At 40.7% G+C, this 117,973-nt stretch overlaps 5 protein-coding genes and 1 long non-coding RNA gene across 17 annotated transcripts in view; 3 read left to right on the forward strand and 3 right to left on the reverse strand.

The window, feature by feature from the left end:
* The window catches only part of LOC311050996 (neurofibromin), a 122,007-nt gene extending 113,857 nt beyond the window's left edge, over positions 1 to 8,150 (reverse strand). For all 5 annotated transcript variants that reach the window (XR_014601353.1, XM_084065306.1, XM_084065304.1 and 2 more), the window contains exons 1-3: positions 7,876 to 8,150; positions 2,638 to 2,781; positions 1,675 to 1,758 (exon numbers count right to left, since the gene is read on the reverse strand). Coding sequence is in view for 4 of the 5 variants with exons in the window: in XM_084065306.1 (XP_083921432.1) it covers positions 1,675 to 1,758; positions 2,638 to 2,781; positions 7,876 to 7,935 (288 nt within the window). In the remaining variant the exon portion in view is untranslated. The remainder of the gene's footprint in view (positions 1 to 1,674; positions 1,759 to 2,637; positions 2,782 to 7,875) is intronic.
* Positions 8,151 to 15,362: 7,212 nt separating this feature from the next.
* LOC311050308 (gap junction delta-2 protein) lies at positions 15,363 to 16,472 on the reverse strand (the record flags this gene model as incomplete). The annotated part of the gene is made up of 1 exon (XM_084064319.1): positions 15,363 to 16,472. One exon carries the CDS (start codon positions 16,470 to 16,472, stop codon positions 15,363 to 15,365), a length of 1,110 nt encoding a protein of 369 aa, XP_083920445.1.
* Positions 16,473 to 20,048: 3,576 nt separating this feature from the next.
* LOC311050380 (vascular endothelial zinc finger 1-like) lies at positions 20,049 to 39,453 on the forward strand. 6 transcript variants are annotated; one of them, XM_084064435.1, is made up of 8 exons: positions 20,049 to 20,183; positions 29,608 to 30,488; positions 31,596 to 31,685; positions 32,896 to 32,965; positions 33,235 to 33,403; positions 34,940 to 34,981; positions 35,395 to 35,463; positions 35,664 to 39,453. In XM_084064435.1, the coding sequence occupies exons 1-8, from the start codon at positions 20,151 to 20,153 to the stop codon at positions 36,026 to 36,028; spliced, it is 1,719 nt and encodes a 572-aa protein (XP_083920561.1). In that variant the 5' UTR covers positions 20,049 to 20,150; the 3' UTR covers positions 36,029 to 39,453. The 6 variants fall into 6 exon arrangements, with proteins under 6 accessions (XP_083920561.1, XP_083920562.1, XP_083920563.1 ...); XM_084064436.1 differs by lacking the exon at positions 35,395 to 35,463; XM_084064437.1 differs by lacking the exon at positions 31,596 to 31,685.
* A 1,062-nt stretch (positions 39,454 to 40,515) lies between these two features.
* cuedc1b (CUE domain containing 1b) lies at positions 40,516 to 79,007 on the forward strand (the record flags this gene model as incomplete). 3 transcript variants are annotated; one of them, XM_084065473.1, is made up of 11 exons in its annotated part: positions 40,516 to 40,692; positions 65,559 to 66,292; positions 69,057 to 69,184; positions 70,650 to 70,776; positions 71,195 to 71,459; positions 72,306 to 72,371; positions 72,636 to 72,716; positions 72,862 to 72,955; positions 73,137 to 73,195; positions 74,771 to 74,840; positions 75,699 to 79,007. In XM_084065473.1, coding segments are annotated over exons 2-11 (1,212 nt in total). In that variant the 5' UTR covers positions 40,516 to 40,692; positions 65,559 to 65,971. The 3 variants fall into 3 exon arrangements, with proteins under 3 accessions (XP_083921599.1, XP_083921598.1, XP_083921600.1); XM_084065472.1 differs by lacking the exon at positions 75,699 to 79,007 and having other exon boundaries at positions 74,771 to 74,844; XM_084065474.1 differs by lacking the exon at positions 75,699 to 79,007 and having other exon boundaries at positions 71,198 to 71,459; positions 74,771 to 74,844.
* A 1,152-nt stretch (positions 79,008 to 80,159) lies between these two features.
* Positions 80,160 to 97,068, forward strand: wsb1 (WD repeat and SOCS box containing 1). The gene is made up of 9 exons (XM_084065326.1): positions 80,160 to 80,542; positions 82,187 to 82,355; positions 83,941 to 84,224; positions 86,915 to 87,046; positions 87,865 to 87,965; positions 91,209 to 91,381; positions 91,856 to 91,969; positions 92,885 to 92,992; positions 94,345 to 97,068. The coding sequence occupies exons 1-9, from the start codon at positions 80,503 to 80,505 to the stop codon at positions 94,505 to 94,507; spliced, it is 1,284 nt and encodes a 427-aa protein (XP_083921452.1). The 5' UTR covers positions 80,160 to 80,502; the 3' UTR covers positions 94,508 to 97,068.
* An 11,288-nt stretch (positions 97,069 to 108,356) lies between these two features.
* LOC311050444 lies at positions 108,357 to 113,164 on the reverse strand. Its single transcript, XR_014601307.1, has 7 exons — positions 113,115 to 113,164; positions 111,280 to 111,360; positions 110,983 to 111,121; positions 110,416 to 110,483; positions 110,210 to 110,234; positions 109,904 to 110,026; positions 108,357 to 109,812 (listed from the first exon to the last, which is right to left on the reverse strand). It is a non-coding gene; the product is annotated as an uncharacterized lncRNA (long non-coding RNA).
* Positions 113,165 to 117,973: the final 4,809 nt, after the last annotated feature.

Genomic DNA, 117,973 nt, shown 5'->3' on the forward strand with positions numbered 1-117,973 from the left:
GACTACTATTTAGAATGGAGGAGGGTCCCAAATCAACACCTACCAGTACTGCATTTGCAGTCAAGACACTGCTACAAGAACCCAGGAGAGAGTAAATGTAATCTTTGGTGAGTAAGTAAACCATAAGAAAATCACTTGGGGCGAAAGTTTTAAAGTAGCTCACTTCATTATGTACTCAAGAAAAGTATCTGGTGTTAAAATGTATATAGTATCAAAAGTATAAAGACCTTTTCATAGTACAAAAAAACAAAACAGCCAGAAATGTTGTACTTCTACTACTTCTCTAGTTTTGAGTGCAGTTCATCCATAACAAACCATCCATTTGTAACTATTTCTGAGTTTTGAGTGGATGTTGTTTATTACACCAAAGAAATTATTCTCCTTATGTATCCATTAGCTCAGTGCTACTCAACCCGCGGCCCGCATGCAGCCCCAACCAACGTCTCTGCGGCCCGTCATGGTCGATACATTTTTTTTTTTTTTATCATACAGGATAAAAATATACTATATTTCCGTTCAAATATATGGGTTGCTTCCTTTTTTTTCAAAAACAAACAGACATACTTTCACCCAAAATAAACAGGTACAGTGAAAAGAATATGATGTCAAAATGTACATAGTCTTGTAACAATGTGTAGTGTGTTACAAAATCAAAAAATCCAAAATAGGACTGACATTTTTGGGGGTTTGCTTTTGGTATTTTGCTGAGTGGCCCCTGAGCGATCTTAAGTTGAGTAGCCCTGCATTAGCATGTAGGCCCTATGTGTGTATTTTGACCATCTTCCATCTTTTCCATCTTCATCCACTTCAAACACATCATAAGAGCTTGTGCTCAAAACAAACAATGGAAAAACCTTTCATTCATACGAACATGTAAACACTTCACCTTGTCAGCCTGCCTAGTGCCTATTATCTTCTCACAAAGAATCCTCCATGCCAGGGAACCGTGCACAGAACACACACAAATATCTACTTACTCTTTTCTTAATATCAAAATCTAAGCCTGTGCATTATAAAGGACTGGCACAGAAATCTTATCAAACATCAAAATGCATGAATGCAGTATGAAGCAGGCCCTAATAAGTTACCATAATGAACATAATATGTCCATTGTTGTGTCCTATAGCACACAACAAATGGTCAAACAGTTAACCATTTTTGTTGTCTTAAAGTCATTTTATAATTGTGGCCCCCTGCATAATCTAGTTGAATACCCCTGGTTAGGGCAATGCATAGCTGCAGGAATACAAGGAAGATGTTGGACACAAGGCATGAACTGCCAATCAAAGCGACTACTGGCCAATCACAGCGGGTTCTCACCGGGACGTTCCAGAATATGGGTGGAAAACAAATACATGGGCCGTGCATAGGGTTTTGACTGATGTGAGTAAGGCACTGGTTAAAGTAGAAAATATATGAGTTGACACTTGTGGTGATCCATGCTGTTTGCATATGGTAATTCTGCTTGGGCCATTGAGGTTCAAAATCAGCAAGATGTCTATCCTTGGTATACGGTTTTCACATCAAAACAACACATCACAAGTAAATATGTGAAGAACTACAGACTGGTGAAACTCTCTTGAGGGCAGGAGGGATAACAGTCAAAGGCTGGGACAAAACAGTAGATTATGGATAGCACAGGTCTTGGAGTACAGAAGAAGGAGAAATGCTTACCCCAGCCAGGCACTTCTCCAGTGTGTCCAGGATGACGAGCTGTGAGAGGTAGAGGTTCTTTTCCTGAACATCCCCAAATATCCGCTGCACATGTATAGTACACACACACACACAAGTTTATGCTAAATGTGTTTCTGTAGTCTTCTAGGCTTATTTGTTTCATGATCTCCACTAACAAGTGTGGTGTTCTTCATTTACATTATCAGTATTTTTTCCAATCACAGTGAGCACCTGGTTTCTACATTTTATCATTGTGAAAACACAGAAATTGTGCGCAGCTGATCTAGAATCAGTCAACCCACTGGGAAATTCTGGATCTTTCTATGTCACCCTGCTTCTTGATGTGGTTGCCGTACAAGCAATTAAATTGAAGTTCCAGAATGCAACAAGCCATTTACACTGAACCAATGCTCATAAAATGCATGGTTATGTTTATTTTAAAAGGTTCCTTAAAGTACCACCACTAATGACCGATATCAGCCATTTACAGGTATATGTATCAGCATAGGCCAGATTCCATCTAAATCATTGAACTTTGTTGGTATTGTGTATTTTCTTCATTTTATAATGGAATATCACTGGACATCAGAAACCCAGCTTGTCATTATAACCCAAGGGAACCCCTAATCCAATCTATGAGTTTGGCAAAAGCACACTTCATCCCCTAGGATAACGTTGTAGCAGTGGCACTGGTGCTGTATGTTTATCTCACGTGTGCTTAATAAGTCAGGTGTCCCCGTTGACCCGCTCCAGGCAAAACACTGTATGAGCAATACAGAGGCTTTTATCTTTTTGCATGCATCATTATGGATCTTACAAATGTTTCACAGTTGTTTCCTTGCACATTCCAATCAAATAATTACGTTTGGGGATACGCCATAGCGTAACGGTGATGCTTTCTTGACAAAAGGAACATATCTACTGTTGTACCTTGATTTCCTAAATAGTTTGAACTCCACTCACCATGTTGTTGACATTTTTGAGGATGCCGGTGAGCCCGCTGATTACCAGGGAGAACTTGTACTTGGAGATGTTGATCAGACACTCCTTGTTGTGCTCTGTGCTGACTTTGGTGTGGGTGTTCTGGTGTCCCGCTTTGATGGGAAGCTTGGAGAAGAAGACACAGTAGCTGCAGTCAAGCTAGGATGTCTGGGTTTAAGTGTTCAGTAACAGCACATGGATGACTGAGGTGACAGTGACACCACAAAGCTTGCTCAGTAACAACGGTGACTTTACACCCCAACATTTATTCCACCATTATAGTTTCAGCATGAGCTTTTATAAATTATTATTTGTTATCGTATGTTTGTTATTTTTATGGTATAACAACAGTCATAATAAATGAATGACTTCAAAAACCTAGACCTTGAGAGAATTCAGATGATTCTTACACTATATCTGATTAGATAATGACAGTTTTGCTAGGCTGTGTGTTGTCACAGTTTTGGTACATAACTCATCAATAGACAGACTTAGAAAAAAGAGAAGAGGAGACACAAAAGAGGAGACCAGAAATAACAAGAGAGCAGAAAGAGAGAGAGATAGAAAGAATTAGAGAGGAGAGACAGAAACAGTAGAGTGAGTGAGAGCAGAAAGAAAGAAAGAGATGGGGTGTGTGTGGGGGGGGGTAGACATCCTACAGTGGAAGAACAAAGAAGCCTTGTCCTCAAGCCTCGCCTTATACCGCACGCACACGCGTGCACACAAACAAACACACAAGACACTACGGGCTGGGAGGGTCCTTGTGAACTTCCGATCAGTGGGTAGTTTGTACACGTGTGGACATAAACAATTCACCAAGAAGCTTGACAGTACTTAACTGCACAACTCCAATACCCAACAATAACATTCCACCATGACGTACGGTCTTATAGAAAAATTAAAACAGATTTATGTAAGAAAGGGGTGATGCTGCAACACAATAAGAGTAGACGGTGGACTTAAGGGTGCCCAAGTACCCAGTTTGATTTAAGGGTTGCATGTCATCCAGTCTATCTACCCTTACTGTCCTGGGTCAATAAAAAGCTAAAATGGCACTAAAAAATTATCTTGTGCCTCAACTTTGTAGGTATATGGGGTTTAAGTGTGTAAGTATTTGTTCATCGTTGTTCTAATCACTCTATTCTTAACTGTACCTATCCCGTGTTTCACACTTACTGTTGTTGTTGCTGCCATTACACCTGAATTTTCCTCAATAAAGATTTATCTTATTATATACAATATGGGTCTTCAACAGGGGGTCCGGTACCCCTGGAGGGTCCTCAGAGTTACTGTAGGGCGGCTGTCAAATTTGTGTGTGATGATAGGAATGTTTTTCTTTCAAGTACACATTAAGATGAATCCAATATATACAGTATGTAGCAAACAAACAACATTTAATTCAAACACACTGATGATAGCTCTGTCAAATCTATGAAGCCATCAAAGCTGCAGCATCACTGCATGGAAAGATTTCAACAATAAAAAAGTGCAACACACTTTTAAACAACTTTATGTGCAACACAATATTATACAATATATGCGATGGGGGTCCCTGCTTCACCTCTCTCAGTTAAGGGGTCCTTGGCCCCCCTTGGAAAACTATTGATGACCCCCGTTATATAGTATATCGTTCCTCAGTTAAGCTGACTATGGGATGGTACCATTTAGAGTCTACTTGCTCCATGTCTCACACACACAGGGAGACAATGGACACCTTGAAACTGAGGACATCATTAGCACCCCCGACAGGTGACCATTCTAAAATGCTTAAGTTTCACAGAGACTGAATTCCATGTCTCAATATTCTTTTGAAACATTCAGTGTGTCACATTTTCCCTAGCCTTATTTGTAAGCAATGGAGAAAAGAAAGAAAGGTGATTTATTTTGCTAATGATTTCCACCATATTGTTGAAAGTATGATTTTGGTATCTGAATGCATGAATTTCATATTATTCACTGAATGTATACGGAGGAATTCAATATATTGCCCAGCCCTAAAGTCCATTGGCTCAAGAGTGACACACGCTCACATGCACATAATACACAACATGTAAACAGACCCAGCCCCTGTTTTGGATCCAGCACAGCATAGCATGGTCAGTAACTTCTTTGTTTCACAGAGACAGGGCTGGACATTCCTCAAAAAGGCACACAGAGCCATCTTTTCCCTTATGCACTCTGACTTAACATTTGGCACATGGACACTCGCTGTGTGCATATTAGCCCTACATGATGTGCAAAATCCTGTCTAGAAATCTTAGCCTTACAGAACACAGGTTCCATTTACCTTCATCAATAATGACTACTGATGCCCATATTTTCTTTTTTCTTTGATGTAGGATAATCAAGTTAAATCTAGCTATTACATACCTTGAAAAATATCAATAGTTGTTACTTTAATGTGGTACATGCAGTTGTTGCCTGACGTGGACTCAGGACCACAATGGAAACAAGTCCACAGGACTTTTTTTGTGTTATCCTTTTATCCCAAATGTCTGACTGTACTCAATATGGTGACAGACTGTATGTACACTTAGTATATGTATGTCAACTCATGTCAGACCCAGTACAGATGTCTAGAAAGAGGGGACCAAGTATAGACCCCTGGGGGATCCCGGTCAACTACAGTAAGTACATGGGGTTTAAGTGTGTAAGTATTTGTTCATCGTTGTTAATCACTCTATTCTTACCTATCCTGTGTTTCACACTTACTGTTATTGCTGCTATCACACCTGAATTTTCCTCAATAAAGATTTATCTTATTTCATATAATATGGGTCTTCAACAGGGGGTCCAGTACCCTGGAGGGTCCTCAGAGTTACTATAGGACGGCTGTCAAAGTGTGTGATAGGAAATGTTTTTTCCCCCAAAAAAAACAGAGTCGCTGTGTGCATATTAGCCCTACATGGTGTACAAAGAAAAATACTATCTAGAAAGCTTAGCCTTACAGAACACAGGTTCCATGTGTTCATTTACCTTCATCAATGACTACTGATGTCCATATTTTCTTTGATGTAGGATAATTAAGTTGGAAAAATCTAGTTATTACATACCTTGGAAAATTGTGTGTGTGTGTGTGTGTGTGTGTGTGTGTGTGTGTGTGTGTGTGTGTGTGTGTGTGTGTGTGTGTGTGTGTGTGTGTGTATCATTTTATATGATGTGCATCAGTACTGTAAGAGTCATGATTTGCAGATGCACAATAAGTCCACTCTACACTTTGTCCTACCAATAAATATATTTTTCTTTCCAATACACAACTCAACATCAAAGCTATTGTTGATCAAATAATTAAGTGACAGAAGAATCTACATTTCAATCCATGAAATGTAGAAACTAGAAAAGTAAAGGTCAAACACTGAAAATGACTGAGGCCAAGAAATGCAATCCCTTGATTTGAAGGCTTCAAGAACAGCTTGGAGTAACAACAAACAAGAGATTGACTTAATCCCTTATTTCACTTGCTTCAAACTGTAATGATCCGAGCTGATCCACTAAACTCGGCTCCAATCCCTAATCTGTGGCTACCGACACCAGAAGCAGAGACTTTAGACTGCTGGATGTGTAAGAGAAGTGTTGCTCCCTCACAAATGACAAAAATGTGTTTTTACTCAACTATTCAAAGTGTTTGGGCAACAATTGCACACACTTACACATTATAGCTAGCAAATGTTGTGTGACATTGAAAATAATAGTTTTCTTCTGTAAATGGTTTATGCCCTATGTAATAAGCTCAAATGTGAACTTGATATTTTACAAGACAGCATAGTACTCAAATGTTTAGGTGGCATTCAAAGCCATGGGAAATTGAAGCAAACCGTTATGCAAGATATAGAAAAGTTAGCCTGACCATTTTATTTGCCAAATCAAAGAGACAACGAACCTGTAACTACAGGTATCTCCAAAATCCCTTTTTTGCATGTTCAATATCTATAATAAAAATGCATAACTCATCATAATAATAAAGCCATTTCCTCATGTGTGAGGGAATGGTGCCGTTTCCTCCTGTCAGTTCAGTGTGTGGCAATCCAATCACACTTCATTTGTTTACATTAGCTAGCTAGGCCAGCTAACGTCCATAGCTAGCCCGTTGACATGAATGCAAGCGTAATCTTTCCCAACAAACACATGGAGACACTGAATGTATTGATTATGCATTACACCGTTATCATTCAGCCATCAACCTACAACAACGCAGACCACCCCAAGCCAACCTGGGATCCATCTGTTGACTGACCATGAAAACAGCCTAGAACGAATGTACCAAGGTTGCTGCGGTGACGTCACAATCAATCGGAAGTGTGTGTCCAGTGGTTCTCAAACATTTACATTTCAAGGAAGGACCCACCATAACTCTGAGAGCATACAAACCGGTTCCATTTGGTTCAGTGTGTATGCTCTCAAGAGTTATAGCCTGTAGGGGTCCATTTAGAACCCCCGGCCTCAAGGAACCCTGAGGGTCCCTGGACCCCACTTTGAGAACCACTGCTCTTTAGACGCCTCAACGCTTACTTTTTCAGCAGAACTAAAGAAACGTCATTTTTGTCACGCTCAGACCAGCGGTTCTCAAGGGGTCCTTGAAGGGGTTCCAGGGGGTCCCCAGCCAAATGATTGATAGTTAAGAATATGAACCAAATGGACCCTTGTGTCTGTAACTCTGAGACCGTACAAAAGGAAACAATTTGTACGTTCTCGGAGTTAAAATAACACTGATGACACTACAGTGTAGACTGCAGGTCCCAGAGATAATAAATGTTATCAAATGAGGGTCCTTGGCTTAATCCATTTAAATGGGGATCCTTGAAATTAAAATGGTTGAGAATCACTGTTATGGCCGTAGAAATCTTCTCTTGTGGGGGTCCCTGGAATGGCATATCTTTTCAAATGTGTGTCAATTTAGGGGTCCTTGACATTACAAAGTTTGAGAACCACTGCTTCAGACCACCACCAACGAGTCCGAAGCACTTCCTCCAGATGCCACTTCGTTGTGACATCACCGACGGATCCTTGGCATCTTTACTCTAAGCTAGCACAATAATGTAATTTCGACCATTCCATCCAGTCGAAGAGAAATGCACCTTAATTTGGTGTCCATAAAGAAACACTAGTGCTCGCCGCCGTTTCTCGACAAACGCAGACGAACTGAAGGGGCCTGTAAAGGGCTGCAAAAGGCTCGCAACACCCACAACAAGCACGTCAGAATCACATTTGATCATCTTTTACCTGATCATCAAATCTAGTAATCACGGCCTGGACCCATTCCACTGGTTTGTGTGCCGCCATGGCCGGGCGGATGGCAGCCAACCAACCGCGGACAGGACAGCTTCTGCTCGCAGATCCAACGTCTAGGCGATCGGAAGTCACAACGTTAAGATAGGCATGAAACCTGGTCCCGGATCACCGACGGGGGAAAAAGGGGGAACGAAGAACGATAGGGGCGTCTTATTTTTTTTCTCCCCCCTTTCAGCGAGATTTACCATGCCACCGCCATGACACACCACCGGAAGTCTTCCTCCTCCTCCTCCTCCTCGGCAAAATTTGATGGGACACTTAGGATGAACAGACCAAGGTTAAGACCGTGACGTCACAAACAACTGACCGCAGTTTTACAGGGGCACTGTTATTTGCTCAAATGGCCTTCCATTTATTTTATACTTTATCCTACAGCCATTTGGACGAAATAACGCTCTCGAGACCAAAATGACGTATTTTCAACTGAAAACATTTGTTGACCGTGTCTCGCAAAAGGGTCGACTGGTTTGATAAAGCATAAATAAAGAATGAAATCACGGGTTTGTGATTCAAGCATTACCCAGAGTTCTGCCATTAACCAATTAAACCCCATAAGGGTAACTGAAGTCCCTCAGGGCCCAAAACTAGTGTATTTACTGTTTTCTGTTATTGTGGGGAAAGCTTTCACTAAAAATAGCCAGCTTTCAATGCGATACATTGCGTTGCATTATGAGCTTGTCGATCTGCTATTTTCAGCAAAACGTTTCTCCACAATACCGATGCTGGGGTTAAAGTGGTTAAGCAAGGGCTCCATGAGCATAGCTTTATGTTATAATAACAGTGTAATAACACTAGATGATGACGCTACGTTGTTGTGACATCACTGACGGAACCTTGTTATCGTTATGTCAGTGGAAGACGTGTTCGGGGTTTGGAGCGCGTGCGTCGACGTTGCATCGAAATTGGTGACTTGGTGATTTCTGCGACTACAGAGGTCGAATAGGTAGCGAAAGCATTGAAGCAAGCAAATACACACACATACACACAAACACGCGCACGCACACACACACGCACGCACGCACACGCATATATATATATATATATATATATATGTGTGTGTGTGTGTGTGTGTGTGTGTGTGTGTGTGTGTGTGTGTGTGTGTGTGTGTATATATATATATATATATATATATATATATATATATATATATATATATATATATATATATATATATAACTGCTCAAAACAAGTTCGGAAACTTAACTTTGGTCAATTATATCTCCACCTTAATAATACCAATTGGTATTGTGTTTTATATCATTTTTATCGTTGATTAGTCACCTTTACAAAGAGGTACAGCTTGTAAGGATCGGGCATTCGTGGAATGAGCAACACAGCTAAACGTGTGGGTAGCGCCTCCCAAAAATGTGCCAAAATCACCCAATATGCTTCTGTTGGTAATCGCTGTGCCAGTCACAGGTGTATGTGACTGCCTCACAGGTGAGTGACTGGCACCTGAACATGGGTTGTGCAACTTGTGCCCCCATGGAAAGATGCCACGTTTGTCCCTTTGGAATAAGGGACAATAGGGCAAGTGGAAGCTGGTGTTCCGTTACACAGATTACGCATTATTTGGTGTCAGCCCTGGTACCATTTGCAGGCAGATGTGTGCCAGTCGCAGGTGTGTGGCACCTGAGCATGGGCCCTGCAACGTTGACATCTGTCTTTGGTAGGCTACCGTTGTGTAAATCTTGCCTGTAAATCTATGGTTCCTCAGTGAAGCAAGGGGTCTTGGGTTGTTGTCTTCCTTGTTGACTTCACCAGTCTCACATAACTTGGTCCTAAGTTTGGAAATGGTACCAGGGCTAACACCAAATAATGCGTATATATGTGTGTGTGTGTATATATATATATATATATATATATATATATATATATATATATATATATATATATATATATATATATATATATATATATATATATATATATATATAGTATATATGTATATATGTATATATATATATATATATATATGTATATATATATGTATATATATATATATATATATACATATACATATGTCACACAAGTCTAAAAGGATAAACAATTTTGTGAAAACATGAAAATATAGGCTACCTAAATTGCTCTCAACGGCAACCTCTATAAAAACAGAATTCGTTAGGTCACCAATTTCAAAATGCATAATTTTCTTAAAGGAGGAGTTTACCCAAAAAATGACTTATTTCCTATCAATTGCACACCCTATGAAGCCTTGAATCCATGGTTTCTTTTTTGTTGTTGTCGCATTCCTAAGCTAATAATTTGATTCCCGTCTCCTACCGGCTAATGTATCCGGTAGGAGACACAAAGTAGATTATTTGTGTCTCCTACCGGAAATACACACAGTCATCAAATTATTGTTTTAGGAATGCCACAAAAACAAAAATAAATCCATGAAATCAAGGCTTCATGGGGTGTGTAATTGATAGAAAATAAGTCATATTTTGGGTGAACTCCTCCTTTAATTCACCTTATTCCTGGCCACACCCAGGAAGTAGGTAGAAAGGGAATGGGAGGAGGGGGGGTGGGGACTCCCAGTGGTAGTGGATTGGGAGTTTATTGATTAGCAAGGTGCACCACTGAGGCCAGTGCTGAGATTGGGTATTCGGGCTGGATTAGAATGTGACGTCCTAACTCTTCTAATGTAGAAGAAAGACCGTGCACTTACAAATATCGCCTGGTGCATAGCCTGAAGGAGTTCTCCTTAAGGCTATGCGACCGATGAGCCAATGTGCCCGCAGCACAGGCTGCACAACCTCTCGTCGGGAGTAAAAATAAGAAATACAGTTTTGCTACTCACCAAAACAAAGACGGTTTTATGGAGTTGAAAGCAAGGGGCCAGCCTGACATATTTACAATGAGGCCAATACGGAAGTGAGACAGCTCATATGAATGGCCTGTTTGGCGCTGTTTTACCCCTGCGGGTGTCAGAAAGCATTTATTTTAACGCAAGCGGATGGGTTTTTGACAAACTTTAGACTAGATGTTCTTACCTTAATAAAAATGGTCATAAATTCTATATGCGTCCAGTCGCTAGTTTAAGGTCTCCTTTCAATCATCATGATATGCGTTTTGCTAAATTAAGGTCCCATTTATTTTAAAATTGACGATAAAGTAGGCTATTCTCTAGGAGGGGCGGGATGATTTGATTGACAAGCTACACAATCAATAGCATTCATTCCCCGCCCCCGCTCTTGATCGACAAGATACCCAACCAATAGCATTCTTTGGGGATTGTTTTCCGGTTCCTGTTACCGACGTGCTTTTGGGCTTATATTAGAGATGGCGGATTTCAAATTCCTGAACAATCGGCTTCATTTTCGGTCTGTAGAAACCAGTGGCCTGGCTTTGTCCATCTCTTTTATACAGTCTATGGTTGAAAGCCAACTCTACTAAGTGGGAACACTCTGACTCTAAAATAATCCACTGGACGGAGAGACATTTCCTGGTTCAGAGATGTTTTACGGAACAGCGACTAGCGTTGCAGAGCCGAATAACACCCAATGAGACGTTATCTCAAGGTGTAATGCGGTCCTCTGACCTGTTATCACCTACCCTGTCTGAAAAATGTTCGGACATCGGATGGAGCATATATTGGCCTTTAGGAAGTCGGACCAGCTGTTTGTTTCATGACCTAAGCAGCATGCTGGTAAACACATAAGCAAGCAATGACTCTCCCACTGGATAGTGGAAGCGATCCAGCTGTCATACTCTAGAAAAGGACTGCAGCCACCTGCAGGGCTGCATGCGCATTCCACTAGAGGAACGTCTACATCCTGGGCCCTTTTAAAATGATCACTATTCAGGATATTTGTGCTGCGGCAATTGAAATTTACCAATAACTTTCACAAGGTTCTACATACTAAATGTGACTGCACCACCATTGGCACACACAGTCTTTAGTGTGGGCTCCAGATAGGGGGTTAAATCTCTGAGGCTGACAGGTCAGGACTTCGAGATAATATGCTCTGGGCAATACAGGACTTTATTCATGTCCCATAAACGAGTCACTGAGTGAGTAATATGAAGAATAACCCGAGGTTACAAACATAACCCCGGTTATTCAAGTATTATGAGCTAGATGTCTCGCTGAAACACCCTCCTTGCTGGATAGTGCGAGGAAGGGAACTGCTTATCTTGAACAGGTGTACGTACAGTAACACGAGCGGGTGGTCCTTTCTGACGTAGCCTGGTCATGACCTTGAACCAGCAAATGAATTGTCTCTGAGTGTTTAAAAGGTGCATCTGTGATGTGCCGGGGGCACTGTCCCATAAGCGAGACATCTCGCTCATAATACTCAAATAAGCAGGGTTACGTACATCATAGAGCTATATTATACGTAGAGTGGGCACAGATTTCACAGATTTCATGAAAGGTGCTCTCCCAGCATATACGACACACTCCTTGCGTTGCACGTATTCATCAAGTCACTGAGGTCATAACACATGCACTTTAGTGTCCTTCATGCACTTTAGTGTCCTTTCATGTCCTGTATGACGTAGTAAACTACCTTCCCAAGCTAGCCTGTGAATTGAGCCCATTAGGTCGAGTCGTGAACTGGTGAGGTCAAACTTGCAGAACCAGAGTTGGCTACTTGGAAACTTTTGCTTCAAAAAGCTTTGTAACCTGAAGTTTTACTTTCTTGGGTTCGCAAGACATTTTCATTTATTGGTTTATCATTGTTTTTTTCATTTTGTAGCCCAATGCTTTTCTGTTATATCCCTAGGCAAAATGATTGGCCTATGAAAAGCCACATGGGTGTTTCTATGAAGTAAAAAAAGAAAAGAAAAGACATTGTCACTTTGTCATTGTTGTAAGAACTGCGGCGCTAGCTTCAATTTGCAGGGAGCCTTTATTCCACACTGTCCTGTTCAGGCTTGTTGAGAGTGTATGACTAGTCAGTTTAAAAGCCCTTGAATAGGCTATGTGCTTAGCTGTTGTCCCGGGTTGTGTCCGAATTCCGTCACTAATTCATTACTCCCTAGGGAGTCAGATCTAGAGGAGTATATACTGAACTCATCAGTGACACTACTCAGGTCGCCATCAACTACTTCATCACTGTTGCAGAATTAAAACATCCCAGATCAGCGTTGGCTGTTGGAGTGATAAATAAACATGGATGTATTAAAAGAATATTCCTGTATGCATGCACTGTTGTGATAAATAGTTATTATTAGTATTACATATTATAATATCATTATAGCCTATATTAATAATAATTATAATAGCCATATTATTATTGTAAGACAGGTTTTCTCTCCCTTGCTCTCGTTCATCTGCGACAGCATTGTTATTGTAGTTTTTCCTTTCAGCAGAACCGACACAAAGTATTGTGGGATTGGTAGAGCTTGGCTAGTGACCATCGCATGGGGTATTATGGGACTAAATATGTCCACTATATAGGGTATATAGCTAATAATGATCAACACTACATGACCGCTACAACATGGCGTAATCACTATGGTGCATTATAGTGCGTATAGTGAGTGGTTTTGGACACAGCCCCAGTTTTCAGAAGGTGGCACACCTGTTTCCTGTAATTTTCCAATAGCATTGTTGGATTGGCTCAGCAACAGATTTGAACTGGAAACAGTTATGAAGGTGTACTGTAATGTGTGTTTCCAGTTCAAACCTGCTGCTGAACCAATGAAACGAAGCTATGGGAAAATGAACTGGGACAGGAACAGGTACTGTATGCCATCTTCTAAAATCTGGGACTAGGCCTATATTTATTCACAGAGCCGATAGGGTGGAAGCCAGTGATAGATAAATGTCTCGACTCTCGACGATACATATTCGTTTTAATATCGAGTTATATTGTGGCATGATATATTGCATTTAAGATTTTTATCTAAATTTTTATCTTTATAGTAATATATACCTGGGGTTCTCTATTGATTTTACCATTCACTCTCCTGTGAACCGTCTGCAATTCCACCTCTGTGCATCCGTGATTGAAGTTGAACACCAATAATCTTGCACCATATATCTACTGCATGTGTACTATAGCCTAGTACCTCCTCTACTGTCACTGCGCTATGGTCTCGCGTAGCCAGACAACTATTCCACAATCTCCGAATGCTATGTAGTATGTATGACGGAAGCATTTGAAAATGATGGGAGACAACAGTCTGGCTCGTGAGACTACTGCACTATTACTGTACAGCCAATGTTAGCTCATCCATGAAACTTGTACCATGAATCTACAGTTTGTGCACTTGCTGCAACCTGCACTGCTACATTTGAATAACACACCCATTATGTGCACCAATCTACTTTATCATACAAAAAGTAAGGTGATAGTTTTTAGTCTTTGTCTTTAGTCTGTTGTATAACACTGCACTTACTGTACAACATGTAAGACTGTATCTCTCAACAGGAGAGGTGTGACATAAGTTATGATGTACCTCAACCAATGTCAACAAGGTAATCCCTTCATAATATTTGGCCAATAAATATGATTCAGCATCACTATTGGCTACTAAACCTTTAAAACATACAACAACAATATCTAAGATTGAATGCTTATAGGGGCAGCCGTCAGACCTTCTGGTAATCAGAAGGTCACCGGTTTGCCTCCGGACCAGCCCAGTATTTCTGAAGTGTCCCTGAGCAAGACACTTGACTCCTAACTGCTCCCCCAAGTGCTCATCATGACCATCAGCTGGGTGATGCTGGAATTGAATTTCCCCAGCGGGATTAATAATCTACAAAAAAAAGCTCTGAGGCAAGCTAATAGTAGTAAGGAGTCCGTATTGAGAGATGGGGTGGAGCACTGTATTTAAAATTTATTCCAATACTTCTACAAGCACTGGCAGCATAATATATAGAGACACATGGAAATCTGTTCCAGCAAAATACAGGTGAACAAAACATTTATTATGTAGAAGATACCTTTAAGACTGAAATAGCACTGATGTGGTTGTCATTCTGAAAGGAAAATCACTGATTGTCAAGACCTAAAAAGCGTTGGAAATCTAAAAAGCAGAGGATGTTTAAAAATGCTTGCAATGGTAATGGGCGATGAAAAGTGTTTCACATGCAAGGTACATACAACTCCTCTACCAGTGCAACAAAAAAATAATGTCAAGTTGATTTAACAAATATTCACAGCAAAAAAGAAAGAAAAAAGAAAGAAAGAGAAAACAACCTTTTTCACAGCACCCTGATAGTCAGTAATACTGCATCTGGTGAGGTATTGTAAAGCATTGTCCACGTTTAAGTTTTTAAAAATCCATAAACTCTCTTGAAATGTTTCTAAATAAAAGGGCTTTGTCTAGATTTACAATTATGGGATATAAATCATAGCCACAATAATGATAATTATTGTGTCACAACTGGAAAGAAAATCCCCATGCACTCTGACAGTCTTTCCTTACAAGTTCTTCCGTTTCACACAAAATGCTCCCTGTTTTTATAGCCAAGACTTCTTCGTCCGTCCTAGCTTGGCCATGTTGGCCAATTTGACCTTCACTTTGTCTCGCTCCTCTGGGTTCCTCTTGGAGGTGCATTCCACAGTAGAGTCTGTCTGAAAGGAGATAGCTGGTGCATGAGTGAGCAGACCTCCAACCTTCTCCTGGGCTATGGGAGCTGGGGTCTGTAGAACCAGCCTTCCGCTCAGGGAGTGCTTTAGCTGCAGCAGCAGGGGGTTGTGGTTTGAATACAGCGCCACCCTGTCCCTCTTAGGACTGCAGCAGGTGGAACAGGCCGAGCAGAGGATGCGGAAGATGTAGACCCAGCCCAGGTAGTGGAGCTCTGCAATGTTGAGCACGAAGCAGCCCAAGCTGATACTGAACATGAAGTTTAGGAAGATGGTCTTCTCAGTGGCACGCGACACAAAGCAATCTGTACGAGTAGGACAGGGATAGGTCTCACAACGGTACAGGTGAGGTACCTCGAATCCAAACAAGTAGTACTGGCCAACCAGGAAGGTGATCTCCATGACAGAGCGCAGTAACACATGAAGGATATAGATGAGCAACACCTGGCTGGACAGCTGGGTAGGATCCTCCCCTACCTCGCCATAGTCCTCCTCCAGGAGGCTTTGTTCCACTCCATCCTCTTCCTGGGCCCCCCATTCTTCCCGATACTGGGGACAGTAGGTGGGCATGCCAACCTGAAGGGCCTCCATACACCCATCTCTGCCCAACTGCGCAAAGCCCTTTCTGGGGGGCCTTTGGGCCAGCACCTGCCCCCTCTGGACTTCCAGCTTCTCGTCCTTGGCAATCTTGTGCAGAACGTAAACAATGTAGAAGATGGAAGGGGTGGAGACTAGTACAATCTGAAAGACCCAGAAGCGGAGGTGCGACACAGGAGCAAAAGTGTCATAGCAGACGTTATTGCATCCAGGCTGCTGGGTGTTACAGGTGAACTTGGACTGCTCGTCGCTGTAGACTGCATCGCCCACCAAGGTCACCAGCAGGATGCGGAAGATGAGAAGCATGGTCAGCCAGATCTTCCCTATCACTGTGGAGTGGTTCTGCACCTCAGAAAGGAAACGGCCAAGAATGGACCAGTCTCCCATGGCTTAACCTGAATAAATAAGATATTGATGGAGATGTAAGTGCTCTGGCTAAGGATTAAGTGACAGAGATCTGGGTTTACAATCTGCTTATGTACAGGGCAAAGCAATCATTTTTATGGTAACATTGTAATATTAACAAGAATGTGCGTGTACACATTGCTTGTTGTTCCTAAGTTATATATAGTCCTGATTTGTCTTAATGAATTAATTATTATCTAAATGCATAGATGAGATGTATCTTTATAGATTAGGACAGCAAGTAAGCTGTATGGTAAGCTGATGAAATGTATACAATAATTAGAGAATAAAAAGTGAACTCACCCCAATGTCAAATATCTTTGATTTTCCAATGCAAATGTGGAGGAGGACTTTGCCATGCAATCTGCATGGCTATTTTTAATATTGTTGCAGCTTGATGGATGAAATTAACCCTGCTGAGCGTAGTGTGGGAGAATAGGCTGACCACACATATTCAACCAGTCTGAAACTGGCATTGTACTATAGCATTACAAAGGCAGGCAATGTACAGTGCAACAAAGATTTAAAAACACAATGAGGGGGCACCTATTCTGAACAGCCGGGAATGGTCAAACAAAAACTGTAGGGAACCAGCTGGAAAAGGGACACAATGCAGGTTTATGCAAGGGTTCTGTACCTAGCCAGTTTGAAAAGTAAGACTTAGAGAGAAATAAAACAATCCATATCTTCTACTTTTTCCTGGTAATGCCTCAAAAATCTGTCCATCAAACTGGACAGTGTGTAAGCACAACCACTTTCTGCTGGACGCTCTCTGGTCCTCTGCGTGCCATTCAGTGGGCCCAACACGTACAGTGATAACTTGTTTCAAACTATTTTGTCCATGGGTGAAATGTTCAAGTCCCAGAGTGATCAAAGTCTTGTCCTCGCAAAATCAATAAATATAATCCTCTGCAGACAATCAACATTGGTAGAGAATAGATTGCAGGAGATGGCACATCCAGGAATCCAATCCGAGTCCAGAAATAGAAATCACTGTACAGTTACTACAGTATGTATCCAACAAGAATATATCAAGAGTGATCTCATCGGGTCCTTTGAGTTTCTTCACTCCCTTGAGTGATTGTTATGTTAGAAATAACAGTAACTATCTTCAACTAAATGTGATCCACCGTTTGATCTGTGGTCCCCCACTCTGCCACTAGAGTTGAGAGCACTGACATATGACCATTCCCCTGTAGTTTGTTAGGGCCGGGTATTCAATTGTCATTCTATGGATGGAGTGAAAGGCTGGATTAGTTCAGTGTGCAAGGTCATAAACAGCACAGGGCAGCCAGACGCAATCTGCACCTTAACAGCCCAACAGGCAAGCCATCTGAAATTGTAATACTTATATGGCCTGTAGAAATCCCACATGGTCAGTGTATTGAATGTCCTGTGACCATATATATGGTCATTTGATTAGGACATGTCCATGTCTATGTGACCACTCAATAATTGCAGGTTATTTTGATCAGGGGTTCAAGCTGGTCAGGTTGACATAATTTATTTGTCTTTTTTCTATCCACAATAATTTCCTATGACTGCTACCACATGAAATGGTTATTTTGATCAGGGGTTCAAGCTGGTCAGGTTGACATAATTTATTTGTCTTTTTTCTATCCACAATAATTTCCTATGACTGCTACCACATGAAATGGTTATTTTGATCAGGGGTTCAAGCTGGTCAGGTTGACATAATTTATTTGTCTTTTTTCTATCCACAATAATTTCCTATGACTGCTACCACATGAAATGGTTATATGCCTCTTATTGTGGGAAACAATACAATATGTTTGGTTCCTCAATCTTATAAGCCAACAAATTTAGATGCAAGTGAATTGAAACATTGGAACACAAATAGAGCTGATGCCAACAATAACTGTCCAGATGAGGGTGCTATAATTAAAGGATGAAGTTGAACATTTTGAAAGGATATTTCTTTAGCTCTTCAGATTTGCCTCTTGAACAATCAGTGTCTACCATGACGGATTTTCCACCATTTTGAATATTAAAACATTTTTTTTAATTTTGCCTGACATTAGTGACACAACATTTTGCATACAATGTATTTAATATTGCACCAGTCTGAGATTATATCCCAGCTCTTTAAACAAAATGACTTTATGTCCAGTGGACAAAGGATTTCTTTCTTTCTTCCTTTCTTTTTCAAATGGCATTTTCATTTCAAAATGCTATCTCTATCTCAAGTGTTATTTATTTATGATTGATTTAAGAGGATAAAGATCCCTATCACATAACAATATCTTATAATTCACATTGAGGCCACAAGATCACTGTAGAACCTAGGAACTGATATGCAGAGCTGACTTGGAACTTCAAAACTATTTTATTGCTCAACTTTTGTGAATTTCAGAGCTGAAATCTTTGTATTACATTATATTTATACATTATATTTATGTTTATTAAATATAGTATTGCCATGACATTTTAACTGCTGTTGTTGTTATTATTAATAAATAAACACATTGTTTATTTATTTGTGTTTACCTTTTTTTTTTATTATCTTTTTTGTGGCACAGACTGGCAAAAAAAAAACTTCTCACAGGTAAGACACTGCAAACGCTGATTTCTCCATTTAGTCAAGGAATTTATTTGTACAATAACTGAATGTAAGTGATGCATTCTATAGTCCAAGCTAATATCCTACATTAAAGCCAGCAGATGTAGGCTACAAATTCTTTCCGTTTTAATAAATCTCGTGACATAACCACACAGTACATTAATTTACTTTTTTATTTATTTACATATTCCACAAATGAAAAGAAGCATGAAGAAGATAAATCTTAAAGTTCTAACACATGATCAAGAGATTACAAAACTATGTAGGTTGAATCGGATTTTTGTCTATATGCGTAGTCATACTAATAATAAATAAAATGTAAATAATAAAATGTAGACCTTTTTAATGGTTCAATATTTATAATCTATCTAATCCATGTTATCATTTTGTACAAATAAAGTTGTAAACGTTTTCTCTAAAAACTAATGTCTCTAGAAAAAGGTAGTTATTTATTTATTGTAAATTCCAGACATCCCACAAAAAGTCCATCGGTTCCGGTCAGTGTTGCCAGATTGTGTGAGAGAAATAAGCAACCAGGTCTACGAAAACAAGCCCAAAAGAAGAGCAATTTTAAACCATCATGATCATCAATTCCACCATGCATCAAGCTCACAACGCTTGTAGATCTGCTATTTTCAAAAACTCTTGAAATAAAACGTGCTATATTTGGAATATTTTTTTAAACATTCCAACAACACAAATGCTCCCCTGCTGTGTGGCACAAAACATTTTCATGAAAATATTTAATGAGAACCACTGGTTTTAAAAAATAATTAAAACATTTGAAAGAAAGCCTAAAACAAGCAACTACACTTTAGAAAACAAGCCCAAAAAAACAGAAACCACCAATTTTTACGAGCAACTTTTACGGAAAAAGAAGCCCAAAGTCGCTTATAAATAATAAGCGGACATGGCAAGTCAACGCTGGTTCCGGTCCAGATCGTCCGTGGTGGTTCCGGTCCAGATTGGCCGTCGATCAGCGCAGCCGGAGGCTCCACAGGAAGTTGTAGCTGCCATGTTTAGCCGCTTTGTTGTAGATTCCTTGTAGGTTTCCTCCTGCAGATTTTTAAAGTGTTGCAATGGAACCGAGCTGGAGTACCTTTTTATTCCAGGTACGTGGAACACTTGAGTGTGTGTGTGACAGAACCGTAGGAGCGTTGTTTCTAACAAGGTTATGCATTCATATCCAGGGGTTTTCTGTGCGCCACTGGATTCAAGTAGAAGCTATCCAAGCAAAACAATGGTGATAGCGTTAGCCTGCCAGCTAGCATGTCGGCTAACCAGTTAGCTAGGCTAGGCTAGTCGGCTAACATGCTATTTTGGCTCGTAAAAGCGAGCTGCTAGCCAGCTCCATGATCAAACCCGAGACCCCCAGCTGTGTAGGGGCTGCTATGGCGGCTCTCGAATGTTTTTTTGGCCCCCCTCCTCCGGGTTTGTTCTTCCTACGGTCCGTCTCGGCACGTTCGTTTATATCGGTGGTATTTGTTGCCACTTGGATCGTTTATTTATAGTTGAAAAGGAACGTGTTTTGTCAGTTTGCTAACTGGTGTTCGTCATGCGCGCGCTGGTCAATTAGCTAGCCGTGGTGGCTAAGCTAACCAAAGCTAACGGTTTAGCTCAGTGGTTTTTCAACCTTTTTCATATCAAGGTCCATTATTTATTCGGCATTTGAGCCACGGAACCACCATTTGATGAGATTTAGCCTCTCAGACCCAAAACTTAGAATATTGTGTAATCGTTGGATAAGATTGTCAAAAATAACAATTCTTTATTTCTTCTACATTATCTTAATTGTGTAAGACTTCTTCTTAATTACATATTGCAGATGTTAAACTATTATTTAACTCTTGGGAGCGTAAAATGAAGCCAAATTCATTCATTTTTCGCTCTCAAGAGTTTAAAGGTCTATATGGGTCCATTTGGTTATCAACTCTCCATCATTTTGCTGGGGACCACCTGAAAACTCTTCAAGGACCACTGGTGGTCCCCGGACCACTGGTTTAGCTCAAACTGATCGCGTCTCTTGTCTGGGAGAGAAACAACGTTATTAACAATCTAACGGACACAGATGATGTAAAGTAGTAGTAAACACGTTCATGTTCAGGTTATTCTTGTCGGGAATGTGTGAAGTTCAAATTGCGAACCATTTACATAAAGTTATATTCCCATTACAAGAAGCGATTTAAACGTTGTAAATAGTTTTGGCTTTTAATTTACACTTTAGTCGCTCAAGCGTGTCACTTGGTTAAAGAAAAAAAAATATGATGCGTCAACTGAAGAAAGGTGACCACGCGTCCACACTTAGTTTGAAAAGACGTCATTTTTGTCATTTTTCGGACTTAGTACTAAATGAACCTATTGGCTGCTTGGCACGCGGAAAGGGGTATAATATCGCCATAGGCCCGACTCTAAAACTTGACCCCTTCTTCAGATTCTTCACTACTGATGTATGTTATTTATTTTGGGAAAGGGGCAATGTTTTCCGACTCAACTGTTTCCCCTCTTCCCCAAAAAAATGTAACCGCGGGTTGGAGAGAAGAATGCAAACTATGCTTTAAGCTGCGGTGCAGCAGACAAAGTGCTGCTGGCCAGAGCACAGACCTTGATGCACCAAGTACTTCCATCCGCTGATCTCTGAAAACATGTCTCTTTGTATTCGATTTAATTGACTAAATATTGTGCATGCTTAGCTGTGGCAAGTAATTCGGTTGCATAGCTGGGCTCCCTAGGAATAAAATAAAAAAAAAGTCAGCATTCTAATGTGTAAACCAATGGTTCTCTAACTTTTACATTTCAAGGTGTCCCCTTAACTCTGACTCCGTTACATTCTTGTAAGGGTCAATTTAGACCCCCCTGGAACCGAGAGAGTCCCTGAATTCCACTTTGAGAACCACTGGTGTAAACACATATTTTTGTATTTGTATTATTCAATACATTTGACTGATAACAAATAGATTGTCATAACTAAAATCAGTGGATTGAACACTTTTGTGGACTGCTGCTATTACTGCAGTGTTTTGAACCAGGTCTGACAAATCATGACCTCCTTCGGAATGTCAAGATTGCTGTCTGTAGGTACAGCCCATGAACACAGCTTCACTTAAGTTTGTTTGTTGTGCCTATTTTGACCCATTCATAAAATGTCATTGTAATGGCCACATATTTACATTGTTTTTCTCCTCCCACACCGAATTGAAGTGTATTACAGTACAGGCACAGTTGTATGCTATGCTACTCTGTCCCCCCACTGAAGAGCTGCAGCTGTTCTCAGTTAATTGGCAAGAGCAGGGAGCCATTATGATGGTTTTATTTCATGGCCAACATGGCCGGAATACCTGAAGCTTGTGCACACACAGGAGAAGGGGGAAACGTTATTTAGGCCCCACTTGATTCACTGCATGTGATGAGGCATCTAATGAGGCTACACTCTGGTGAGCGTTACTTGTTATTGTTCTGTAGGCATTGTTTTGATGGCATTTGAAGGGGTGGGGAGGGGTTTGCTGTGTCGAGCAATGCTCTTGGTTGGCTACTTCTCAGGCATGGTTCATTAATTGTGCCTTGTATATTCTATATTAGATTGTATTTTTTGGTGATTTTTAAGCAAGTTAAGCTAGGTTACTGTTGTATGCGTGACCGTTGTTGTTATACTATTATCTGTATGTGTGATGGTGTACCGCACAACTAAAAGAAAGAAAATACTTTGTCAAAAGTTTTGGAAAAGTTCTCTTCACTGGTCTGGGAGACCATCTTGTTTGTTTTTAGATGTGTGACAAATAGCCCAGGGCATTTTAATCCTAGAGATGGTTTTATCACTGGAAATGGAGCCATGGCATATTTGGGTTTCCCCCTAAATCTTGCCATTGGATTCAGTACATGGTAATTTAGGGTCACTGCATACAGAACAGTTGAAAGCAAATCCTTTACCACCTTAATGCTCATGGATGTATATTAAAATGATTATCAATGTGTTGAGCTGGGTTGTCGTTAACACGCCCCGCCTTATTGTGAATGAGGAGCACAACGGTACTGCTTTTATCTGCGCTGTTTCTTGTTATTTTCCACGCCCCCTACTCTGTGTTTCAGCACTATTTATCTTGGAATGACCTCAGCCTTCAGACTGGATTTGTATCAAAATCATCAGAGCAGCGTGAAGGCACAGCGGGCCACTCTCACTATGCCTCAGTGTCTGCGTGAGCGCTTGGCTGTCTCACACACTGACACGCACACATGCGCGTGTGTGTGTGCGCATGTACAGGCCTGATCCGTCCACACACACTCACTCACACACTATAAGAAATGCTAATGGCACTAACAATTCCAGTCTGAGTCCCACTACAGTGTGGAAGATATAAAAGCGACTCGACAACCTGTGACGGCCCCTAGCTTTTTCCACTGTCCCAAAACACTGTTCCACAATGTGGCCGCTTGCACTAAGTAGGGACGCGGACGGCAGCTGAACAGACCCCCCTGAGGGTCGTAAGTGCATCAGCGCTTGGATTTGTGTCCTCCACAAAAGAGCACGCTGCCCCCCAAAAAACTGAGCACAATTTGGGATCTTTGGACTAACCAGACCACATCCCCTGCCTGGCTGACCGGGTTGGGATGCTTGGCTGAACCTGAAAAGCTAAGGGTCAGGTCTTTAACCCTGCCCTATGGTGATTACAGAAAAGAACAAGAGTGTCTCAATCGCGGTGTCTTTGGGCCGACCTGTTGTAAGGTTGTTGGTTACAATGTGAACCTCTGTTTCACCCCCTGCCCAAAATATTCATAAACCCCCTCCCCCTTCTGTTCATCCTATCCCTTTGGGGATCTGCCATGACCAATTGGACAATGCTGGCAGCTGCAGACTTAAGATGTCCTCCGACACTGCTTTATTACTGCCGTTGGGTCATTTTTTTTTGTGAGCCTGTCATTGCTTTATGTATTTGAAATTGTTTTCCAAGCCTCTATTGTTTGCATTGTTTTGTTGGTGGCAGAAGACGTTAGGTTTATTTCAAAAGCATGGTTTTGTAGTTTTTATCTGTACTTTTAAGAAACACCTGCTTTGCTGTTGTCTTTGTATGGACTATATAACCAAATGTGTAATCCATGTTTTCATCATGTCATTGTTGAGTAAACAGAAGACTGCTGGTCTGTCTGTTTGTTGTTCTTTTTTTAGTGACTGGTGTTTGGCAGGTATAAGGATTCTGCATGAGAACTAGGGCTGCAACTGTCAATAATTTACATATTTACAATTATTCTGTCAGTTAGTTTTGAATAATCAATTCAATATGAATATAAACGAATCAAGGTGAACAAATTTGAATAGATTTTTAAAATGGACTAAATTGATAAGTCAGATTGCCTGGATTTCACATTCCATCCATTTACTGTATTCAACCCATTTATACCTGAGGCTGATTCTAAAAATACAGGTTTCTGAAAAATCTATGTTGCTATGTATAGCTAAAACGACAAAGCTGCTTTCGGAGGACATATACAAACAACAACATAAGATCTCTTTTATGTCTGTGTTGTGTGTTTATTTTATATTCATTTGAACGTTATCTGTAGAAGTACTCAAGCCTAAAACAATTCATCATAATTAGACACAAAATAAATCCACCCATATGTTTAATAAAGGCCATAATTGTATTGTTTTTTTTATTTCTCAAGTTAACTGAATGAAGTTGGCAGATTAAACAAAATATATTTGGCCTCATTACTAGGCACTCAAATTATTATTCTACCAGACAGAAGGCAAATGACACCTTTTCAGTTTGGTAAAATTTGCTAAACTAGGAAGAAACTGTATTTTGTTTATCTTTTCAATACGTAGTTTTGTTGGTGGTGTTGAATGAAGGTCTAACGTCTGTAGAGTACTTTTGCATTAAGACTTCAACAAGAATTTGCAGATTTGATGATGTCATTTGATTATGTAATGTCTACTCGATGCTGGGTAGATTTACAATGTAACAGCGGGTCGCATCCCGACGCATTCTGAGGTTGTAGAACTATTCTTTTTGACATGCGACACCCTCGTATAAAGAGTTTAGAAGCCAAGAGACGAAGCTCTGATGCTTTGACAAAATGAAAATGAGCAAACACGCACGTGAGGTAATTAAAGATTGCAGGAAATTCAACTGCTCAATTCAATGTGTCTGCTCACACTGAAAAACATTCAAACCAACAGCATGTTGTTGTTGCTGCACACCGTTTTGTTCTGTCCATGTAAATATGACCGGCACAAAATAGGATTTATGAGAAAGAACGATCACGGCAGATCAGCTGAAAAACGTCCGATTTTGCTTTGCGGACCGCGGCCGATTGCTTTGAGCATCTTTAATAAAATTAGTTCTGCCCAGACATCTGTTTGCTACAATACCACATGTTGTCATTGGCAAATTAGCTGTTAGGGAAATTGGTGTGCTGAATGTGGTTAGGGAAATGACAGTGTGAAACTGTGACACCTCAGTCTGCCACAAGCCACATGAAAGTAGTGCGAAATGCCACCGAAAGATAGATAGATAGATATATAGATATATATAGCACTTGTATTTTGCTATAGCACAAAGTAAGCTTGTGGCTTAAATGTCAACTCGAAAACAGTTGCATGAAGGAGTTTAATTTCCAAAACGGGTAACTTGAGTGGTCATAAGGCCATTTTAACTTCGCCTGTGCAAGGCTGCATAGAACACAAAGGCAGTATATCATGTTTATGAGGAGTTGAGGAAAGCAGATTGCTTTAAGTTTTCCATCTTTTTTCAGGCCTTTAATAAAAACTGAGTGGTTAATATTCCATGCTTTCTTCTGGTGAAGGTTTGAGCCATGTGATAGGCACATGAACCTTGTGTTTAGGTTGGAGGTGACTAGGTAAATCTATTGGGCAGGTTGTGCTCTTCTCTGCTTACCCTAGAACACCCTGTGCCAGACGTTGACTGGTCACATGAAAATCAGCTCCATCACCATGGGAGATCGACTTACAAGCAACAGATTTAGATTCTTGAGTGGTAGCGTGGGCTGTGTGATCAAGAAGTGTATGTGTGTTTTGGACTCATCCGCCTGTGCATCTGAACAGAGAACTAAAGATATTTTAGTTTGCAATACATGATGAGCTTAAAGGACAACTTTGTTTTTTTACAACCAAGGTTTATATTTTAGCTTGTAATTAAAGTAAATAAAAGATGAGTGTTATTTTTTTTTCATTTACTGCTTTCTATAGTTTTAGCAATTTTCACGATATTTTTGGCAGTGGGCGGGGGCATTCTGTCCGGTGGCTAAATATGCCTTTTTTACACAATAAAAAAAGGTCCTGTGGTCTTTGATGGACAGAGCAAGAAACAAGCTTCTGTAAATACTAATAAAGAAAACGCTGGGTTATTGTGTAAAAAAAGACATATTTAACCACCGGACAGAATGCCCCCGCCCACTAGACACACACTGTAAAAAATATTGCGAAAATTGCTAAAACTATAGAAAGCAGTAAAACATTTTTTTTTAACACTCATCTTTTATTTACTTTAATTACAAGCTAAAATATAAACCTTGGTTGTAAAAAACCAAAGTTGTCCTTTAAGTGTAAACTGGACACCCTGACACCAAGTCAAGGACAGGTACAACACACGGTAGGCCCATACAGTGTATATATATATATATATATATATATATATATATATATATATAAAAAAAAGGAAAGCATGAAGATGAGAGACAATTAAACTATTTGTACAGTTATTTGTTTATATTCTGTCTGAGTTGGCTGATGTCATCCCACAGTGCTGACAATTTGAATAGTTTCCTAGCCTCCCTCCTATGTCTTATTAGTCATTCGGCACCTTGCTGAACAGCTGCCGTCTAAACCCCCCTGCAAGAGTTGCATTCGTGGCTGCTCTTGTTGTCCGAGTCACTCGGATGCCCAGGAAATGAGTCACTTTCTATTTTAGATAAATTAAAGGCTGTCTCTGTGTTAAAATCCCAGCCTCAGTCTCAGCACACATCCGCCTTCATGCCACCAGTCAGAGGATTGTTGGCGGTTTGGTGGCCTGGACTGATTGTGGTTGTGATTTGTGAGGATTAAGATCTATGAAAGACATGGACAGTAATATAAACAAGTTTCCCTTGCATTATTAGCTCTGCTAGGCTAACAATTTTAGGAGTAAAACAATAAATTGCTGTATCAGTCGACAGAAATGAAAAGGCTCTATGCACAGCAGCCATATTGGGAATGAATTGGGCCCCTTCCTTACTTACTTCACAGGTGTTACCAATGATACTAATTAAGGCTCTGTTCCATTTAGTGTGGCATAGTGGTTGTCCTATTTTCAAGGACCCCCATAACTCTGAGAGTGTACAAATGGAACCAAATGGACCCTTACGGGTCCATTTGGTTCCATTTGTACACTCTCAGGGTTACACACCCACCATAAGGGGCCATTTGGGAACCAAAATGGAGTCTTTCTAGTGAGCCAACATGCACAATATCAGCACCCTGACCAGAATGGAACAGAGCCTTGATTAGTATCATTGGTAACACCTGTAAAGGCAGTAAGAAGAGGCCCAATTTCTTTCCAATATGGCTGCTGTGCATAGAGCCTATTGAATCAAATTTTAGAAATCAAATCATGTTTTTTTGCGGTGTCATGTAAACATTTCTAATATGTGTTATTTATTTACACAACATCACCAGACTGTGAAAGCTTGTCTGAAAAAAACGTATTACACATGATAAAATATGAAGATGGCTTCGAGCATGATCTTTGAGGTCATGTTGATAATCAGAGGGTGGATCTGAGATCATGAATTCACAAAATGAAAAATATTCTGGGATTTCCTTTCTTGGCCTAATGTCAGCATGCACAAGAAATGTTACGCTGATCAGCCCAGTGATTTGCGAGGTTAACCGGTTACTAACGGTTAAATAGTTATTTGTTGGTGCAAAGGTACTTTTTTTTTACCCCTAAAATGATGCCTGGAAGCAGTCGCCACGCTACAACTGCTTAATTGCCGATGACACGTATTTTAGTATTATTTTTTATGCTATGTTGATGAATTGAATACATTGCACCACAAGTCTCCAGGACTTTTTTGTGTTATCCTTTTAGCCTTAAAGGAGTAGTTCACCCAAAAGATGACTTATTTTCTATCGATTGCACACCCCATGAAGCCTTGAATTCATGGATTTTGTTTTGTTTTTATCGCATTCCTAAGCCAATAATTTGATTCCCGTCTCCTACCGGCTAATGTATCCAGTAGGAGACACAAAGTAGATTCTTTGTATCTCCTACTGGAAATACACCAAAATTTATCATTTCATCAAATTATTGGCTCAGGAATGCAACAAAAACAAAAAGAAATCCATGAATTCAAGGCTTTATGGGGTGTGCAATTGATAGACAACAACTAACAGTCATTTTTTGGGTGAACTACTCCTTTTAATGTCTGACTGTATCTCGTGCCGGTCACAATTCTGACTAATAAAGTACAAAAGTTTTACGAAGAGGAAAATAAACAACCTTAGGTCGTCCAGGAAGTGGCATTATGGGATTTACATTACAAAACATATGTTCTGAATCAATATTATTTAGCTTTATGTTGATCAAAAATGTCATGGTTTGATGACTGAGGCAATTACTTAATACTCGCAACGACGCACTCGACAGAGGATGCGACTGCAAATCTCTCATGTATGTATGTATGAAATGAATTATTCCTACCGGAATGGTCTTCATAAGTTACTCACCAAGATATTTACCCACATTTGGATATACTGGGTTCCTGTGTAACAGTTTTAATGACCGCAAACGCAGTCCTGGGGGTGATTCAGTGATTCACAGACTCACTTTGTCTTTTTTTAAAAGTATATTTTATTCTTGGTTAATTAGCCAGTAAGGACCAATGGTAACCGGTTAAGAAAATATGTCCAAATGGCCATCACTACTTGTCTGAATGAATGAATGGTTTTATTTCGGTCTTAGACCATGTGCAGAGTCAACAAACTTGTGATGAGAATTTACCATAATCTTAAACTGAATTACCTAAATCTACTGTAATGTTGTCTAAATTAATTGAATCATCAATAGCATCTGTTGGAGCCCTAACTATTTTCTTATATTATGTTCTGAATTTGGTTTGTTTGTGTGAAAACTGCTGCTTTCCTTGGGATGTTGAAAGTTTTAAAATATGTAGATGTATAAATTCAAAACCTGTAACTTGCATTTGGATGGTCATGCTAGGGGGAATACACCAGACTTTTAAGCTGTCAGAAGTGGTATAAGAAATGAAAGTTCAGCTGTTAGTTTCTGCTTTGAAGAATCCCATTGATACTGTTCCACTTTCATCTCATTCTCCTCTGCCAAGTTACACTTGTAAGCACATCTTGGAGGCAGTGCTTCTGCTGATGAGGCAGAACACTCACACTCTCTGGAGCAGAAAAGCATCTTCCTCTCCTCCCTGTCTTTGTGTTTACTGTGCTCTATGATTGCTGCTCTAGTGTCTTTAACTGCGTGTGTGTGTGTGTGTGTGTGTGTGTGTGTGTGTGTGTGTGATTCCATAATTCAGCAGGCCAATGAGGCCCTGCATCACCAGCACCAAGTGGCCGGGAACAGCCTCCTTCCACTCCTGAACTCTGGAACCGAGCCTCCTGATCAGAAGCCAGTGTTGCCCATCCCCCTGGACCAGAAGCCCCCTGTCAGTGCTGCAGAACTCCTTAAAGACAATGTGGCCAGTGGTACTGGCGGTGGAGGGGGTGGTGGTGGCACAGGTCCGCCTATCACCAATATCAAGAAAGAGCCTAAATCCAAGACGCCCTTCATCTGTGGCTACTGCAACAAGGCTTTCCGGGACAGTTATCACCTGAGGCGGCATGAATCCTGCCACACGGGCATCAAGATGGTATCGCGGCCAAAGAAGACACAGACGGCCCCCACCATGGTGCCGCTCATCTCCAGTGTCCCGCGGGAGAACAGCGGCAACCCCTCGTACATCTCCACTGTAGCAGGCATCCTGACCACAGCCACCACCTCCACTTCCACGGGCACTAGCATCATGACTTCCATGCAGCACCAGCACCACCAGCACCACCAGCAGCAACAACAGCAGCAGCAGCAACAGCAACAGCAGCAACAGCAACAGCAGCAGCAGCAACAACAACAACAGCAGCAGCAACAACAACAACAACAACAGCAGCAGCAGAGTATCCCCAAGAAGCCTCCCAAACCGGTGAAGAAGAACCACGGGTGTGACATGTGCGGGAAGGCCTTCCGTGACGTCTACCACCTGAACCGCCACAAACTGTCGCACTCCGACGAGAAGCCGTTTGAGTGCCCCATCTGCCAACAGAGGTTCAAGAGGAAGGACCGCATGACATATCATGTGCGCTCACACGACGGTGGAGTGCACAAGCCTTACATCTGCTCTGTGTGCGGGAAAGGCTTCTCCAGGTATGCACTAATAAGTTTGCATGTATTTTATACAGTGTTTTATGTAGTTCAGTCTAATAATATATGATTATAATTGATTTTATTTTTTATAATGGCCTGTCGTGTAACATGTAAGGTGAGTTTGTGTCTTCTCATTTTTAACATTAATGAAGTCACATAAGGTGAGCTTCTTGAAGGGCACAAACAGTTTTGGGGAAAGTGGTGGCTCTCAATCACTGCTTTCATATCAATGGGCTCCAAAATTCTCCCTCATAGTAAAAGAGTAACTAAATGGATTTACCAAACTGCTACGCTGCATTTTTTAAACTCTGGCACAGAAATAATTCTCTGTTTTCCAGAGCCAAAAAATTGTTTAATTCTTAAGCATTTCATTTGTTTTTCAGTAGAAGCTGCATTCTCGGGTTTCTCTAATTGAAGAATGCTTCATTTGCTGGTGCAGCAACCAAATGGCTATTGATTTCTCCCTGCAAGTTATATTTACTAAATGAGAAATTACAATGCTAGACTGCATACAGTCTACAACTTAATGCTCAAATAGGACACATGCTCACAAAGGTTTGTGCTTAACTTCATATTATAAAAATGACAGGTCGAGAGAGCAAAACCTTTGAAAGTCCAGAACATTTTTTAAAGATATATGGCTAATGCTACTTAACACTTTTTTTTCACCATGGCTTAGCTAAAGGGAGAATGAAAGCTTCAGCACTCTACCAGTCTCAATCTCAAAACAAGTTATACTACTTGTAGCCTACATCGTAAATAAACTAGCCCCAGGCAGGTATAACTGTTATGATGGCTAGTGATTGTGAAAAAAAAAAGCTGTTGAAGCAAGCCTAAGTTGTAACATAAGAAGCCCTATTATCAGAGTCAGCTTGCATAATAACAAAAATGTGATAGGCCGGGAAATTGTCAAACTAAGTCAGCAGATGTGCACGCAGAGAGGCATTAAAATATGAGATGTCTCTTTAGCTGTGTAGCTCTTAGAAATGGCCCAGAACAGCCATGCAGTTTCAGTACTGGCTCATGACATGCAAGCAGTGGCCCTTGTATATCTATCTGGAGCTTTGCGTGCGTCACATAGTCGTCCCTCGTGTCCCCCCCTCTCAGGGAGAACGGCACAGGACAGGGAGAGTGCTGCTGCAGGGGCCAGGCTGCACCAGAAGAGAGGGGTCTCCAGTGGCAGTCCTGCTCGCAATGGTAGTGTTTTGATTGACTGGTCTGATTTACCCACTCCATGGACTGTAGCCCTCCCATTGTTTTGCCCCCCCCCCCTGTTAGTGCAATCTATCCCATTCCTCCATAGAGGTGTTTTCCTATCATTTCAAACCATTTGACTTTTAAGTTGAAGTAAAGCAGACAATATTGGATAATGCACCATTATCCAATAGGCATATTCTGGATAATTTATGAAGATAAAGAGCTAAAAAGGTCATTATCTACTTCATAGTAATTCATAACTTTGTAGAGTCCTTATCTTTTTACTTTTCAGAAACTGCAATATTTGCAGGCTTGGTTGTTTTCAAAGGGCCTAGCCCTTGCGTCTTGAATGAAAGAGGGAACCTTGAGTGGGAGGGGGGAGATGTGGGCTTTTCAGCTCCACCGCACTCCTGAGAAGATGAGATCGGACACCTGCTTGCCATCATGAAAAGCCCTACCAGTGTGAAACGGCCTTCTCAGAGATAGTTTTTTTGCGACACACTCTTTTGTTGGAGTGAAAAATCTTTGTCCGGTTTGGTGCAGTCAGCTAATGTAGAACTGACAGCTGCTGCTCCACCAAGAGGTGTCCACATGCATTCAGGCTCATGGACAGCAGGCATATGATTCTACAGAATGAGGGAATTGAGTCGTCTTTGACTCTTTAAATAAATTTAGATGGAGCACAAACCAGTGATTTCAGAGATTGTCTGCTGCCCAAATTATGTAGCAGATATTTTTCATACACATAAGAGAGATTTGTGTAACTCTCTCTCTGGGATTTTGATTTAATTCGATTATCCTTATTTATTTGATTTTGTTTATTATTATTATTATTTTTGTAGGTTTGAGGGAACAAACAAAAACATTATCTCGCAAACAGATTTACTTTGTTTGCCACCTGTATTTTATTTGGTTATGCATTGAAACATGCATAAACCAGATCTCTGACTGTGGAACAGCTTTTGTATATATCATTCTACTAAAAGTAAAAAAAATAAAACGGGCAGTTTAGAAAGATTATCGCAGTTGCATAAATAGATCCTGTACCCCCCTTTCAGTTTTCCGCAGCCCTATTTTTCAGCCTGCAAAGAATAACATCTTTGGTGTAATGTGTGCCAGTCTCTGTTGATTAAGAAACTGCACTATAAAGCTGTACTCTATTGAGATGTCGATTCTCCATTGTCTCCCATGTCCCCCTCTTACTTTGTAGGCCTGACCACCTAAGTTGTCATGTCAAGCATGTTCATTCCTCAGAGAGGCCCTTCAAGTGCCAAGTAACGGTAAGTACATGCATGGGTTCAAATCCTAGCTCTTAAAACAAACTTGTCATGTGATCAAGATGTATCAGTCAGATTTTTCATATTCCATTCCAATTGGCTAGCTCACTTTTTCTAGTTCTAAATGTTTTCACCAAAATTGAAGACAAGTTAGGCACAGATAAAGCCTCACAAGCAAAATCAATTTTACAGGTTGCATGTGATACGTAATAGATTCGTCTGACCTCCTGCTGTGCAGCTTATGTCTTATCCTCCATACTGACTCTCCTTAGGCCTGCACCTCGGCTTTTGCCACCAAAGACCGTCTGCGCTCACACATGATCAGGCACGAGGGCAAGGTCACCTGTAACATCTGTGGCAAGATGCTCAGTGCTGCCTACATCACCAGTCACCTCAAGACACACGGCCAGGCCAGCTTCAACAACCCATGTAATAATAAAGGTAGGCCGAAAGTCTTCCCCAGCCCCCCTTCCCCCCCAAACATTCCCCCTGTCTGTCTTCTACTTTGCAGTCTGTCGCTCTGACCTCCCTACCGGCCCAACCATTCTAATCTCCAGTTGTGCCCTACCACGTTTCATTCAAAGACAACAGGGGCTTCATCTAGCTGTGACTCAGTGTGTAGGATTTGGTCAGTGGTTGATCATCTTGTAGTGTGTCATTACAGTTTTGGTTTCACTGCGAATGAGTCACTTGCTCAGCTTTTCTTTAATGTCTCGCTCACTAGATGAGTCACAGGAAATGACTCAGCGTAGCATAAGCCACAAAGATGTCGTCTATGTACTGTACCTCAGAGGGGACTGCTTAACAGAGAGTGTGGCACAGAGTTGATTGGTCTCTCGCCTGCTCCAAGTGGGAGCCTTCAATAGATTGTGATACCTGTCTCGATCTACTAAGGCGTTCATGAACTGAATCTAACCTGCCGTTTTTAATACCAGTGTAAGGTTACCCACTCTGTAATATTATCTGCATCAGTTCTGTTTACCAGTGCACACAATCTGATGTAACTTTTCTTTGTGCAGCTATATAATGCTGTATCATTCTTGCTTTTTTTCTTTTGTCTTATTTGTCCTAGTAGCAAATATCCAAATCATGAAGCACTTCAGAAACAATTTTCATAAGCATTCATCACCTTCATGATCAGTTTAGTACAATAAATTGTCAAAACATTGCTGCAGTCCTCTGCGGTGACAATGTTTGGCTGCAGCAGTTTGATGTAAGGTTTTATTTTACTTGTGTGGGTGATGATTATCTGTGCTGACAGAAACAGATAGCCCATAGCTAGAAATCTGTTATGAGATTCTCTGTTCTAAATTTAAAGGGCTTTGCACGTTGAATACATTTGACGCACATTGCAAACTGGCACAGTGATATGAGCTGCCAAAGGCACGATATGATTTGACTGCAGGAATAACAGATGCCCTCTCCACTAGTACAGCTGAGGGAGTTGTTTTTCTTGCCACAAGTCTGCATTCAAGCTTTAACGGCCTACGTAAATAATGAAAGGAATGTTAGAAGACTACATTTATTAAAAAAAGGGCAGAAATGTAAAACAGTACATTAAGTATTAGTTTTGAAAAGTGATATATAAATAAAATAGCTGCTTATCTTATTAGATGTGTTAACTTTTTGTTTATTTTTAACTGCTGCTGTGCTCTACAAAGCACCGACACATATTTTTATGACTGTTGACCTTCATTGTTTTTAGGGTGTATCAGGACATCAGACATGTTGTAGTGTTGCTAGGAGGTTCAGCCAAGTTTATAAGCCCAGTTGTGACCTTTGGGAGCTTTCCCAGAAGGAGAAAGAAAACTCTTTTCTTTACAACCAGTGGGTGTAGGTACAGTCTGTGATAAAATGATATGCACTTTCATGTAGGAAATAGGAACCTATCACCCCAACTGTTGAAAGTCATGCCCACGTAATGGCACCGCTGCCCTTTGCTCCTTTAACCCCCTATGTGTCTGTATTTCTGAATAGGCATAAGTGACTGGCAGTGGAACCACTCAATGCCACGAAAAGGTAATCAAGTAGCTGGTAGCAGAACCCCCCCCAAAACCCTCAAACTTGACTTGTTGTACAAATGCCTGAAGTGACCCAATATTCACCATATAATGCCACTGTATAGCAGAAATCTATTATCTAAATAAAGTCTGGTTCCTTAAATACCGTAACCTTTTTTTCGTTTGTTCAATTTTGCTAATGTGCATTGTTTTTGTTGATGATGTGTAGTGGCAAGGGTTATAGTTCACAAAGCAGGATCTATTGGTTAACCAGGAAATAAACATGTCAATATCAGCAACAATTCAACCCACAGCACATAGGCCTACGTAAATCTGAATATGTGCACGGCCTGCAACTGTTATGAATTAATGAATATTGAGCAAAGTTAGCTGGTTAGCCTATTGAGCCTGCTTTCTGAATTTACCCCTCAGGTGAGTTGACGGTAGGAGAGATCTTAAATAACTCGTTCCAAGTCCTAATTGACATCTCTCGCACCCAAGGTAGGTTTTTCTTTTAACAGTCCTACCATAGTTGAAACACTGTTTTATTAATGTTGAATTGACTTTTTCAGTGATCCTGCTAAACAACCAAATCCAATGGAGCTGTGTGGGGCGTTGGCTTTCCTTGACTGGGAGGGTTGTCTACCTCTAATCACCCTTTTCTTTTGTTGTCGTCTCCCTGTCTCTATCTCACTGTACAGACGCCAACAATGTGCATAACTCGGCAGCTGCGACGCCTGTCAGTAACTCAGCAGCCATTACCTCGGCTATGAACCGCGGCGGCATCGCCAGCAATCCGGTCACCATCGCCGCCCAGATGAACATCACCACCAGCACGGTCAACATCACCTCGCCGCTCAACCTGCAGCACCCCGTTACCATCACTGGCCCCGTCAACCTGGCCTCCGTCAACATCCCCACCACTGCACACATGAATATCGCCCACCCAGTGGCCATCACTACCCCGATGCCTATGAATATCACCGGTCCTCTCAATATCGCCATGAGGCCCATGGATAGCATGCCTTTTCTATCCCAAGTCCTGCCTTCCTCCCCTCCATGGTAGACATCCCTTAGGCAACCCCCTTCTGTTTTGTACCTCGACCTCCTCCCCTACACCTGCCATGTCTATTCCCTCTGAATTCTCATTCTACCATAGAGTCCCTCCCCTCTCCTCCTACCAACATAGTTTTATGTTATAATAATATTGTATTGTAGAGGGCGGGGCCAGCTGCTGAACCTATACGTTGTTGCTACAGTGTTAGCGGTGAACGCAGTGTCATCAGTAATATGGAGGGCCACGCCCGTCTTCTTTATTTCTTTTTTCTTTATAGATAATTTCTCATTGTTGATTCTCCTTAACCACCGAAGGATAGTGTCAAAGTCTTGGAAGAGTGACCTATTGGGTGGAAAAAACAATGTATCAACTGGATGTCTGACTACAAACGTGGGTGGCTGTGTTGGAGATTACTGTATTTTTATTTTTTATTTTTTGCATCAGAAACTACATCTAAAGCAGAGGAGTGTTGCTGATATTGTTTTTAAATGCTCTCCTATAGAGCAGGTTTGGTTTTTGTATCCTCCCCTTTTGTTATTTTAGCAGACTTATCAGTATTTAATAGTTTTATGCTTTTTAAAGACTAAAAGTACAACAAAAGGGACAATGGCTTCCATATGCGGGGAGAGAGTGATATTCTGGGGGGGAAATAACTATATTTTGATCATGGGGAAATGGTCTCAATGCCATTTGGTTGTATTGTATACAAATGCATTTGACCACAAGCAGTTTACTCCTCCCTGTGTGTCTTGTCTCCATTTTAAAGTTGCTGGAAAACGGTCACTCCTCACTGCTGGATACTGTATACTGTATGTTATGATTTTTATGTGAGATTTTTCTTTTTCTTTCTTGAATTGTTGGATGTATTTTAGTTGAATTAAATAGAGGACATAACAGATAAAGGTACAGGATAACAAAAAAAGGAGGAAATGTCTCGCACTGAATGCATGTCCCCCTGGCTATGCCCTGAAAACGCCAGTATTATCAAAGATCAAATAGTTTTTAAGTATTGAGTACTGAAGCCTTTTTTAATGTAGAGGTCAAGTGGGCCACCTAGTGGCTAAAAAGACACTATGCTATAAAGCGGTCCCAAAGTTCAATTTTTTTATTGTGATATTTTGTCATCTAGATGTATTTAGTTTTGTTAGAGTAATTTATCCCCTCTCTGATTATGACACTGCAGGTTTAGGATTCCATTGCTCTAAGTCTGAACTCAGGAACCGTACTGAGAGTAGTCTTTTTAAGAAAAACGAATTCATTAATCTTACACATTTAGACCCTTTCTTTGTAAATATGAAAACACTATTATTTTGTCTTGGAAACAAGAACCTAGCTGTCCATCATAGGCAGTGCAATGCAAGTACTTTATCAGCCCTGATGTGGCCGTCCATTCCTGAGAGATGGAAATTGATCTAAGGTATATTGAACATGAGTTTGAGCTGTAAATCTGACTGGCACAACTTAAGATGTTTCTATGCTGGGAGGTCCTCATTACTGGAGGGTTAAAAAGGTTGAACTGTGCCCAGGTTATCAAAACATGGTGATTCTCCTTTACTTTGTGCGACTTTGGGGTATTCAATGGCTGTATTCAGTTGCACCAGACTAATAGTATTCTAGTTTAAAAGATTGCACCTATTTGCAGTCCAGTGGCTCTGCTCAAACCTGTTTTCAGTAAAAGGCCTCTTGGTGCAAAACCTTTTTGAAGCACTTGCGGCAAATAAGATGCACACACTGCATATGTGGAACATAGTGGGGCATTTCAGATTGCTCAATTAAGGTGACGGCTCGAGTTGAAAATGGTAACTGTTCTGATGATTCACCTACTCATGTCTGCATTTTGGCAGCCAAGGTGTTTGAGGCCTTTGATAGTATTGCATGCATGCCAACACTGTCCTCCAAGGGAATTGCTTGAAATTGGAATGGCATCTTGATCTTCGCAATGGATTCCCTTCCCACCAGTTTTTCAATGTTGCATGTGGACGACTGAGCTTGTCCAATATAGGATTGAGTTCAAAAACTGTCATTAGAAGGCTAGTGACTTTTTTATTTTATTCAAACAAAACACTACAAAAAAAATTAGGTTCGAAGAATGCGCGTGTGGTGTCATTTGTCCTTCTACAGTGACCGTAATAAGTGTGCCTGGACTACTTCGCAAGACTTTTCCACACTTCAATGCTTCCTCTTCTAGATGTGATGTGTGGTGGAGTCGTATTGTGAAGGAAGCCTTCCTCAATTCAGATGGCCATGGGCCAAGACCGGCTTGTCAACCAAATTACATTGTGATTATGTTTTATTTTTTATTTTGTGTTATTGTCCTCAATTGATTTGTATTCAGCATTCTGAACTGGTATAAACATGAACAGCCTTGAAACATGAATTGGTATCCTTTTTTATTTAAGGTCATTACGTAAATGTACCAGTGTCAGTTAACCATGTGCTTTAATTTGATGCATTTGATTGCAAAATAATATGTGAAGAAAAAACAAACATTTCTTTGGCCAAATTATGATTTGGAGGATAATTATTTTTGAATGATCTTCCTTGTATTTTTCATGATGAATTTGGCAGATATTGTGAAGGCAAATGAATGTATATCTTTGTACAAACCATTTAGTTGAGAGGACGTGTTAGTTATGATAGACACATGCAAGGAAAAAAACAAGATAACCTTTTATAAATCTTTTTGTATTAGAACATTAACAATGGTAATTTTTTGTATATACAAAGACTAGGCTTTCTGATTAGCAGAGAGGTAAAACATTCCTACATTTTTTTTTTAAATGTACGTCTGTCGAGAATAATTATGTAAACATATGCGCAATGTTTTGTGCCTTTTATTTGGTTTTGTCTAAATAAAAGAAAAGAAAACATGATTTGACTGTCCATTTCGAGTCCCACATTTGGGAGGAGAGTAGGTATGCCTCACTCAATGCTTATCTGAAGTCTCCAGTGACTAATCCATAGCACCCTAGACACTCCTTTAGATCAGAAAGGATTGGATAGTTTCTTGCATTGGTTCAAGTTGAATTTTAGGTGTGTGAGTGTGAGAGTGATGGCCTCCCATAAGTATGTAATATTTTTGTTGAACCTGATTTAATAGTCAAGCTGACACAGATTGCTTGCATCTATCAATTTGTTTCTGATCTTCAGGCACCAAGGGGTGAAAATCAGTTCTTATGCTTAATTTATATTCAGCCGTACGACGGTGTCACTCGCCGAATGACGAAGTATAAATCAGGCTTAACAGTGTCTTTAGCGGCTTGCTGGCTCACAGTTGGCATGCTATTGCTAGAACAAGAAGTGCCTCTGTGACTTGTTTGCTTTTGGAGAGAGTTGTGGGGTGTATTGTGCCAAACTACGCTCTGTATGTGACAACAAATGATTTGGTTTTTTCATTCTCCTTTTATTTTTTAACTATTAAACTTGGAAACCTTGATGGACTTTGTGAGTTTTTTTTTTTTTTTTACACTTGAGTTTTCCAGTGCAACACTGAAAAATCGTTGAGGCACTATAGTGTAATGTAAGGATTAGCTCAAAACAATAAAGTTTGCAGACTAATGAAACAGACAGACAGCAATTCCCTTGACTAGAAAAACAGTGCCCCTCAGGCGTTTGGCCCTTTACTACCTGAAAGACTCCCTAAACCCTGTGGCCCCCAGCATACCCCCATACCAGGTATAAACAGCTTTCTAACTTTGCCATTGTGCTTTTGCTGTAAAAGTAAATATATAAATATGAAGATATACTATATATACACACACACACACACACACACACACACACACACACACACACACACACACACACACACACACACACACACACACACACACCATCATGTGTGGGTTTGTGAGTGTGTATACCATATGTCCTGTGTGTGTACTATGTAAGTAAAGATAACTTAATATAAAAGGAATACAGGATTGACAGTCTTTAGGGTGGTAAATAGGCCTATTCAATTTATGTGCTTTTCCTGTCACATCAGTTCACAAATCTTGCTGCTGCACTTGCACATTGCTAATAAGGCTTTAAAATTTGGGTGAATTGCAAACTGTGTGAGGTGGGGGTTTTCCCACCTATATATGCAGTGGTGGCTTATCCAACGGGCTTGAGGTGCTAACCCACCTATGGGGGTGGGGCATAGAGTTAAAGGGGTGGGGGGGTTAAGCTTAGAGGGGGACAAATGGGCACATCATTTAAAAAAATATATATTACTCAGTCAGAACTGGGCATGATGGCGAATGACGCCCCCTCCCCCCCGCCCCCTCCATGGAGATCTTTTTTATTTGAATAATTTATTTTATTAGTTTTTAGGGTTAAGGTTATTTTTTACATATTGTAGGCTATATATATTATTTATTTAAGCCCATTTATTTATTTTTGTTAGACCAACATTTCTAACCCCGCAAATTCAAGCTCTTCTTTTGAAACGTCCTGTGCATTTCACCCATCTGCCCACTAGGAAGCTGTATGGTTCTTTATGTTTGGATGAAAGCTGCAGGCCTCCATCAAGCCTCAATGATGTCCACCGTGCTCTTCCAGTTCCACAGAGAGGACTAGTGCTTCTCCTGGCTTTTTGCTTCTGTTCTGTTCCACTCGCTGAGCTGCGGGTCCTTCTTGGACAATTTGCAGAAGAAAATTCCGAAAACTGGACCTATATCGATCCTTCACGAGTAAGTAACCGTAAACAATGACACAGTTTGCACCGTTTTCATTTCGGAAGATTAATGTTGTTTAGTGATAAAACAGTCGTGTGTTTTGATTTCTCTTTACTTGGGGTTATAACTGTGAAAAGTGTGTTATCTGCATTCTGCACTAGACATGCAACAAAGAAACAAATGCCACAACCTGGTTGTGGTTTAGAAAGGAAGGGGTTAGTTAATGTTTTGGTCTAATAATGATGTGACTGAGAGGCCCTGTGTTTGACAATCACTCCTGTCTGTGTGCACCTTATCTTGTTTCTCCCAGGACACATTTTGTCAGTTATTTCTAGTTTATGCCAAGTTCATCGGAGAACAATTATGTCATTTCAACTCGAGAAAGTGTCGACACTTTTTCCCCCACTTGAAATTACGTCATTTTTGTTTAAAAATACGTCATTTTTGTCGTCGAAATAAAGTGGCCGACGGAGGAATTAATTAAAACCTTAACGTTGGTAGATACTAATGGAGCGTGACAGCTGGTGGTCTGACCTAAGGTGAAGGCAACTGTTTGAACTAGAATGTTAGCGCTATTACTTGATATGTTTATATATTTATACATTTATACATGTCGTTAGCAGGACAGTTGGTTTATATCTCATTGTTTGTGAAAAACCTGAGATGGCTGGTAGCAGGTAAGCTAACTGTTAGCTATAGCTCAGTGTTGCCATATGTTGTGAGAGAAATGAGCAACCAGGTCTAGGAAAACAAGCCCAAAAGAAGCAACTACTAGGTCACAAAAGAACTTTGAAAATAGCCGCTCTACAAGCTCACACGCATTATGAGCTTGTAGATATGCTATTTTCAAAAAATCTTGGAATGTTATTTTTAAACATTCTAACACAAATGCACCGTGGTACACAACATTTTCATGAAAGAAATTGAGAACCACTGGTTTAAATAATACAAAATAATAATTGGGAAGCAACCAAGCAAGCCTAAATAAGCAACTACACAAGCCCAAAAAAAACGCAACCTTCAATTTTTACAAGCAACTTTACAGAAAAAGGCCAAATTCGCTTAAAATCAGCCGACATGGCAACACTGCTATAGCAGCTACTACTCCGTCGCGCGAGGGTGTCGCTTGTCAAAAAACGGATCTGCAAGACAGTTATCACATGTTGTTAGCTTGCAGTCAGATCTATTCTTTTGACACGCAACACCGAGTACATAAACTAGGTTTAAACAGTGATCCAACAATGCAGACAGTCTGAGACAGAGGAGGAGGTCATTTTCGTTCGTTCAAAAAAATAAAACATCAGTCGTAAACAAGTGGATTAACAGTAATTCCCCACAATGAAGGGAAAAAGCATTTTTATGCAGTGTTTTTCAAAGTAGAGTCCTGGAAGTAACCCCAGGGGTACTTGAGGGTCAAATGGGAAGTCGTTTTCACTATTAAATAATACAAAAATGTATTGATCGACTATTTTAACAATAGTTTTTAATGTCACCACTATGCATATTTTTGTCTAAATCAAATCATATTTTCGTATCAGTATCAGGGCTAATTTGGGGGTCCATATGATATGGAAAAAACAGCCAGTGGCCTTGTGGTTAAGATTGTCTGCCCTGAGACTGGGAAATCAAAGACTATGAAAAATGGTACCCAATGCCTGCTTGGCACTCAGCACTCAGCATCAGGGGTTGGATTGGGGTCACTGCCACATACTAGCATCATATCCATGGGCGTGCTGGAAGTGGTTTTCATCAGTGGGGGGGCTAGGGGCTGCTATGATGTCTTCTATCCTTTTCTTTTTTGTAGTGTGTGTGTGTGTGTGTGTGTGTGTGTGTGTGTGTGTGTGTGTGTGTGTCATACAGTAGGTGCACGGTACACACTTCCGCAAGGTGCACTGACTGTTCAGAACTTCACAACGAAATCCATGAGCAGAATATGCTAAACAGTAGTTACACCCGTCGCATAAACGACAACAAGCCCACGTTACCCTGAACATCCAAAAACAAAACTGCACAGCAGCAGTGTTACAAAGAAAATACTAATCCGCTATTTACAGGTCCTGTATGCATGCATTAACCGCACAGTGGGCAGTGTTCGTTAAATAAAGCCATGCCTCTTACCTGATGGGGCATACACAAAGGTAGCATTGCACTCTGGTGTGTTGCTAATGAAACGTCTGACAAAAGTTATTACAATTATTATTTTGCACAGTGGCGTTTTAAATGTGGAAGTCTTGCAGTACCAGATTTGACCACCAGGACACGGCAGCTTCAATAATCCTCCGGTCCTGGGGGCTTGGGTGTGCCTGTGTATCAAGGTGCTTCACGCTACGGCAACAGCCAATAGAGTACAGAAGTCCTGACGTCACTCGTTCATCCCCAGGTTCGTAAAGTAATTTCGCTATGGAGAATAACATTGGGTCATCATAGAATCGTCTCATATAAGAATTCTGGTCCAAAAATAAACAAACTGTTCTGGCGATATTGTCAGGGAGGAGGTTCTGTATCGTTTATGATAGTCAGTCACTTATATTTGATACAGTCTGTTTCTGGCGAAAATTTTACTAATTCGGCGGAAGTAACATTAGCGTTTTCTCACCGTCAGTTGATGCTTCATATCCATAACAGTAAAACCGCCAGAGTCATTTGTTTATTTTTGACACAGTTCTTATTTGACGCGATATTAAATACGTCTATAGGGATTCAGAATGGGGGTGGAAAACCGCGAACCAGGTAGACAAACCTAGGATGTGTAAATTACGTCAGACTTCGGTGCTCTATTGGGTAAGGCTCATAAGCTCCTGAACTATGAGCCACAGGGACTCAGGAACTGTTGGTTCCCAAGGCTACTTACTTATGACATTAAAAAGTTTGAAAACTCCTGCTCTAAAATAGTTGATTGACTAAGCTCTTGGCATTTACATCAGATTAACAAGTTGTATATTGTACTTTGCTGTGTCTTGGGGCTCTAGTAGGTTTAACATTACTTACTTAGGTAGTGCTTGTAAACATGAAGTGAGCAGCAACAGGATACTTTTATAGATGTTTGGGTTTTGTAGTAAGCTTTGTTCTCATTTGTTTATGTGCTAAAAGACTGACTTTGAGAGCTGTTTCCGGTTGCAATGTAAGTAATTGAGGAGCATATTTTGAATTATCAATTCCTAATCGATGGAGTTTGGAGTTACACCATGGCAAGGTAACGAGTCAACAACAATCCAAACTTCTACCAAAGTGTCCTTTTGTTTTTTGTATGTGAATATAACTTATTTATATATATAAAAAATGACATATTGGACATAAAACACTTATTCGGCATTGTCTGCAAAACATTGCTTGCATTTAGCAAAAGACTATTGGCTAGCTAAATATTAGGGGAAACTGGATATAAATTACACATCTAGAATTTGGAAGTAAGTCTTTGTTTGGTGCACGGATGAAACAATGTATTAACCTGTCGCTGAAATCAGAAATGTTCTGCTGCCCACTGATAGTGGGTGTGTTTAACAAATGTTTGTGGTGCGCTCCCGGCTTTATTTCTTTTCAGATAATTGTGGGCCTGGCAACAACTTTTAAGCACATTTTCGAAAGAATGGCGTAAGATGTGGGCCTAATTATTAACCAAGAAAGTGTATAATATATCAATTGCCATCTGCTGCTAGAGCCCCAGAACTGCTCTAGCATCAGTTGAATTCCTTGACCACCAATATAGATCTAGAACAGATAAGCTCTTCTGAAGACAAACTGTCTGTCTGTGCAAGTAGAGGTGACAGACAGCCAACCAGACTTACCAGCATGGGAAGCTACTGTGTTTCTCTTGGCTATTTTCTACCAACTGGCTAGATTGTGACTCAAAGGACATGCAAAAAGTTGCATATGTTTTGCGCTATTCATTTGGTGGAATTTTGGCATTTATCAAAGGTTATAACAAGGTTCTTTGTGATAAACTCAGAACTATGTCAGTACTTTAATCTCAGACATCACAGAGCATGTCCCCTTTGTGTGTCATAGTATGATGTCTTATTAAAGCGTTGCGGTCATTCCATTAACATCATTGTCCTCCATAAGGCCTGAAACCTGTTTCAGGCCTTATTAACATTGGCTGTTAGCGTCATCATTCATCTATAGCTCTCGGACAAAGCTGCTAATCACAGAGGAAGCATGATGGAGTGACCCAGGGTCCAATCTTTTCTTTCACCAACACTTGTTCTTGCCAGCTGGAGCCACTCCCTCCTCTTCAGAGCAGTCCCCAGTTTGCATATGTCTCCTGACCTCCTCCTCGTCCCTTCTGGGGGCGCTGTGAAAAGGGCTGATAGCATAGCGAGGCCCATCTGGACACCACTAACTACCCACACACACTCTCACCTTGTGCAGCAAGCCAGCAATCAATGCACATGTGACGCCTCATGGGAACACTGTGTGTGTTCATATGGGATTGAATAGGAGGGTTGGTTTGATGGTAGGCAAACACTTGTCTTTCAAACTCTCAGTGCTACATCTATAGGGCCTTTTCACTATGCAATGTGATTTGCTCTGTGCCTCAACCACAGAACTTTCAATAAAGCTCTGTAACCATGGGAGGAAAACATCATGTGGTTGCCAGTCATTGAAATTCTAGACAGCCATAGCATTTGGCTAGATTTTCCTCTCTCTTGTGTTACTCTCTGGTCTGATACAGCAGTTCAAAATAGAATTCTGATGCCTTTGATACAGACCTGTATTTTTCAAACGGCACTAAAAGCATGCAGCTATTTGTGGAAATTCAGATTGAAGGCTCAGCTAAATAGAATCCTTTTTGTTGAAGCATTGGAATGACCATATGGATGATAAACAAATATCAACACCACACCACAGAATGTTGTCTGTGGTGAAGGATCTTAGTGAGTTGTGTTTGTGTGTGTGTATTGTAGCTCATCACTCACTCGGGGCTAAATGAAGAAACAACTCTAGCCTATTTCCCTTGTGTGGCATATGGCTCAGGAAGGGCCTGCTACTATCATCATTGTGTCATTATTAGTTTTATAGCCTGCATTCTGACAGATGCTGCAGGCGCACACAGCCGCACACATTGTGGTCCTTCATTTATCAACAGAGCGTAGAAACCAGCTTAAATTCAAGCCCAGGAATCATCTTACGAAGAGGCTCCCATGCCAATCGTAGAGTAAGAATGGACGGTGTGTTGATAAATCTGGCAGCTGCAACTGATCGTCATTTAAATAACTCCTTAAATATTCCCCAAACGCCCCGATTTTACGACATGAAGAACCGGAATACGACCAAAAAAAGGATGGAAAGCCAATAAGAAAGAGCAAATGGAAGGTTTCCCCCGCCTCACCGCTTGTCGTCATTTGTATATTAATTTAACCCATTACCGAGCAGTGCACGCTCGAGAGACATCCATACACTGCTGTTTTGCAAAATAAGGCAGTCCTGTATCCCCCGTGAGTCACGGGCCGCTGTGACACCACGTTTATGAGAGATGGCCTGGCAAGGCATTCATAATCTGAACGTTTATGGAGTGATTGAATGCGTAAGCATTAATGGATGATGGCTGGAGTGTGGTGGGATGGTTACGGTTACCTATCTCTGATCTCCCGCTGAGGTCCTGGTGGCCTAAACCCACACCGTGAAGATCACCTGCGCTGGGCACAGGTATCGAGGGTCGGGTTTCTATCCTTAACTCTGCTTGCACATAACTCCAGAGGACGGAGCTACTCTGTATATACATTTGGAGACCTCCCTCTCCAGGAAAAGATTAGAGCGGCGCCGGCCCCGAAATCCCCTCGCATGTAATCACTTGTATGGCCAAAGTCTGAGCCAGAGTTGCAATTGTATTGATGTGAATGATTGTTAAAGCACTTGTTTAATTGGGTGAATGGTTAAGCACCTAACTTAGAACATTGCAAATATGTTAGATTGTTTTCATCGCTTGATTTTAATTGCTTGTCATTATCTCACTTGGATGGAAATATTTAGGCCTTTGCAAAATGTATATTTTCACAGGGATTAATTATTAGTGTTTTAGGTATACATTTTGGAGTGGATGCATGTGTTCAGATGTCAGATGCTTGTAAGCTGTTTAGACTATGCTGCACAGCATGTGTAAGATGTAAAACATTTGCGTACAGTACAGGTCCTCCTGGAGACCTGACGTGAGATTTGAGCTCAAGTCAAAGTGACGATGGAATGATAAATCCCAAAGTTACGGTGATTTCAGCTTACGCCCGGTTTTCAGTCTGAGCAAGTCTGATATATGAGGGCCATTGTGCTTCCAGGAAGACAGGAAGAGACAGGGTGGAGAAGAGCGAAAGGCTTTGAAGTTTTCATTGACATACACCCTTGCACTCGCTCCTGCTGTCTGTCACTTTCTCCTTATTTCTTTGATCTTCCTCTGCTCAGAAGAAGGTCCTCATGCAGGAAGATTACGGGGCGTCAGAGTAGTAACAGGCTTGGTTTCATGTGGGCATTAGGGTTTGTAGAAATGGAAAACAAATTGGTTCAGTAGTGTAGAGTAACATGACCCCACCTGTGAGAAATTGTTCCGGCAAATTCTATTTTATTTTTGCTCCACAATGACCTAGAATAAAGGCACATAGTATATCATGTGGATAAATATTGTTGGCCTTAAACAAACGACTTGACGACATGATTTAATTTGCATATATATTTATTAGTATAAAGATTTTTCTAGTCTCCGACTTCAGATATGGTTTACAGTCTACTTAACATTTACCCCTTTACACACACACCACAACGATGGAACACTGTTATGCACTACAACAATGTGGTACACTTTCACACCGGCGGAGGTAGTCATGCAAGGCACCATCCTGCTCATTAGGATCAGTTCAGGATCAGACACTTAAATGCAGCCAGGAGGAGCTGGGGATCAACTCAGTAAATATCTGGCATCCAGATTGCCGCTCTTCCACCTGAGCCACTGACAAATTTCCAATGTTGAAATAAAATAATGAATGATGATTACGTTTATGGCGTGTTCCCGCCAGCAATCCGGGAACGCATCTACAAATGTCTTCTAAATCCATAACTGCTTTCTGAAAAACGTAGGTTGCTGTATCAGTGGTGCCCAAACTTTTTCACCACCATTTGACCACGGACCCGCCTCTCAAAATATTCTGTTCCAGCTAGGGATCCCCCCTGAAACATTTAAAAAAAATAGGCCTATATATTCAAAGATTTGCAAAAATGTCCACGATTTCTCAAAAAATAGCCAAAGACATCTAAAAATGACACGGACGTGTTCCTGGATTGAATGGGGTAAGTCTTTCTCATCCTGAAATAATGATAAAACACCGGAAGAAAATACAGATGAGTGCAAATGACTATTACACACATTGCCTGTGTAATGGAAATAAGCACCCAAACCCAGTAGGAGGGACTTCCTGTTTTGAAATGCATGCACAGAGTGCATGGATATATTTTTGTTGGCAAGGACGGTGGGAGAAAGAATGCAGGATGATATCGGGCCAGATCACTGAAGCAGATTGTACACAATGGCTCACTGGAAGCAGCATGTGGATCTGTGTGCCAACAGTGATGAGATGTCAAATAATGTGGTCACTGAGCTGGAGTACTGTAGCCCTGTGGTTCTCAAACTTTTTCATGTCAAGGTAAGGACCCCCAAAACAATATGTATTTGGCTGCGGAGTGCAGACCCCCAAAAATAGCAGATCTTCAAGCTCATAGCGCAAAATAATATGGTTAATGTGGTTAAAATGATTGTCATGATATATTAACACATTTTGCTGGGCCACTGGTTGGACCCCTGGGGGTTCCCCGGACCCCACTTTGAGAACCAATGCTGTAGCCTACCTGGTATTTATATGGAAAATGAGCACACTGTGGCGCTCACCTTCAGCTGAGCTTGTCAAGAAAGCCAAGTAAGATCATGACGACACATGGATGCACAAGATTGAATTTTTCACTGATAATTTCCATCCATGGTAAAGAGAAATGCAAGTCAAATTATCGTATGTAGTGAATATACCTCACCAATGAACAGACTTTGATTCTGATGGTAATTTCGTATAACATCAATATTTTTCGCTTCGCTTCATTGCAATACTTCCACCAGTGAGTTATTATATTGTAACTGTGTGAACTGAAGCTTGGTGCAGATTGAGTTGTCAAAAACAGACTGAATTGTCCTGAATTATTTATTATTCACAGTTTCCATGTGTCTGCTTTCACTGCAGTCAGTGTGCCATATATTGGGAATAATTTTGATATCTTTCCCATGTAGCTTTAAGAAAGGACTGGCAAACACTGATAAGCTGACCTATCATGCAGTTCACTGAAATGTGACATGATTCAGGTTCAACATCAGTGATTTGTCCATTTCTAATGATGTGTTGGTTCCAGGTTGTGTCCATTTATTCACTGTATAACTAAACCCCACATTGCCAGGCTACACTAGCCACTATTAACACAAATATATTTTATTTAGGCCTGTATTCACATAAAACAAATCTAAACAAAACTGCATTGTACTGTTCAGAACATCTAGCTTCATGACATCAGAGAGAATCAGGTGTTGATCTAGAGAAGTCAAGTGAATCCTTGGAACTCTACGTCAATCAATTGGCTCTGACAGACACGTCTGCTTGACCCCAGTGACCTTGCTACGTTGACTCATAGGATATCTCATAGCAATTTGGCGCTTTAGACCAAGCTTTACATCTTAACATATAACAGAGAAACATAGGACTCTATGGGCAAATGTATTAGTGGAAGTCTGTTGGATGGCTTGCTGTTAGGGTAATTGCCTTAAAGTACATCTGAGGGAAGGCTATGCCTAACAAGATGGTATGGAAGAGTAGAGAACAGAGGCCATGTATGTCACTTAAAGCATGACTAAAATCCCTTGCTGTATCCTATCATATCTTGTCTTCCCATTGCCACAGCTCCCATGCCACTGGTCCCATGGCAATGCTAAAAGCCTGAATGCTGGGCTACATCTTTTAGTGTGGAGACGGCCAGACATGACGGACTACTGTATGTGATTTATTACACCACTTTGCTATCACTGGCTCTTGGCTCCGCTCCCCTATCACTCCTGTCATCCTCCTGCCAAGGTGTTGTGTTTGGCACTGGAGACGTGCCATGACTCATGAGCAATGTGTAAATGATGCCGCATCAGTGAATGGTACATTTCCCTTTTTGTCACAACAGCCATTTTTACATCTAAATCTGTGCCTGATGACATACTACCAGCTGTGTACTAGGGTAGATAATATTTTAATTAGCATTATCCCTTTTGACAGCTCTGCACTTGAGTTAGAATATTGTGTTGCCATAATAATTACTATAAGAAATGTTAATTAATGGAGAATGGAGCTGACGTTTGCTACTTAAGTTTGCTGAGAAGATGGCTTGTCAAATATACCCTTGTAAATATCCCTCTGTCACCTATAGCATATATATATAATTTTGGCATATCCAAGTAGCAGTACACTACATGGCCATTGATAATTGTTTGGTGAATATAAGACATTGTCTTTAGACCATGAGATGTTATCGACCAGGGAATCATGCTTTTAATCAAGGAACTTTGCTCTCTTACACAGACAGTTGTCAACCATTATGCAGAGAGGCTCCAATTCTGATTAGGCCTTTTATTTTTTTAAAGAGACATCTAATGGTGGAATGTAAAAACACCCCTGGTCTCTTTCAGTTCTGGTTTTGTTGAGGAAGTCTGTCTTCCTGTTATGTGACCTGGCTCATTCCTAAAGTTTCCTGCTCCTGTAATTGAGGTTCTGTGGCACGAAAACCTGATGCAATTGAATCAACATTTGGTCTGTAAGCCTAATTGCTTCTCAGCAGACTTTCAGATTTAATTTTTGAGATTAGAAATATTCATTGATCATCAGTGACAAGTTATGAAATGTAATAAAGTCTCAGAATGGAACAATGGTCTCATAACCCTGGGTAGGTGAGATCTTCACAGGGAATACAGTGGTATGGTGGGGTTTGCCCCTTGCACGTCAAAGCAATGTGGTCTTAATCGAAGTATCATTTGTGACTCTAGCATCCGCTTGACATTAGCTGTTGTTGTAACGTAGAAAGAAGTAGGCTAATGCAGTCCTCCAGTCCTTTTGAACAGTATTTTTGTTGAAGTTGCAAGCTGTCAAAGCAAGATGAGAGTGAATTGGGTCCGTTTGATCTGTCTGGGCAGTCCGTGTGTGATCCCTTTGCCCCATGGACTAACATTCCAGATCTGAGGCACCTCCTGGTCTGACTTATACAGCGTGCAAGCAAGAGTTGATTGGGAAAGCAAAGCGTCTGTACAGTAAATTAAGCATACGGACGGTGTGAGTGAGAAAGAATGGTTCGAAGTGGAATTGCTGGGGCTGCGTTGAGTTTTAATTGTTTACAATGGGACTGCCGCGCTTTTGGAAACACCAGCAGCGTGGTGTGACGCTGAGCATTATTTCGCGCTGGCACGTTCACGCGTGGCGTTTTTATCTAGAGTTGCCTGCCTCGGTCGGTCACGGTCGCCTGTGGGTTAATGATTAATCACCAGGTTCGAGAGAGAGACTCAAGTCGCAAAACTAGTATGGTTCGTTCTGCCAAAGCCCTTCACTTTCGTTTCAAGTCGTATCCTTTGATCGGCTGGTGATATAACTTAACTGACACAAAGTATTTATGAACATACTTGTGTGGATTACGGAGAAATTTGAATAAAAACTTGATCAGGGACGTGCGCTCTGCACTTCTGTTGCAGTGTTGATGAGGATTTCATTGTGTCTGTGCGACCAAATGTCCGACCGGAGCGGCTTGGAGCGGCAGGCAGTCCTCGCTCCGAGTTCCGCTCCTACCTTTTTATAAACCCGCTCCCCCCTACGTTAAAAATCATCCCGCTCCGCTCACATGCTCTGATTGGGACTGAGGTTCAGATCAGAAGATATTATACCATATGTAGCCATATGAGGCTGCCGTTATCATATAGTCCCAATGTATTTTTCTATACCTCAGGTCTAGGTTAAGATAGTTTTCTTTGTACTGTATTTTTGTTTAGTTACTGTAGTAGCATTCAACCCTCTTCATTCAACACTATACTATACTGAATAATATTTGGAGCTCCCGCCTATTCAAGGTCAGGTTAATGAATAATGATTGTTTAATAAAGGGCAAACTAAGCTACAAGTCGGTGTCATCAATATGGTATGGGTAAGACCATTCAAACAAGACCGATACTGTAGTAGCAAAGGGTAAATACTTTCCTTTCAAAATAAATCGTTATCGGAATCGGCCGATACTGAGGGAGAGGATCGAGGATCAAGATCGGTACCCCAAAATTGTGATCGGAGCACCCCTATTTTTATCTGCTTGAGTTGAAATATGTTCAAAGTTCAATGTTTTTTGGCGAGCGCTTGGGCATTCTCAGCCGGGGAAAAAGCCTCAGTTAGTGGACACTGCTTAGCTCAGCTGCTGAATGCAAATAGGGGAAACACTGATGATATACAGTAATAACACCCTGGCTGGGTGTGATTGAGTTGTGTCATCCAGCATCCATTTCTTTCTCTTGCTTTATCTCTTGACTGTCCTGTTTAATAAAGTAGAAATTACATAAAAAAGGCTAGGCTTCGTTTGAAAGAGAGCCCTGTGTTATTATTAATACATGATTTTTTTTTGTTTTTGGCGCTACACAGATCAACTAAAACTGTTAAATAACACCACAAGTACTTGAATGTCTTGTGCCTTTTTCCTGTTTATCTGAGCCTAGATTTAGTTTACACTATACATGTCAATTACTTGTACTACATGACAGTTTGTTTTCCTGTGTAGTTTTGTAATGCCGGAACACTTCATACCAAGCCGGCATTTCAAAATGGTGTTATCTGAGAGCTTGTAACATCTGGCTGTCCTGCTTGGCCTGCGGCCAGGCAGCCATATAGGATCCCTGTTATAATTCACATCATGTGCACCAGTAGGATTCTGAGGACTCTTTCTACATAGCCCTTGAATGGGCCTGGGCAAACCCATCTGTTCTTGTGCTTGTGTATGCTCGTGCACGCAAAGTGCCTGGTATGTCATACGTTGCTGTAGCTGCCACACGCGCTGCTGTAGATTTTGCCCTATGACATGGACACAGCCGCAAATAGGCTTTTATAGTGCTCTGGCTCATGTGCCCAGATGGCTTTACGTCCTACTAGCTTACCAGGCAGTGTGGTGCTGTTTATCATTATTGTTATTCAGCAAGGAGAGAGTAGGGGGAGGGGAGCCTGACTGGAGGTCTTGGTTTGCCTGCCCCCTTTTGAGGACGAGTGGGGCCTCTCTCACTCCAAATGGTCATTCAATAGAAGAGAAAGACACATGGTACAGGCCAGAACTGAGTGCTCTAGTGTTGAATGGCATACCCGTTTACATAGAGCCCAGTAATTTTTTAGGTTTGCTCAAGATTGAATGAGTCCTAGATCATTAGTAGTAATTAGAGTAGTAAAAAAGACTAGTATTCTGTTTTGTCGTCATGTGGTGTTATTGGATACTTTTGCCAAGCCTAAAGCTCCTTACACACCGGGGCGTTTTTTTCATGCGAATAATATGTTTTTTTTTAAAACCTTATAAAGTCAATGCAAGCTTACATGAAGCGAAAAAGCAAAGCGAAGCGAAAAAGCGTCTTTTAATTATTCGGAATGAGTCAGAATTTTGCGTATATTCGCATATTCGCCGGTGTGTAATGACCTTAAGGCTACATCTACACTAAGATGTTTTCAATATAAAATGGGTTTTTAACATCTCCGTTCCACATTTGAATTTTAGCAGCACCTTGGAGTAATCTGCGTCCATACTCCAAGCCTGTCAATGTGCAGGCTATACTATGTATTTTATTTGTATTACAGATACATTGTCAGTTGTGTACAGGAGTCTTCTGACTGCAGTTTCCAAGAATTCAACCTACTGTGCTTTCTATGATGGAGTGAGTGTGCATATGGCACTAGCTTATTATAATAGTTAACTCTTTGACCGCCAGAAATAAAACATTGTTTGCTAAGCCACTGCCAGCGATTTCCGAGTGTTTTCACTAACCTTTGAAAAATCATAGAATATTTTTCTTCACAACGATCCACCCACCGAGCGCTTTAAAAGACGTAGGTGGGTCTCGTAGAATCGGAGGAAAAGAATTGTGCCGCCGCGATGTTTTCGTCAAAAAGCAACAGAAAGCAGAGAAAAAGCCAATCCAATTTTCCAAAACCATTAACATGGAAGTGAATGTGGCTGGTTTTTTTTTGCGATCATGTGATGTGCTGCTTCATTGCTTCACTGGGGGTCAAATGGTGACTCATGTGTTAGCAAATCTAGCGCCATCTAGCGTAAAGCCACTGAAAACACAAAATCTCGTCATTCTCGTCATTAGCAGTCTGCAATCTGTATTGAATGAGTTTATATAATATAATAATATTGAAATTTCACTAATAATTATGCTTGATATATATTTTAAGCAAAATGTAATGTGTAACCCATTCATGACAGATTACACCCTATAGAAATGTATATGACATTGAGTACTAAAGCTTGCTTTTACCACGAGAGGAGATACTGAGGATTACTGACCTGTTGGCAGAAACCTTTTTTCTCTGCGAGACATAATAGTCTCTGTGCGATTAAGCTTGACAGGTTGTAACCTACAAAATAATGTAAAAAAGCAATAAATGAGGTGATTGACAGTAGTACTTTATTGCCTGAGTGGTAAAATACAGTGATGATGATGAGGAAATTACAGTGATGATGATGAAGAGTGCTCACCACAGATGTAACCAAACAACCTGACCCAAATAGCGTTAGTCTATATCACTTGATTTTTGTAATGGTAGGCAACAATGTAGTCCCAGATTGATCAGCCCAACTGTTTCAATTCTGTTCATGTAAATTGACAACACGGAAAGTGAAAACGTAATTTTTTGTAACAATATTTTGGTTAGTGTGGACTTAACGCCAGTGTAACTAAGTGTAACTAATTTACATGGTGGTCTTTTCTCTGTTTTCCCGGATACATTTACAGTACTCTTGCTTTCGCCATTGTTATATCACATAGGTATCTTCAAACCTGTAGAATATTGACCTGTCCACTGCAGTTTAGGGTAAGTAAACACAAGAATGCTTTGGTTCTGGTTCCGAACCAACTTTAAGGGTTCGGAACCAATTAATTTGCCATCAAAACACTTTGAACTGGTTTTAAATTAGGCATGAGAGCCAGAACCGAACCGGTTCCAACCTGGTGGAAGAGGCACAAGGCTGTCCTCCACATCATTTCCCCTGCATCCATGATTACATTTGGAGGATTAGTTTCAGCTGAAAGACTAGGTTTGCTGGTTGGTGGGAGAAGGGTGGGGGTGCAGTCGTGCAGAGGTGGTGGTGTGGGGGCTCTCCTCAACTCTGAATAATGTGATCTAGCAGAGGTCAACCCAGGAGATTATTGTGTCACACCTGTGATGGCCCCAGTTGAAACGCTGGAGCCCAGTTGCCATGGGGACAGACGAGTGGAATCTGAATTACGTTGGGAGCAGGGACTCTTTGCTGGTCTAATGAGAAGCATGAGATTTCCAACAAGATGCCACCAGTCAGACCTTTTCTGCCTCTTTTATTTTTGGTCTGGACTACGTTCATTTTTTCCTATCGTACCCATTTAACTCGTTTTGTCTTTCAGTGTGATTGCTGTCCAGATTCTGATATCATTTTCCTCTTAGCTGGAATAATTCCTTTAATATTACTCTTAAGCATTAATCATTGCATCCATACACCTCATAAATGTTGGAAACGAATAAAGGGAAGTGTATTTTCCCGGGTGCGCCATTGAGATTAATTTGTCTCTTTGTTGTTTATACGCATTATTAGTGAAGCCAGAGCTTTAACCTTTTCTTGAGGGTCTGCATGTTTTTTTCTTTTTTGGCTGGGCTGGTAAGCAAGCAGACACGCACACAAGCACACGCGCACTCACACGCACGCAGAGGACAGAGAGCCCTGGATTCCATGCTATTTATAGCCTGGTTCTTAGGTGCAGATTAATATGATGTTGTTGGGAAGATTTCTTTCTGAGTCCATGGCCAGGGAGGGCACCGTTACAGTATACTGTACATGCACATGACATGCGTCTGCGTACACACATTAATTAGATGTCAGAAGAACTAACTAAAAGCCTGTGAGCACTCAAAGGACTGAATGCCGTTGACCTTGTACAGCCATATTGTTAAAGGGGAAGTTCACCCACAAAATGACTTTGCATTCCTGATCCAATATTCCAACATTTTATTAACTGAAGTAAATGGGAGGCCATGGCAAAATTGTATAAAACATTATGTCAACTCCAATGAACATCTCTCACAGTGTAATCACTGGGGGGAATAGTACTGTCCACATTGTAAGCGAATGTTTTAAATATCATATTGCTCTTGTTAAGATTGGCCTATTTCAATTCATCAAATATTGGATCAGGAATGCAACAAAAACATCTCCGTGAATTCAAGGCTTAAAGGTAGGGTAAGTGATTTGAGTAGGTTAAAATAATTGTTAAATAGCTCTATATTCTGATAGTACTCATTGCTATAGAGTGTTTGTTCAGTATTAGGAGTCTCCTTGTCTCTCCACCTCTTTATTAAACAGAAAATGCATTTTCGTTTCAGTTTAATTTCCAATTTTATCCAACCAGGACAGAGAACTCAATCAGGATACAGATTAAACAAGTGAAATTGTAAGTGATGACACTAAGAAATGAGCAGACAAAATTGGAACTGGAACACTGTACAAATTGAGCTTAAAAATGGATACTTTCTCCTGATTGGCTGAGATTTTGACACCTACCGAAAAATGTATTTTCTGTTTATTATAGAGCTGGAGAGACGGGGAGACATCTGTTACTGAAAAAACACTCTATAGCAATGATTACTATCAGAATATAGTATTTTAACCTTTTAACAAAATACTTTTTGTTTTTACCAAAAAATATCACTTACCCTACCTTTTAATGGGGTGAGTAAATGATATGAAAAAACGCATTTTGTGCGGGAACGTCCCCTTGAAGCCATTTAGACGGTAGACCGTGGTTCTGATGTCAAATGGCAAAAGATTGTGAGTCATTACCATTTCTTGTTGGAATGGTATGTTCGCTGCAAACCTCTCCAGTATGTTTGCTAACTTAAGTAAACATCTTCTAAAATAAGATGGTGTTTGTGCACAAATTTAATGACTACCGTTCAAGAGCAGAATGTTTGCCTGAGCGCACCTCCAGGTTTTTACAGAGATTCAAACTGCCTGTTGGGAGATGGCTTGAAAGAAAATGTTTTACCTCAGTGGCAATAAGTAAGTAAGATATTTAGTCAAACACAGGGTAAGAAAATTGAGACATTGACAATGCTTTAGTTTTGCTGATATAAGTCTTTAGATGCCTCCCTCTTTTGAATGGCAGGTAAAAGGTCAGGCATGGCCTTGTGATTCAGTGAATATTGTCTTTCGAGAGGGAGAAATGTATTTATCAGGTAGTGCATAAAATATTTATTCCATTCCACACTGTTCCATTCCACAGTGTGGACAAGTGCAGATGCAGATGTCTGTGGAATATAAAAGGCCTTTTAACCTTGTAACAACAGCATATATCCTCGCTGGTCCCAGCTATATTTGTGGAAAGCTAGCCTGTTACTTTGTGGTGTTTCATCACATTGTTTCATCATCCTCCAACATCCTGTTCCCAGGCTGACCAATCAAAGTTTTTGTAAATTGAGTGTTTCCATGTCATTGATGACACATTCCGTCATCACACAGAGACACTGGATAGCACAACAGACACACATGGCCTACGACAGTGGAAATAACCAACACATTTTTTTAGGCATACATTTTCGCACCCTTTAACTAAAGTCAAGAAATTCATATTATTTGAAATTGTTATGAAGTCAGCAGCAGTTGCATTTCTCAGGGATAAATGTATACATATTTATATATTTTTTGATGTGACCTTGTCTCAAATGGAATTTATTATTCAAAATGAATATTTAATGAGGACTTGAGTGTTTGCAGTGTATTCTGTGTTCCTAACTGTAGATGACCTCTCTCTAGACCAATGATATTCAACTGGCGGCCCGCAGGCCAAATCCGGGCCCAGCAGAGCTTTCTTGTATGTAACTAATTATTATTGGATGGTTGGTTGTACAGGATGACCATTTTGAATGTTTTTCAATAACATTAACCGAATCTTGTTAATGGTTCATGAGCCATTAACCGATCAGAATAAAATGTAGTCTACTATTTAGACTGGAGGAATGTTCCCCACTCAACTCCAAATTAAAAGTAACCAGTACTACATTTGGAGTCAAAACACTGATACAAGAACCCAAATGCGGGTAAATGTAATCTTTGGTGAGTAAGTCACCCATAAGAAAATACACCTCACTTCACGTGTACTCAAGTAAAGTATCTGGTGTTAAATTGCATTCAAGTATCAAAAGTAAAAGTACAAGTTTCAAAAGTAAAAGTATAATGTCCTTTTCTTTGTACAAACAAAACAGCCATAAATGTTTACTTCTAAGTTCTACTACTTCTCTACTTCTCACTACATTCAGAATAATGTAGCTTTCAACTAGTTCAGCCATTTATCTTTTCCTCCACTACATGCTGGGTAGCTTGCCAAAAGCTACATTGTTACATTTCTGTGGAGCACCAACATAAAAGACCACAACAGATGAGTTCTGAGTGCAGTTCATCCATCACAAACCATCCATTTGTAACCATGTCTGGGTCTTGAGTGGATGTTGTCCATTTACAAACTTCCATCTTCTCCATCTTCATCCACTTCAAAACACATAAGAGCACAAGAGCATCCGGGTGCTCAAAACAAAAGTAAAAACCTTTCATTCATACAAACATGTAAACACTTCACCTTGCCAGCCTGCCTCCAAAAATACGCTTCCATTCCAATTACCCGTCCACAGAACGCACTTCCTATTTCCTTAAAGGACAACTTTGGTTTTTTACAACCAAGGTTCATATTTTAGCTTGTAATTAAAGTAAATAAATGATGAGTGTAATTTTTTTTTCATTTACTGCTTTCAATAGTTTTAGCATTTTTTGCGATATTTTTTACAGTGGGCGGGGGCATTCTGTCCGGTGGCTAAATATGCCTTTTTTACACAATAAAAAAGGTCCTGAGGTCTTTGATGGCCAGATGTGAGTTATTGGGGGCTAGAAGAGCTACTGTAAATAATAATAAAGAAAACGCCGGGTTAATGTGTTAAAAAAATACATATTTAGCCACAGGACAGAATGCCCCCGCCCACTGTGAAAACACTGTAAAAAAGATTGTGAAAATTGCTAAAACTATAGAAAGCAGTAAATTTAAAAATGTTAACACTCATCTTTTATTTACTTTAATTACAATCTAAAACATAAACATTGGTTGTAAAAAAACAAAGTTGTCCTTTAATATCAAAATCTAAGCCTGTGCACTATAAAGGACTGGCCAAAAAAGTATCCTATCAAACATCAAAATGCACAAATGCAGTATGAAGCAGGCCCTAAGTTACCATATTGGCAGGGGTGCACATAACTTTTTAGGTCTAGTACTCAGAAGAGCACCTGGAGATGTGACTTGGTGCGCACAAAATAAATGGTCCCGTGCCGTTTTGTCAACGGGGGGGGGGGGGGGGGGGCGTTCAGCACGGTGCCCACTGGACAATTGGGGGGGGGGGGTGCTGCTCGAGAAAAAAGGACTGTCTGCTTCCAAATTCCGCCAAATTTTTGCCGTTTCTTTTTCTCTCACGCCGTTTGGTGAAGCCCCCAAGGTTGGTGCCCCGTGCTTCGCTGCTTTTATCCGCCAGATTTGGACGTTCACGGCATATTTTGCACCATTACGGTGCGTTCATCATCGGTGACGAGTGCCTCTAACAGCCACTGCTGGCTGCGTGCAGCAGGCAATGCGAGGCGATGCGAGACAGACACTCACACAATCACGTGCAGCTGGCTGCGTGCACGCAGCCAGGCAATGCGAGGCGATGCCAGACACTGACACAATCACGTGCAGCATGTGTCCTCGTTCTCCAGGCTTTTATTTTTTAGTTTTGCTAAAAAATAAAAACTTGGAAATTCCTGTCCCAGCTGTTGGTACGCAAAAGCGCCTCGCGTCGTCTGATGTGGTGCGCATTAATTATTTTGGGTGCGCATGCGCACCTGCGCACCAGTTATGTGCACCCCTGCATATTGGACATGTATGTCCATTGTTGTGTCCTCTCAAACCTAAACTGCCCACAAAAAGTTCGGAAACTTAACTTTGGTCGATTATTTCTCCCCTTCAATACCAATTGGTATTGTGTTTTTATATCATTTTTCTCGTTGATCAGTTGCCTTACAACGAAGTATAACAACTAAACATGTGGGTGCAAACTTTGGAAGCCAATCTTAGCCAATCAGGATGGAGTATGAAAAATCTGAAAGCTGCGTTTCGTTTAATGAGTCTAGAGACTGTGTACCGATTCAGGGGATGTTTGGGAAAAATCTGTAGGAGAAAGATGGGGCAGAGGTTCTGCTCTGGCATCCAGGGAGTGTGCGCACTGTTTCGCTCCGATCAAGCCAACAGTGCCGGAAATTAGCTGTTCACGGACGGGCGGACGAACGGACGGAAGGACAGGGTGCAAAAAATAGTCTCGGCCAGCCTTCGGCCTGGCGGAGACGACCAATTACTGTAGATGAGATGCCACAGTAAGGTAGTCTACTTTGTATTCAGTGTATTCGGTTTGCATTGGTCTCTCCTCTTTCATGGTGCTTGGCATCAAACACTGGCAAACAGCTTCTAACAAACTGCGGACTGTGAGCTTTGCAAGGAGTTTATTTGGCGAGTTGCGTATACACGTAGACTGCCGTGGAATGTGTATGCTGGCTGCACGCCCAGAGATAACCTGTACTGTATGTAGAAAAGGTGTTTTAATGGCCAGATGAATTGCGCTTGAAAGCCCCATGTGGTGTTGGTCTGTCTGATGCTTTTTTGGCTCCTCACATCAGTATGAAAATCCCATGGAAGACAGCTGCAGGATGGTTATCTGCCCGGGAGGTCTGGGAAGGGAAGAGGAGCTCTTGATTCAGGCCATTAACGAGTTGTGGTTGTCTGTTTAAACACCTAGACCAGCTGGGATATCTCGGTGGAATAGCTGCTCCCCCTGTGGCCAAGAGTAAGAGTCACTGGTTTTACTGGGGCACATTGACCCATGTGTAAACTGTAACGCCCTGTCCACACCAAGAACTATAACTGTAAAAGAAACTATAAATACATTGTTTTAAAATTCATTCTAACTAAAGTTGATGGTGGACTGGAGTGAGTCCACACCACAATTATAATGACAACAGTGGTAAATAAGACTGTAACGGTTACACATACGCATGCTGAACCGCTTCGGTACGGACTGTTCGGTTCACACCTGTACCAAATGAGTGCCCAAATTTTTGGATGCGAAACTAAAATAGTTTCCACACGGACATATTAAGCTGTAACACCATACACATCCACAACAACACCACTCCAAATTCAGGTTTTTTTACCTCAACGTCCTTAAATTACTTGACAACAAGGCAGACGGTGCAGCTTGAGGCTTGCGAGCTGCTCCTGAGTGATAAGCGAGCACATCGTAACGTTATACGCTTCAGAATGTGTCCGCATCTGCCCTGCTGTACTGATGCATGAACATACAGAGCTGCAGAGAGTTACAGTGACTACGACACATCACCCCTGAGTGGAACATGGTATGCCATGTTCTGCAATCTCGTCCAATTGGACTGTTTATAGTAATACGCGTTTATAAAAAACCCTGCTTGTTTTGCGCATCAAACGCAAAAAAAGGACGAGAGGTATCACTGACACAGAACGTGTTTACAAATGGACTTATCACATAGCGGCTGCTGTTTTAATTGTCATGGTGTATCTGATCCAGTGTGCATAAAATTCTTACTTATGTAACTGCCAGTTTGTGTTGGTAATCAGCACAGTATCACAGTTCAGGTCACCACTTCTGGAGTGACAGTGTTAATACAGCGTTCAGTATTACTGTTTTGGTTCAGTATTACTGTTTTGGTTCAGTATTACTGTTTTGGTTCAGTATTGGATTAGATATCACCAAGATATTTTATTTATTGTAGAACTTGGTTTGCAGCTGCAGTATTCCATTTTTTTCACTGTGCCATACCGGAAAAGATTAAACAAAAACAAACCTATGCACTGAACCAAATTTGTCTGTACCGTTACACCCCAACTATTGTTGGGATCCCTTTCATAGCGATTTGATGAACGATACAAACACTAGCAGGTAATTAAGCCAATCTGAATTTACAGGGCATCGTGTTAAACAAATCACTCATGTTCTAGGTTACAAAACGTTGTTCTTCAATATGGATGCTCACATCATTAGTGATAGTGATTCTTGGTGTAGTGAATTGCCCTTAAGTGTGCATAAAAAATAACTTACAAGGTGCTGAGCAAGGATTCTCTGGGTAAATAATAGGATTGAAAGTGGGTCCAACAGAGGGATCGATCGTTGTTGCCATGGAGAGTGTCTCCTTGGTGTGCCCCGATGGCTCTCCTGATAAGAGCACATACCACATAAATAAGGGTGTAGGTAGGCCTGCGTTTGAATCTGACTCGAGGTCTACAAGGAAATAGTACAGTAAGTACAAAACAGTAGTGCAACATCAACTGAAGCATTAAAAATATTACTGTCAAAAATGGTGGTATCGAATTGGCATAGACTGGCATACTCACCGATACCAGCACTTTGGGCAGTATCGGTATCGGAAGATTTTTTGATACTGGTATCGGAACAACTATCATATACCCTGCTTACGCCATTTGTTAACACACACTCACTCACACACTCACTCACACACTCACACTCACACTCACACTCACACTCACACTCACACTCACACTCTCTCACTCTCACTCTCACTCTCACTCTCACTCTCACTCTCTCACTCTCACTCTCTCTCTCTCTCTCTCTCTCTCTCAAACCTGCTGAAACCAGCAGATTTCCCCAAACTGTGAAGACCCAGGCTGTCCTTTACAGTCTTACTGTTTCTCTTTCATTGAAATGCATTTCCACTCAAGCATGTCATTTATTTACTAGTATTTGTCGCCTATATCACACACTCTTGAACCCATTTTGTGTCATTTGTCCCACCCACTCTGCTGGTCACTCATTTGTGTGTACAGACATGCACGCCCAAAAACAAACGCACACAGCCTGGTGGTGAACCGAGGCTAGGCTATATGAGAGCTGTTTACTTCAGAGACAGTCTGTTAGTAAATGAGAGGCATCTGTGGAGGGAGGGGAAGAGGCGAGGCTCTGTCCATGCCACCCTGTCTGTTGACGGGGGCTGGCACTGACATGTGGCCCAGCACTGCCACTGGCTGCATTGTTCCCCCACAGCAAGGTTTTCTCTCACTAGAACTAGAGGAAGGGTGAGTGTGTGTTGTTGTAAGAACATAATGCTACAACTTCTCTCACTAGACTCATTTTTGGAATAACTTACCCCTTTGCTCCATGTAATGGCATATTATTCTGAAGAGTCAACTCAAGCCTACTAGTGGGAAGGGTTTGTGTGTGGCAATAGGAGTACTTTTAGTTTTTAGTTTTGTTAATTTTTTTAATATAATTTAAATGTATACAAATTATATGTGTGTGTGTGTGTGTGTGTGTGTGTGTGAGAGACACACACAAACACCATACATATGCAGTTTTAAATTACCACCACAATAATTAAACTGTTGATTATGAATATGTCCTTGCTGTTAGCCTACGCTGGAATAGCTACTGAAAGTGCTAACCGGGTGGAAGTACAGGAAGATCTGCCCAAGGAAGTTGCATTGATGATGTGCAGATCTGGTTACATTGCACGGGCAGGAAAAACGCTTGTGATTGGTTGAAATGGTCAGCTTCTGGGGGAAGTACATACAGCGGAAGTCCTGTCCAATGTTCTGCCTTATTAGGTCGTTATCAAGCTTTTCTACTTATGAAATGAGAAACTGGAAAGGAGGTTAGTTAGCCTATTGTCCTTACAATGGGTCACGGCTTGAAGTAATATATTCTGGGCATGCGACACGTCTTACGACGCACACATCTGCGACACGTTGTGGCCTTGTAACTCATTCCAAATGTAAAACGTGACACGAAATCAGTCATTTTCATTGAGAAACCCAGTCGGACAGTGAAGTTTAATTCAGGTCCCAACCAATCTGGTTGTTGTGGGATATTTGTGTATTCTCAACCATTGCAGTTCTTGGCAGCCAATATTTGCATCCGCCAGACATTCTCTATCATCTGGGGTGGTTTGGCTTTTTGTTTTCACTACAGTTGCCATAGCAACGTGTGCGTCTGGAGCTGAACAAAAAGGAAGAGGGGAGGGCAGAGAGAGAGAGAGAGAGCGAGAGTACTGTGATCAGACATGACACGCCAGCCCCCAAACCCCATACATGGTCTTCTAGCTTTACCTGACGTGATGTTGAAAAATCCCACCTAAAACTCTTTAATTATAGAGCATGACCGATGCCAGATTGAGTTCTAGACCACCAATTACTGATGTTTTCAAAGTTAAAGTTTCTATTTGAGAACATTTAACTTATAAGCAAAAAATAAAGAAATACATTTTATAGGAAATTAACACATGAAGTGGACTTTATTTTATTCAACCACTTAAGCCGTGTGTTAGATTGTAGATCTCAGTCTCTTAAAGGGATTGTTCACCCCCAAAATGACTTTTTTTTCCTATCCATTAGTCACCCCATGGAGACTTGAATTCATGGATATATATTTGTTTTTGTCGCAAGCCAATAATTTGATGACAGGCAGCGGTTCCGGTAGGAGACACAAAGAGTCTCCTTTTGTCTACTACAGGAACCGCTGCCTACCGGTCTCCTGGTCATCAAATTATTGGCTTGGGAATGCGACAAAAACAAAAAAATATCCATGAATTCAAGTCTCCATGGGGTGACTAATCGATTGAAAAAAAGTATTTTTTTGGGTGAACTATCCCTTTAACATCCTACAACAGCATACACAATGCTGTATATTCTGGGCACAACAGTAGCTTCCCGGTTTGTGCATCAACCCACCATACAGAAAATTGGCACCTTTCAAATCTGCTGCGAAGTCAATCAAATGCTGCTATGGGAAAATTAACTGCCACCTTCTGAAAACTGGGACTATACAGTTATGCACACAGCCTATAGACTACATTGGAACACTGTTTACAGTAAGCATATGGTGGTGTTTATACCAGTGATTTTCAGACTTTCATGTCAAGGATCCCCAAATGTATGTAATTGGCCTCCGATACTTATCTTGCCATGATTTTGTGCCATAAGGGAAGATTCGTCATCATTTTTCAAAAATAGCAGATATACTTTTAGATTGGCTATTTTGGAATAGCCTAAAAATAAAATAGGGCCAAGTGTAACCCCCCCCCCCCCCCCCCCCCCCCCCCCAAGGACCCCTGAGGATCCCTGGTCCCCACTGAGAACCATTGGTTTATACTATGACAGTTTTCCTAAAATTTGATTTAAAATAAAAGCAATTTTTCTTACAATATCACAATATATTTAATCGTGACCCAGTATTGAGATAGGTATCATATCGCCAATTGCGATTGCCATTCTTGCCAATACACAGCCCTAATTCCAGCCAGAGTCATGTTGCATCTCATTTCTCTAAATAGAAGCAAACATGACAAAAACAATGTCATAATGTCAAACGATGTGATAATTCTGGGAGGACTGAATTATCAGTCACTTGATCCACTGTAATCTTAACAGATCCGAACATGCTAACTTGTGTGGTACCATAGTTTTACACTTTGATTTGTACTAACTCTTAATAACTCTCTCCCTGTGTCTCTCTCAGGTGCAGATGACAGTGTCCTAGATATGCAGGCCCTCTGTTTAATCCTGGCTCTGACCTCCACCTGGTGACAGGACCTTCAACTCCGACTAAATTCCCCCTTCCCCCCCTGTTGTCCTCATTCCATTCACTGCCCCGCTACTGCAAACCATGCTGGATGCGGCCGAATGACAAGCTGACGACGAGGAAAAAGACGAAGAGTCCAGCTCTTCTAAGATCCCCTTGGAGGACCGCCATGTTTGTGTTAGAATGATAAACTGAGCGAGGGGAAGCATCGTAAAGCAAGGGTAGAAGAGGGGGCCAGTGTGGTCCAGTTAGTCACAGCTAGAGAGAAGAGGAGGAGGGTCGCGGAGGAGTGTGAGGGTGCCATCCTATTCGTAGGTTGGCAGTGCCAGAGACAGCAGTAGGCCCTGAGGATGACCAGTCTGTTCAGGCGAAGCAGCAGTAATGGAGGCTCCAGAAGCGGCGGAGGGGGAGGCGGGGGCAGCGGTGGGGGCTCAACCCCAGGGGAGCTCAACAACAGCAGGCCCAACCGTCAGGTCCGGCGTCTGGAGTTTAATCAGGCCATGGAGGATTTCAAGATCATGTTCCCTACCATGGACTACGAGGTCATCGAGTGTGTGCTGCGCTCAAACAATGGGGCAGTGGATGCCACCATCGACCAGCTCCTCCAGATGAGCATCGATGGACAGGGATCCGATGACAGCTCCGACTCTGATGACAGCATCCCGCCAGAGGTCAGTCTAATGGGTCAAAGGTCTGGAGAAATCAAGAGCAAGGTCCCCAGACAAATGGCAGCTACTGATTTCTTTATGAGTTTGTCTTTGAAAGCGAAAAGCTGTATAAGGTTACAGCTTTAGACGTCACGTGATGCACTGGCAATCAGCCTTTTATGCCTTGTCTCTACAGGAGGCTAGTCGTCTATAAGAGGTCAGTCTGTGTTTCTGTGGTATCCAGGGCTAGTCTTACAAACCGCTAGGCCAATCCGCAACACTACCAAAGGCCAAAGATGTATTTTGATTTAGGTAGAGCAAACACAGATGAAAGTTGAAGGCGACACCAAGGTACACATTAGTTATGAATCTGTCAATGAATAAAAAGATATTGTCCTCTTACCCATCCCACACAGTTCATTTCACATTACAAGGTCAAATTAATGTGGCTTTTTCTGAGCCACTCTTTGGTGTTTCAGGTGTTGTTTGAATAGGGACATACCGATTTATCTGGTGTCTGACCTCCTTTGCCGGATGCTACCATTGAGGAAGGTAGGGTAGGGCAACTAGCAAGTCATCTCTCTCCATGCGGAAGTTGTGCATTGGCCCAGGGCTTCATGACCTACTAGAGATGCTGCTGACTCAAGCACACATTGAATTCCATCCCAACTCGACCGTGAAACTATAATGCAGCTCTTAGTGTTGCTTCAGGATCAGTACCACACTAGGGGTTTCAGAGAATAATCAAATATTCGACTACTCAATTATCAAAACCACTGTTCGACACTACATCGACGTCGAACATTTGCTAATTATTTGTAATGTTTATTTTAATAATTCTTTATTAACATTATATCTTTTTTATTATTATTGTAAAGCGGTGGCAAAATATCTACAGCAGCTGTGAGCTCTGGTGTAATCCATCCATACATGATTGATTGTTGTCAAATCATTTCATACTGTACATGACGTCACTCAATGCAGGCAGGGCGCTAAACCAATGCAGAAGATAAAAAGACAAAAAAACATGGCTCTACGCTCATTGCTGACGTAATATTGTTGAGTTTACTACCGTCGTTTTAACAAGTTAGATTGGGGACGTGACAATCGGGTGGTACAGTAGCAGTCACTCATTCCTGTTGCCGACTAGTATATCCACAATTTTGTAGGATGCACTTTACAGTAGCTATTGTGGTGATGTCAAGTTTCTTATTCAAACTTTATCTTATGCTTATCCAACAAAGTTGCAAGCGTGTGGCATTATTAATAACAAACAGGTTGCGGTGGAGTGAAGTTGATCTTGTATTTCTAACTTTTCGAGCATGTAATCATAACGCATCATAGCCTTCTAATGACCGAAGGCTGGACATGTGGTTGTTGTTGAACATAGGATAGGCTTGAACACATCATTTTCTCTGTTATGTTAAATAAAATGAATGAATTCGATCGCTTTCACTTCAGAAGCAGCAGTCGTGCTTGTGCCGTCGTAAGACAGTATTGCTTGTAGCTTGTAGATCGGCTAATTATTTATTTTGTCTTTAGCGTTTTGCAGGCGGTTAGCATTGGAGTTTAGCTGGGCACAAAACATCCGCGGAACAACGGTACTACGGTAGTTTCGAAACGGGTACGTCTACCGAGTCGAACGGCGTGGTGTACCTTGCTGTCGGGTGCGCCCCCTCGTTGCAACAAAACTTCACTCCTTTCTCGATTGTACTTATTTCTCACTTGTACTGTAACATATACCGTACATATAATGTGTTTAAAAATAAAATGCATGGAGGTACTTTCTTGACATACTCGCAGTGTGTACAAGACATTTGGTGTGGATCTGTCCATTGATTTGCAAGATTAGTCCCACACAGACAGAACTCACTGAAAGACCCTTCTCTAGACGGCTCTGCCTCCTACGGAGCCACTTTGCAAAAATGTAGATCTTTTCTTTACGCCCTCGCAGTGAAACTTACTGTCATGTGAAAAGAAGTGGCTGGTGACATCATGTATATTATAGACCAATTATTTATATACAAACATTATATCAATCAAACTTTATTTATATAGCACATTTCATACAGCAGGTGCAACCCAATGCACTTCACAGAACAAAAGAAGAAAAACACATACAAATAATTTAAGAAGGGAAAATTGAGACTGCAACAAAAGATTAACCATGCAGGTTGCATGTAAGCAATTCTCAATAGATTCCCAAACTTGGTTTGAGGAGCGTTCGTTTAAGGGGTCTATATTGGAGGCACGTGGTTGTTTACATCCTCCAACATGACCAAACGGTTGGAGTCAGCAGCAGGGACTGGAATTTGCAAATGGTATAATGCCTTAACTGGAAGAACAAAAGTCTTAAGTCAAAGTAATAGATCAAACAATTGAAAGTTATTGAAAGTTATAGCTTCTGTCTGATTGGCCCTTATGATTGGTGCGAATCACAGCCGTTGTCCAAACAGATAAATGTATCAGAAGTTCAGAACTGACAGGAATAACTCCACTAGGGAGCATTTCTAGAACCTCCAGTCATTTTACCAGAATAGGAAAAGAAATCACAGCGCTGTGCCTAAAAGTAGCATGTGTTTGTGTCCCAGTTATATTAACTGACACTATAGCCTCAACCCAGATCTAAATGTCTCTAAACTCAAATGGCAGTGAAATGCTTGCACAAGTGTGGTCACCCAGGACTAATTCAAGAGTCGAGTCTATGTGGGGCGTTAATGTAAGGTTAAAAATCTAAAATGAAATGCAGCTAAAACACTTCTCGTCTCTTGCTCTCTGGCTCTGTTAGATTTTGGAGCGGACATTGGAACCAGACAGTTCGGATGAGGAGCCGCCTCCTGTCTATTCTCCACCCACATATGACATGCACATCTATGACAGGAAGTACCCAGAGGCCCCGCCTACACCCCCACCAAGGTAATCCTCAAGAGGTTCTGGGATTTGATTGGGAGCAGCTGAAACCTTGAATGGGTTATGATCAAATTAAAAGCTAAAGAAAGCCATATTGCTGGATCGCTGCTGTTAGAGGACATTTTAAAGTTTCTGAAATGCAGCAGAACCCTGATTATTCAAACCTCAAAGCCAGCATACAAATACAGGTATTAAAGAAAAGTTATTATTGGCTGGATTACACGTAATTGTGATCTATACTGATAAATCAGTTATGAACTCAAAAGATTGCAATTCAATTGCACATAGAATGTTATACGCTGGTACTTGTTGCCTGACGAAAATGACTGATCTTCAAGCTAACCATGCATCTCTGTTGTACCATGTAGGCTTTCGTTCTAAGCAAGGGACTAATGTCATGATTTTGCGCTCAAGACGATGCTGCTGTGCACCCACAGCTTCTGACAAATTCTGTGTACAATTAACCTAAATTCTAGTAGGCCCAGAGCAACAGCTCCTAGGATTCCTGGTGGATTTACATGTACTGCATATGAATTTCTGGAGCCTTTGTAAATTGGGTAAACCACCCACCACCACAATATTTATTGTCATAACATGCTCCTCCTGGTGGACATTATACAAACTGCAGCCTGTTTCCTTAAGTTTGCTGGAACTGATCATAACAATTAATGATTTTTTAATAATTAAAGCAAGCTGTGTGGATATCAGTGATTTTGCTGTATGTCAAAATGTGTGTTCATTAGTTTAATACTGAAACCATTAGACAATGTCAGGATGTGGTTTCTAAGAATGTTAAGATTTCATAGTGATATTATAGTGATTTTATAGTGATATGAACCAGTTGTGTGATGAATACAAAACGGTGCATTTATATAGCACCTTTATCCAAAGCACTTTACAATGTGCATTACATTCACCCATTTCACACAGCTACGGCAGAGGAATCCATGTAAGGCACCAACCTGCTCATTGGGAGCAGTTAGGCGTTCAATGTCTTGCTCAAGGACTCTTCGGAACACTAAGTTTCCCAAGCGGCCGCTCTACCTCCTGAGCCACTGCCACCACAACATAATACGACAACCATCATACTGTGGTTGGTGTTGAAAGAGGCAATTCTATTTCTCTTGGCAGTGATAATTTTTAAATGAACCAAAGTGGGATTTCTTAAGGTTTAAGATGATAATAAAAGAAGCCTTTTGTAATCTGACTAGTTTTTTAAATTGTTACAAACTTCTACAGATCCTCAAAGTGGCCCTTCAGAAATGAATCTTTTAACATTTCCATTACTTGCATTTAGTGAAACAGTGCAGAGGTGTCTCACTCCATTTTATAATTTAGAACAATCTGAGTTCTCTTGCACTTCTCCTGTGTTGCACTTCTCCAAAGTTCTGATTAATCAATCAGATTTCAGTGATAAGTTTTTGATTACCAATTACTCATTGTACCCCATGACAAAATGTTTCCCCTGAAGGTTTGAAGCCCAGCCACCTCCAGGACACCGGCAGGTCAGAAGCTACCGGAACTGGAACCCTCCGTTACTTGGCAACCTCCCAGACGATTTCCTGCGAATCTTGCCACAGCAGTTAGACAGTATTAAGGTACAGACAGTGAACCTTATCAATCAGTCAATTTATGGATCAATGTCCACTCTCTTTTCGTCTGTGACTGGGTTTCCGTTAAAATGGTCGCAATATTTTTCAAAAAGTATGCAAAATAAAATGCACATTTCCATTAACTACATTAACTAAGGATTCATGACATAAGCACTATTTCTCAAGTCAGGTGAGACGCATACTATACTTTAAATATTAGCGGTCTCAAAACCAGATTTTGGCGTTAAAGATCCATATTAATGCTTTATACATTTTTAAGCTTAAAAAACATTAACAACTGGAGTGCAACTTCAATAAAAAAAATGGTAAAATAAAGACATTTAAATAGTCTGAGGTACTCCAGTGCTTTCCTTAGCATAGATTACTTCATTTCATGTCTGGCCTCTCTCTGTCTGTCCCCCAGCAGGGCACACAGAGCTGTCTGTCTCAGCCCTCTTCTTCCTCGTCCTCCTCGCTTCCCTCCATGAGTCAGCAGACGGCCCAGACCAGTTCTGGGTCGGGGGCCTCGGGGACCAGTGGAGGGCCAGGTGCAGCGGCCGGTGCCACGGAACAGGAGAGGAAACTGAAGCAGTACCTGGAAGATGAACGCATCGCTCTGTTCCTCCAGAACGAGGAGTTCATGAGGGAGCTGCAGCGCAACCGCGAGTTCCTCATCGCCTTAGAACGAGGTGTGTGTGTGTGCACACGCACTCTTATTTAAAGTTAAAGCACACCAGGGCACACAAACCATCAGACCCTTGTGCTTTCTTGGTAAAGCAAATAAAGTGTAAAGTGTCCTTCAACTTCCCAAGAAGAATAACATGTTTACATCCTGGGAAAAACTAAATATATGTAACAATAATTTTATAATGGCTAGAATGGCAAATATTGCACTGCATGCTGCAACAAAGAGGACCAACAGTACAAGTCGGTTAATTATCATGCTGTAACAAAGAGGACCAACAGTACATTGACTGGGCCAAAATGCACTCGGATGCTTGTTATTTTTCAAAAACTGCCTTTGAAACTGCTTGCAGTGTCCAGTCAGGTCACAGACTATAAAAGAAGCAAGTGGTTGAAATCCAACCAGTGGTTGTCACAGGGATAATTTATACTTTGTCACATGGCCATCTTTTGACAAGTGTTCCTCAACAAAAGAATTATGCATTTCAACTGATTTGTTCAATAAAATTGCATATTTTCAACTGAAAGAATAGTTGGTCATGTGACAAATTATAAATGATCTGTTAGGTAATCCTGAACTCCTGTTTTAGGCAGCACACGGAGCCAAGACCGGATTAGCGCCAAAGCTTTCATAATGATTACCTTAGCGATCAAAAGTCCAACAATGTGCTCCTCCTCAATCTGTTTACTCTGCTTCATTGTACACAAACCCTGTGACCATACTATAGGCTGCTTAAAGCCGGATGGAGGCATGCAAATAAAAATGCTGCTCCATCCTCTCTGAGCCCCATAGTCCCTCATGCCTTTGTTTCTCCACCTCAGTGGTCATAACATCTGCTCTCTGTTTTTAGATCGCTTGAAGTATGAGTCAAAGAAATCAAAGTCCAATCATTCATCTACCATGGAGAATTCCACAGGTACATATCACTCATCGAGCTTCCTCTGCCAAGCTATTTGTTACGTTGTGTATGCACACTGAATTCTCAGGAATTATGGGTCCCTGTCTTTTTCTGTGCATTCACTTGTGATATTTGTTGGCTGTGTGTCAAGGCTCTGTGCATGTGTTTTGATGTACAGTACGTTGGCACAGTTTGTTGGCACACATTTGTACAGGTATGTTTGCATATCTAGAGAGCATTTTGTGATTTTCTTTTTACATTAAACTTTGTCTTTCTCTTCAGGAGACCACTATGCTTCAGGGTCAGTGGATGTGGGCTCGGATGACGCCATGTTCCGAGACAAACTTAAACACATGGGCAAATGTAAGCATCCTGCATTCAACTGTCTAATTTACAAATAACCTAATTTGTCATCATTAGCAACAATGATCTGTCCACCTTGGCCTACGCGAGCAGAACATCTGTCAAATGACAGCTGATGACCATGTTTGTTTTGCACATATTTCAGCGACAAGAAAGAAGCTCTTTGAAATTGCCAGAACGTTCTCAGAGAAGACCAAGAGGAGAAAGTCAAAAAGGAGGACACTTTTGAAGCACCACTCGTATCCTTCAACATCTGTACAGCATTCTGTGTCCATATAAACAAGGAATTGTTAACCGTGTATCCTTTTAGTCTGTGTATTTCACATACATTCAAATATTGGAATCTCTTTTATGCATTATTAAGAAAAGTTCATGTTTTGCTTTGCCAGCTCTGCTGTTCTTAGCTAATGTCTTGTTCAGATTGGGCACGGCTAACTCCACAGCCAACCTGCTTGATGATGTGGAGGGTAACCCCTGTGGTAAGACCTAAGGGCTACACATCAGTGCTGTTTATGTCCAATTTTGTACAGGATTGGAAAAAGCAAGTGAAAAGTGTGTCAATGAACACCTTGAGTAACTTTAGAAAGATAACAGACTACACCACCATAAGCTTCATGTACGTACTGTAGGCTACTGGCAACATACCTAAAGCTGACACTAGCATGGCCTCTCTGATAAGTATTTGGGAGTGCCGTCTTTAGATATTCTATCTTCTTGTATATCCACTTGATGTTGAGGTTGGCCAGTAGTTATGGTTTGGACTTGACCAAAGATTACAGAAGTAAAGGCTTACTTGAGTGCATATTTATTGAAAAGGAGAAAAGACTGCAAGAAAGCTTGTTTCCAATAAATACATTTGCACAAGACTGCAATAACCTGGGGTTATTTTTACAGGGTATTGTACAGTAGATAGAAAACGCTGGAATCTTTACTGGCGTGGGAGTGCACAGTCCGTAGAAATGACTGACACGGCCGATTCGAACAGGATTAAAATCAGAGATGCTCTGGCAATAATTACATTACCCCTCCCCCTATAAAACGTTTACCGTCCAAATAGGTCTTTAAGACTAACTGGGGATCTACACAGGAATTGTCATGTCAGATCGTCGTGTGCAACACGCAAATATCACAGTAGAATTGACTTTGTAATCTACACAGTTTGCTGGGCATAACGAGGGGTGACAGTAATGCCAAAGGTGTGGAGGCTATCGGAAGGACGTAGAAGTCAAATTTATGAATGACTGGTCTGGTATAGCCAGATGCTGAGGAAAAGTGCACATTTGTTGCTTTTTCAAATTCGTCTCACTAGAGTCACCACTCATCTAACCTATACTGTACCTTCAATCAGGAAACTGAAAGCCCCAGTTGGTCAAAATGAAGAGATCACATTGTTTAACATGATTATACATGGATTTGTTTATTGTGATTTAAATAGCAGTCAATGTAGTGCCACGCTCCGCTGAAAAAAATACACTTGTTAAATAGACTTGAAATGTAAAGAGAACAGAGCAGCAGAAATGTGCTAGCGTATTATGTTCATCTTTTGCACAGCATGCCTGCCTGCTGGAGATTGCAGCATTGAATTAAATGGAGCATCTGTGCCCTGCACACGCACGTCATAAAAACACATCAGAAACGTCGCCTGTGGGCCCGGACTGCTGGGGTAGCTGACTGCGCGTCGCGGGTTTGAGTCCCGATCCCGACAGCCTTTGCTGCATGTCACTCCCCATCTCAGTCCCCATTTCCTGTCAACCTACTATCCTATCAATAAAGGCATAAAAAAGCCCCAAAACAAATCTTTAAAAAATAAAAATAAACATTGCCTGTGTAGATCTCCTCATCACCTGCAGGAAATGATAAAATAATATGGCTGTCCTTGCATGATGATTGAGAGCGGCATACAATTCTGGTGCTAAATTGTGTTTATTGCAGATGACCATCTGGCAAGCCTTTACAATGCTTTTGTCATCAATATTGTTTTGTATTATTAGTTGCCTGTATTTTTTGTTTATCTTATCTCTGTCTCTGTGTGTTTTTCCTGCATCTCCATGCAGAGGAGGATGGCCAGCATAGAAGAGCAGCCACTCAGGAAGAGAATGAACCACGCAAGGAGCCCATATCGTGGTGAGACAGTACATCTTGTGACTCACGCTTCTCTCAATATTCATAGTGACCCAACATGAATACAGAAACTACTGGCTAACCACTTGCTGAGTATCAAGGTTACTACAGGCCAGGTTTTCTGACTCGGCAACAGTTCTGCCTTAACTAAAGAACAAGGACACTGACTGTGTGTAGTACATTCAGCAGATTATTGAGGTATAGTGGTAATGCTGGAGGTCAACATTCACAGGAATCACTGCAAAGGATCGATAAATGGATGCATAGATGGATTTTTGCATGATTCGTGACATTGAAAAGACAGGTAGGAACACTGAGCAAGCCTCAACTCCAGCTTATGATCGGAATTTATGCTGATCGGTTGCCTTTAATTGATAGGTCACCAATTTTGGTGCGACACTGACTACTGCCAGCAGTCCGTGTTGGTCGCTCGTATCGATAGCTCACTGATTGTGTGACACAAGCAGTCCGCTTTGTTGATAGACAAGCTTGTTCATTTATAATTTCATGAATATGTTTGGGGGTTAAACTATATACTGACCTGTCTAATATTGTTTCTGCGTACCGGCCACTAGCCCAACTTGTTTGTGGTGTTTTTTAAAAACCATATGCCCATACCTAACACCATGCCAAAAATCAAAAACTTCACCCAAGTTCCCAATCTTTTTGAATTCCCTCTCTGCTAAAATAAGAAATCAACAATTCCATTAAACTTAAAGGGACAGAAGAAGTGTAGGCATATAACACGTACATATCCATTGATTTAAAGTGGTATGATTGGGACATCATACCAGTAGTGGATCATTTTAGACTATACATTTTTTTTTAAGTGTAACCAATACATCCCTTCTTGCCTTTTAGATACTACCCGGGTGCACCTCATCAGGGTTACCATGGCGACTGCTGATTACCCATGGCTTGTGGCCTGGAAGCTTGTCTGGCTCCTCTCCCTCTAACACATACCAGCCAATCAAGGCCCAGCGACGACTTGAGACTGTCTTCTTACCCTGGGGGGAAAAAGGAAAAAATATGAACTACACCTTTCCCCCGATGCGAACTCTCCTTGGCCTCCCATACACTGGGTTTCTAACTGTCCATAACTGCATTATATTCTCTGTATTATAACACTTTGTTAATATATAATTTCATATGTAAAGGAATGATGCATTAGTCCTTACCAGTATTTAGTTTTTTGTTATCTGCATCTGCTGTGAGAGGTGCACCAGTTGTAGCGACGAGTCCCTTTTATTTCACCAGTCCAAAACAGATCATACGGTTTGCCTATGATCAAGGTCCCTCAGGCTGGCCTTTCCGAAGCCAAAGTGTGCACAATACCCCTTTATATACTTAAACTGTATTGAATGCTGTTGTTCTATCCTTTTTTGTTTTTGTTTTGTTTGTTTGTTTTGTTTAATGGACAGTAATAATGTGCCATGACTGAACATTACCCCACAGTTCCTGCTATGACTGTAAAAACAATGTATTTTCTGGAAGCTGGTGGGTACAGTAGTTGTATCCAAACCCTACAGAGAATACCGCACATAGAGAAAAATCAGTGTGCAGGCAGAATTATGTAACTGAATCTGCTTATAGGCACACAGAGCTTGCTCAGGATGTCCTGCTCAAATGCCAGCACCTTTTGCCCCCAAATAACCATGGGTTATCTCATCCTGTGATAACCGCCAATCATCATATCACCAAAGTTAGAATTTGCTACTAATTCTGCCATATTTCAAGAACTCTTGTAATAAACCTCAACAAGCTCTCAGCAAGATATCATGGACCTGAAATATAGCTCGAAGTACACTGCCATATCGCAAACTGTCCTTTAGTTTTTTTCATCACATTTCTGAGCTCATCTTGAGTGAAAGGGAACACATATTTCTTAATGCCAGTATTATTAATGTAAATGATGTAATTATTAGACCTGTTTAAAGAATGAACGCCTGTGTTTTACACTTAAATGACTGACAACTGTTTATGACCATAATGATAACTTGAGGGTTGCTGGAGGTTGCCAGGGAGAAGGCAGGTCCAGAATGCAATTGGACGTTGCCATGGTGACAAATTACACTAAAATGGGTTTATCTTAAAATGAATTGTTCCTAACCCTCTTAGAAAATGTATATTCCTGTTTTCCCTAAAGGTCTAAAAGAAAACGGGAACTATTCACCTTTTCACTAGATTTTGAGTTCAGTTTACTTAAGGTGAATTTGATTAAGATTCTTGTGATTCATCTATGAAATTGTAATTTTATTATGAATACTTGTTTTGGTTCACTTATAACATTTATTTTATTTTTTTTCCCCCACCAGCATTTTAGTGAAGAGGACTTCAACAGTTTGTGCAGGAAAGCACACTTTCCGGTTAGGGTTTTTAATATCAGTGTCACACAAGGGGGCACTGTTGTCAAAAGAAATGTTCAGCCTGCAATCTTCTATAAACTCTTATTTGCCTTTTTAAATGAATAACAAGAATAGCATTATGGTTCCAGTACTATAAATGTGTCATGGAATCGTAGTGTGTGTGTGAGTATAGAAGTTAAATCAAATTATGCCCCCCCCCCTTTTTCCTTTTTATATATATATTTTTTTTAAGGATTAACAGTTTTTTGATGGTATTGCAGAACAAGGAGAACGATGTGTTGTGACGGGTCATGAGCCTAATTCAAGCCCAGAATGTCAGTCCCCAAATATGGCATGCAATCGCATTAAATGGCTGACACCAGCTTTCCCTCAAATTCTCCATTCATTGAAACCTTATACTTGCGTTCTAAATTAGCACTTCCTAAGGTAAACTCGGATGGTCTGCTTCAGATACAAGCCAGAACACATGAAATGCAAGAACCATGATCTGTTTCCAGTTCCTGGTACAAAATACGTACTTTCTATTCCAAAATAAGCATTAATTAAAGAGTGAAGAAGCAGTAGATGGTCTTAGATATTCAATACTTTTGAATGACATCTGTATAAAGTGGGTTCACTGAAATGTCTAGAGCATCACCTGCCTACATGGATATTTGATCTGAGTTTTGTTTGTTTTATGCCAAATGGCTAGATATTTGGATCTTGTCACATGTCACAGATGTGTAGTAATGTTCTCTCAGGGACTTCAATTGCTCTCCATTTCGAATTTGTCATGACATTGTACAAGCACAATGGCAACTTTCCCATTCAGAACATTGCATTCATTGTTATCAATTATCTTATGAAACCAAACTTACACTCTTCTTAGTTTAAAGATGTGGTTATTGCTAAAGGCATATTATGCAGTTGTTCATGATCAAGTATTCCTGATAAAATTGCAAACCGTTTCCTTTTTATCTTTGCACTTTCCTAGACCCCTGTCCCCCCTCCACACACGCGCGTATCTTCCAAAAACAGATGTTTGATCAGAACCAGATGTGTTTGAGTGTGTTTCATTTATTCTCAAGAGTATGTCTCCTTTATCTACACATTAATGTTCCTTTAATATTGATAATGTGATTCACTTAAGCTATGCTGACGCTATCCGATCAACGGAACGGAAAGCAGCTGACTGTCAAAATGACTGCTAAAAGAAAATATGGTGGTGTGTTTGTACAGGTTTTCTGTGTGCAAAATATGTCATGAATGTACATGAATTGAGGTCAGGCCATCTCTGACAAAGTATACTTGTTTACAATGCACATGTGAGCATCTGGCTTCACTCATCATAACCCTGTCATAAGAATGTATACCATATTCTCGTTAAAGTAGAACCACCCTGATGGGTAACAGTCCTTTTGTATGGAAGTCAGCTCTATGTGTTGCCATTATTCATGTGAAAGTCATAACAGGAGGATAAGATCATGCATCGCTAGAATGGAAATTATTTTGGGGAACCCCATAATTTGTATGATTTAACACTTATGTTTTGATTTGTTTTTAGGGAACCTCAAGATTAGAACATGAGTTTACTGAAATATTTATATATGTATACACATGTTTGTGTGTATATGTGTATATTACCCCCTGACAAATGTGTAAAGGTTGTTGAAGTGATTGTTGTACTTTTATTTTATTTTTAGAATACTTTTCTTATACTTAAGGATGTTTCTTAGCCATTTAAATAATTGTGTACCCTGTCTGTTATGTTTGTGAATTATATTTGTAAAAACATTAACATTGCCATTAAAGTTTTTTTTCTATATATTCACCTGCCTTTGAGCTTGTTTCAATCTGAAGTTATTCCATTGCATGCATGTATATGTCTATTCTCTGAAAGCACTGCAAGTTGTTTGTCTAGTCACTACACTGCCTGTCCAGTCTGTTTATTACATCCTATAGGCTTAATAGTCTGGTTGTTTTGTAAACTTATATGGTCCTTGGAAAATCTTTGTTAGGACTTATATGATAGAATAGAACTATTCTTCTACATCTACATCACCTCACCTGTGCCACCTGTGAGGTCATACCCCACAAAATTGGAATTACAAAATATGTATTTTCTACAGCCAGGACCACAATGGAAATGATTCTGTGACTGTTTTTTAGTACCATTCTTGATTATTTTAAAATGCCTGTATTATTATGACACATAAAGAAAGTCATATAAAACCTCCCAGAAAATTAAAATAACATTAATACAAAACAACCTGCACTCTCCCTGTAGTTCACTTTCCTACACAGAGGGGCCCCGCGCCGAAAATAGCAGACCTAGAAGATCACGATCTGCTAAATTCGGTGCACGAGCCTGCAGTGTTGCCATGTCCGCTTATTATAAGCGACTTTGGGCTTGTTTTTCTGGTAAGTATTTTTTTGGGGGCTTGTTTCTATAGCGTAGTTGCTTATTTGGGATTCTTTCCTATTGTTTAAACCAGTGGCTCTCAAACATTTTCAAGTCAAGGACTCCCAAATTAATATGTATTTGTCTGCGGACCCCCATGCCCATGCCCCATCTGACAATATTTTATGCCATTGACCCCATACAAGATTTTGCTTGTATTTTTTAATAGCAGATCAATGTCACGTGTTGTGAGCTTGTAGATTGGCTACTTTCAAATTGCCAATGTATATGTTTAAAGGGCGAAGGGCCCGCTTCTTTTAGGCTTGTTTGCTTGTTTCTCTCGCGAAACCTGGCATTACTGCGACCCTCCCTGTCGTACGACGAAGGCTTGTGTAATGTGTGTAGCTACGTAGCTACAAGGCCAGGGCCGGCATATATTATTATAACTGTATGGGGGCCGGGCTTATTTTTAACTCTATGGGGCCGGGCTACTACTAGGAGGAGGTGCTAGTCTCCATGGTAACTTTTATGACGTACAAAAGGAAGACCCCGCCCATCGTTGATAAACAGTAGAAGCCGTGCCACTCGAGGACATTTATTATTGGGGTCAAATTCACTACGGTAATTCCACACAATTATAACAACCACGTAAAGATATTTCTTTCGTTGCGTCGGGAGTATCGTTATTAATAGTAGTTAGTCAGACACCTGTCGTCAACGTCAACGACAACCACAACCAAACCGACAAGACAAGTATAGTAGTATAATAGGCATTTGTCTGATTTTCCCGTTGAGCTACGACGTGCGGAGGATCGCAGAGAACGACACAAAAAAAGTATCTGGCTTTTGTTCATTTCTTTTTTTGCCAAATACGTTACATTTTTTTGGATTTTTCTCTTAGTTCCCCGTCCTTCTTTAGATGGCCAGCTTCCCAGATTCTATAAACGAAAATGAAATAGGTAAGGTTTGAGTTATTATTATTTGTTCATATTTTTTGTTTGATTTGGAAGGAAGGGAGGTGGTTGTTGTTGTTGCTGCTGCTGCTGCAGTGAGCAGTCTGTGGGATTCATTGAATTGTGGTTTTATTATCATCATTTAACGCTGGGCTTTGTGTGCATATACCGTATTATGAGTGTAAAATTGTATTTCCTTTTATCCTTTTTTTTTGTCAATGAAAACGCCCGGGGTCTCATATTCTACCCTCCCCCCACATTTCCTATGTCTATTCCACCACCAGACCAGTGTTGTCACTGCAGTATGACTCATGGTGAGGGAAATCTCATTGTGGATTACAGCAGTGGTTCTCAAACTTTCTCATGTCAAGGACCCTCAAATTGACACTTAATAGCCCGTGGACCCCCGTTGAAGATATGCAAGGGACCCCCATAAGAGAAGACTTTTACGGCTCTAGCAGTGATTTTCAACCATTCTGATTTCAAGGACCCCCAGTTTGACATGCATAAAATCAATGTTAATGTAACTCTGACAGTATACAAATGGGTCAATTTGGTTCCATTTGTATACTGTCAGAGTTACAGATATAAGGGTCCATTTGGTTCCTCCTAACTATCTATCATTATCAATTCAATCAGACTACCAATTGTCCATGTCTTTTACCCATGTACCACTACTACTATTCCGAAAAAATAACATTTTGATGTGATGTTATAAGCAAGCAGTAATGTACACATATTGAAATAATAAGTTGTACTGTAGGCAAGATGTTAACAATATTGCAAGTTATCATCATCATCCGTCGACCCTAATGATCAATTTAACGGTTTAAGATTAATCTTAACCCGTTAAATTGATCATTAGGCTACTTAGGGACAAATTTAGATTAAGATCCAAAAGGCAGGGCAATTCAAAAGTAATCAAAAGTTGCATCATATTTTCGTTCATGAAGTCCAACATGCTACTAAGTCATTATAATTATAAACATACTGTAAATGGAAGGCTCATTGAGGATAAAGTTCCCCAGCCATGCCATTCTTTCTGCAGAGGCAGCATTTCTTCTTTCCTGTTATTCAAACATCGACAATGTTGTTGACTTTTTCTGGGATGTGGGTAGCACACCTTAGCTTTCAAATCCACTCATAGAATGTAAACGTGCTTTAGATTAGAACCAAACTTAAGAATATGTATTTAGGGCAGGCATACCTGTATGCAGGAATGATCTGATCTAGAAACATTGATTATTTAATTAGGACCCCCAATTTGATATGCATTATGCCTCACGGACCCTCATTTGATACGATTTGTCTCTCTGGGACTCTAATCTAAGAACTTTTCTTTTGTTGTCATTTGTCATAATCATCATTTGGTACAGAATTTCTTTCTGTGTGTACTAATATGTATAGAAATGGCCATGAAACTCTGATCGAAATAGCCTTTCTTGTACGTTTTCTATTCGTTATTTACTTGTACATGTAATAATTGTGAAGATTACTAGTATCTATCATTATTAAGCTAGGGACCCTCCTGGATTACCCCCAAGAACCCCTGGGGTTCCCCAGACCTCATGTTGAGAACATGTTGAGATGTAGAATTATGAAGTTGGTCTTTAGTAATCTACATGATCATGAACTGTATTTTTTGTCCAGGTACGGCTAAGTTCATCGGTGAACTCTTGGCACCTGTCGCTGCCTTCGACCAGAAGACTGGCCGAGAGACCTGGACTGTAGCCTTCGCACCCGATGGTTCCTACTTCGCTTGTTCTCAAGGGCATCGCATAGTGAAGCTCATTCCCTGGACAAAATGCCTGAAAGATTTGTAAGTAGGCCTACTTTCTTTACCCTCAAGTACCTACTGCAGTGACACAATCAAATCAATGGTGGTGTTGTTGTTTTTATACTGGTGTTTGAAGCAACCATGTCTTTTGTCCATAAATCAGACGGAGAATTCCAACAACTGTTGATATGTCAACTGCTGTCAACAGCTTGACAACACATTCATCCACTTCTTTTTTTTTTCTTCTTCTTTTTTTATACATGTTTTGTACATTGTATATTCTATTTGAGTAGCCTACAATTTATTAAGGTAATATTGACTCAGAACTAGAATTGAGTTTAACTGGCAGAGGCGGTAACAGAGAGGAAAGCAGACAGTGAATGAGAAACACATGTGCTAAAACGTGCTCATTTTCAGGTCCTGAGTACCTTTGAGAAGCAGAGGGCTCCATGCTCCTGTGGCCACGTCTCGCCTTTCTGCACCATAACAAAGGCTACAGCATGTTGCCAAAACCACTACTGTAGCCCACACATGAATGAAATTCCACTGTCATTCTGCCTTCATAAATGACTTGACTTGGTAATAGACGGAGGAAGTGGCTCAGTCAATCAGGATGATTACACAACGTCACTTTATTAAAAATGTGTCGTTAAGCTCCTCAAGAATTTTCTGCAAGATCATGGTCAATCTCCACCCAAAAGAGTAAGCACAATGAGCTGTGCTTCGTGCTGCCAAGGACACGTGGCTTAGTATTATCTGCGTTTTTTCTGCCTAACAGGATCTTTACTTTTTTAATTAATAGGGTCTTGTGACTCTCAGAGTAACAGTTTGAAATTGTCTGTGGAACAAGTGCTCGTTGTTCCCCAGCTTGTAGACTTTGGCTGGTTAGCTGCTTTAACACTGTAGTGGCAGAGAACAGAGGAGTGGATCATAGAGTAATATCTCTCTTTACACAATTTTGAACTTTCAGTTTCCTTACACAATCTTGCATTGTTTGGATTGGGTGGATTTGTCATTGCTGGGTACTGTGGCTATCTCAGTCCAGCCAGAGTTAGGAAATGTTTGTTTTGGCATTTTTAACTTGTTTGAGGATTCTCATGTGATGATAACTTGTGTGTAATAGTACATTGGATGACGCACTTTAAAACACACCTCATCCACGTTAATATGTAATAGTGGTTCATACCTCTCGTGTCGTGTCACACTGGGGGATTGCTCAATGTCTGACATGTATAGTTACATACTGTACTCTCTCGAATGTCTTCTGCATAGAATGACTCATGTTATCTAGGGGCGAACCGATAGCCAAGTGGTTAGGGCACATGGCACATGGGTGCAAAATGCACTGACCAGCGAGTCCCCGGTTCTAGTCTCAGCCGGCTGGACCATTAGCTGTATGTCATTCCCCTACTCTCTCTCTCTCCACATTTCCTGTCTCTCTCCACTATCAAATAAAGGCTAAATACTAAATAACTAAAGCACAAAACAAAACGGCTTGTCCTCTGTATACAGAATAAGTAAATGTTATATAATTTGCATAGAATGACTAAACTTCTCTTTACCCCCCCCCCCCCCCCACACACACACATGTACCTCCCTGCACCCCATCATCCCTTGCTCCATCCAGCTCTCAAGTTCACGGAGCGGAGGGCACCAACGGAGCGGGCCCGCGGCGTTTGTCACGCCAGAACGTCGACGGGGGAGAGGTGGTTCCTGTGCCGGGCGAGCTCCGCGAACACACCATTGACTGTGGTGACATCGTCTGGGGCATGGCCTTTGGCTCCTCAGTGCCAGAGAAGCAAAGCCGCTGTGTCAACATCGAGTGGCACCGGTTCAAGTTTGGCCAGCACCAATTGCTGCTGGCGACGGGTCTCAGCAACGGTCGCATCAAGATCTGGGACGTGTACACAGGTGAGGAGCATGACGTGAAGCCTAATTCTTATAATGGAAAAATATGAAAAAATATAAGTATTTAATTTACAGTATACTGCTTGTTATACTAATCTATCAACCATAAGACTGGTTGTGTGTAGGCTTTCAGGCCAAGGTGTGAGATTTCTAGCCAGCGGGTCTGACTGTAACAACACTTCTATTATTGTCTTTGTGGCCGGTGATTTTCGGCTTCAAATGGCGATAGCGCCCGAACGGTGGGTCGTACCAGGGACAGGGGATAGCTTGCTGGATCCGGGTTGGCGAGCCGTTTCCAACGGCGCCAGGCTCGAGTCACCACAGTCATAATCGATAATTTGTATATCAATTACGTTTTGTTTTTGTAATAAACATCTACTGTTGCATTCACTTTTCCACAACATATATATTATTTTCCCATAACATCCTTTCAAAGCTAACAAGTGTCTAACTTTAATTAACTTAAGTTGGAAACTATATTTATCAATACCAGTTTCCTCCTTTTTCTCAGGTAATTGAAAAATATGACACAATATGACATAAAACATAAATAAGGTTGTTTTGATATACTTGACAGTTTAGCCACGTTTCTCTGGTTGGAAAAAGTTTGCCTAATGTGATTGCACAACACAAGCCTCACGTTCCTGAGGCTTTGCTTGGTACCCAGATGGCGTCATAGTGAGTTATTCCTTCTGCAGTTATGTAAGTGTAACTAGTGCTTTTTTCTTTTTTTTACTATGAGTGAAATTAGGTCTTTCCACAGCCAGATAGCTCTCTGTCAGACACAAACTATGGCAATATTACTAGCTTCAGCCCTACTAGTTGATTGGTTGGTCGTTGAGTGATTTATGATGTTTACACTCCCTCCCCCTTGGCAGTTCATCCTGCTGATTACGTTGAACCTGCCCCCTAAGCTGATTGGCTCTCACATACACACCCCTGTCCCCTGATAGAAATATTTAAAATAAGTTTTGGTCTTTCGTTTTTCTTTCTTAATCATCCATAAAGTCTGTTATAACTTCTTTCTCAAAATGACATGTCTCTAAAACACTGCTTCTTTCAGTATGTAGGGGATTGTTTGAAGTAATGCTGAAAACTGTTAGGCCCTGTTTAGACTGGCAGCCAAATCCAGTCAAATCCGATTTATTTCTCAAATCCGATCTTTAGACCCGACTGTTCACACTGCATTAACAAGTGATCAGATTGGATCTGTCACAGATCTGTGTGTTCAGACTGATTTAAACGGCGTCAACCCAAAGTCGCCCTGCATCAACATATCTACTTTGGTCGCCGTGGTAACAACATAGGTGTCATGACTTGTTGACCTTGTTCCTATACATTCCTACAAGTTTAGCTTGTACTGAGGCATCCCCCCCAAAGTGCTAGGAGACATAGATTTTCTCCTTCTGTCCACTGAATGCTGCTCGCCATTTCTTCTGTGAAACTTATGCTGGGCAGGTTAGAGTGTTCAGACTGAGACGCATCTTTAGAAATCAGATTTGAAACCCTCTGAATGTGGCTCAAGTCGGATTTGTAAACATCTTTTTTCTGTTCAGACTTCATAAAACAAATCAGATTCCAATTGGGATATGGCATACATCTGATTTAGGCTAGATTTGGCTGCCAGTCTAAACGGGGCCTTAGTGTCCTCCTGGTATCAAGTGCTGAAAATGCTTGTGTGTTTGGCAGGAGAATGTAATCATTAGAAGGTGTGTGCTAGAGTGCTCATCCATCAGCCAAACACTTTGCTGTCCTGACACCAGCATTTTAATTGCTTAACAGCTAGTTTGTTTTCAAGGGGCAGTTCAGAGGGTTCTGCTGTCATCAGTGCTGGCTTCACTGTGAAATCGATCCAAGCAAATGGGTGTCATTGTAGCAACTTGTACATTGCTCTTTTAACCAGCCTGATGGTTGCAACAGCATTTGCCAATTAATACAGTTAGATCAAAAAAGTATTTCACGTCCTCAAACAAAAGAAATAACTGGACTAATCAATGATGTAAGATAATTAGAATTAATTGGGGAAATAATTAGCAGTTTGAACTGCATAGTGGCTCTATTTCCTTTCATCAAATTTGTATTCCTGAACAAGACAGGAATAAGTCAGAAGGCACTTCTCTACTGGCAATACATATTTGTTTAGATCTGACCATTTCTATAGTGTATGTTCATAGCTTTCACTGTTACAATGTCACTCTTCCTTGATTATGACTGTGTTAGAATTGAAGTTTTACATGACCTATAATGTATTGTTTTGTTTTTTTTCAGTGTTTTTTTTTTTTTAATAGCTTTGTTTGGCATTGCTATGTCAGTTTTAGTACACGCACTTGACTTTCCCTGTAATTCCCTTGGCTAAAGCTGTCTTTTGAAAAAGCTAAGTGGCAAATTACAGGCATTATGATATTACTTTCTCTGCAGATGTGGCAGATTCATTTAACCTGAGGGTGTTCTGTTACTAATCGTATTGCCTTATTGTCTTATTGTTATTGAATCTGGATTTTCCAGATTACTGTCGATAACATTTGTTCTTGCAGAATAGATCTTTGAATGTTCAGTCAAATGAAGAGCAGTTTACATTTTTTTCCACTGAGTGTTTTAACATTTTCACACACATCTGACCTCTCAAATTATTGCACTGTTCGCATTGGGTCATGATATCTGAATGAACCTGGTGTTTTGTCTCACCTTTGCAGGAAAGCTGTTGCTGAATTTGATGGACCACACTGACATAGTCAGAGACTTGACCTTTGCCCCAGATGGCAGCCTCGTTCTGGTCTCGGCATCAAGAGATAAGACCCTCCGTGTATGGGACCTCAAAGATGATGGTATGAAACTATTTGGATTGCACTAACAAAACCATCAAAAACTATCTAGCCGTGACCTAATTGAGTTCATAATGTTGAAACAAACAATCATGTCCTTCCTACTCTTGGTTACGGTAACCAAGGAGCTAGAAAAACATGTATGACACATACCACATACCCCCTCCCCCAAGCATTCCAAGATCATGTCAGCATTGTTCTTTGTTCCAGTGAGGGCCATGCATGGAGGAGTTGGCCCCTTGATAGAAAACGTGCATGGCTTTGGTCACTGTGTATGACCTAAATTCCCCTTAACCCATTTAGACCTGAGGCCGATTCTAAAAACGCCTTCTAAAACCTAACCATAGTTTTCTGAAAACGTTCAAATTCTTACAAAAAAAAAAAAAATTATGTTACTATATTATAGCAACAACTAATGAGACACAGAGGTGGCATCGGATTGAAAGGTATAACAACTTATAGGTAGCAACAGGTCTCAATGGGTTAAATTGGCCAGAACACTTGCACATTAATGGCTGATGAAGTCTCCAAAGACAACTGCAACATTCTGAAAGATGATTCGGTGATTCGTCATCTTAAACCTCAATATTTAGCAGCAAAATACATTTGGATTAGTTTCACTGATGCTCAAGTCAAAGTGACTCAAAGTGTTCTTGGAAATCCACAATAGTAACTGAGCTCAATCAAACGAAATGCCGTATTATCCACAGTCAAAAGTCTAATAATCACAGGAAGTAGTATGAAAATCTATTGTACCAGAATGTGGTCCAACATGCTATGAATGATGGCCTTTATACACTGCTGTTATTGCTGTATCTTAGGTAACATGGTTAAGGTGCTGCGGGGGCATCAGAACTGGGTCTACTGCAGTGCTTTCTCCCCCGACTCCTCCATCCTGTGCTCTGTGGGCGTTGGAAAAGCGGTATGTACACACGTTCCCCTCCTACTTCCTTTACTTTTTGGGGTGTCGGATTTGCTAGCTACTCTGTGTGCTATTGCTTGTGCCTAGATATGCTCAATGAACCAACCAATGAAAACACTGCCAATCGCCCACTTTTCCCAATCCCCACCTGTAATAGAATGTGCTCGGTGTCATGAGATGTTGTACTACCAGCCTCTTGATTATGTTTGGTTTGCAGTGGAATGAGGCTTTTTTAATATGAAATTTGCATGCAGAATGAGAAAACTGTTATGATTGTGGTATTTTAGTATATTAAAACAAACTTGATATCCCCTCAAAATTATCCAGCTAGTTCATAATGAACTTGTGTTTAGAAGCAGGGGAGAGTGAGACTTATTTCAAAGTACTCAGCCAAAAACAAAGAATCTGCAATTTGTATATAGAATCCAGTAATAGACTCTGGGAAGCGGGGTATACCATCATAGTTCAGATTACATTTTATGAGAGTCTATTGACCACAATATACATTTTCCATATCACATGTTTTGGGAGCCATGCCTTTATCACAACATGGTAGTAACCACAGGAAGACATTACTCAGAGTACTATGCTGTGTTAGGCTGTGTGTGTGCCTACAGTATGTGTCTTGCTTTCCCTGTCACAGGTGGTGGCAGAACTCTGTTTGTGAGTGGTTTTGAAGGGAGCGCCGCGCTGACATTGAGCAGCCGGTGCAGATCGGGAATGCACTGTGCCCGTTGGCCGTGCCCAGGGCCAACCTGGCACCTGACCCACAAGGTCTTTCCGCACGTAGGTGCTGCTCCGTGTCTGTCTACCTCTGCTGTCGCAGTTCCTCCTATTTATTGATTTATCATTTCAGTTGAAAGCAGTTAAAATGGCAATTAAAATCCTCTCCTTCCGTCCCTCCCCTGTCCTTCCATCTTCCCAACCAACCCCCCACTACCCTCACCTGTCCTTGTACCATCCTAGTGTTAGCACACAGTAGTTTCCATTCTATTCGTTCTTCTTTTTGTAGTATAAATGTCATTCTCTCCAAACCTAGCACTAAATGTAGCACCATTTTCCTATAAATAGTTTACGTTATTCAGCCAGCTGCTTGTAGGTCGTATTCACTCTAGGTCCGTATGTGTGCTAATGGTTAGTGTGAATTAGCAGCACACCCATACTCGGTCTGCCTGGTCAGCCCCTTTTTGTAATGGAGGTAGTTTTCAGGGCATAGATTTTTGTGGACATGAATAAGAAATGAAAGAGTTCTTTGTGCTTCGGCAGACTGCCTGTATCTATAAATAAATGTCTGCATTTGTACCATACAGTCTTCAAGCATTGCAAAAACAATGCTAGTGTCAAAAATCGGGCTTTAGAATGTCACTCTTGGCTCCAAATTGACAAAAGGGTAACTTTACCACCTCTAATCCTGTGGCTTTTTCAGTTTTCAAGATTAGCATTTGCATATTTTGTTTCCCATTTGAAAGCAATAGTGGAATGCATCTAAAAGGCTTCTTTTTTATCTCCTGCCCATCAAAGTTGTCCATGAAAAACTAGCAATCCAACGAAAACACAAGTTAAACAAAACTCTTTGATTCATTAAATGCTCATTAAAGAAAATGCCAGCTGGCAGAAGAAAGGAAAACTGTAGTTTGTGTTGGCCATTTTGCAGAAAATGTCCCAGTTGCTAGTAGCTGGGAGTCTTGATTAGAACCCGACCTATGCCATGGTTTAGGGTCTGATCCTGAATTCTTGGAAGCCTAGACGTCAGATAAAAAAAAAAAAAAATTGTACATTGAAATAGCTTATAAGCAAACAAATAAATAGAATAACTTCAAATTCAATTAAGTATATCAAACTTAAATATATTAAAAGAACATTTAATTTTAATTATACAATGAACAAGCAGACGAGTAAATATCAAATACACACATAAACTGAAATACATTTTAAGCCCTACTTTTCAAAAATAGTATAATAAGTAGAATAATGTGAACTTTTGAAAGATTCGCCTATAATAACATGACCAAAATAGGGATGCTAGGTTGAAAATGGTAAAAAAAAATACATCGACACATCATAATTACCAATACCGAACCAAAAAAGTTAAAGTATGGATTTAAAACACAAACAGATATATTGGTTGGGCTTTAGTCTTAGCGCCATTGAAGGGTGCACTACAGATGGATTGGAATTGCAGGCAGTCAACGTGAGCACTGGAACCTTTTCATTTCACACTGCAGTTAGAGGGGTAATGAGTAAACATTGACACGTGCATATCTCAAGTTAGTTAGCACCTTTGCTCATTTGCAATGTTTACAGTACTCAAAGCAACTAAAGAAATGCATTCTGTTTCCAGTAGCGTAGCAGCTGTTGGTTCTTTCAAGGTGTTCTTTTTTTTAAGTGTAAATATTGCAATTTCTATTTGCAACTACTCATTTTAATATATATATATATATTTTATCTGATTATGCATAATACAGATACAGAGCAAATACAGTATTAACATTCAAAACCATAGCTGAAGAACAAATGCATCTAGTGATTATAATTGTATACAGATGTGTGAGTGATTATAATTGTATACAGATGTGTGTGTGTGAGAGAGAGTGTGTGCTTTGCCAAAGGTATCAACCTTTTGGCCATCAAATGTTTGTTTTCTCTTGCAGTATCTCTCTTTGTAGGCTTCTGCCGGAGATGCAAGCCTATATAAACACAAGTGATCTAAAACTCTGAAAAGGGGAAACCAGTGGAGTAACATTATGTTACCATAAGTTACTACCCATTTTATTTTTCTATTTTTCTTGTAGAATTTTTGTTAAACATATTTATAATCTAAAAATATGTATACCATATTCAACTGTGTGCCTAGATAAAGATTATCTAAGATTGATGGTCTAAATGTTAATCATACTGTTGATTTAGTCAATGATACTCATAATTAACTGTTTTATGTGAACTGACTTGCATTTTGTGCCACATAGTCTTGCTGTTGGCGTAGCATATGCTCGGTTATGTTTTCTTGGCCTGGTTTTAGCTTAAACATACTTTTCAAATGACACTGAGTATAACTGCATAATTCTGTTTAATTCATGTATAATAAGTGTTTTTGCCTAATTTAAGATTTGTTATGTCATAAGTAAGAGTGTGTGTGTGTGTGTGTGTGTGTGTGTGTGTGTGTGTGTGTGTGTGTCTGTTAGTGTTTGTGTGCACGTGCGGAAACGTTCCGTAGGCTAAAACATGCATCTCTTCCCGTTGTAGGTGCTCTTGTGGAACATGGACAAGTACCACCTGATCCGGAAGTTGGAGGGCCACCACAACGACGTGGTGTCTTGTGAGTTCTCTCCTGACGGAGCCCTGTTAGCCACAGCCTCCTATGACACCCGCGTCATCGTGTGGGACCCCCACAAGGGCACCGTCCTGCTGGAGTTGGGGTAAGATATGTGCGCACATACCTGTAGAAGCAGCGCAGTGATAAGACTCACCCCACGCAAATAAGTATAAATCTAAAATAATATAAAGTGGAACCAAAAGTAACACTAAGAATGTTACCGCGTACATCCCATCGCTTTAACAAATGCATCTAATTGTGTGCAAGATAAGCGATGATGTCTTATCTGGCTAATAAGACAAGATAATCTGTCTAATATACTGTATTATTATTAAGCTAATTCTTATCTCTCATCTTACCTGTACCTAATCTGTGTTTCCTGATTACTGCTGTTGCTGCTACGACACCTGATGTTCCCCATGGGGATCAATATATCAGGTCTTTACACTGTATCTATCCATCTTTTGCTGTACTGATGTTACTAATTCAGAGGATTATCTGAATCCTTGTATGAAGTAGATGAGTAGATATTATATAAATTAAAAATAAACACATCTTTTCTTCATCTTTTCTGCAGTCATCTTTTCCCTCCTCCATCTCCAATTTTCGCCGGAGGTTCGAATGACCGCTGGGTGCGTTCGGTGAGCTTCAGTCAAGACGGCCTTCACATTGCTAGCGTCACCGATGACAGGTGAGGACTTGATTAGCGGCTGTGCTGCAGAAGTAACCTGGACTATATTGTTCAATCTTCTTCCTAATAACACGTGACTCGCTGTCCATGTTTGTGTTGGGGGTTACTTGCGATAAGTTGGCACTCACCAGGTTGTACATAAACACTGGAAAATCTGAGTTCACAGCACTGTGTTATGACCTTGTGAAGCAGTCATGAGTCTTAATGGGGTCTATGTGAGAGTAGAGAGAGCTGTTGTTGCACAGGGCACCGCTGGGATTGGTCACATGACCGCCGTGAGCTTGCCATTAATCACAGATGACGTTTGGGTTCCTGCTCTACAAAGATCCGCCTCTGCGTGCTGGTTGGCTGGTCAGCTAACTTGTTTATAAGAAATGGTCCACTAGGCCAGAGAGAGAAAGAGAGACAGAGAGAGAGAGCAGGCAAAACAAGATCTTCACAAAATGGAGGATGGAAAAAAAATTGATAACACTGCAGCCCCTCCCCCTGAAATACAGATGTGATGTGAAATAAACTCATTTTAACAATCAGAAGACAAACATGTTATGTATTGTATATTATTGGAATGTAGGAATCCTAGCCTTATTATTGTCATGTCAATCTAATTATGGTTTGGAAGATAATACGTTTGTTGCAAAGTAATGTTTTGGGCCTTTTTCCAGGTTTTTGCTAGTCAGGACAGAGTAGTGAGGCAAAGTTTAGTAGAGAGATGTAAAGAGACATGCAAAACATACCAAGAGCAGGACTCCCATCTCCTATGTTTTGGGAAAGAAAAGGGTGGTGCCTCTTAATGCGTGAGGATAAATCCTTCTATGTATGCACATGTTAGTTTCTCATATCTGCATCATTTCTTTGCAGTTGATTTTTGCAAACTGTACTATACATGAACTATACCTTTTACTCCCACCCCGCCAGACTGGTGCGTTTTTGGAACATTGAGGATAAAGCCCCTCAGGCCATCGCCTCCCTGACTAATGGGCTCTGCTGTGCCTTCTCCACTGACGGGGGTGTTCTCGCTGCAGGGTAAGACACACGCACACATTCTTTGTGATCCTCTAGAAGTCTAGATCTTGATGATTGTGCAAAGATCATTTCAAAGAGAAGATTGTGTGCACATCCCACGCCTGCATTTAGGCCAGGTGCTGGACATCAAGGGAAGAATCAAGGAAAAGAAGAAGGAAGTCTGCACACTGTTCTCAAGCTCCAATAAACTCACTTTTTATTTTTGCCACGTTTCGACCTTCTAGGTCTTCATCAGGCAAATTTGCCTGATGAAGACCTAGAAGGTCGAAACGTGGCAAAAATAAAAAGTGAGCAGACTTCCTCCTTCTTTTCCTTGTGCAAAGACCATTGCAATTATTTGCAGTTATGTAATAATTGAAAATGCCACACACACACACACACACACACACACACACACACACACACACACACACACACACACACACACACACACACACACACACACACACACACACACACACTTCTCTTCAGTGACAAGTAGATAAATAATTGGAATCACACCCATTAGTGATTTATTTTTTCTTGATAAAGAACTGGTTGTCCTAGTTCTACTTCTTGTCCCGAACCGAAGTCTGAACTACGCTTGGCTCTGGGGCATGAAGAAATCTTTCCGTTCAGAAATCCTATAGCTTTTTTGTAAAGTAAAAAAAAAGCTCTGTATCATTTGTTATTTATACTGCTCAAAGAAATGTAGGGAACACTTTGATCCCTTAATTATTTTGATTTTTTTCATGAACCGTGTACATAATGCTAAAGAAAACTGCTCAAAAGAATTAAGGGATCAAAGTGTTCCCTTGATTATTTTGAGCAGTACTTAGACTGGTGCCGGCACCGGCCTACTTGGGAATGATGCAAATCGGGAACGATGCAAGTTGGGAATGCATGCCCCACCCAGTTATGCGATACCCGTTGTACCGATCTGTCTGTGTCCTTTTATGCCCATATATGGACATTTCTTATCACCCAAGGGGTGTGGTATTGACTTCGGTACTCTACTCTTGGCACCTGCTTGAGGCAAAAGAGCAACAATAGACTTTGTTCTGAACCTTTGATGTCATTGACCTGAGACTTATATTTCACACTGTGAAAAGCGTGGTATAGAAGATGATATTCATGGAGATAACTTTGATACGTATATTTGTGTGGTTTTAACTGGTTACGAGTACTCTCACAGAAATGTCGCATAAGTGCGTCCCCCATTGGTTACACCCAAGACATAGGCTGTCGCTGTCCTATATCACATTATTGAGAGAAGTGTTTGCGTGAGAGACCCCAGTTAAGTTATACAGTGTAAAATGGTGTCTTACTATTGTTATATTGCAATACTGAACATTTCTGTATCTAAAACACAGGACTCGTGATGGCAGCGTGCTCTTCTGGGAGAGTCCACGTAGCATCTCTAGTCTGCAGCACCTGTGCCGCATGACCTTACGGCGCCTCATGTCCACGCAGCAGGTAGAGACGCTGGCCATCCCCACACCCCTAAGTGACTACCTGTCCTACAAGATCATCTAACCGCCTCTTCTCCAACCTACCCAACTACCTATCCGACCCATCTATACAACCCACCCAAAGCGCTGTGCAGCGCCTGCTGTCTACAACATGCTCGGAACCAATCTAATGAATCTTGCATCTTTTAAAGGAAAAGATGTCTAATTCACACATTACAATACCTCTCCTACACCAACTGCTATAGGCTACTTTTGGTATTTATTTATTGTTGGTAAGTGGGTGTACTGGACCCAGTGTCATGTCCAAAGTGCAGGCAGGGTGATGGAAGGAAGGGGTTTCCACGGCCTGCTGCCACCCATGTGCACCTATCACCTCAGTGCTGAATGCCACAGTTTCTTCCGCCAACTGCGTACTGAGACCAAAGACTTGGTCCAGCTGTAGGAAGTCTTGCTCCACAAAGAAACCGGCGCAAACTAGATGCTGATGACCTCTGTCTATTGCTTTTCCTCTTGACTTGAAATGGTTGCTGCACTTTTCTGAGAAAATGTGGAATGCTTGCAAACTGCACTTGCATTGGTTGCTTATTTTATTTTCTTATCGGTAGGCTACAGACGGCAGGCTTGAATGGACCGAGTGAGTTAAGGGCCCAATTCTGGTTCTAATCTCAAAAGGGTTGCCAATATTTTTTTTTATATATATACATTAACAGAGTTCTTTCCAGCTTTTGGCAGACCGTAACCGTTACGATTGGACAAGAAATATTTGCTTATTTATATAGCTTATTTATATTGTCATATTCAACAATCAATGCATCTACAACTAAAGTGTTTGTGCCCCAAAATCTCAGATTGGGGCTTTAATGTGTGTGTGTGTGTGTGTGTGTGTGTGTGTGTGTGTGTGTGTGTGTGTGTGTGTGTGTGTGTGTGTGTGTGTGTGTGTGTGTGTGTGTGTGTGTGTGTGTGTGTGTGTGTGTGTGTGTGTGTGTGTGTGTGTGTCCTGCTGCAAAGGGATCCTCAGGACCTTTCGGTGACTCGGGGCAAATGCCCTTCCCATGTGCCTGTTTAGGTTTACTTAGGTTTATTTTGCACATACAACAATAACAAACAAAAAAATACAGAGGAGGAGGAATACATTAGTACATTAGTAAAAAGGAGGGGGAAAAGGTGTAAAGGGGGAGCCAAAAAGAAAAGCCCCAGGGCCTTGTTGGATCCCCCCTGACAAAAGAAAGAGATTACAGACCAAATCTACCAACTCTAAACACTCATTGTCCCAACTCTACAGTGTGTTTAACACACTATTCTGCCTCATGGAGGCCATAGACAGACGGTAGTCTCCTGTTTCATATTTCAGTGACTTTAGAAAAGCACCTCAACAGTTGGTATGGTCTGTGTATTATAACCTGTTATAACCTGTATAAAAGTGTATAGATGTTTACTTTACATGTGATGTACATATATACATATACTGTATAATTATTCCACGTATATAAACATATCAAAGGTGTAGTAGGCTTTTCACTGCTGTTTGTGATCCATACAATACTTGTGTTAAACGTTTTCTTAAAGATAATCTCACTCTCAATGTGAAACTCTGTACATTAATGACTAAAGATGTCTTATTGCTAAGAGACCAGAATGCTGTCTGAATTCCTTGTCGAAGTCAGACTTGGACTGTGAAAGTGTGAATTGCAGTCTACCCTAAGACCTACATGTACACTGTATGTAGAAATTACTAGAGAAACAATGCTAGCAAGTAGCAACTCTCAACTAAGAAAGTATTTTGTTGGCAACCTTTGCCTCAGAATAACTTGTTTTTTCCTTTAAAAAAAAATATGGTGACCAATCAGTTTAATCCAGTTCGGCAGTAAAACGTCCTATGGCGATAAACATTTACTTGATGGTCTTTGAACTGGATTCTAGACTATTAAAATACCTCTTAAATACAAGATTTTCAGAGTAACCAACTTTACAGTGGTATTCATGGTTGTGAATTGCTTATAGTGTAAATGTCCTGTACGTTTCTGTAGGGTTAAGGTTGTATGCAGATGTTGATTGCCGATATAATTTGAATGTGTAGAAGACAGTGAACTATGGTATGCTTTTCAGTTTACGTGTGTAGTCTATCTGTAGCAGGTGGATGCACAGTGGCAGTCAATCATTGGTGGCAATAACTAACCCTCTGTCAAAGGCCTGAGCTGATGCCAAAGGATCCCTCATTGTGACTGTGTTCTCAGCAGTGATGCAGCAATCATTTCTCTCCTTTATGGCTGAAACTTGAAGTTTTGGTTTAGTGAATTTCTTTTTCTTTCTGTGCTAAAGCAAAGCCAATAGGCATGTAACAGGTTGAGTTAATATTAGGCATAAAAGGTTATTGCTGATACATGTAGCGTGTGTTATGAATGGGGCTGTAGTGATTGATTTAGTTTTTTCTACATGCAGTTCAGAGGTGTACAAAATGTTTTTGTAATCACCCTGTTGTGACAGTACAGTGCTGCCTCAGTGAAATGCAGTATGAAGCAATGAATATATCAAAAGTCAAATGAATGTACAGTTATTTTTTTGTTTCTGTATGTATTTTTGCATTTATACTGTAGTTTCAATAAAGGCTTTTCGAAAAGACAAGAACGTGTTTCTTGACTTATTGTTTAAAGAAATATTAAGTGTTTTAAGACAGGATGGTGTAATGAGATGATAAGAATAGGCATTTGAATCATGACCATGTCTGGACTGATGATTGTGGTCAGTGCACAAAATGACTGCCGGCAAACCACCCATTACTGCGTTCTATACACTGGATTTTATTTTGGCAATACCACTTTGTCATTACTTGTGAATGCTGCTTTATCTTGTACATGCTGTCAGGGTGGAGCTTTGTTTGTTGTTTGTTGCTCTATAGCTACTGTACAGTATACACTAAAGGTTATTTCAGATTATTTTAAAAACAGTTCTTTATCTTTGGCTGTACAGGAGGTGAATATCCCTGCTGGCTTTTGATTGTTCAACCCACTTTAATGAGTCCAAATGGCAAAATGTTGAGGCAAGACCACTGCATTTACTAAACCTAACTATTTAATGTTCAAATAGATCTCAATTGAACATTCTTACAAAGAAAATGCTGTTGTTATGACTAAAAACATGAAATGGTTATCAGTAATGAGAGCAAATTACACAGCATTGAATTAACATTGTGCCTCTAGACACTACTGCATTGTTCACTGACTATCTCTCGCATGCAAAAAGTTGTTTTGTCAGACCCCATCTAACAATAATATATTAGACCAAAATATGAGCCTACAATGGCCTCTCAGTAGCTGAGGGCAGAGTTCTAACCGCTTACTGACCAGAGTCCAGCCACCCCCGCCTCTGCTTTCCCAGCTGTGGTAACTCCCACGGCAGGGGTCCCAGACCCAAACACTATTCTGACACTCTTGATATAGAGAGTCGAATGACCAGTGGAGTGACAGATTTCTAAACGATACTGGAGTGTTCTTCTGGTTAGGAAATGATACAGCAAATAGAAAAAATGCTCATTGTAATGCAAAATTTTACAAAACATGGTTAAGATCACATCAACCCTCTAATCATGTCTGTCATTTGTATGAACACAGAAATAATTTCCTTAAAGATCCTCCCTCCTCCTTTTCCAATGGAAATGTACCAGCACAGTCTTGCACAGTGTGAAAGGTGTCCTGGTCTCACACTGGCTGGTTTATTATTGACTTGGACCCTACATGAGGTTAGACATTAGTGTTTTTGGTGTTTTTTGTTCAAGAGGACCGCAATGGAAATAATTTATTGTGTTTTCATCCTCGGTGATGCATTGACTGTATGTCTGAAAGTGCTCTCTTGCGACCAAATAAAATCAATCAATCAATCAATCAATCAATCAAGTGTGTCTCTGAAACTGTGTAAAGTAGAAAGGAGATTTAAGAAACGTTCAGATTATGAGTATGAGTTAACCCTTGATAGCCCACACGCACACACACGCACGCACACACACACACACACACACACACACACACACACACACACGCGCACACACACACACACACACACACGCACACACACACACACACACACACACACACACACACACACACACACACACACACACACACACACACACACACACACACACACACACACACACACACACACACACACACACACACACACACACACACACACACACACACACACACACACACACACACACACACTGAACACAGCACACCAGGCACTTTACAGTACATGAGGCTCAACTGTTGAGCACCCCCCCTGGCTGTTTGGTGAGCTTATGTGTAAACGATCTACATCCCAGGGTCGGAGTGGTGGTGGGGTTGTGAGGGGGAGGGAGGGTGGAGGTAGCGATGAGAGGGTTTTCCGAACCCGATTTTAGTGGTGGCATGACCTAAGCAAGGGGTTTTAAATAGTTCATGTGATTAGTGAGCAGGCAAAATAGTCTCTAACACAGGGGGAGGGAGTCCTTATGTTTACTGATTAACAAGTGATATCAACCCTACCCTACCCTCATTTAATCTAATCTAATCTGCTGTTATTCCCCAAGCTTCTAAAGGATTCTTTATTCAGGACAGGGATACTCCCATAAAAGGCATCACCACCCCCTGTTCTTGGCATGTTGATAGAGCCAAATGTGTTTGTTTATTATAATGATACTATATACAGGCTATATACTGTTAATGTTTATTATTATTCCTTCCACCATCATCTGTCCTCTTGGCAATGTCATCATGTTTGATAGAACTTTGTTATTCAGTAGGAGAAGTCTACATTTATGTGCAGATTAGATTTAAACCATAATACTGAACTGAATCCACATTATTCCCACGGTTTGAGACAGATCAGTATTTGTGAACACTAGCAAGTCTTTTCTAAACCCAGTCCCCAGTGAACACAAACCAGTGATTTAATCTGCATGTAGCTCATAAAGACACTGGTTTTTAAGTCTTAATTTGTTCTGCCTGGTTGAATAAAGACTAATACGAATACAAATATTAGGCAAGCGACACAGTGTTAAGCATAGGCCTAAATTTGATAACAGTGTTTACTCTTATAAATGTATCAGGCTTTTACACATAATCTGTATCTGTTTATTCATGATAAACACCACAGGTTTATTTTTTGCAGTAATTTGCTCAAAATGAATCTAACAATGCCAGTCCCTGCAGCATACTATCGTCATGTCCAGGGGGTGTACATGTACATCAAGTTGCCTTACTTCACTCACAGAAACAGGAGATAGGCTTCTGCCCCACTTTTATTGTGGCATAAAGAAAAAACAATCTAACAAACAAACACTGAAAAACAGAGAGCAAAAGACAAACAATCACAGTATTATATAGTTATATAAATGTATTAATAATACATCTGAGTGTTTACATACAGTATACATAATATATGACTACCCACCCAACCAACCTCCAACCTGCAGGTTGGAGAACAGCCAGATGGATTAACAGTTCAATAACTCGCCTTGGGATATTGTAAAAGGTGATGTGAGATAGAGGGATTCCATAAAACAAGTGAAATCCAGTGTCGCTTAAACAGCAACATGGACATGTCTCACTTTGCCTTGAATGGGGTACTGTGTGCTCTCAGATAGCACACATTCCAAAGCTACAGTACACTCCCACCTTCTGCCCTTTAAATCATTCAGATCATCCAGATATCTAGGGGCAGGCAGTTCAGCACTTTCTTTTTATTCTTACTGATTTTATCACCATCTTTCAAATGGATTGATTAATGTCTTGCTTGAATTGATCTGTTAATAAGTGACAGACATGACAGATAAATGACAACAAAATAGAAATTGTGCTCATTAAAGCACATACTGTACAGTAGCCTACATCAATGTGTCAGTTTGTCTGTAAGGTGTGGTGGTGCTTCTTTTGGCCTATATAACTTCATGATGCATTAGTCTACATCACTCAGTGGCCTCTGAAGGTTGACAACAAAACAATGTGAGCAGTTAATCAGTTCCTTCACCCATGATGAACCTTTTTTCAAGGTTTACAAGTTGCTTTATAGGGTAAAAACTATAAACAACAGGAAGCATAATTGTTTAAACAAAACGAAAAGCACCACCATTAAAACAGTAAATAAAATAAAGCGAGAAAACATAAAAAGCAATAGAATATAAAACACAGTAATAAACATAACAATAAAACAAATGGTGTAGTAAAAGTAAGATAGAAGGATCACAGAAAGGCCATATAAAAGTGCATTTTAAAAGAAACTATATTTAGCCATCCTAATCTCTTCTGGATGGTTGTTCCAAAGTGGGCACTGATTTAAAATGCTCTTGTCACCCTTTTTTAATCTGGATTTAGGAACCACCAGGAGGGCAGCATTTGAGGGCCTCAGGGCAGGGCCCGTGATGGTACATGAGGAGATAAAAGATCAGACATAGCTTTGGGCAAAACCATTGCAGGCTTTAAAGGTGAAAGGATAGGCGTAATATTCTCTCATTTTCTGGTACCTGTTAAAGTCCTGGCAGCTGCATTTTTTATTAATTTTTGAGAGGAGCGAGATTTTGCTTCAGAGGTTTTTGTTAGACATAAATGGCTTGAAGGACAACTTCACCCATTTTCAACCTATCTTCATATAACTGGTCCTCACTAATGCTCATTATAAGATGGTACCATTTGTGTCTACTCTGTCTGCGTCTCAGTCTCAAAGGAGGGCTGTGGACAGTTCAGAAATCCGATGGGAAATCCAAGAAAAACTGAAACTGCAGGCTTTCTATTCCTGGTAAGTCTGCATGCTATAATGGAAGCCATTGTTCTCACGTTAATAAAAAGAAAGAATAGACATTTTAAATGTAAAAACCTGCCTATGAGACACAGACAGAGTAGGGAATTTTTCATTGTATTTTATCATGAGCATTAGGCCTCATGTTTCCTCAGACCCATGTCATCCCAAATTAGACACTTTATTTATGAACATTCTCGAGACAGCTCTTAAGAAAGTCCACTGAAATTATTGAGGTCGCAGCTGAGGTAAACCTGGGTATTGTCTGCATAAAAGGTTTAACTGATGTGTGTGTGTGTGTGTGTGTGTGTGTGTGTGTGTGTGTGTGTGTGTGTGTGTGTGTGTGTGTGTGTGTGTGTGTGTGTGTGTGTGTGTGTGTGTGTGTGTGATCTTATGAGATGTCCAAAGGCAGTATGTAAATGAACAATATCGGGCCAAGCACTGAACATGTGATTTTATGACTCAAACCATTTAAGGGGCCACATGCCACTGATGCCCATCCATTGCTTTAAATGGGACAAGAGGATGGTGCGATCAGCTGTGTCAAATGCTGCACTGAGATCTTGGACTAAAATGGAGGGTCATCCAGCATCATCAGCAGCAAGTCATCCATCCATCCATCCATCTTCAACCGCTTATCCGGAGTCGGGTCGCGAGGGCAACAGTTCCATTAGAGAGCTCCAGTCTTCCCTCTCCTGAGCAACATTAGCCACTTCCTCCTGGGGGATCCCGAGGCATCCCCTGGCCAGTGTGGAGATGTGATCCCCCATCTGGTCCTTGGTCTGCCCCGGGGTCTCTTCCCAGTGGGACGTGCAGCGAGGACCTCCCTAGTAGGGAGACGCTCGGGAGGCATCCGTACTAGATGCCCGAACCACCTATGCTGGCTCCTTTCCAAGCGAAGGAGCAGCGGCTCTACTCCGAGTCTCTCTCGTGTGACTGAACTTCTCTCCCTATCATAAGCTAGATGCCAGCCACCCGTCTGAGAAAACTCATTTCGGCCTCTCAGCTCTCTTTTCGTCACCACAGTGCGGTACAGCGACTGCAATACCGCTCCTGCTGCTCCGATTCTCCGGCTGATCTCCTGCTCCATCCTCCCCGCACTCGTGAACAAGAACCCGAGATACTTAAACTCCTTCACCTGCGGCAAAGTCCATCGGTTTCCTGCTGAGAACCATGGCCTCGGATTTGAAGATGCTGATCCTCATCCCAGCCGCCTCACACTCGAATGCGAACCGATCCAGTCAGCAAGTCATTCATGACCTTAAAACTGTGGTGAACTCTGAAAGCTGACTGAAAATATTAAGACATATAGTCATTCATAAAGGCTAAAAGTTGAATTGCAGCAATCTTCTCCAGGACCTTGGCAAAAGAAAAGTATGTTTTGAGATAGGTCTAAAAATTGGTGAAATATTTTTCTGGGTGTCTTTAACAGAGCATAAAAAAATCACACCCTGTGTGAAGGAAGCGGTGCCTTTGATGAGCCCCGCATTGATGTTGTCATCAATATTTGTTTATAGCCCAGCCAATAAGAATGTCCGGGTGTCCGGACACCCGGACACCCTAAAAAGAGTGAGGCACAGTATTGTTGCTGAGGGAACATAAGGCTGAGGGAATATATAGACTTTTGCAGCTTGAAAGACTGCAGTGAACTGTTTGATTATTGATAGGACTTATGTAAGTATTAAGTAACATAAATTTGAGGAATGTTGCTTTGAAAAACAACACGTGGGAGAAAGGGCGGAGTTATCTGACAGTAAACGAATAAAGGAAGTACAGATTGTACCCCCCTTTTTCCTGCCATATCCCCCTGCTGTGTATGATTCATTTCCTCCTTTTGTCAAAACATCTCCTTTGCTTTATTCATGAAAGGAACGCACGCACGCACGCACGCACGCACGCACGCACGCACGCACGCACGCACGCACACACACACACACACACACACACACACACACACACACACACACACACACACACACACACACACACACACACACACACACACACACACACACAATAAAATCTATCTAATCTTTAAATGGGATAACACCAAATTATCCCTCTGAACTATTACAACCACATGTCCCATCAAGATCACTCATGTCCACTGAACAGTTGCTTCTGGTTGTGCTGAAGGTTGAAGCACATGGGATAAGTAGGCCTATCACATCTTTGCAGTTGCAGCCCCCGGCCCCAACTATGGAATAAGTTGCTGCTATGCCTGTTTTTAAACGTCATCTAAAACGCATCTCTTTTTCATGACCATTAACGTAACATTCATTAATTAGACCTATATTTGAAAATTCATTGCCTGGGCTTAGGACCTTCTGTTTCCCAGGCATCGCAGTTGCGGCCACTTCCGGGTTCCACTGCAAAATACTCAATGCATTTTTCCCATTGACATTTCCAAAAATATTTATATCAATTAATTTAAGCCTAGAATCAAGCCATCCAAGGTCCTGGTGAATCATGATTAAACGTTTTTTTCTGTGATTTATTTTATTTTATATTTAATTATATGATATACTATATTTAATAAATACCCTTTGTTTTGCCGTTTTCAAAAAAGTTTTTTCACAGAATCAAACGTTTTATGGTCATGATTCACCAGGAGGCCCTAGAGGATGTGGTGAAACATGTTTTTCCTAAAGACTAAACAGAGTGAGTGACAGTTGGGCGTGCTTATGAACTCAAGAATCTCTCTGCTGCAATGTGAGGTTTAACATTAAAGCAGGGGTCTTCAACTAAACGTTTTTCAGGCCAAGGACCCCTTAGCTGATAGAGAGATGAAGCAGGGACCCCCACTAAATATAAACTACGTATACAATTGTGTTGCAGATTAAACTTTTGCGTAATTTTATATATAACTTCATTGACTATCATCAGTGTTGTGTACATTTATGTTTTTGTGTTTATTTCAGACATTTAACCCCCCATTACTTGGCAAACTTGACCTTTGGCTCTGTACTTGGTTTGCTCCTTTTTCCCTGTACCAAACCTCTTTGCTGAAAATAGCAGATCTACAAGCTCACAACGCCTCCCACTGCTTATGTTCCTCAGAATATGTTTGCTGGGGTTTAATTAATGTAGGAAAAAATAGATAACTAACCTGTAATAGCTCTGAGGACCCCCTAGGGGTCCCGAACCCCCTGTTGAAGACCCCTGCATTAAAGGATACACAGTGTTTACTTTCCCCCCACCGACACACTCTTGACATTACAACAACACTCACGCAACTCTATGTTGCTTCACTTACACAAGTCGGGCAGTAAGTGGCAGTGTGGTCTAACGTCACACAAGCAGCATGAACCAAATCTACAAAGTAACTAGTAACTAAAGTTGTCAAATAATAGGCTCTATTCACAGCAGCCATATTATGAAGACATTCACAGGTGTTACTAATGATACTAATGAAGGGCCTATAGGCTCTGTTCCATTCTGGTCAAACAGAGTCAGGGTGCTGATATTGTGCATGTTGGCTCACTGGAAACACAAACACTCTGTTACACCAGTGGGTCTACAGTATTGGGGTCCAGGGACTCTCATGGCCTTCCAAATGGCCCATTGCAGGTAGTTATGGGGGTCGTGGAAACCACTGTGCTACACTAAATGGAACAGAGCCTTCATTAGTATCATTGGTAACACCTGTGAATGAAGTGATAATATGGCTGCTGTGCATAGAGCCTATTATAGTGGAGTAAAAAATACAATATTTGCCTCTGAGATGTAGTGGAGTAGAAGTAAAAGTACTGAAAACTCCAGTAAAGTAAAAAAAAACAAACTCAAAATTGTACTTAAGTACAGTACTTGAGTAAATGTACTCAGTTACTTTCCACCACTGTATGAACTGAAGAATCTGTCATTCTGTCTGCTGCAATGTGAGGTAAGGTTTAACATGAAAGGATACAGTGTTCCCCCCTATCGACACACTCTTGACATTACAACACTCACTCTACGCCATTGCTTCACTTACACAAGTCGGACAGTAGGTGGCAGTGTGGTCTAACGTGACACAAGCAGCAGGAATTTAGGAAGCGTACACCTGTCTATGGCGTATACCACACTACACTGGTGTAAAGTAACTAACCAGTAGCCTACATTTACTCAAATTTTGAGGTATTTTTTTACTTTACTGGAGTACTTCCAATTTTCTGTACATTTACTTCTACTCCACTACATCTCAGAGGCAAATATTATACCTTTACTCCACAATTATTTGAAAACTTTAGTTACCAGTTACTTAGATTGTAGATTTTGATTATTATTACAAACACACATTAACCGCTTCAGCCCTATATATATTTCGCCCATTTGAAAATAGCAGATCTACAAGCTCACAATGCATCGCCATGCAACACATTAGCTTGTAGATCTGCTATTTTCAAAAGATTTGCATAGATTTGAAAACTTGTGAAATGGGACATTCTGCATAATGAGTACTTTCTACTTTTGGTACTTTAAGTACATTTTGATGCCAATACTTTTGTCACTGACTCTCATGACACACTGACACTCAGGTCACCACAATGGAAATAAGCTCTCATACTTTAATGTGTGTTATCCATTTGACAGATGTGTCCAAATACTATGTTCATGCATTTTTTTCAATAATAACAAATCAATCAATTAATCAATCAATCAATGTCCAAACCTTTATCACATGAGAGACGCACAGAGTTGCAATGTGTAGCATGATGCATCAACAAGGTACCATGCATGAGAACCTGGTAATAAGGTACTACTATATAAGTATGGCTGTATCTGGCTGGGAATGTCAAAGCCACTGTATATCACTACACGTACTGTTCATACAGGTTGCAACATTGAGGCCAAATGTAGCCTATTAAATAATCATAATTTGAATATACTGTGTCTTAAATTACAGCACATGGAGAAATAGCACAGCCCACTAGATACGAGGTTTGTTTGCTTCTTTATCTGCCTACCAATTTGTATTTGTAACTCCTTCCTTACTGGCCTCCTGGCATACTCATTTAAAAAAGCACTTCCCATTTTCAACTGTATGTTCATAATTGGCCCTCACTAAAACTCATTATAAGATGGCACAATTATCATAAACTCACTCTGCATCTCATTGATTGGGTTTTGGACAGTTCTGAAACCCGCCTACCAATAACATCATCGGTGGGGATTCCAAGGTAATAGAAACGACAGCCTTTATCTTCCTGGAAAGCGTGCTGAAATAGAAGCTATTATTATTGCATTAATAAAAAAAGAATAGTAAAAGTTGAATGACCAAAACCTGCCTACCGATGATGTCATTGTTAGGCAGGTTTCTGAACAGACTACTTGTCCATTTGTTCTTGTTCTCGGACAAAGACAAATTTCAGGTTGAAAAAGCCCTTAGCTCTGAACTCGGTAGAAGCTGCACCTGGCTTGCTGATAACAAACATTACACCCAGTGTTGCATTGGGTACGGAGCCCCTGAAGGGACATTACTAGGTAGATTGTTTTAAGTGTAGATACATTTTTTAAAGGGTCACTTTATTTTTAAAAGCTGGCGGTTTATGTTTTGTGGTATGGGAAAAAAAATCATATGTTGTATAAAAACAAAATATTTAGGGGTTGAATTTTTTTTAAAGGGGAAGGATTGTTTTGGGGGGGTTAACATTTTTTTTTTATAGTTGCTTAATTATTAAAGGGTGTATAGAATAATCTTTTTAGAGAATTACATTTTTGTAAAGAGGGATGATTTTTTTTTTTAGGAGAAAAAGTTTTTTTTTTTCAAAGTGAGTTTTTTTTTCAAAGTGAAGAAAGTTTTTTTTTCAAAGTGAGTGTTTTTTTTCAAAGTCGTGCGCACGACTTTGAAAAGGAGGAAAAATATTTTTTTTTCAAAGAAAAATATATTTTTTTTCAAAGATTTTTTTTTTTTCAAAGATTTTTTTTTTTTTCAAAGATTTTTTTTTTTCTCAAAGATTATTATTATTTTTTTCCAAGTTTTTTTTTTTCAAAGTGAGTGTTTTTTTTTCAAGTATCGTTTCTTCAAAGTTTTTTTTTCAATGGCCGGGGGTCCACAGGGGTCCCCGTGGCGGGGGTGGCAGCCGGGGTTCCACCGAGGTCCCAGTGGACTGGCCAGGGGTCCACGGGGCTCCCCGTGTCGGCCGGTGCTCAGCTGCCCGACCCGTCCGAAGGGCCACCCTTCCTGGGTACCAGATGGGACGAGTGCCCTCCCTACCCTGGAGGTGCGCCTCGGAGCTCCGGGCGGCCCGTGGACCGTCTCTACCCGGCAAGCGTGGGGTCCCCTCTTCCCCCTCTGCTGAGTTGCTCCGGGGCTCGGGCAGGGACAACGGGGGACCCAACTGGAGCTCGGAGGCACACCTCCAGAGCTGGGAGAGGGGCACTCGTCCCATCTGGTACCCAGGAAGAGTGGCCCTTCGGACGGGTCATTATTATTTCCCCCTTTTCTCTTCTGGACGATTTTCTAATGCAAGTTTAGTCTGAAGTAATTGCGCCGCTTTTTAGTTTCAATAAATTGTAGAATATTAAGTAGGTCTATAATATGCCACCAACGTAATAACACTGTAGAATGGAGTAGCCTATATAATGCCCCCATCTTTCGAATTCATTAACATGCCTCATGCTTCTGCTATTGCAGCTATTGGAGAACTAAAACTAGATAGGCTTAGAGAGAGAGCTTCGCCTATTTATAGAATCACTTCTACAAATTAAAAAATAATAAAAACATACATGCATGCATGTATACAGTATAACCATATAGACCTATTTAACTACTGCTGGAGCCCATATTATGTGAATGAGATTACAGGATTGAAAAACTAATTTGATAAAAAATAAGTTACTTCTATACTTACTTCCAACTTATACAAGTGAAAGAGAGGTGATTCACTCTAACAATCATCATCGTCTTGGGTCATCTTTCTAATTTACATGCTAATCATCGTCTCATCATCTTGGGTCATGTTCTGCTATTGCAGCTATTAAGTACCTCAAATGGCATGTGAATGCAGAGGTGAGTCGTCTTGGGTCATCTTTCTAATTCATTGACATGCTAAGGTACAGCTATTGTCATTGAAGTTATTGAAATAATAAATCAAATAGATAGGTCACTTTAACTCATCACAACCACGTAGCCTACAAAATCAGGGTCTTTATTTGCCACTCTTTGCAGAAATGTATACATCAGCAATAACTGTGTCATCACATCATCACTGTGTCATCATGTTGGGTGTGTTGTTCAAGCCCTCTTAGATGGGCTGGCTGTAGACATGGTCAGGTCAGGTTGTAACCTTGGCAGGGCGTCCAGCAGCAATCCGATGTTTTCCACCAAAGCTGTGTGTGTGTGTGCACACACACACACATATATATATTTATACATACACACTGATATAAATGACAGCTTAAATTAAAAGTGCATACAAGAATTACAAATAGACATTTGTGCTTTGACATTTGCCATGTTCATGACTGCTGTTTCCTACATTATCAATTGCTTATGTCACGTTGAACTCTGTTGAATAGTATTACCCCACAAAACATATAGATCTTAGTTCATTACATAAGTCATTACATGCTAAATGTTGCATTTATCTCATGCTATGCCGACATACATTCCCACATTCATGTTGCTAACAGAAAGCCTTTGGCCAAAAAATAGACCAATTAAAAAACCTTTTTCTTTTGCACTTGAAGTATACTTAGCTTACATGACAAAGACTCAAACCATTGGAGGGGGTAACTCTTGGAAGCTAGTGTACTTTACTATCATCAGGATGACTTGAACCATTGAACAGGGGTGTGGGGGGTAACCCATTTTTGAAATCTTGGAAGCCTGGGATGTCAAAGATGAAAGTCTGAATGAACTCCCAAACCTGGGAACATGGTTTCAGGGAAATTGAGATCGAAGACATAAAATGCTTTAAAACACCCATCACCCAAAAGAGATGGGTGCGCCAAGGCCGCCCCATTTATTATCACATAAGCTTGGGAACACTTATGCCCCTCCCCTAGCATAAAAACATATGGATACTCTGTGGTTGCTGCGGTCAGCTACTGCACCAGGTTTGCCACAGGCTGAAGAAGAAAAGAAAAGAGAGGAAAGAACAAGATTATTACAAGTTGATACAACAGGTTAAATTGAACTCCAAAGCTCCAGTGCTGTAGTCAAGTCACTATATCTGGAGTCTAGGTTGAGTTAATTCCCCAGTAGTGCTCAAGTCCAAATAGTGTCCAAAGTTACTGAACATGAGTGTGAATGCACATGTAGGTGGAACACACATGCCTGCCTTTACACAGCATTAAAATAATGTCACTGTAATTAGCTATCAATATCTTATGCCAACTTATATATTAGGCTATATTACAAAAAATGTGTCTGCATGATCCAACTGTTTGTTGGGCTTCTTCCTCACGGAAGACCAAGGCTGGGGCGCTAACCCATACTGCTCCCGGAGTATGTGAGCTCTATGTGAATACCAGCTGAGAGCAAATCTACTGTATGTTGACGCGAAGGTCACCCGTCTTCTCCTTCCTGGCCGGCCATGTGAGTGATCTTCGCAGAGAATTCAGGGTTCATCTCCCAGTACACTCAGGATTTAACATCGAGAAATCATGAGAAATCTACAGACAGGAAAAGACAAAAAAATGTGTAAGGCACAAACAATAATCGATTTAGTCTGTACTAAACTTATTCTGTGAGATGTAACCTCACCATGCCTTGAGTGTCCACTAGATGCGGCAACTCTTCGATTATGGCTTGGATTGAATTTGTCCCATCTGCAGTCTGCAGTGGTGGCCACATGTTTTGGCAAGGCTTGTCTGCAGTTATTTGATTCTGTGAAGAGCAGAAAAAGATTAACTCAAGCTAATGGTGATAGATGAACATCCAAGTTTACAAGAACGGTTTGTTGCAAAAAGCATAGTCACATCCACTCCTAAATGTACAGTAGTCACATGAGTTGGATTGAGATAGAAGGGCAACTTGTACCTTATTTCAATCCAAGACACCTTGCTTTACCTTTTTCATGTGACTCCTCCCTGGCCTGGGTTGAAACATGCATCATAAAGTAGAGAAAGATATCAGAAAAGAACACACACAAACACACATGCACACATTAGGAAATAACCAGCAGCAACACTGAAATTAAGAGTTGCCAATAATGGTTCACATTACAGTAGGATTCACAATGGAATGTTTTGTAACAATGTATTAACTTTACTTACTGTCCCATGACAGTCCCTCAGGCATGGAAATGTATCCACTATCGATGACACCAGCTTTGCCTTCGTAGCTGAAGTTGGAATTTAAAACAATAGACATTTTATTAACATTTCTTTTTGGATAGTAGGGCCAAACATATTTTATTGCTTTACCTTAGCTTGACATTCCTCTCCTTTAGCTGTGCTAAATTATTCTAAATAGCCTGTATTGTACATACAACTGATATTTGTTTAAGTAGGCCATCTTTTACATGGCTAAAATTCTACATTTTGATGCTGGCCCCTCTCACATCAGTAAATTGCTTTGCTTAGTGTCTGTGCTACTCTCTGTTTCTCTAAAATGCAAGTGTGCTGACCGCCATCATCTGTAGCTAATACACTGACTATATATAAGTACCTCATACAACCCCAATTCAAATGATCTGAACTATCCTGTTTAAACCTAGTTCACACCCGAGATTACCTGGATGAGATTGTTCAGAATGCTGTTGTGGTTCGCATTAGTGAAAATGTACCACTAACCACACACTAGTCAACAAATGGGCTTAATCTGTGTGTGAGAATACTCACTTCTCTACGAAGCTCTCCATCAGATGAGACGAGTATACGGACCATTGATCTTCTTTCAGCCATAGAGATGTAATGGCTTTCCTGGAAACTGGCATCCAAGCATTTCCCATCACCGGTTTTGTTGAGGATTTCACATATTCTATTTAAAAAAAAGAGGAATGACTAAAGGAATTGAAAAGAAAAAAACATGAATCTCCAAATAGACTAATCAGACAAAGTTGTTTGTAACCCTACCCTACCTATAGTCAAGGTGAAGCTAGTCTTGTAAAGCTGCTTTAACAGAAAAATTGAACTTACAGTGCAAATGTTGCTGCTTCCTCCCCTGAAACGCTTTGCTGTTCTGTAGGCAATTCTGGAGTGCCTTCTGGGGCTTGAATCCTGAAAAGTATGAAAAGGGAATTATTGCTTTATCAGAACTATACAATGGATACATTTGTTAAAATCAAATACAAAACAATTACACTCTATTTATTAATTTATTTTAATCAATGTGTTTACAACACATCCCTAATACTACAGTATGTGAGAATTTGGCCTTCGACCTAGCTAAGTTGAGTGCAACTTTTTAATCCTGTCGTCCTCTAACTTTTCCCATTCCTCCACTTAAGTCGCACAGCATTCCACCTCACCAAACACATGTATGAAAAAATGGCTATTTTGTCCAACATGTAAAAAAAGAAAAACATGATGTGAACATACACGGTACATTATAATAATAATAATAATGTAAAGTATACATGATGTGAACATGCACGGTATATCATAATAATAATAATAATAATGTACATGATGTGAACATGCACGGTATATCATAATAATAATAATAATAATGTACATGATGTGAACATGCACGGTATATCATAATAATAATAATAATAATAATAATGTAAAGTATACATGATGTGAACAAGCACGGTATATCATAATAATAATAATAATAATGTACATGATGTGAACATGCACGGTATATCATAATAATAATAATAATAATAATAATGTAAAGTATACATGATGTGAACAAGCACGGTATATCATAATAATAATAATAATAATAAGGGTAATAATAATAATAATGTAAAGTATACATGATGTGAACAAGCACGGTATATCATAATAATAATAATAATAATAATAATAATAATAATATAAAGTATACATGATGTGAACATGCACGGTTCATCATTATAAAAATTATGTTAAGTATCATAGCAGTATAGTACAGTAGAGTATAGCAACAACACCTCAATAAGCTACAGTAGGTATGCTACATCGCATAACGTTGTCGGCCCCAAAAATAGCAGATCTACAAGCTCACAGCGCGTCGCGGACGCAACATGTTGTGAGCTTGTAGATCTACTATTTTCGGTGTCAACGTTATTCATGTGATAGAACATGCCAGCCAATATGATGACATTCTCTCCCTAGAATTAAATCACTTTGAAACGCTGCGCTCCATGTACCAGTGGTTCTCAAACTTTTTCATGTCAAGAACCCCCAAAATGACACTTATTACCCCACGGACCCCCATTTGAAAAGATAAGCCATGGACCCCAATAAGAGAAGGTTTTTACGGCTCTCTAGCAGTGATTCTCAACCATTTTAATTTCAAGGACCCCCAGTTTAACATGCATTAGGCTACGGACCCCCATTTAATGGCATCTATACCTCTGGGACCCCAATTCATATTGTAAAATCAATGTTAATTTAACTCTTGAGAGTGTACAAATGGAACCAAATGGACCCGTATGGGTCTGTAACTCTGAGAGTGCCATTTGTACACTCTCAAGAGTTAAATTAACATTGATTTTAATTTTTCCATCATTTAGCTGGGGACCCCCTGGAACCCCCTCAAGTACCCCTGGGGGTCCCCGGACCCCACTTTGAGAATCAATGCCATATACAACATAAATATGATCGGCAACGTACATTAACGTAGTGGATTTGCCGTTGAGTGCCAGTGCTAGCTGGGTGCTACCCATGGAGCTAACGGTGCTAATGTTAGCGTTAGCTAACATAATGGCTAACGTTAGTAAGCAAGCTGTACACACCATACCTCTATGGTACAAACGCATTCATTCATTCATTAATTCTCCCAGATAGCGGTAGATTAATGAGAGCACCTTATCACTTACAATAATTTCCTTGTAAACAAATGAACGTTAGCTGACCAGCTATTTCCTCCGTGGTGGAAACTGGAAACTGGAAGTGGAAAGTCTGGTGACCAAATTTGGTCAAAGAGGAAGTGACGTACTGATTTTCAAACTCGTGCGCACGAGTTCAAAGTCGTGCGCACGAGTTTGAAAAGGAGAGGTTTTATTTTCAAGATAGGTAATATTTTTTTTGTAAAAGTTTTTTTTTTTTTTGTAAAAGTTTTTTTTTTTTGTAAAAGTTTTTTTTTTTTGTAAAAGTTTTTTTTTTTTGTAAAAGTTTTTATTTTTTGTAAAAGTTTTTTTTTTTGTAAACTTTTTTTTTTTTGTAAATTTTTTTTTTTTTTTTTGTAAATTTTAAAAAAAAGTTTTTTTTTTTGTAAAAAAGTCATGCATGAAAAAAAAAACATTATATACCCTAAATAAAAAAAAAGCATCCCCCTTTAAAAAAATGTCATACTCTAAAAATATTATTTTATACACCCTTAAATAATAAAGCAACTATAAAAAAAAAGTCACCCCCCCAAAAAATAAATCTTTCCTCTTTTAAAATAAATGTCATCCCCTAAAAAAAAATATTTTAGAGCCTTGTTCTTTTTCTGCCAACATATTATTTTTTTCACCATACCACAAAACATAAACCGCCAGCTTTTAAAAATAAAGTGACCCTTCCAAAAAAAATTACCTACCCTTAATACAATCTACTTAGTGATGTCCCTTCAGGGGCTCCGTACATTGGTGAATCTATCTCTGGTGGGACCATAGGGGTGGGACGCTATTTTAAAGACGGCATGCACACGTTGCACACTACAGGTCACACAATGGACAATTGATATGCATCTAGGCTCATTCCTATGTTAATTCACCTAGTGTGACACCCGGCAGTCGGCAGCCTTTGTAAACTTTGTTGAGGTGTGAACTGTGAACTTAAGTGTTGTTTTTAATCGATGCATGTGTGTGCGCGTGCACCTGCTCAAAAGACTGGTGGGACGGCGTGTTACAGCGTGCAATGACCAATGCAACACTCATTACACCAGCGTAAAACTGAATCCATTCTCTTTGGGTCCAAAATGAACCTCTGCAAGGCCGACAGCTTCACAGTAAAAGTGGGTGACAATGTGATCACAAGAAAAGAGGACATTACCTACCTAGGTTGCATTTTAGAAGCAATCTTTTCAGTGAAAAAATGGCAACAAAAGTAATCAAAAAAGTCTACCAAAGAACAACATTTTTGTACAGGATCTAAGTAAGAATACATTGAGGACTCTAGCTGGAGCACTCATCCAATGTCACTTCAACTATGCATGCACCTCATGGTACCATAGCACCACAAAGGCCTTAAAAACAGGGTAGGGTGCAATGCTCACTGGCCGGCCTTGCACGCTGTGCCGGAACCTATTTGACCAGGAGCACACGCAGGCACACATAACATAGGAATAAGCCTAGATGCATATCAATTGTCCATTGTGTGACTTGCAGTGTAGGTGTTAAGCGATGTGCGCGTCACGTCATTGGAATAGAGTGCAAGAACATACCAAATGAGCATTGCATGCCTGCTTAAAAACAAGGCTCCAGACACCCGGGCATCAAATTATTGCGACAAAAAAACAAAATATATCCATGTATTCAAGGCTTCATGGGGTGTGCAATTGATAACTTCTAAGATTTTTGGTGTTTGCAAAAAGACTGCTTTCCATAAGCTTGCAAAAGTTGACCCTCCTTCGGTCTAGGGTGGTCATAGCTGAATGGGTAGAGAGTCCCCCTGGGAAACTTAAAGGAGGAGTTCACCCAAAAAAATATTTATTTTCCATCAATTGCACACCCCATGAAGCCTTGAATACATGGATATATTTTGTTTTTTGTCGCAATAATTTGATGCCCGGGTGTATTTCCGGTAGGAGACACAAAGATTCTACTTTGTGTCTCCTACCGAATACATTAGCCGGTAGGTAGTGATAACTGCCATTAAGCTACAAGATTGGAAGGGTTATCATACCAAAATATAAACTAGAGACATGTAGGAAGACAAAAATACAAAACTTTACGGTCACCTTAGGTGGTACCAAAATATGGCTTGGCCCCTGGACTATAACCCCTGCTCACTTGCTAGGATGGGATGGCTCAGGGTAGAGGACAGAGTACAGCAACATGCAATGGGCCTGGTCTACAAGATACACTACACCACAAAGACACCCATGTACCGGTCAAACTACTTAAAAAATATCAATGACGTCCACAATCACAACACCAGAGGGAGCTCCACTAATCACGTTCAACCCACATTTGGCTCTAACAAGGGATTACATTTGTTCTACTGCTATGCCACAAATGTGAATCCTTACTCACCTTCCGCTCTAAAAGAGCACTTACAGGTGCAATTCGGAACTGGCCCCTGTAAAAAGTCCAACTGATGCTAGTTTCAACAATGAAGTAAGCCTTGCCGAGCAATATGGCCCATAGGGCAGGAGTCTATCTCCTGTTTCTGTAGCGTGAGGTGGTATGATCATGACGTTAATATGTCACAGGGACTTACCACCAATCCGACGCTTGACGCTGAGTGCCAAGCAGGGAGGCATGGGGTCCCGTTTTAGTCTTTGGTATGACCCGGCCGAGGAATTGAACCCCAATTTCCCAATCTCAGGCTGGACACTCTAACCACAAGGCTACTGAGCTGGTAAATTTCACTGTATAGATTGTTACCTATGTTTTGATGCACATTCACTGTTTACCTGGTATGCTAGTTTCTTGAGTCAATACTCTCTGTATTGTTTATTGAAAGTCACTCTGGTGGCGCAGTCGGTAGCGCTGTCGCCTCTCGGCTAGAAGGTCCTGGGTTCGATTCCCGCCGGGTACGCTGTGGGCACTGGGGGTGTGTCTTCTCCTCCGCGTCACCAACGCCCATACCCTAGGTGGGGTTGGCGAAAGGGCCTACTCTGTGTGGAGTTTGCATGTTCTCCCTGTGTCTCCTAGGGTAGTTAATACCCTCACAAAAACATGTAGTAATCCTGGTCACTATACTGCCTCCCCCTGGTCAGCCGGGCGCCTGATGGAGGGAAAGGGAACTGGTTGGAATAACGTGTTCCTTCCACGCGCTACGTCCAACCAGGGAAACTCCCCCCTGTCAGGTGACAAGAAGGTCAGTTGGCTCTCATGCATTGAAGGAGGCATGAGCTCGGCCCTGGCCTCCCTAGGCTGGTGGGGGGAGTGTAGTACCCAGCAGCCCAGGATCACTTAGCAAATTGGCACCGGGTGAAAAAAAGGTTACAAAATTGAGGGATAAAAAAAAAAAAGAAAGTCACTCTGGATACAAGCATCTGCTAAATGCCTAATGTATTCTTATTTTTATTACTTTTTTAAATAAAATGTTTATGTTCTCCACTCTTACCTGTACTTGTTTTGTTTTTCATGCTTACTGCAGGCTGTGATGACACCTGAGCTTCTCCAAGCGGTACAGTAAATCTATCTATCGATCGATCGATCGATCTATCAGTTTAACTGCTGGCCACCACAGCAGGTGACTAGATCAATAGATCAGTTCGGTATCTCTTGGAATTATATGTTTGGCAAAGGCTCATGGTCATCTGTCTGCCAGGAGACCCCCCCCCCCCCCCCCCCACACACACACACACACACACACACACACACACACACACACAAGCTTTGTCACAGTGGGCGTTGATTTTCCAGCAGCAGAGAAGCTTTCCCATGGGAAAGACACACACAGCAGGTCACAGCATGCCATTGCCAGCTGCATAGAAGCACAGAAACTAAACAGAAACCTGTCCATTCTCTGTCCAACGTCCAAACCCTCTCAAGTTGGCATTCGCATCCAACAACCATGCCATTCTGTCTCTCTCTATCGCTGCCTCTCACTCTTTCTCTCTCTCTTTCTTACACTTTCTGTCTCTCCCTATGTCTCGTGTTGTACCAGTTCTGTTCTGTATGAATAAGATGATCAGAGTCGTTGTGAGTTTGCTGATCTAAAATGTGCAAACATTTCTTTTTAAATAGCAAAAATAGCAGACTTATATCAGTAGCTAGTTGTAAATGAGATTTAATCTCAGTCTTGTTTAAATCACGGTAGACCACTCCTGTGTATGAATGTTTGACCGGTACAACTGACCGATACAACTCGGGGTTCGGTCACACAGTGATACACACACAGTGACACAGCCTGCTGTTGGTTTCAATTAGTAATTGTTAAGGCAAATGGAGTCGGAGACACTTCACATTATAAGATATAAGTTTAATACGTAAGCTCATGGAAGAATATATTAAATAATAAACATTCAGGGTGGTGGTACAGTAATTCTCTGGAAAAGAAGGGAGAGAGCGTCGTACATAGATAAGAGCGGAACTTGCTTGTGTCACGGGACCAGGCTGTGCCCAAAACAATAGATACCAGGCCTGTGGCATGGCATCTTATAATATACAAAATGTCAGATCACATAAGGCCTACTTGCTATTGGCTGCAAGTTGAAAGGTCAGCAGCAGGAGTGGTCATAGTTGAATTTGGTTGAACTTTGAGTGGAGAGGCAGATGAACAACAATACTGTGGCTACGAACGTGCGTGGCTGTTAATACCTAATACCTCATGCAGAATTCATGTATGGTGACATTATTGGGGAAACTCCTGTGACTCATTGTGCAGAGAGGGGGCTCTATCTATCAGGGGCTTTGATGTGACTTGACAGTTGGTGTTTACATTCACAGAACAAAGGAGCGGAGTGAATATGGATGATATCAAATACTACAAAAATTATTGTCATTATACTAGACAATCACACATTTTACAAATTGAACTTGGGGACATTCTGCACAATGAGTACATTTTGAATACTGGA

This window comes from Gymnoscopelus microlampas, assembly GCF_963454915.1.
Source record: "Gymnoscopelus microlampas genome assembly, chromosome: 8".
NCBI lineage: Eukaryota > Metazoa > Chordata > Actinopteri > Myctophiformes > Myctophidae > Gymnoscopelus > Gymnoscopelus microlampas.

Coding starts and splice junctions, on each gene's coding strand:
- LOC311050380 (XM_084064435.1), top strand. CDS start 20,151: ATGGAACCGAGCTGGAGTACCTTTTTATTCCAG. Junction 30,489..31,595: donor TGCGGGAAAGGCTTCTCCAG/GTATGCACTAAT, acceptor CCCCCCTCTCAG/GGAGAACGGCACAGGACAGG. Junction 34,982..35,394: donor CCACTCAATGCCACGAAAAG/GTAATCAAGTAG, acceptor TTTACCCCTCAG/GTGAGTTGACGGTAGGAGAG.
- wsb1 (XM_084065326.1), top strand. CDS start 80,503: ATGGCCAGCTTCCCAGATTCTATAAACGAAAATGAAATAG. Junction 82,356..83,940: donor ACAAAATGCCTGAAAGATTT/GTAAGTAGGCCT, acceptor TGCTCCATCCAG/CTCTCAAGTTCACGGAGCGG. Junction 91,382..91,855: donor ACCGTCCTGCTGGAGTTGGG/GTAAGATATGTG, acceptor TCTTTTCTGCAG/TCATCTTTTCCCTCCTCCAT.